Genomic DNA, 144,179 nt, shown 5'->3' on the forward strand with positions numbered 1-144,179 from the left:
GTCAATGTAACACACCCAGGGAAGAGCAGACTGACCCCACTCTGTCAATGTAATCCATATAGTGAAGAGCAGACTGACTTGACTTTGTCAATGTTACACACCCAGGGAAGAGCAGACTGACCACACTCTGTCAATGTAACACACCCAGGGAAGGGCAGACTGACCCCACTCTGTCAATGTAACAGACCCAGGGAAGGCAGACAGACCCCACTCTGTCAATGAAACAGACCCAGGGAAGGGCAGACTGACCCCACTCTCTCAATGCAACAGACCCAGGGAAGGGCAGACTGACCCCACTCTGTCAATGTAACACACCCAGGGAAGAGCAGACTGACCCCACTCTGTCAATGTAACACACCCAGGGACGAGCAGACTGACCCCACTCTGTCAATGTAACAGACCAGGGAAGGGCAGACTGACCCCACTCTCTCAATGTAACAGACCCAGGGAAGGGCAGACTGACCCCACTCTGTCAATGTAACACACCCAGGGAGGAGCAGACTGACCCCACTCTGTCAATGAAACACACCCTGGGAAGAGCAGACTGACCCCACTGTGTCAGTGTAACACACCCAGGGATGGGCAGACTTACACCACTCTGTAAATGTAACACACTCAGGGAAGAGCAGACTGGCCCCACTGTGTCAGTGTAACACACCCAGGGATGAGCAGACTGACCCCACTCTGTCAACGTAACACACCCAGGGAAGAGCAGACTGACCTAACTCTGTCAATGTAACACACCCAGGGAAGAGCAGACAGAGCCCACTCTGTCACAGAACACACCCAGGGAAGAGCAGACCGACCCCACTCTGTCAATGTAACACACCCAGGGAAGAGCAGACTGACCTCACTCTGTCAATGTAATCCATATAGTGAAGAGCAGACTGACTTTGTCAATATAACACACGCAGGGAAGAGCAGACTGACCACACTCTGTCAATGTAACACACCCAGGAAAGGGCAGACTGACCCCACTCTGTCAATGTAACAGACCCAGGGAAGGGCAGACTGACCCCACTCTGTCAATGTAACAGACCTAGGGAAGGGCAGACTGACCCCACTCTGTCAATCTAACACACCCAGGGAAGAGCAGACTGCCTCCACTCTGTCAATGTAACACACCCAGGGAAGATCAGACTGATTCCACTCTGTCAAAGTAACACACCCAGGGAAGAGCAGACTGACCCCACTCTGTCAATGTAACACACCCAGGGAAGAGCAGACTGACCCCACTCTGTCAATGTAACACACCCAGGGACGAGCAGACTGACCCCACTCTGTCAATGTAACACACTCAGGGAAGAGCAGACTGGCCCCACTGTGTCAGTGTAACACACCCAGGGAATAGCAGACTGACTTCACTCTGTCAATGTAACACACCCAGGGATGAGCAGACTGACTCCACTCTGTCAATGTAACACACCCAGGGAAGAGCAGACTGACCCCACTGTGTCAGTGTAACACACCCAGGGAATAGCAGACTGACTTCACTCTGTCAATGTAACACACCCAGGGAAGAGCAGACTTACACCACTCTGTCAATGATACACACCCAGGGAAGAGCAGACTGACTTCATAATGTCAATGTAACACACCCAGGGAAGAGCAGACTGACCACATTCTGTCAATGTAACACACCCAGGGAAGGGCAAACTGACCCCACTCTGTCAATGTAACAGACCCAGGGAAGGGCAGACTGACCCCACTCTGTCAATGTAACAGACCCAGGGAAGGCAGACAGACCCCACTCTGTCAATGAAACAGACCCAGGGAAGGGCAGACTGACCCCACTCTCTCAATGTAACAGACCCAGGGAAGGGCTGACTGACCCCACTCTGTCAATGTAACACACCCAGGGAAGAGCAGACTGACCCCACTCTGTCAATGTAACACACCCAGGGACGAGCAGACTGACCCCACTCTGTCAATGTAACAGACCAGGGAAGGGCAGACTGACCCCACTCTCTCAATGTAACAGACCCAGGGAAGGGCAGACTGACCCCACTCTGTCAATGTAACCCACCCAGGGAGGAGGAGACTGACCCCACTCTGTCAATGAAACACACCCTGGGAAGAGCAGACTGACCCCACTGTGTCAGTGTAACACACCCAGGGATGAGCAGACGGACTCACCTCTGTCAATGTAACACACCCAGGGAAGAGCAGACTGACCTCACTCTGTCAATGTAACACACTCAGGGAAGAGCAGACAGAGCCCACTCTGTCACATAACACACCCAGGGAAGAGCAGACCGACCCCACTCTGTCAATGTAACACACCCAGGGAAGAGCAGACTGACCCCACTCTGTCAATGTAATCCATATAGTGAAGAGCAGACTGACTTGACTTTGTCAATATAACACACCCAGGGAAGAGCAGACTGACCACACTCTGTCAATGTAACAGACCCAGGGAAGGGAAGACTGACCCCACACTGTCAATGTAACAGACCCAGGGAAGAGCAGACTGACTTCACTCTGTCAATGTAACAGACCCAGGGAAGGGCAGACTGACCCCACTCTGTCAATGTAACACACCCAGGGAAGAGCAGACTGCCTCCACTCTGTCAATGTAACACACCCAGGGAAGATCAGACTGACTCCACTCTGTCAAAGTAACACACCGAGGGAAGAGCAGACTGACCCCACTCTGTCAATGTAACACACCCAGGGAAGAGCAGACTGACCCCACTCTGTCAAAGTAACACACCCAGGGAAGAGCAGACTGACCCCACTCTGTCAAAGTAACACTCCCAGGGAAGAGCAGACTGACCCCACTCTGTCAATGTAACACACCCAGGGACGAGCAGACTGACCCCACTCTGTCAATGTAAAAGACCCAGGGAAGGGCAGACTGACCCCAGTCTCTCAATGTAACAGACCCAGGGAAGGGCAGACTGACCCCACTCTGTCAATGTAACACACCAAGGGAGTAGCAGACTTACCCCACTCTGTCAATGAAACACACCCTGGGAAGAGCAGACTGACCCCACTCTGTCAATGTAACACACCCAGGGATTGGCAGACTGACCCCAATCTGTCAATGTAACACACTCAGGGAAGAGCAGACTGGCCCCACTGTGTCAGTGTAACACACCCAGGGAATAGCAGACTGACTTCACTCTGTCCATGTAACACACCCAGGGATGAGCAGACTGAACCCACTCTGTCAATGTAACACACCCAGGGAAGAGCAGACTGACTTCACTCTGTCAATATAACACACCCAGGGAGGAGCAGACTGACCCCACTCTGTCAATGAAACACACCCTGGGAAGAGCAGACTGACCCCACTCTGTCAATGTAACACACCCAGGGATGGGCAGACTGACCCCACTCTGTAAATGGAACACACTCAGGGAAGAGCAGACTGGCCCCACTGTGTCAGTGTAACACACCCAGGGAATAGCAGACTGACTTCACTCTGTCAATTTAACACACGCAGGGAAGAGCAGACTGACCCCAATCTCTCAATGTAACGCACCCAAGGAAGAGCACACAGACCCCACTCTGTCACATAACACACCCAGGGAAGAGCAGACCGACCCCACTCTGTCAATGTAACGCACCCAGGGAAGAGCAGACTGACCCCACTCTGTCAATGTAACGCACCCAGGGAAGAGTAGACTGACCCCACTCTGTCAATGTAACACACCCAGGGAAGAGCAGACCGACCCCACTCTGTCAATGTAACACACCCAGGGAAGAGCAGACTGACCCCACTCTGTCAATGTAATCCATATAGTGAAGAGCAGACTGACTTGACTTTGTCAATGTAACACACCCAGGGAAGAGCAGACTGACCACACTCTGTCAATGTAACACACCCAGGGAAGGGCAGACTGACCCCACTCTGTCAATTTAACAGACCCAGGGAAGGCAGACAGACCCCACTCTGTCAATGAAACAGACCCAGGGAAGGGCAGACTGACCCCACTCTCTCAATGTAACAGACCCAGGGAAGGGCAGACTGACCCCACTCTGTCAATGTAACACACCCAGGGAAGAGCAGACTGACCCCACTCTGTCAATGTAACACACCCAGGGACGAGCAGACTGACCCCACTCTGTCAATCTAACAGACCAGGGAAGGGCAGACTGACCCCACTCTCTCAATGTAACAGACCCAGGGAAGGGCAGACTGACCCCACTCTGTCAATGAAACACACCCTGGGAAGAGCAGACTGACCCCACTGTGTCAGTGTAACACACCCAGGGATGGGCAGACTTACACCACTCTGTAAATGTAACACACTCAGGGAAGAGCAGACTGGCCCCACTGTGTCAGTGTAACACACCCAGGGATGAGCAGACTGACCCCACTCTGTCAACGTAACACACCCAGGGAAGAGCAGACTGACCTCACTCTGTCAATGTAACACACCCAGGGAAGAGCAGACAGAGCCCACTCTGTCAATGTAACGCACCCAGGGAAGAGCAGACTGACCCCACTCTGTCAATGTAACGCACCCAGGGAAGAGTAGACTGACCCCACTCTGTCAATGTAACACACCCAGGGAAGAGCAGACCGACCCCACTCTGTCAATGTAACACACCCAGGGAAGAGCAGACTGACCCCACTCTGTCAATGTAATCCATATAGTGAAGAGCAGACTGACTTGACTTTGTCAATGTAACACACCCAGGGAAGAGCAGACTGACCACACTCTGTCAATGTAACACACCCAGGGAAGGGCAGACTGACCCCACTCTGTCAATGTAACAGACCCAGGGAAGGCAGACAGACCCCACTCTGTCAATGAAACAGACCCAGGGAAGGGCAGACTGACCCCACTCTCTCAATGTAACAGACCCAGGGAAGGGCAGACTGACCCCACTCTGTCAATGTAACACACCCAGGGAAGAGCAGACTGACCCCACTCTGTCAATGTAACACACCCAGGGACGAGCAGACTGACCCCACTCTGTCAATGTAACAGACCAGGGAAGGGCAGACTGACCCCACTCTCTCAATGTAACAGACCCAGGGAAGGGCAGACTGACCCCACTCTGTCAATGTAACACACCCAGGGAGGAGCAGACTGACCCCACTCTGTCAATGAAACACACCCTGGGAAGAGCAGACTGACCCCACTGTGTCAGTGTAACACACCCAGGGATGGGCAGACTTACACCACTCTGTAAATGTAACACACTCAGGGAAGAGCAGACTGGCACCACTGTGTCAGTGTAACACACCCAGGGATGAGCAGACTGACCCCACTCTGTCAACGTAACACACCCAGGGAAGAGCAGACTGACCTAACTCTGTCAATGTAACACACCCAGGGAAGAGCAGACAGAGCCCACTCTGTCACATAACACACCCAGGGAAGAGCAGACCGACCCCACTCTGTCAATGTAACACACCCAGGGAAGAGCAGACTGACCTCACTCTGTCAATGTAATCCATATAGTGAAGAGCAGACTGACTTTGTCAATATAACACACGCAGGGAAGAGCAGACTGACCACACTCTGTCAATGTAACACACCCAGGGAAGGTCAGACTGACCCCACTCTGTCAATGTAACAGACCCAGGGAAGGGCAGACTGACCCCACTCTGTCAATGTAACAGACCTAGGGAAGGGCAGACTGACCCCACTCTGTCAATCTAACACACCCAGGGAAGAGCAGACTGCCTCCACTCTGTCAATGTAACACACCCAGGGAAGATCAGACTGATTCCACTCTGTCAAAGTAACACACCCAGGGAAGAGCAGACTGACCCCACTCTGTCAATGTAACACACCCAGGGAAGAGCAGACTGACCCCACTCTGTCAATGTAACACACCCTGGGAAGAGCAGACTGACCCCACTCTGTCAATGTAACACTCCCAGGGAAGAGCAGACTGACCCCACTCTGTCAATGTAACACTCCCAGGGAAGAGCAGACTGACTCCACTCTGTCAATGTAACACACCCAGGGACGAGCAGACTGACCCCACTGTGTCAATGTAAAAGACCCAGGGAAGGGCAGACTGACCCCACTCTCTCAATGTAACAGACCCAGGGAAGGGCAGACTGACCCCACTCTGTCAATGTAACACACCAAGGGAGGAGCAGACTTACCCCACTCTGTCAATGAAACACACCCTGGGAAGAGCAGACTGACACCACTCTGTCAATGTAACAGACCCAGGGATTGGCAGACTGACCCCACTCTGTCAATGTAACACACTCAGGGAAGAGCAGACTGGCCCCACTGTGTCAGTGTAACACACCCAGGGAATAGCAGACTGACTTCACTCTGTCAATGTAACACACCCAGGGAAGAGCAGACTGACTCCACTCTGTCAATGTAACACACCCAGGGAAGAGCAGACTGACTTCACTCTGTCAATATAACACACCCAGGGAGGAGCAGACTGACCCCACTCTGTCAATGTAACACACCAAGGGAATAGCAGACTGACTTCACTCTGACAATGTAACACACCCAGGGATGAGCAGACTGATTCCACTCTGTCAATGTAACACACCCAGGGAAGAGCAGACTGACTTCACTCTGTCAATATAACACACCCAGGGAGGAGCAGACTGACCCCACTCTGTCAATGAAACACACCCTGGGAAGAGCAGACTGACCCCACTCTGTCAATGTAACACACCCAGGGAAGAGCAGACTGACCACATTCTGTCAATGTAACACACCCAGGGAAGGGCAAACTGACCACAATCTGTCAATGTAACAGACCCAGGGAAGGGCAGACTGACCCCACTCTGTCAATGTAACAGACCCAGGGAAGGCAGACAGACCCCACTCTGTCAATGAAACAGACCCAGGGAAGGGCAGACTGACCCCACTCTCTCAATGTAACAGACCCAGGGAAGGGCTGACTGACCCCACTCTGTCAATGTAACACACCCAGGGAAGAGCAGACTGACCCCACTCTGTCAATGTAACACACCCAGGGACGAGCAGACTGACCCCACTCTGTCAATGTAACACACTCAGGGAAGAGCAGACTGGCCCCACTGTGTCAGTGTAACACACCCAGGGAATAGCAGACTGACTTCACTCTGTCAATGTAACACACCCAGGGATGAGCAGACTGACTCCACTCTGTCAATGTAACACACCCAGGGAAGAGCAGACTGACCTCACTCTTTCAATGTTACACAACCAGGGATGAGCAGACTGACTCCACTCTGTCAATGTAACACACCGAGGGAAGAGCAGACTGACTCCACTCTGTCAAAGTAACAGACCCAGGGAAGGGCAGACTGACCCCACTCTGTCAATGTAACAGACCCAGGGAAGGGCAGACTGACCCCACTCTGTCAATGTAACAGACCCAGGGAAGGGCAGACTGACCCCACTCTGTCAATGTAACACACCCAGGGAAGAGCAGACTGACCACACTCTGTCAATGTAACACACCCAGGGATGAGCAGACTGACCCCACTCTGTCAATGTAACACACTCAGGGAAGAGCAGACTGACCCCACTGTGTCAGTGTAATACACCCAGGGAATAGCAGACTGACTTCACGCTGTCAATGTAACACATCCAGGGATGTGCAGACGGACTCCACTCTGTCAATGTAACACAACCAGGGAAGAGCAGACTGACTCCACTCTGTCAATGTAACATCCTCAGGGAAGAGCAGACTGACCCCACTGTGTCAGTGTAACACACCCAGGGAATAGCAGACTGACTTCACTCTGTCAATGTAACACACCCAGGGAAGAGCAGACTGACCCCACTCTGTCAATGTAACACACCCAGGGAAGAGCAGACTGACCCCACTGTGTCAGTGTAACACACCCAGGGATGAGCAGACGGACTCACCTCTGTCAATGTAACACACCCAGGGAAGAGCAGACTGACCTCACTCTGTCAATGTAACACACCCAGGGAAGAGCAGACAGAGCCCACTCTGTCACATAACACACCCAGGGAAGAGCAGACCGACCCCACTCTGTCAATGTAACACACCCAGGGAAGAGCAGACTGACCCCACTCTGTCAATGTAATCCATATAGTGAAGAGCAGACTGACTTGACTTTGTCAATATAACACACCCAGGGAAGAGCAGACTGACCCCACTCTGTCAATGTAACACACCCAGGGAAGAGCAGACTGACCCCACTCTGTCAAAGTAACACACCCAGGGAAGAGCAGACTGACCCCACTCTGTCAAAGTAACACTCCCAGGGAAGAGCAGACTGACCCCACTCTGTCAATGTAACACACCCAGGGACGAGCAGACTGACCCCACTCTGTCAATGTAAAAGACCCAGGGAAGGGCAGACTGACCCCACTCTCTCAATGTAACAGACCCAGGGAAGGGCAGACTGACCCCACTCTGTCAATGTAACACACCAAGGGAGTAGCAGACTTACCCCACTCTGTCAATGAAACACAACCTGGGAAGAGCAGACTGACCCCACTCTGTCAATGTAACACACCCAGGGATTGGCAGACTGACCCCAATCTGTCAATGTAACACACTCAGGGAAGAGCAGACTGGCCCCACTGTGTCAGTGTAACACACCCAGGGAATAGCAGACTGACTTCACTCTGTCAATGTAACACACCCAGGGATGAGCAGACTGAACCCACTCTGTCAATGTAACACACCCAGGGAAGAGCAGACTGACTTCACTCTGTCAATATAACACACCCAGGGAGGAGCAGACTGACCCCACTCTGTCAATGAAACACACCCTGGGAAGAGCAGACTGACCCCACTCTGTCAATGTAACACACCCAGGGATGGGCAGACTGACCCCACTCTGTAAATGGAACACACTCAGGGAAGAGCAGACTGGCCCCACTGTGTCAGTGTAACACACCCAGGGAATAGCAGACTGACTTCACTCTGTCAATTTAACACACGCAGGGAAGAGCAGACTGACCCCAATCTCTCAATGTAACGCACCCAAGGAAGAGCACACAGACCCCACTCTGTCACATAACACACCCAGGGAAGAGCAGACCGACCCCACTCTGTCAATGTAACGCACCCAGGGAAGAGCAGACTGACCCCACTCTGTCAATGTAACGCACCCAGGGAAGAGTAGACTGACCCCACTCTGTCAATGTAACACACCCAGGGAAGAGCAGACCGACCCCACTCTGTCAATGTAACACACCCAGGGAAGAGCAGACTGACCCCACTCTGTCAATGTAATCCATATAGTGAAGAGCAGACTGACTTGACTTTGTCAATGTAACACACCCAGGGAAGAGCAGACTGACCACACTCTGTCAATGTAACAGACCCAGGGAAGGGCAGACTGACCCCACTCTGTCAATGTAACAGACCCAGGGAAGGCAGACAGACCCCACTCTGTCAATGAAACAGACCCAGGGAAGGGCAGACTGACCCCACTCTCTCAATGTAACAGACCCAGGGAAGGGCAGACTGACCCCACTCTGTCAATGTAACACACCCAGGGAAGAGCAGACTGACCCCACTCTGTCAATGTAACACACCCAGGGACGAGCAGACTGACCCCACTCTGTCAATGTAACAGACCAGGGAAGGGGAGACTGACCCCACTCTCTCAATGTAACAGACCCAGGGAAGGGCAGACTGACCCCACTCTGTCAATGTAACACACCCAGGGAGGAGCAGACTGACCCCACTGTGTCAGTGTAACACACCCACGGATGGGCAGACTTACACCACTCTGTAAATGTAACACACTCAGGGAAGAGCAGACTGGCCCCACTGTGTCAGTGTAACACACCCAGGGATGAGCAGACGGACTCACCTCTGTCAATGTAACACACCCTGGGAAGAGCAGACTGACCCCACTGTGTCAGTGTAACACACCCAGGGATGGGCAGACTTACACCACTCTGTAAATGTAACACACTCAGGGAAGAGCAGACTGGCCCCACTGTGTCAGTGTAACACACCCAGGGATGAGCAGACGGACTCACCTCTGTCAATGTAACACACCCAGGGAAGAGCAGACTGACCTCACTCTGTCAATGTAACACACCCAGGGAAGAGCAGACAGAGCCCACTCTGTCACATAACACACCCAGGGAAGAGCAGACCGACCCCACTCTGTCAATGTAACACACCCAGGGAAGAGCAGACTGACCTCACTCTGTCAATGTAATCCATATAGTGAAGAGCAGACTGACTTTGTCAATATAACAAACGCAGGGAAGAGCAGGCTGACCACACTCTGTCAATGTAACACACCCAGGGAAGGGCAGACTGACCCCACTCTGTCAATGTAACAGACCCAGGGAAGGGCAGACTGACCCCACTCTGTCAATGTAACAGACCTAGGGAAGGGCAGACTGACCCCACTCTGTCAATCTAACACACCCAGGGAAGAGCAGACTGCCTCCACTCTGTCAATGTAACACACCCAGGGAAGATCAGACTGACTCCACTCTGTCAAAGTAACACACCCAGGGAAGAGCAGACTGACCCCACTCTGTCAATGTAACACACCCAGGGAAGAGCAGACTGACCCCACTCTGTCAATGTAACACACCCTGGGAAGAGCAGACTGACCCCACTCTGTCAATGTAACACTCCCAGGGAAGAGCAGACTGACCCCACTCTTTCAATGTAACACTCCCAGGGAAGAGCAGACTGACTCCACTCTGTCAATGTAACACACCCAGGGACGAGCAGACTGACCCCACTGTGTCAATGTAAAAGACCCAGGGAAGGGCAGACTGACCCCACTCTCTCAATGTAACAGACCCAGGGAAGGGCAGACTGACCCCACTCTGTCAATGTAACACACCAAGGGAGGAGCAGACTTACCCCACTCTGTCAATGAAACACACCCTGGGAAGAGCAGACTGACACCACTCTGTCAATGTAACACACCCAGGGATTGGCAGACTGACCCCACTCTGTCAATGTAACACACTCAGGGAAGAGCAGACTGGCCCCACTGTGTCAGTGTAACACACCAAGGGAATAGCAGACTGACTTCACTCTGTCAATGTAACACACCCAGGGAAGAGCAGACTGACTTCACTCTGTCAATATAACACACCCAGGGAGGAGCAGACTGACCCCACTCTGTCAATATAACACACCCAGGGAGGAGCAGACTGACCCCACTCTGTCAATGTAACACACCCAGGGAAAAGCAGACTGACTTCACTCTGACAATGTAACACACCCAGGGATGAGCAGACTGACTCCACTCTGTCAATGTAACACACCCAGGGAAGAGCAGACTGACTTCACTCTGTCAATATAACACACCCAGGGAGGAGCAGACTGACCCCACTCTGTCAATGAAACACACCCTGGGAAGAGCAGACTGACCCCACTCTGTCAATGTAACACACCCAGGGAAGAGCAGACTGACCACATTCTGTCAATGTAACACACCCAGGGAAGGGCAAACTGACCACACTCTGTCAATGTAACAGACCCAGGGAAGGGCAGACTGACCCCACTCTGTCAATGTAACAGACCCAGGGAAGGCAGACAGACCCCACTCTGTCAATGAAACAGACCCAGGGAAGGGCAGACTGACCCCACTCTCTCAATGTAACAGACCCAGGGAAGGGCTGACTGACCCCACTCTGTCAATGTAACACACCCAGGGAAGAGCAGACTGACCCCACTCTGTCAATGTAACACACCCAGGGACGAGCAGACTTACCCCACTCTGTCAATGTAACACACTCAGGGAAGAGCAGACTGGCCCCACTGTGTCAGTGTAACACACCCAGGGAATAGCAGACTGACTTCACTCTGTCAATGTAACACACCCAGGGATGAGCAGACTGACTCCACTCTGTCAATGTAACACACCCAGGGAAGAGCAGACTGACCTCACTCTTTCAATGTTACACAACCAGGGATGAGCAGACTGACTCCACTCTGTCAATGTAACACACCGAGGGAAGAGCAGACTGACTCCACTCTGTCAAAGTAACAGACCCAGGGAAGGGCAGACTGACCCCACTCTGTCAATGTAACAGACCCAGGGAAGGGCAGACTGACCCCACTCTGTCAATGTAACAGACCCAGGGAAGGGCAGACTGACCCCACTCTGTCAATGTAACACACCCAGGGAAGAGCAGACTGACCACACTCTGTCAATGTAACACACCCAGGGATGAGCAGACTGACCCCACTCTGTCAATGTAACACACTCAGGGAAGAGCAGACTGACCCCACTGTGTCAGTGTAATACACCCAGGGAATAGCAGACTGACTTCACGCTGTCAATGTAACACATCCAGGGATGTGCAGACGGACTCCACTCTGTCAATGTAACACAACCAGGGAAGAGCAGACTGACTCCACTCTGTCAATGTAACATCCTCAGGGAAGAGCAGACTGACCCCACTGTGTCAGTGTAACACACCCAGGGAATAGCAGACTGACTTCACTCTGTCAATGTAACACACCCAGGGAAGAGCAGACTGACTCCACTCTGTCAATGATACACACCCAGGGAAGAGCAGACTGACTTCATAATGTCAATGTAACACACCCAGGGAAGAGCAGACTGACCACATTCTGTCAATGTAACACACCCAGGGAAGGGCAAACTGACCACACTCCGTCAATGTAACAGACCCAGGGAAGGGCAGACTGACCCCACTCTGTCAATGTAACAGACCCAGGGAAGGCAGACAGACCCCACTCTGTCAATGAAACAGACGCAGGGAAGGGCAGACTGACCCCACTCTGTCATTGTAACAGACCCAGGGAAGGGCAGACTGACCTCACTCTGTCAATGTAACACAGCCAGGGAAGGGCAGACTGACCCCACTCTCTCAATGTAACAGACCCAGGGAAGGGCTGACTGACCCCACTCTGTCAATGTAACACACCCAGGGAAGAGCAGACTGACCCCACTCTGTCAATGTAACACACCCAGGGACGAGCAGACTGACCCCACTCTGTCAATGTAACACACCAGGGAAGGGCAGACTGACCCCACTCTCTCAATGTAACAGATCCAGGGAAGGGCAGACTGACCCCACTCTGTCAATGTAACCCACCCAGGGAGGAGCAGACTGACCCCACTCTGTCAATGAAACACACCCTGGGAAGAGCAGACTGACCCCACTGTGTCAGTGTAACACACCCAGGGATGGGCAGACTTACACCACTCTGTAAATGTAACACACTCAGGGAAGAGCAGACTGGCCCCACTGTGTCAGTGTAACACACCCAGGGATGAGCAGACGGACTCACCTCTGTCAATGTAACACACCCAGGGAAGAGCAGACTGACCTCACTCTGTCAATGTAACACACCCAGGGAAGAGCAGACAGACCCCACTCTGTCACATAACACACCCAGGGAAGAGCAGACCGACCCCACTCTGTCAATGTAACACACCCAGGGAAGAGCAGACTGACCCCACTCTGTCAATGTAATCCATATAGTGAAGAGCAGACTGACTTGACTTTGTCAATATAACACACCCAGGGAAGAGCAGACTGACCACACTCTGTCAATGTAACAGACCCAGGGAAGGGAAGACTGACCCCACACTGTCAATGTAACAGACCCAGGGAAGGGCAGACTGACCCCACTCTGTCAATGTAACAGACCCAGGGAAGGGCAGACTGACCCCACTCTGTCAATGTAACACACCCAGGGAAGAGCAGACTGCCTCCACTCTGTCAATGTAACACACCCAGTGAAGATCAGACTGACTCCACTCTGTCAAAGTAACACACCCAGGGAAGAGCAGACTGACCCCACTCTGTCAATGTAACACACCCAGGGAAGAGCAGACTGACCCCACTCTGTCAAAGTAACACACCCAGGGAAGAGCAGACTGACCCCACTCTGTCAAAGTAACATTCCCAGGGAAGAGCAGACTGACCCCACTCTGTCAATGTAACACACCCAGGGACGAGCAGACTGACCCCACTCTGTCAATGTAAAAGACCCAGGGAAGGGCAGACTGACCCCACTCTCTCAATGTAACAGACCCAGGGAAGAGCAGACTGACCCCACTCTGTCAATGTAACACACCAAGGGAGTAGCAGACTTACCCCACTCTGTCAATGAAACACACCCTGGGAAGAGCAGACTGACCCCACTCTGTCAATGTAACACACCCAGGAATTGGCAGACTGACCCCAATCTGTCAATGTAACACACTCAGGGAAGAGCAGACTGGCCCCACTGTGTCAGTGTAACACACCCAGGGAATAGCAGACTGACTTCACTCTGTCAATGTAACACACCCAGGGAAGAGCAGACTGACTTCACTCTGTCAATATAACACACCCAGGGAGGAGCAGACTGACCCCACTCTGTCAATGAAACACACCCTGGGAAGAGCAGACTGACCCCACTCTGTCAATGTAACACACCCAGGGATGGGCAGACTGACCCCACTCTGTAAATGGAACACACTCAGGGAAGAGCAGACTGGCCCCACTGTGTCAGTGTAACACACCCAGGGAATAGCAGACTGACTTCACTCTGTCAATTTAACACACGCAGGGAAGAGCAGACTGACCCCAATCTCTCAATGTAACGCACCCAAGGAAGAGCACACAGACCCCACTCTGTCACATAACACACCCAGGGAAGAGCAGACCGACCCCACTCTGTCAATGTAACGCACCCAGGGAAGAGCAGACTGACCCCACTCTGTCAATGTAACGCACCCAGGGAAGAGTAGACTGACCCCACTCTGTCAATGTAACACACCCAGGGAAGAGCAGACCGACCCCACTCTGTCAATGTAACACACCCAGGGAAGAGCAGACTGACCCCACTCTGTCAATGTAATCCATATAGTGAAGAGCAGACTGACTTGACTTTGTCAATGTAAAACACCCAGGGAAGAGCAGACTGACCACACTCTGTCAATGTAACACACCCAGGGAAGGGCAGACTGACCCCACTCTGTCAATGTAACAGACACAGGGAAGGCAGACAGACCCCACTCTGTCAATGAAACCGACCCAGGGAAGGGCAGACTGACCCCACTCTGTCAATGTAACACACCCAGGGAAGAGCAGACTGCCTCCACTCTGTCAATGTAACACACCCAGTGAAGATCAGACTGACTCCACTCTGTCAAAGTAACACACCCAGGGAAGAGCAGACTGACCCCACTCTGTCAATGTAACACACCCAGGGAAGAGCAGACTGACCCCACTCTGTCAAAGTAACACACCCAGGGAAGAGCAGACTGACCCCACTCTGTCAAAGTAACATTCCCAGTGAAGAGCAGACTGACCCCACTCTGTCAATGTAACACACCCAGGGACGAGCAGACTGACCCCACTCTGTCAATGTAAAAGACCCAGGGAAGGGCAGACTGACCCCACTCTCTCAATGTAACAGATCCAGGGAAGGGCAGACTGACCCCACTCTCTCAATGTAACAGATCCAGGGAAGGGCAGACTGACCCCACTCTGTCAATGTAACCCACCCAGGGAGGAGCAGACTGACCCCACTCTGTCAATGAAACACACCCTGGGAAGAGCAGACTGACCGCACTGTGTCAGTGTAACACACCCAGGGATGGGCAGACTTACACCACTCTGTAAATGTAACACACTCAGGGAAGAGCAGACTGGCCCCACTGTGTCAGTGTAACACACCCAGGGATGAGCAGACGGACTCACCTCTGTCAATGTAACACACCCAGGGAAGAGCAGACTGACCTCACTCTGTCAATGTAACACACCCAGGGAAGAGCAGACAGACCCCACTCTGTCACATAACACACCCAGGGAAGAGCAGACCGACCCCACTCTGTCAATGTAACACACCCAGGGAAGAGCAGACTGACCCCACTCTGTCAATGTAATCCATATAGTGAAGAGCAGACTGACTTGACTTTGTCAATATAACACACCCAGGGAAGAGCAGACTGACCACACTCTGTCAATGTAACAGACCCAGGGAAGGGAAGACTGACCCCACACTGTCAATGTAACAGACCCAGGGAAGGGCAGACTGACCCCACTCTGTCAATGTAACAGACCCAGGGAAGGGCAGACTGACCCCACTCTGTCAATGTAACACACCCAGGGAAGAGCAGACTGCCTCCACTCTGTCAATGTAACACACCCAGTGAAGATCAGACTGACTCCACTCTGTCAAAGTAACACACCCAGGGAAGAGCAGACTGACCCCACTCTGTCAATGTAACACACCCAGGGAAGAGCAGACTGACCCCACTCTGTCAAAGTAACACACCCAGGGAAGAGCAGACTGACCCCACTCTGTCAAAGTAACATTCCCAGGGAAGAGCAGACTGACCCCACTCTGTCAATGTAACACACCCAGGGACGAGCAGACTGACCCCACTCTGTCAATGTAAAAGACCCAGGGAAGGGCAGACTGACCCCACTCTCTCAATGTAACAGACCCAGGGAAGAGCAGACTGACCCCACTCTGTCAATGTAACACACCAAGGGAGTAGCAGACTTACCCCACTCTGTCAATGAAACACACCCTGGGAAGAGCAGACTGACCCCACTCTGTCAATGTAACACACCCAGGAATTGGCAGACTGACCCCAATCTGTCAATGTAACACACTCAGGGAAGAGCAGACTGGCCCCACTGTGTCAGTGTAACACACCCAGGGAATAGCAGACTGACTTCACTCTGTCAATGTAACACACCCAGGGAAGAGCAGACTGACTTCACTCTGTCAATATAACACACCCAGGGAGGAGCAGACTGACCCCACTCTGTCAATGAAACACACCCTGGGAAGAGCAGACTGACCCCACTCTGTCAATGTAACACACCCAGGGATGGGCAGACTGACCCCACTCTGTAAATGGAACACACTCAGGGAAGAGCAGACTGGCCCCACTGTGTCAGTGTAACACACCCAGGGAATAGCAGACTGACTTCACTCTGTCAATTTAACACACGCAGGGAAGAGCAGACTGACCCCAATCTCTCAATGTAACGCACCCAAGGAAGAGCACACAGACCCCACTCTGTCACATAACACACCCAGGGAAGAGCAGACCGACCCCACTCTGTCAATGTAACGCACCCAGGGAAGAGCAGACTGACCCCACTCTGTCAATGTAACGCACCCAGGGAAGAGTAGACTGACCCCACTCTGTCAATGTAACACACCCAGGGAAGAGCAGACCGACCCCACTCTGTCAATGTAACACACCCAGGGAAGAGCAGACTGACCCCACTCTGTCAATGTAATCCATATAGTGAAGAGCAGACTGACTTGACTTTGTCAATGTAAAACACCCAGGGAAGAGCAGACTGACCACACTCTGTCAATGTAACACACCCAGGGAAGGGCAGACTGACCCCACTCTGTCAATGTAACAGACACAGGGAAGGCAGACAGACCCCACTCTGTCAATGAAACCGACCCAGGGAAGGGCAGACTGACCCCACTCTGTCAATGTAACACACCCAGGGAAGAGCAGACTGCCTCCACTCTGTCAATGTAACACACCCAGTGAAGATCAGACTGACTCCACTCTGTCAAAGTAACACACCCAGGGAAGAGCAGACTGACCCCACTCTGTCAATGTAACACACCCAGGGAAGAGCAGACTGACCCCACTCTGTCAAAGTAACACACCCAGGGAAGAGCAGACTGACCCCACTCTGTCAAAGTAACATTCCCAGTGAAGAGCAGACTGACCCCACTCTGTCAATGTAACACACCCAGGGACGAGCAGACTGACCCCACTCTGTCAATGTAAAAGACCCAGGGAAGGGCAGACTGACCCCACTCTCTCAATGTAACAGACCCAGGGAAGAGCAGACTGACCCCACTCTGTCAATGTAACACACCAAGGGAGTAGCAGACTTACCCCACTCTGTCAATGAAACACACCCTGGGAAGAGCAGACTGACCCCACTCTGTCAATGTAACACACCCAGGAATTGGCAGACTGACCCCAATCTGTCAATGTAACACACTCAGGGAAGAGCAGACTGGCCCCACTGTGTCAGTGTAACACACCCAGGGAATAGCAGACTGACTTCACTCTGTCAATGTAACACACCCAGGGAAGAGCAGACTGACTTCACTCTGTCAATATAACACACCCAGGGAGGAGCAGACTGACCCCACTCTGTCAATGAAACACACCCTGGGAAGAGCAGACTGACCCCACTCTGTCAATGTAACACACCCAGGGATGGGCAGACTGACCCCACTCTGTAAATGGAACACACTCAGGGAAGAGCAGACTGGCCCCACTGTGTCAGTGTAACACACCCAGGGAATAGCAGACTGACTTCACTCTGTCAATTTAACACATGCAGGGAAGAGCAGACTGACCCCAATCTCTCAATGTAACGCACCCAAGGAAGAGCACACAGACCCCACTCTGTCACATAACACACCCAGGGAAGAGCAGACCGACCCCACTCTGTCAATGTAACGCACCCAGGGAAGAGCAGACTGACCCCACTCTGTCAATGTAACGCACCCAGGGAAGAGTAGACTGACCCCACTCTGTCAATGTAACACACCCAGGGAAGAGCAGACCGACCCCACTCTGTCAATGTAACACACCCAGGGAAGAGCAGACTGACCCCACTCTGTCAATGTAATCCATATAGTGAAGAGCAGACTGACTTGACTTTGTCAATGTAAAACACCCAGGGAAGAGCAGACTGACCACACTCTGTCAATGTAACACACCCAGGGAAGGGCAGACTGACCCCACTCTGTCAATGTAACAGACACAGGGAAGGCAGACAGACCCCACTCTGTCAATGAAACCGACCCAGGGAAGGGCAGACTGACCCCACTCTCTCAATGTAACAGACCCAGGGAAGGGCAGACTGACCCCACTCTGTCAATGTAACACACCCAGGGAAGAGCAGACTGACCCCACTCTGTCAATGTAACAGACCCAGGGAAGGGCAGACTGACCCCACTCTGTCAATGTAACAGACCCAGGGAAGGGCAGACTGACCCCACTCTGTCAATGTAACACACCCAGGGAAGAGCAGACTGACCCCACTCTGTCAATGTAACACACCCAGGGATGAGCAGACTGACCCCACTCTGTCTATGTAACACACTCAGGGAAGAGCAGACTGACCCCACTGTGTCAGTGTAATACACCCAGGGAATAGCAGACTGACTTCACGCTGTCAATGTAACACATCCAGGGATGTGCAGACGGACTCCACTCTGTCAATGTAACACAACCAAGGAAGAGCAGACTGACTCCACTCTGTCAATGTAACATCCTCAGGAAAGAGCAGACTGACCCCACTGTGTCAGTGTAACACACCCAGGGAATAGCAGACTGACTTCACTCTGTCAATGTAACACACCCAGGGAAGAGCAGACTGACTCCACTCTGTCAATGATACACACCCAGGGAAGAGCAGACTGACTTCATAATGTCAATGTAACACACCCAGGGAAGAGCAGACTGACCACATTCTGTCAATGTAACACACCCAGGGAAGGGCAAACTGACCACACTCCGTCAATGTAACAGACCCAGGGAAGGGCAGACTGACCCCACTCTGTCAATGTAACAGACCCAGGGAAGGCAGACAGACCCCACTCTGTCAATGAAACAGACCCAGGGAAGGGCAGACTGACCCCACTCTGTCATTGTAACAGACCCAGGGAAGGGCAGACTGACCTCACTCTGTCAATGTAACACACCCTGGGAAGGGCAGACTGACCCCACTCTCTCAATGTAACAGACCCAGGGAAGGGCTGACTGACCCCACTCTGTCAATGTAACACACCCAGGGAAGAGCAGACTGACCCCACTCTGTCAATGTAACACACCCAGGGACGAGCAGACTGACCCCACTCTGTCAATGTAACACACCCAGGGAAGGGCAGACTGACCCCACTCTCTCAATGTAACAGACCCAGGGAAGGGCTGACTGACCCCACTCTGTCAATGTAACACACCCAGGGAAGAGCAGACTGACCCCACTCTGTCAATGTAACACACCCAGGGACGAGCAGACTGACCCCACTCTGTCAATGTAACAGACCAGGGAAGGGCAGACTGACCCCACTCTCTCAATGTAACAGACCCAGGGAAGGGCAGACTGACCCCACTCTGTCAATGTAACCCACCCAGGGAGGAGCAGACTGACCCCACTCTGTCAATGAAACACACCCTGGGAAGAGCAGACTGACCCCACTGTGTCAGTGTAACACACCCAGGGATGGGCAGACTTACACCACTCTGTAAATGTAACACACTCAGGGAAGAGCAGACTGGCCCCACTGTGTCAGTGTAACACACCCAGGGATGAGCAGACGGACTCACCTCTGTCAATGTAACACACCCAGGGAAGAGCAGACTGACCTCACTCTGTCAAAGTAACACACCCAGGGAAGAGCAGACAGACCCCACTCTGTCACATAACACACCCAGGGAAGAGCAGACCGACCCCACTCTGTCAATGTAACACACCCAGGGAAGAGCAGACTGACCCCACTCGGTCAATGTAATCCATATAGTGAAGAGCAGACTGACTTGACTTTGTCAATATAACACACCCAGGGAAGAGCAGACTGACCACACTCTGTCAATGTAACAGACCCAGGGAAGGGAAGACTGACCCCACACTGTCAATGTAACAGACCCAGGGAAGGGCAGACTGACCCCACTCTGTCAATGTAACAGACCCAGGGAAGGGCAGACTGACCCCACTCTGTCAATGTAACACACCCAGGGAAGAGCAGACTGCCTCCACTCTGTCAATGTAACACACCCAGTGAAGATCAGACTGACTCCACTCTGTCAAAGTAACACACCCAGGGAAGAGCAGACTGACCCCACTCTGTCAATGTAACACACCCAGGGAAGAGCAGACTGACCCCACTCTGTCAAAGTAACACACCCAGGGAAGAGCAGACTGACCCCACTCTGTCAAAGTAACATTCCCAGGGAAGAGCAGACTGACCCCACTCTGTCAATGTAACACACCCAGGGACGAGCAGACTGACCCCACTCTGTCAATGTAAAAGACCCAGGGAAGGGCAGACTGACCCCACTCTCTCAATGTAACAGACCCAGGGAAGAGCAGACTGACCCCACTCTGTCAATGTAACACACCAAGGGAGTAGCAGACTTACCCCACTCTGTCAATGAAACACACCCTGGGAAGAGCAGACTGACCCCACTCTGTCAATGTAACACACCCAGGAATTGGCAGACTGACCCCAATCTGTCAATGTAACACACTCAGGGAAGAGCAGACTGGCCCCACTGTGTCAGTGTAACACACCCAGGGAATAGCAGACTGACTTCACTCTGTCAATGTAACACACCCAGGGAAGAGCAGACTGACTTCACTCTGTCAATATAACACACCCAGGGAGGAGCAGACTGACCCCACTCTGTCAATGAAACACACCCTGGGAAGAGCAGACTGACCCCACTCTGTCAATGTAACACACCCAGGGATGGGCAGACTGACCCCACTCTGTAAATGGAACACACTCAGGGAAGAGCAGACTGGCCCCACTGTGTCAGTGTAACACACCCAGGGAATAGCAGACTGACTTCACTCTGTCAATTTAACACACGCAGGGAAGAGCAGACTGACCCCAATCTCTCAATGTAACGCACCCAAGGTAGAGCACACAGACCCCACTCTGTCACATAACACACCCAGGGAAGAGCAGACCGACCCCACTCTGTCAATGTAACGCACCCAGGGAAGAGCAGACTGACCCCACTCTGTCAATGTAACGCACCCAGGGAAGAGTAGACTGACCCCACTCTGTCAATGTAACACACCCAGGGAAGAGCAGACCGACCCCACTCTGTCAATGTAACACACCCAGGGAAGAGCAGACTGACCCCACTCTGTCAATGTAATCCATATAGTGAAGAGCAGACTGACTTGACTTTGTCAATGTAAAACACCCAGGGAAGAGCAGACTGACCACACTCTGTCAATGTAACACACCCAGGGAAGGGCAGACTGACCCCACTCTGTCAATGTAACAGACACAGGGAAGGCAGACAGACCCCACTCTGTCAATGAAACCGACCCAGGGAAGGGCAGACTGACCCCACTCTGTCAATGTAACACACCCAGGGAAGAGCAGACTGCCTCCACTCTGTCAATGTAACACACCCAGTGAAGATCAGACTGACTCCACTCTGTCAAAGTAACACACCCAGGGAAGAGCAGACTGACCCCACTCTGTCAATGTAACACACCCAGGGAAGATCAGACTGACCCCACTCTGTCAAAGTAACACACCCAGGGAAGAGCAGACTGACCCCACTCTGTCAAAGTAACATTCCCAGGGAAGAGCAGACTGACCCCACTCTGTCAATGTAACACACCCAGGGATAAGCAGACTGACCCCACTCTGTCAATGTAAAAGACCCAGGGAAGGGCAGACTGACCCCACTCTCTCAATGTAACAGACCCAGGGAAGAGCAGACTGACCCCACTCTGTCAATGTAACACACCAAGGGAGTAGCAGACTTACCCCACTCTGTCAATGAAACACACCCTGGGAAGAGCAGACTGACCCCACTCTGTCAATGTAACACACCCAGGAATTGGCAGACTGACCCCAATCTGTCAATGTAACACACTCAGGGAAGAGCAGACTGGCCCCACTGTGTCAGTGTAACACACCCAGGGAATAGCAGACTGACTTCACTCTGTCAATGTAACACACCCAGGGAAGAGCAGACTGACTTCACTCTGTCAATATAACACACCCAGGGAGGAGCAGACTGACCCCACTCTGTCAATGAAACACACCCTGGGAAGAGCAGACTGACCCCACTCTGTCAATGTAACACACCCAGGGATGGGCAGACTGACCCCACTCTGTAAATGGAACACACTCAGGGAAGAGCAGACTGGCCCCACTGTGTCAGTGTAACACACCCAGGGAATAGCAGACTGACTTCACTCTGTCAATTTAACACACGCAGGGAAGAGCAGACTGACCCCAATCTCTCAATGTAACGCACCCAAGGAAGAGCACACAGACCCCACTCTGTCACATAACACACCCAGGGAAGAGCAGACCGACCCCACTCTGTCAATGTAACGCACCCAGGGAAGAGCAGACTGACCCCACTCTGTCAATGTAACGCACCCAGGGAAGAGTAGACTGACCCCACTCTGTCAATGTAACACACCCAGGGAAGAGCAGACCGACCCCACTCTGTCAATGTAACACACCCAGGGAAGAGCAGACTGACCCCACTCTGTCAATGTAATCCATATAGTGAAGAGCAGACTGACTTGACTTTGTCAATGTAAAACACCCAGGGAAGAGCAGACTGACCACACTCTGTCAATGTAACACACCCAGGGAAGGGCAGACTGACCCCACTCTGTCAATGTAACAGACACAGGGAAGGCAGACAGACCCCACTCTGTCAATGAAACCGACCCAGGGAAGGGCAGACTGACCCCACTCTCTCAATGTAACAGACCCAGGGAAGGGCAGACTGACCCCACTCTGTCAATGTAACACACCCAGGAAAGAGCAGACTGACCCCACTCTGTCAATGTAACACACCCAGGGACGAGCAGACTGACCCCACTCTGTCAATGTAACAGACCAGGGAAGGGCAGACTGACCCCACTCTCTCAATGTAACAGACCCAGGGAAGGGCAGACTGACCCCACTCTGTCAATGTAACACACCCAGGGAGGAGCAGACTGACCCCACTCTGTCAATGAAACACACCCTGGGAAGAGCAGACTGACCCCACTGTGTCAGTGTAACACACCCAGGGATGGGCAGACTTACACCACTCTGTAAATGTAACACACTCAGGGAAGAGCAGACTGGCCCCACTGTGTCAGTGTAACACACCCAGGGATGAGCAGACGGACTCACCACTGTCAATGTAACACACCCAGGGAAGAGCAGACTGACCTCACTCTGTCAATGTAACACACCCAGGGAAGAGCAGACTGACCCCACTCTGTCAATGTAACACACCCAGGGAAGAGCAGACTGACCCCACTCTGTCAATGTAACACACCCTGGGAAGAGCAGACTGACCCCACTCTGTCAATGTAACACTCCCAGGGAAGAGCAGACTGACCCCACTCTGTCAATGTAACACTCCCAGGGAAGAGCAGACTGACTCCAATCTGTCAATGTAACACACCCAGGGACGAGCAGACTGACCCCACTGTGTCAATGTAAAAGACCCAGGGAAGGGCAGACTGACCCCACTCTCTCAATGTAACAGACCCAGGGAAGGGCAGTCTGACCCCACTCTGTCAATGTAACACACCAAGGGAGGAGCAGACTTACCCCACTCTGTCAATGAAACACACCCTGGGAAGAGCAGACTGACCCCACTCTGTCAATGTAACACACTCAGGGAAGAGCAGACTGGCCCCACTGTGTCAGTGTAACACACCCAGGGAATAGCAGACTGACTTCACTCTGTCAATGTAACACACCCAGGGAAGAGCAGACTGACTCCACTCTGTCAATGTAACACACCCAGGGAAGAGCAGACTGACTTCACTCTGTCAATATAACACACCCAGGGAGGAGCAGACTGACCCCACTCTGTCAATGTAACACACCCAGGGAATAGCAGACTGACTTCACTCTGACAATGTAACACACCCAGGGATGAGCAGACTGACTCCACTCTGTCAATGTAACACACCCAGGGAAGAGCAGACTGACTTCACTCTGTCAATATAACACACCCAGGGAGGAGCAGACTGACCCCACTCTGTCAATGAAACACATCCTGGGAAGAGCAGACTGACCCCACTCTGTCAATGTAACACACCCAGGGATGGGCAGACTGACCCCACTCTGTAAATGGAACACACTCAGGGAAGAGCAGACTGGCCCCACTGTGTCAGTGTAACACACCCAGGGAATAGCAGACTGACCCCACTCTGTCAATGAAACACACCCTGGGAAGAGCAGACTGACCCCACTCTGTCAATGTAACACACCCAGGGATGGGCAGACTGACCCCACTCTGTAAATGGAACACACTCAGGGAAGAGCAGACTGGCCCCACTGTGTCAGTGTAACACACCCAGGGAATAGCAGACTGACTTCACTCTGTCAATTTAACACACGCAGGGAAGAGCAGACTGACCCCAATCTCTCAATGTTACGCACCCAAGGAAGAGCACACAGACCCCACTCTGTCACATAACACACCCAGGGAAGAGCAGACCGACCCCACTCTGTCAATGTAACGCACCCAGGGAAGAGCAGACTGACCCCACTCTATCAATGTAACGCACCCAGGGAAGAGTAGACTGACCCCACCCTGTCAATGTAACACACCCAGGAAAGAGCAGACCGACCCCACTCTGTCAATGTAACACACCCAGGGAAGGGCAGACTGACCCCACTCTGTCAATGAAACACACCCTGGGAAGAGCAGACTGACCCCACTCTGTCAATGTATCACACCCAGGGATGGGCAGACTGACCCCACTCTGTCAATGTAACACACTCAGGGAAGAGCAGACTGGCCCCACTCTGTCAATGTAACACACCCAGGGATGAGCAGACTGACTCCACTCTGTCAATGTAACACACCCAGGGAAGAGCAGACTGACTTCACTCTGTCAATATAACACACCCAGGGATGAGCAGACTGACTCCACTCTGTCAATGTAACACACCCAGGGAAGAGCAGACTGACTCCACTCTGTCAATGTAATAAACCCAGGGAAGGGCAGACTGACCCCACTCTGTCAATGTAACAGACCCAGGGAAGGGCAGACTGACCCCACTCTGTCAATGTAACAGACCCAGGGAAGGGCAGACTGACCCCACTCTGTCAATATAACACACCCAGGGATGAGCAGACGGACTCACCTCTGTTAATGTAACACACCCAGGGAAGAGCAGACTGACCCCACTCTGTCAATGTAACAAACCCAGGGAAGAGCAGACAGAGCCCACTCTGTCACATAACACACCCAGGGAAGAGCAGACCGACCCCACTCTGTCAATGTAACACACCCAGGGAAGAGCAGACTGACCCCACTCTGTCAATGTAATCCATATAGTGAAGAGCAGACTGACTTGACTTTGTCAATATAACACACCCAGGGAAGAGCAGACTGACCACACTCTGTCAATGTAACACACACAGGGAAGGGCAGACGGACCCCACTCTGTCAATGTAACAGACCCAGGGAAGGGCAGACTGACCCCACTCTGTCAATGTAACAGACCCAGGGAAGGGCAGACTGACCCCACTCTGTCAATCTAACACACCCAGGGAAGTGCAGACTGCCTCCACTCTGTCAATGTAACACACCCAGGGAAGATCAGACTGACTCCACTCTGTCAAAGTAACACACCCAGGGAAGAGCAGACTGACCCCACTCTGTCAATGTAACACACCCAGGGAAGAGCAGACTGACCCCACTCTGTCAATGTAACACACCCTGGGAAGAGCAGACTGACCCCACTCTGTCAATGTAACACTTCCAGGGAAGAGCAGACTGACCCCACTCTGTCAATGTAACACTCCCAGGGAAGAGCAGACTGACCCCACTCTGTCAATGTAACACACCCAGGGACGAGCAGACTGACCCCACTCTGTCAATGTAAAAGACCCAGGGAAGGGCAGACTGACCCCACTCTCTCAATGTAACAGACCCAGGGAAGGGCCGACTGACCCCACTCTGTCAATGTAACACACCAAGGGAGGAGCAGACTTACCCCACTCTGTCAATGAAACACACCCTGGGAAGAGCACACTGACCCCACTCTGTCAATGTAACACACCCAGGGATTGGCAGACTGACCCCACTCTGTCAATGTAACACACTCAGGGAAGAGCAGACTGGCCCCACTGTGTCAGTGTAACACACCCAGGGAATAGCAGACTGACTTCACTCTGTCAATGTAACACACCCAGGGAAGAGCAGACTGACTTCACTCTGTCAATATAACACACCCAGGGAGGAGCAGACTGACCCCACTCTGTCAATGAAACACACCCTGGGAAGAGCAGACTGACCCCACTCTGTCAATGTAACACACCCAGGGAAGAGCAGACTGACCCCACTCTGTAAATGGAACACACTCAGGGAAGAGCAGACTGGCCCCACTGTGTCAGTGTAACACACCCAGGGAATAGCAGACTGACTTCACTCTGTCAATGTAACACACGCAGGGAAGAGCAGACTGACCCCAATCTCTCAATGTAACGCACCCAAGGAAGAGCACACAGACCCCACTCTGTCACATAACACACCCAGGGAAGAGCAGACCGACCCCACTCTGTCAATGTAACGCACCCAGGGAAGAGTAGACTGACCCCACTCTGTCAATGTAACACACCCAGGAAAGAGCAGACCGACCCCACTCTGTCAATGTAACACACCCAGGGAAGAGCAGACTGACCCCACTCTGTCAATGTAATCCATATAGTGAAGAGCAGACTGACTTGACTTTGTCAATGTAACACACCCAGGGAAGAGCAGACTGACCACACTCTGTCAATGTAACACACCCAGGGAAGGGCAGACTGACCCCACTCTGTCAATGTAACAGACCCAGGGAAGGGCAGACTGACCCCACTCTGTCAATGTAACACACCCAGGGAAGAGCAGACTGCCTCCACTCTGTCAATGTAACACACCCAGGGCTGAGCAGACTGACTCCACTCTGTCAATGTAACACACCCAGGGAAGAGCAACTGACCCCACTCTGTCAATGTAACACACCCAGGGACGAGCAGACTGACCCCACTCTGTCAATGTAACAGACCCAGGGAAGGGCAGACTGAACCCACTCTCTCAATGTAACAGACCCAGGGAAGGGCAGACTGACCCCACTCTGTCAATGTAACACACCCAGGGAGGAGCAGACTGACCCCACTCTGTCAATGAAACACACCCTGGGAAGAGCAGACTGACCCCACTCTGTCAATGTATCACACCCAGGGATGGGCAGACTGACCCCACTCTGTCAATGTAACACACTCAGGGAAGAGCAGACTGGCCCCACTCTGTCAATGTAACACACCCAGGGATGAGCAGACTGACTCCACTCTGTCAATGTAACACACACAGGGAAGAGCACACTGACTTCACTCTGTCAATATAACACACCCAGGGATGAGCAGACTGACTCCACTCTGTCAATGTAACACACCCAGGGAAGAGCAGACTGACTCCACTCTGTCAATGTAACAGACCCAGGGAAGGGCAGACTGACCCCACTCTGTCAATGTAACAGACCCAGGGGAGGGCAGACTGACCCCACTCTGTCAATGTCACAGACCCAGGGAAGGGCAGACTGACCCCACTCTGTCAATGTAACACACCCAGGAAAGAGCAGACTGACCCCACTCTGTCAATGTAACCCACCCAGGGATGAGCAGACTGACCCCACTCTGTCAATGTAACACACTCAGGGAAGAGCAGACTGACCCCAATGTGTCAGTGTAACACACTCAGGGAAGAGCAGACTGACTTCACTCTGTCAATGTAACACACCCAGGGATGTGCAGACGGACTCCACTCTGTCAATGTAACACACCCAGGGAAGAGCAGACTGACTCCACTCTGTCAATGTAACATACTCAGGGAAGAGCAGACTGACCCCACTGTGTCAGTGTAACACACCCAGGGAAGAGCAGACTGACCCCACTCTGTCAATGTAACACACTCAGGGAAGAGCAGACTGGCACCACTCTGTCAATGTAACACACCCAGGGATGAGCAGACTGACTCCACTCTGTCAATGTAACACACCCAGGGAAGAGCAGACTGACTTCACTCTGTCAATATAACACACCCAGGGATGAGCAGACTGACTCCACTCTGTCAATGTAACACACCCAGGGAAGAGCAGACTGACTCCACTCTGTCAATGTAACAGACCCAGGGAAGGGCAGACTGACCCCACTCTGTCAATGTAACAGACCCAGGGAAGGGCAGACTGACCCCACTCTGTCAATGTAACAGACCCAGGGAAGGGCAGACTGACCCCACTCTGTCAATGTAACACACCCAGGAAAGAGCAGACTGACCCCACTCTGTCAATGTAACCCACCCAGGGATGAGCAGACTGACCCCACTCTGTCAATGTAACACACTCAGGGAAGAGCAGACTGACCCCAATGTGTCAATGTAACCCACCCAGGGAAGAGCAGACTGACTCCACTCTGTCAATGTAACATACTCAGGGAAGAGCAGACTGACCCCACTGTGTCAGTGTAACACACCCAGGGAAGAGCAGACTGACCCCACTCTGTCAATGTAACACACCCAGGGAAGAGCAGACTGACCCCACTCTGTCAATGAAACACACCCTTGGAAGAGCAGACTGACCCCACTGTGTCAATGTAAAAGACCCAGGGAAGGGCAGACTGACCCCACTCTCTCAATGTAACAGACCCAGGGAAGGGCAGTCTGACCCCACTCTGTCAATGTAACACACCAAGGGAGGAGCAGACTTACCCCACTCTGTCAATGAAACACACCCTGGGAAGAGCAGACTGACCCCACTCTGTCAATGTAACACACTCAGGGAAGAGCAGACTGGCCCCACTGTGTCAGTGTAACACACCCAGGGAATAGCAGACTGACTTCACTCTGTCAATGTAACACACCCAGGGAAGAGCAGACTGACTCCACTCTGTCAATGTAACACACCCAGGGAAGAGCAGACTGACTTCACTCTGTCAATATAACACACCCAGGGAGGAGCAGACTGACCCCACTCTGTCAATGTAACACACCCAGGGAATAGCAGACTGACTTCACTCTGACAATGTAACACACCCAGGGATGAGCAGACTGACTCCACTCTGTCAATGTAACACACCCAGGGAAGAGCAGACTGACTTCACTCTGTCAATATAACACACCCAGGGAGGAGCAGACTGACCCCACTCTGTCAATGAAACACATCCTGGGAAGAGCAGACTGACCCCACTCTGTCAATGTAACACACCCAGGGATGGGCAGACTGACCCCACTCTGTAAATGGAACACACTCAGGGAAGAGCAGACTGGCCCCACTGTGTCAGTGTAACACACCCAGGGAATAGCAGACTGACCCCACTCTGTCAATGAAACACACCCTGGGAAGAGCAGACTGACCCCACTCTGTCAATGTAACACACCCAGGGATGGGCAGACTGACCCCACTCTGTAAATGGAACACACTCAGGGAAGAGCAGACTGGCCCCACTGTGTCAGTGTAACACACCCAGGGAATAGCAGACTGACTTCACTCTGTCAATTTAACACACGCAGGGAAGAGCAGACTGACCCCAATCTCTCAATGTTACGCACCCAAGGAAGAGCACACAGACCCCACTCTGTCACATAACACACCCAGGGAAGAGCAGACCGACCCCACTCTGTCAATGTAACGCACCCAGGGAAGAGCAGACTGACCCCACTCTATCAATGTAACGCACCCAGGGAAGAGTAGACTGACCCCACCCTGTCAATGTAACACACCCAGGAAAGAGCAGACCGACCCCACTCTGTCAATGTAACACACCCAGGGAAGGGCAGACTGACCCCACTCTGTCAATGAAACACACCCTGGGAAGAGCAGACTGACCCCACTCTGTCAATGTATCACACCCAGGGATGGGCAGACTGACCCCACTCTGTCAATGTAACACACTCAGGGAAGAGCAGACTGGCCCCACTCTGTCAATGTAACACACCCAGGGATGAGCAGACTGACTCCACTCTGTCAATGTAACACACCCAGGGAAGAGCAGACTGACTTCACTCTGTCAATATAACACACCCAGGGATGAGCAGACTGACTCCACTCTGTCAATGTAACACACCCAGGGAAGAGCAGACTGACTCCACTCTGTCAATGTAATAAACCCAGGGAAGGGCAGACTGACCCCACTCTGTCAATGTAACAGACCCAGGGAAGGGCAGACTGACCCCACTCTGTCAATGTAACAGACCCAGGGAAGGGCAGACTGACCCCACTCTGTCAATATAACACACCCAGGGATGAGCAGACGGACTCACCTCTGTTAATGTAACACACCCAGGGAAGAGCAGACTGACCCCACTCTGTCAATGTAACAAACCCAGGGAAGAGCAGACAGAGCCCACTCTGTCACATAACACACCCAGGGAAGAGCAGACCGACCCCACTCTGTCAATGTAACACACCCAGGGAAGAGCAGACTGACCCCACTCTGTCAATGTAATCCATATAGTGAAGAGCAGACTGACTTGACTTTGTCAATATAACACACCCAGGGAAGAGCAGACTGACCACACTCTGTCAATGTAACACACACAGGGAAGGGCAGACGGACCCCACTCTGTCAATGTAACAGACCCAGGGAAGGGCAGACTGACCCCACTCTGTCAATGTAACAGACCCAGGGAAGGGCAGACTGACCCCACTCTGTCAATCTAACACACCCAGGGAAGTGCAGACTGCCTCCACTCTGTCAATGTAACACACCCAGGGAAGATCAGACTGACTCCACTCTGTCAAAGTAACACACCCAGGGAAGAGCAGACTGACCCCACTCTGTCAATGTAACACACCCAGGGAAGAGCAGACTGACCCCACTCTGTCAATGTAACACACCCTGGGAAGAGCAGACTGACCCCACTCTGTCAATGTAACACTTCCAGGGAAGAGCAGACTGACCCCACTCTGTCAATGTAACACTCCCAGGGAAGAGCAGACTGACCCCACTCTGTCAATGTAACACACCCAGGGACGAGCAGACTGACCCCACTCTGTCAATGTAAAAGACCCAGGGAAGGGCAGACTGACCCCACTCTCTCAATGTAACAGACCCAGGGAAGGGCCGACTGACCCCACTCTGTCAATGTAACACACCAAGGGAGGAGCAGACTTACCCCACTCTGTCAATGAAACACACCCTGGGAAGAGCACACTGACCCCACTCTGTCAATGTAACACACCCAGGGATTGGCAGACTGACCCCACTCTGTCAATGTAACACACTCAGGGAAGAGCAGACTGGCCCCACTGTGTCAGTGTAACACACCCAGGGAATAGCAGACTGACTTCACTCTGTCAATGTAACACACCCAGGGAAGAGCAGACTGACTTCACTCTGTCAATATAACACACCCAGGGAGGAGCAGACTGACCCCACTCTGTCAATGAAACACACCCTGGGAAGAGCAGACTGACCCCACTCTGTCAATGTAACACACCCAGGGAAGAGCAGACTGACCCCACTCTGTAAATGGAACACACTCAGGGAAGAGCAGACTGGCCCCACTGTGTCAGTGTAACACACCCAGGGAATAGCAGACTGACTTCACTCTGTCAATGTAACACACGCAGGGAAGAGCAGACTGACCCCAATCTCTCAATGTAACGCACCCAAGGAAGAGCACACAGACCCCACTCTGTCACATAACACACCCAGGGAAGAGCAGACCGACCCCACTCTGTCAATGTAACGCACCCAGGGAAGAGTAGACTGACCCCACTCTGTCAATGTAACACACCCAGGAAAGAGCAGACCGACCCCACTCTGTCAATGTAACACACCCAGGGAAGAGCAGACTGACCCCACTCTGTCAATGTAATCCATATAGTGAAGAGCAGACTGACTTGACTTTGTCAATGTAACACACCCAGGGAAGAGCAGACTGACCACACTCTGTCAATGTAACACACCCAGGGAAGGGCAGACTGACCCCACTCTGTCAATGTAACAGACCCAGGGAAGGGCAGACTGACCCCACTCTGTCAATGTAACACACCCAGGGAAGAGCAGACTGCCTCCACTCTGTCAATGTAACACACCCAGGGCTGAGCAGACTGACTCCACTCTGTCAATGTAACACACCCAGGGAAGAGCAACTGACCCCACTCTGTCAATGTAACACACCCAGGGACGAGCAGACTGACCCCACTCTGTCAATGTAACAGACCCAGGGAAGGGCAGACTGAACCCACTCTCTCAATGTAACAGACCCAGGGAAGGGCAGACTGACCCCACTCTGTCAATGTAACACACCCAGGGAGGAGCAGACTGACCCCACTCTGTCAATGAAACACACCCTGGGAAGAGCAGACTGACCCCACTCTGTCAATGTATCACACCCAGGGATGGGCAGACTGACCCCACTCTGTCAATGTAACACACTCAGGGAAGAGCAGACTGGCCCCACTCTGTCAATGTAACACACCCAGGGATGAGCAGACTGACTCCACTCTGTCAATGTAACACACACAGGGAAGAGCAGACTGACTTCACTCTGTCAATATAACACACCCAGGGATGAGCAGACTGACTCCACTCTGTCAATGTAACACACCCAGGGAAGAGCAGACTGACTCCACTCTGTCAATGTAACAGACCCAGGGAAGGGCAGACTGACCCCACTCTGTCAATGTAACAGACCCAGGGGAGGGCAGACTGACCCCACTCTGTCAATGTCACAGACCCAGGGAAGGGCAGACTGACCCCACTCTGTCAATGTAACACACCCAGGAAAGAGCAGACTGACCCCACTCTGTCAATGTAACCCACCCAGGGATGAGCAGACTGACCCCACTCTGTCAATGTAACACACTCAGGGAAGAGCAGACTGACCCCAATGTGTCAGTGTAACACACTCAGGGAATAGCAGACTGACTTCACTCTGTCAATGTAACACACCCAGGGATGTGCAGACGGACTCCACTCTGTCAATGTAACACACCCAGGGAAGAGCAGACTGACTCCACTCTGTCAATGTAACATACTCAGGGAAGAGCAGACTGACCCCACTGTGTCAGTGTAACACACCCAGGGAAGAGCAGACTGACCCCACTCTGTCAATGTAACACACTCAGGGAAGAGCAGACTGGCACCACTCTGTCAATGTAACACACCCAGGGATGAGCAGACTGACTCCACTCTGTCAATGTAACACACCCAGGGAAGAGCAGACTGACTTCACTCTGTCAATATAACACACCCAGGGATGAGCAGACTGACTCCACTCTGTCAATGTAACACACCCAGGGAAGAGCAGACTGACTCCACTCTGTCAATGTAACAGACCCAGGGAAGGGCAGACTGACCCCACTCTGTCAATGTAACAGACCCAGGGAAGGGCAGACTGACCCCACTCTGTCAATGTAACAGACCCAGGGAAGGGCAGACTGACCCCACTCTGTCAATGTAACACACCCAGGAAAGAGCAGACTGACCCCACTCTGTCAATGTAACCCACCCAGGGATGAGCAGACTGACCCCACTCTGTCAATGTAACACACTCAGGGAAGAGCAGACTGACCCCAATGTGTCAATGTAACCCACCCAGGGAAGAGCAGACTGACTCCACTCTGTCAATGTAACATACTCAGGGAAGAGCAGACTGACCCCACTGTGTCAGTGTAACACACCCAGGGAAGAGCAGACTGACCCCACTCTGTCAATGTAACACACCCAGGGAAGAGCAGACTGACCCCACTCTGTCAATGAAACACACCCTTGGAAGAGCAGACTGACCCCACTCTGTCAATGTAACACACCCAGGGATGGGCAGACTGACCCCACTCTGTCAATATAACACACTCAGGGAAGAGCAGACTGACCCCACTGTGTCAGTGTAACACACCCAGGGAATAGCAGACTGACTTCACTCTGTCAATATAACACACCCAGGGATGAGCAGACTGACTTCACGCTGTCAATGTAACACACCCAGGGAAGAGCAGACTGACCACACTCTGTCAATGTAACACACCCAGGGAAAGGCATACTGACCCCACTCTGTCAATGTAACACACCCAGGGAAGAGCAGACTGACTCCACTCTGTCAATGTAACAGACCCAGGGAAGGGCAGACTGGCCCCAAACTGTCAATGTAACAGACCCAGGGAAGGGCAGACTGACCCCACTCTGTCAAAGTAACACACCCAGGGAAGAGCACACAGACCCCACCCTGTCAATGTAACACACCCAGGGAAGAGCAGACTGACCCCACTCTTTCAATGTAACACACCCAGGGAAGAGCAGACTGACCCCACTCTGTCAATGTAACACACCCAGGGAAGAGCAGACTGACCCCACTCTGTCAAATTAACACACCCAGGGAAGAGCAGACTGACCCCACTCTGTCAATGTAACACACCCAGGGAAGAGCAGACTGACCCCACTCTGTCAATGTAACAGACCCAGGGAAGGGCAGACTGACCCCACTCTGTCATTGTAACAGACGCAGGGAAGGGAAGACTGACGCCACTCTTTCAATGTAACACACCCAGGGAAGAGCAGACTGACTCCACTCTGACAATGTAACACACCCAGGGAAGAGCAGACTGACCTCACTCTGTCAATGTAACACACCCAGGGAAGAGCAGACTGACCCCACTCTGTCAATGTAACACACCCTGGGAAGAGCAGTCTGACTCCACTCTGACAATGTAACACACCCAGGGAAGATCAGATTGACCCCACTCTGTCAATGGTACATACCCAGGGAAGAGCAGACTGACCTCACTCTGTCAATGTTACACACCCAGGGAAGAGCAGAGTGACACCACTCTGTCAATGTAACGCACCCGGGGAAGAGCAGACTGACCCCACTCTGTCAATGTAACGCACCCGGGGAAGAGCAGACTGACCCCACTCTGTCAATGTAACGCACCCAGGGAAGAGCAGACCGACCCCACTCTGTCAATGTAACACACCCAGGGAGGAGCAGACTGACCCCCCTCTGTCAATGTAATCCATATAGTAAATAGCAGACTGACCGCTCTCTGTCAATGTAGCGCACGCAGGGGAGAGCACACTGACCCCACTCTGTCAATGTAACCCACCCAGGGAAGAGCAGACTGACCCCACTCTGTCAATGTAACACACCCAGGGAAGAGCAGACTGACCCCACTCTGTCAACGTAACACACCCAGGGAAGAGCAGACTGACCGCACTCTGTCAATGTAACACACCCAGGGAAGAGCAGACGGACCCCACTCTGTCAAATGTAACACACCCAGGGAAGTGCAGACTGACACCACTCGGTCAATGTAACACACCCAGGGAAGAGCAGACTGACCCCACTCTGTCAATCTAACACACCCAGGGAAGAGCAGACTGACCACACTCTGTCAATGTAACACACCCAGGGAAGAGCAGACTGACCCCACTCTGTCAATGTAACACACCGAGGGAAGAGCAGACTGACCCCACTGTGTCAGTGTAACACACCCAGGGAAGAGCAGACTGACTTCATTCTGTCAATGTAACACACCCAGGGAAGAGCAGACTGGCTCCACTCTGTCAATGTAACACTTCCAGGGAAGAGCAGACTGACTCCACTCTGTCAATGTAACTCACTCAGGGAAGAGCCGACTGACCCCACTCTGTCAAAGTAACACACCCAGGGAATAGCAGACTGACTTCACTCTGTCAATGTAACACACTCAGGGAAGAGCAGACTGACTCCACTCTGACAATGTAACACATCCAGGGAAGAGCAGACGGACCACACTCTGTCAATGCAACACACCCAGGGAAGGGCAGACTAACCCCACTCTGTCAATGCAACAGACCCAGGGAAGGGCAGACTGACCCCACTCGTTCAATGTAACACACCCAGGGAAGAGCAGACTGACCCCACTCTGTCAAAGTAACACACCCAGGGAAGAGCACACTGACCCCACTCTGTCAATGTAACACACCCAGGGAAGAGCAGACTGACCCCACTCTGTCAATGTAACACACCCAGGGAAGTGCAGAGTGACCCCACTCTGTCAATGTAACACACCCAGTGAAGAGCAGACTGAACCAACTCTGACTTTGTAACAGACCCAGGGAAGGGCAGACTGACTCCACTCTGACAATGTAACACACCCAGGGAAGAGCAGACTGACCTCATTCTGTCAATGTAACACACCCAGGGAAGAGCAGACTGACCCCACTCTGTCAATGTAACAGACCCAGGGAAGGGCAGACTGACCCCACTCTGTCAATGTAACACACCCAGGGAAGAGCAGACTGACTCCACTCTGTCAATGTAACACACCCAGGGAAGAGCAGACTGACCTCACTCTGTCAATGTAACACACCCAGGGAAGAGCAGACTGACCACACTCTGTCAATGTAACACACCCAGGGAAGAGCAGACTGACTCCACTCTGACAATGTAACACACCCAGGGAAGAGTAGACTGACCTCACTCTGTCAATGTAACACACCCAGAGAAGAGCAGAGTGACACCACTCTGTCAATGTAACGCACCCGGGGAAGAGCAGACTGACCCCACTCTGTCAATGAAACGACCCAGGGAGAGTAGACTGACCCCACTCTGTCAATGTAACACACGCAGGGAAGAGCAGACTGACCCCACTCTGTCAATGTAACGCACCCAAGGAAGAGCACACAGACCCCACTCTGTCACATAACACACCCAGGCAAAAGCAGACCGACCCCACTCTGTCAAAGTAACACACACAGGGAAGAGCAGACTGACCCCACTCTGTCAATGTAATCCATATAGTGAAGAGCAGACTGACCGCTCTCTGTCAATGTAGCGCACGCAGGGAAGAGCACACTGACCCCACTCTGTCAATGTAACCCACACAGGGAAGAGCAGACTGACCCCACTCTGTCAACATAACACACCCAGGGAAGAGCAGACTAACCGCATTCTGTCAATGGAACACACCCAGGGAAGAGCAGACTGACCCCACTCTGTCAAAGTAACACACCCAGGGAAGAGCAGACTGAACACATTCTGTCAAAGTAACACACCCAGGGAAGAGCAGACTGACCCCACTCTATCAATGTAACACACCCAGGGAAAGGCAGACTGACCCCACTCTGTCAATGTAACACACCCAGGGAAGAGCAGACTGACCCCACTCTGTCAATGTAACACACCCAGGGAAGAGCACACTGACCCCACTCTGTCAATGTAACACACCCAGGGAAGAGCAGACAGACCCCACTCTGTCAATGTAACACACCCAGGGAAGAGCAGACTGACCCCACTCTGTCAATGTAACACACCCAGGGAAGAGCAGACTGACCCCACTCTGTCAAAGTAACACACCCAGGGAAGAGCAGACTAACTCAACTCTGTCAATGTAACACACCCAGGGAACAGCAGACTGACCCCACTCTGTCAAAATAACACACCCAGGGAAGAGCACACCGACCCCACTCTGTCAATGTAACACACCCAGGGAAAGGCAGACTGACCCCACTCTGTCAATGTAATACACCCAGGGAAGAGCAGACTGACTCCACTCTGTCAATGTAACAGACCCAGGGAAGGGCAGACTGGCCCCAAACTGTCAATGTAACAGACCCAGGGAAGGGCAGACTGACCCCATTCTGTCAAAGTAACACAACCAGGGAAGAGCACACAGACCCCACCCTGTCAATGTAACACACCCAGGGAAGAGCAGACTGACCCCACTCTTTCAATGTAACACACACAGGGAAGAGCAGACTGACCCCACTCTGTCAATGTAACACACCCAGGGAAGAGCAGACTGACCCCACTCTGTCAAAATAACACACCCAGGGAAGAGCTGACTGACCCCACTCTGTCAATGTAACACACCCAGGGAAGAGCAGACTGACCCCACTCTGTCAATGTAACAGACCCAGGGAAGGGCAGACTGACCCCACTCTGTCATTGTAACAGACGCAGGGATGGGCAGACTGACGCAACTCTGTCAATGTAACACACCCAGGGAAGAGCAGACTGACTCCACTCTGACAATGTAACACACCCAGGGAAGAGCAGACTGACCTCACTCTGTCAATGTAACACACCCAGGGAAGAGCAGACTGACCCCACTCTGTCAATGTAACAAACCCTGGGAAGAGCAGTCTGACTCCACTCTGACAATGTAACACACCCAGGGAAGATCAGATTGACCCCACTCTGTCAATGTTACATACCCAGGGAAGAGCAGACTGACCTCACTCTGTCAATGTTACACACCCAGGGAAGAGCAGAGTGAGACCACTCTGTCAATGTAACGCACCCGGGGAAGAGCAGACTGACCCCACTCTGTCAATGTAACGCACCCAAGGAAGAGCAGACTGACCCCACTCTGTCAATGTAACGCACCCAGTGAAGAGCAGACCGACCCCACTCTGTCAATGTAACACACCCAGGGAAGAGCAGACTGACCCCCCTCTGTCAATGTAATCCATATAGTAAATAGCAGACTGACCGCTCTCTGTCAATGTAGCGCACGCAGGGACGAGCAGACAGACCCCACTCTGTCAATGTAACCCACCCAGGGAAGAGCAGACTGACCCCACTCTGTCAATGTAACACACCCAGGGAAGAGCAGACTGACCCCACTCTGTCAACGTAACACACCCAGGGAAGAGCAGACTGACCGCACTCTGTCAATGTAACACACCCAGGGAAGAGCAGACGGACCCCACTCTGTCAATGTAACACACCCAGGGAAGTGCAGACTGACACCACTCGGTCAATGTAACACGCCCAGGGAAGAGCAGACTGACCCCACTCTGTCAATGTAACACACCCAGGGAAGAGCACACAGACCCCACTCTGTCACATAACACACCCAGGGAAAAGCAGACCGACCCCACTCTGTCAAAGTAACACACCCAGGGAAGAGCAGACTGACCCCACTCTGTCAATGTAATCCATATAGTGAAGAGCAGACAGACCGCTCTCTGTCAATGTAGCGCACGCAGGGAAGAGCACACTGACCCCACTCTGTCAATGTAACCCACACAGGGAAGAGCAGACTGACCCCACTCTGTCAAAGTAACACACACAGGGAAGAGCAGACTGACCCCACTCTGTCAAAGTAACACACACAGGGAAGAGCAGACTGACCCCACTCTGTCAATGTAATCCATATAGTGAAGAGCAGACTGACCGCTCTCTGTCAATGTAGAGCACGCAGGGAAGAGCACACTGACCCCACTCTGTCAATGTAACCCACACAGGGAAGAGCAGACTGACCCCACTCTGTCAACATAACACACCCAGGGAAGAGCAGACTGACCCCACTCTGTCAATGTAACCCACACAGGGAAGAGCAGACTGACCCTACTCTGTCAACATAACACACCCAGGGAAGAGCAGACTGACCCCACTCTGTCAATGTAACACACCCAGGGAAGAGCAGACAGACCCCACTCTGTCAATGTAACACACCCAGGGAAGAGCAGACTGACCCCACTCTGTCAATGTAACACACCCAGGGAAGAGCAGACTGACCCCACTCTGTCAAAGTAACACACCCAGGGAAGAGCAGACTAACTCAACTCTGTCAATGTAACACACCCAGGGAACAGCAGACTGACCCCACTCTGTCAAAATAACACACCCAGGGAAGAGCACACCGACCCCACTCTGACAATGTAACACACCCAGGGAAAGGCAGACTGACCCCACTCTGTCAATGTAACACACCCAGGGAAGAGCAGACTGACTCCACTCTGTCAATATAACAGACCCAGGGAAGGGCAGACTGGCCCCAAACTGTCAATGTAACAGACCCAGGGAAGGGCAGACTGACCCCATTCTGTCAAAGTAACACAACCAGGGAAGAGCACACAGACCTCACCCTGTCAATGTAACACACCCAGGGAAGAGCAGACTGACCCCACTCTTTCAATGTAACACACCCAGGGAAGAGCAGACTGACCCCACTCTGTCAATGTAACACACCCAGGGAAGAGCAGACTGACCCCACTCTGTCAAAATAACACACCCAGGGAAGAGCAGACTGACCCCACTCTGTCAATGTAACACACCCAGGGAAGAGCAGACTGACCCCACTCTGTCAATGTAACAGACCCAGGGAAGGGCAGACTGACCCCACTCTGTCATTGTAACAGACGCAGGGAAGGGCAGACTGACGCAACTCTGTCAATGTAACACACCCAGGGAAGAGCAGACTGACTCCACTCTGACAATGTAACACACCCAGGGAAGAGCAGACTGACCTCACTCTGTCAATGTAACACACCCAGGGAAGAGCAGACTGACCCCACTCTGTCAATGTAACAAACCCTGGGAAGAGCAGTCTGACTCCACTCTGACAATGTAACACACCCAGGGAAGATCAGATTGACCCCACTCTGTCAATGTTACATACCCAGGGAAGAGCAGACTGACCTCACTCTGTCAATGTTACACACCCAGGGAAGAGCAGAGTGATACCACTCTTTCAATGTAACACACCCAGGGAAGAGCAGACTGACCCCACTCTGTCAATGTAACACACCCAGGGAAGAGCAGACTGACCCCACTCTGTCAAAATAACACACCCAGGGAAGAGCAGACTGACCCCACTCTGTCAATGTAACACACCCAGGGAAGAGCAGACTGACCCCACTCTGTCAATGTAACAGACCCAGGGAAGGGCAGACTGACCCCACTCTGTCATTGTAACAGACGCAGGGAAGAGCAGACTGACCCCACTCTGTCAATGTAACAAACCCTGGGAAGAGCAGTCTGACTCCACTCTGACAATGTAACACACCCAGGGAAGAGCAGACTGACCTCACTCTGTCAATGTTACACACCCAGGGAAGAGCAGAGTGATACCACTCTGTCAATGTAACACACCCAGGGAAGAGCAGACTGACCCCACTCTTTCAATGTAACACACCCAGGGAAGAGCAGACTGACCCCACTCTGTCAATGTAACACACCCAGGGAAGAGCAGACTGACCCCACTCTGTCAAAATAACACACCCAGGGAAGAGCAGACTGACCCCACTCTGTCAATGTAACACACCCAGGGAAGAGCAGACTGACCCCACTCTGTCAATGTAACAGACCCAGGGAAGGGCAGACTGACCCCACTCTGTCATTGTAACAGACGCAGGGAAGGGCAGACTGACGCAACTCTGTCAATGTAACACACCCAGGGAAGAGCAGACTGACTCCACTCTGACAATGTAACACACCCAGGGAAGAGCAGACTGACCTCACTCTGTCAATGTAACACACCCAGGGAAGAGCAGACTGACCCCACTCTGTCAATGTAACAAACCCTGGGAAGAGCAGTCTGACTCCACTCTGACAATGTAACACACCCAGGGAAGATCAGATTGACCCCACTCTGTCAATGTTACATACCCAGGGAAGAGCAGACTGACCTCACTCTGTCAATGTTACACACCCAGGGAAGAGCAGAGTGATACCACTCTGTCAATGTAACGCACCCGGGGAAGAGCAGACTGACCCCACTCTGTCAATGTAACGCACCCGGGGAAGAGCAGACTGACCCCACTCTGTCAATGTAACGCACCCAGTGAAGAGCAGACCGACCCCACTCTGTCAATGTAACACACCCAGGGAAGAGCAGACTGACCCCCCTCTGTCAATGTAATCCATATAGTAAATAGCAGACTGACCACTCTCTGTCAATGTAACGCACCCGGGGAAGAGCAGACTGACCCCACTCTGTCAAAATAACACACCCAGGGAAGAGCAGACTGACCCCACTCTGTCAATGTAACACACCCAGGGAGGAGCAGACTGACCCCACTCTGTCAATGTAACAGACCCAGGGAAGGGCAGACTGACACCACTCTGTCATTGTAACAGACGCAGGGAAGAGCAGACTGACCCCACTCTGTCAATGAAATAAACCCTGGGAAGAGCAGACTGACCCCACTCTGTCAATGTAACACACCCAGGGAAGAGCAGACTGACCCCACTCTGTCAAAATAACACACCCAGGGAAGAGCAGACTGACCCCACTCTGTCAATGTAACACACCCAGGGAAGAGCAGACTGACCCCACTCTGTCAATGTAACAGACCCAGGGAAGGGCAGACTGACCCCACTCTGTCATTGTAACAGACGCAGGGAAGGGCAGACTGACGCAACTCTGTCAATGTAACAAACCCTGGGAAGAGCAGTCTGACTCCACTCTGACAATGTAACACACCCAGGGAAGATCAGATTGACCCCACTCTGTCAATGTTACATACCCAGGGAAGAGCAGACTGACCTCACTCTGTCAATGTAACACACCCAGGGAAGAGCAGACTGACCTCACTCTGTCAATGTAACACACCCAGGGAAGAGCAGACTGACCCCACTCTGTCAATGTAACAAACCCTGGGAAGAGCAGTCTGACTCCACTCTGACAATGTAACACACCCAGGGAAGATCAGATTGACCCCACTCTGTCAATGTTACATACCCAGGGAAGACCAGACTGACCTCACTCTGTCAATGTTACACACCCAGGGAAGAGCAGAGTGATACCACTCTGTCAATGTAACGCACCCGAGGAAGAGCAGACTGACCCAACTCTGTCAATGTAACGCACCCGGGGAAGAGCAGACTGACCCCACTCTGTCAATGTAACGCACCCAGTGAAGAGCAGACTGACCCCACTCTGTCAATGTAACAGACCCAGGGAAGGGCAGACTGACCCCACTCTGTCAATGTAACAGACCCAGTGAAGAGCAGACCGACCCCACTCTGTCAATGTAACACACCCAGGGAAGAGCAGACTGACCCCCCTCTGTCAATGTAATCCATATAGTAAATAGCAGACTGACCGCTCTCTGTCAATGTAGCGCACGCAGGGAAGAGCACACTGACCCCACTCTGTCAATGTAAGCCACCTAGGGAAGAGCAGACTGACCCCACTCTGTCAATGTAACACACCCAGGGAAGAGCAGACTGACCCCACTCTGTCAACGTAACACACCCAGGGAAGAGCAGACTGACCGCACTCTGTCAATGTAACACACCCAGGGAAGAGCAGACGGACCCCACTCTGTCAATGTAACACACCCAGGGAAGTGCAGACTGACACCACTCGGTCAATGTAACACGCCCAGGGAAGAGCAGACTGACCCCACTCTGTCAATGTAACACACCCAGGGAAGAGCACACAGACCCCACTCCGTCACATAACACACCCAGGGAAAAGCAGACCGACCCCACTCTGTCAAAGTAACACACAGGGAAGAGCAGACTGACCCCACTCTGTCAATGTAATCCATATAGTGAAGAGCAGACTGACCGCTCTCTGTCAATGTAGCGCACGCAGGGAAGAGCACACTGACCCCACTCTGTCAATGTAACCCACACAGGGAAGAGCAGACTGACCCCACTCTGTCAAAGTAACACACACAGGGAAGAGCAGACTGACCCCACTCTGTCAAAGTAACACACACAGGGAAGAGCAGACTGACCCCACTCTGTCAATGTAATCCATATAGTGAAGAGCAGACTGACCGCTCTCTGTCAATGTAGCGCACGCAGGGAAGAGCACACTGACCCCACTCTGTCAATGTAACCCACACAGGGAAGAGCAGACTGACCCCACTCTGTCAACATAACACACCCAGGGAAGAGCAGACTAACCGCACTCTGTCAATGGAACACACCCAGGGAAGAGCAGACTGACCCCACTCTGTCAATGTAACACACCCAGGGAAGAGCAGACTGACCCCACTCTGTCAATGAAACACACCCAGGGAAGAGCACACTGACCCCACTCTGTCAAAGTAACACACCCAGGGAAGAGCACACAGACCCCACTCTGTCACATAACACACCCAGGGAAAAGCAGACCGACCCCACTCTGTCAAAGTAACACACACAGGGAAGAGCAGACTAACTCAACTCTGTCAATGTAACACACCCAGGGAACAGCAGACTGACCCCACTCTGTCAAAATAACACACCCAGGGAAGAACACACCGACCCCACTCTGTCAATGTAACACACCCAGGGAAAGGCAGACTGACCCCACTCTGTCAATGTAACACACCCAGGGAAGAGCAGACTGACTCCACTCTGTCAATGTAACAGACCCAGGGAAGGGCAGACTGGCCCCAAACTGTCAATGTAACAGACCCAGGGAAGGGCAGACTGACCCCATTCTGTCAAAGTAACACAACCAGGGAAGAGCACACAGACCCCACCCTGTCAATGTAACACACCCAGGGAAGAGCAGACTGACCCCACTCTTTCAATGTAACACACCCAGGGAAGAGCAGACTGACCCCACTCTGTCAATGTAACACACCCAGGGAAGAGCAGACTGACCCCACTCTGTCAAAATAACACACCCAGGGAAGAGCAGACTGACCCCCCTCTGTCAATGTAATCCATATAGTAAATAGCAGACTGACCGCTCTCTGTCAATGTAGCGCACGCAGGGAAGAGTTCACTGACCCCACTCTGTCAATGTAACCCACCCAGGGAAGAGCAGACTGACCCCACTCTGTCAATGTAACACACCCAGGGAAGAGCAGACTGACCCCACTCTGTCAACGTAACACACCCAGGGAAGAGCAGACTGATCGCACTCTGTCAATGTAACACACCCAGGGAAGTGCAGACCGACCCCACTCTGTCAATGTAACACACCCAGGGAAGAGCAGACTGACCCCCCTCTGTCAATGTAATCCATATAGTAAATAGCAGACTGACTTCACTCTGTCAATGTTACACACCCAGGGAAGAGCAGAGTGATACCACTCTGTCAATGTAACGCACCCGAGGAAGAGCAGACTGACCCAACTCTGTCAATGTAACGCACCCGGGGAAGAGCAGACTGACCCCACTCTGTCAATGTAACGCACCCAGTGAAGAGCAGACTGACCCCACTCTGTCAATGTAACAGACCCAGGGAAGGGCAGACTGACCCCACTCTGTCAATGTAACAGACCCAGTGAAGAGCAGACCGACCCCACTCTGTCAATGTAACACACCCAGGGAAGAGCAGACTGACCCCCCTCTGTCAATGTAATCCATATAGTAAATAGCAGACTGACCGCTCTCTGTCAATGTAGCGCACGCAGGGAAGAGCACACTGACCCCACTCTGTCAATGTAAGCCACCTAGGGAAGAGCAGACTGACCCCACTCTGTCAATGTAACACACCCAGGGAAGAGCAGACTGACCCCACTCTGTCAACGTAACACACCCAGGGAAGAGCAGACTGACCGCACTCTGTCAATGTAACACACCCAGGGAAGAGCAGACGGACCCCACTCTGTCAATGTAACACACCCAGGGAAGTGCAGACTGACACCACTCGGTCAATGTAACACGCCCAGGGAAGAGCAGACTGACCCCACTCTGTCAATGTAACACACCCAGGGAAGAGCACACAGACCCCACTCCGTCACATAACACACCCAGGGAAAAGCAGACCGACCCCACTCTGTCAAAGTAACACACAGGGAAGAGCAGACTGACCCCACTCTGTCAATGTAATCCATATAGTGAAGAGCAGACTGACCGCTCTCTGTCAATGTAGCGCACGCAGGGAAGAGCACACTGACCCCACTCTGTCAATGTAACCCACACAGGGAAGAGCAGACTGACCCCACTCTGTCAAAGTAACACACACAGGGAAGAGCAGACTGACCCCACTCTGTCAAAGTAACACACACAGGCAAGAGCAGACTGACCCCACTCTGTCAATGTAATCCATATAGTGAAGAGCAGACTGACCGCTCTCTGTCAATGTAGCGCACGCAGGGAAGAGCACACTGACCCCACTCTGTCAATGTAACCCACACAGGGAAGAGCAGACTGACCCCACTCTGTCAACATAACACACCCAGGGAAGAGCAGACTAACCGCACTCTGTCAATGGAACACACCCAGGGAAGAGCAGACTGACCCCACTCTGTCAATGTAACACACCCAGGGAAGAGCAGACTGACCCCACTCTGTCAATGAAACACACCCAGGGAAGAGCACACTGACCCCACTCTGTCAAAGTAACACACCCAGGGAAGAGCACACAGACCCCACTCTGTCACATAACACACCCAGGGAAAAGCAGACCGACCCCACTCTGTCAAAGTAACACACACAGGGAAGAGCAGACTAACTCAACTCTGTCAATGTAACACACCCAGGGAACAGCAGACTGACCCCACTCTGTCAAAATAACACACCCAGGGAAGAACACACCGACCCCACTCTGTCAATGTAACACACCCAGGGAAAGGCAGACTGACCCCACTCTGTCAATGTAACACACCCAGGGAAGAGCAGACTGACTCCACTCTGTCAATGTAACAGACCCAGGGAAGGGCAGACTGGCCCCAAACTGTCAATGTAACAGACCCAGGGAAGGGCAGACTGACCCCATTCTGTCAAAGTAACACAACCAGGGAAGAGCACACAGACCCCACCCTGTCAATGTAACACACCCAGGGAAGAGCAGACTGACCCCACTCTTTCAATGTAACACACCCAGGGAAGAGCAGACTGACCCCACTCTGTCAATGTAACACACCCAGGGAAGAGCAGACTGACCCCACTCTGTCAAAATAACACACCCAGGGAAGAGCAGACTGACCCCCCTCTGTCAATGTAATCCATATAGTAAATAGCAGACTGACCGCTCTCTGTCAATGTAGCGCACGCAGGGAAGAGTTCACTGACCCCACTCTGTCAATGTAACCCACCCAGGGAAGAGCAGACTGACCCCACTCTGTCAATGTAACACACCCAGGGAAGAGCAGACTGACCCCACTCTGTCAACGTAACACACCCAGGGAAGAGCAGACTGATCGCACTCTGTCAATGTAACACACCCAGGGAAGTGCAGACTGACACCACTCGGTCAATGTAACACGCCCAGGGAAGAGCAGACTGACCCCACTCTGTCAATGTAACACACCCAGGGAAGAGCAGACTGACCCCACTCTGTCAATGTAACACACCCAGGGAAGAGCAGACTGACCCCACTCTGTCAATGTAACACACCCAGGGAAGAGCAGACTGACCCCACTGTGTCAGTGTAACACACCCAGGGAAGAGCAGACTGACTTCATTCTGTCAATGTAACACACCCAGGGAAGAGCAGACTGACTCCACTCTGTCAATGTAACACTTCCAGGGAAGAGCAGACTGACTCCACTCTGTCAATGTAACTCACTCAGGGAAGAGCCGACTGACCCCACTCTCTCAAAGTAACACACCCAGGGAATAGCAGACTGACTTCACTCTGTCAATGTAACACACCCAGGGAAGAGCAGACTGACCCCACTCTGTCAATGTAACACATCCAGGGAAGAGCAGACGGACCACACTCTGTCAATGTAACACACCCAGGGAAGGGCAGACTAACCCCACTCGTTCAATGTAACACACCCAGGGAAGAGCAGACTGACCCCACTCTGTCAAAGTAACACACCCAGGGAAGAGCACACTGACCCCACTCTATCAATGTTACACACCCAGTGAAGAGCAGACTGAACCCACTCTGACTTTGTAACAGACCCAGGGAAGGGCAGACTGACTCCACTCTGACAATGTAACACACCCAGGGAAGAGCAGACTGACCCCACTCTGTCAATGTAACAGACCCAGGGAAGGGCAGACTGACCCCACTCTGTCAATGTAACACACCCAGGGAAGAGCAGACTGACTCCACTCTGTCAATGTAACACACCCAGGGAAGAGCAGACTGACCTCACTCTGTCAATGTAACACACCCAGGGAAGAGCAGACTGACCCCACTCTGTCAATGTAACACACCCAGGGAAGAGCAGACTGATTCCACTCTGACAATGTAACACACCCAGGGAAGAGTAGACTGACCTCACTCTGTCAATGTAACACACCCAGAGAAGAGCAGAGTGACACCACTCTGTCAATGTAACGCACCCGGGGAAGAGCAGACTGACCCCACTCTGTCAATGAAACGACCCCGGGAGAGTAGACTGACCCCACTCTGTCAATGTAACACACGCAGGGAAGAGCAGACTGACCCCACTCTGTCAATGTAACGCACCCAAGGAAGAGCACACAGACCCCACTCTGTCACATAACACACCCAGGGAAAAGCAGACCGACCCCACTCTGTCAAAGTAACACACACAGGGAAGAGCAGACTGACCCCACTCTGTCAATGTAATCCATATAGTGAAGAGCAGACTGACCGCTCTCTGTCAATGTAGCGCACGCAGGGAAGAGCACACTGACCCCACTCTGTCAATGTAACCCACACAGGGAAGAGCAGACTGACCCCACTCTGTCAACATAACACACCCAGGGACGAGCAGACTAACCGCACTCTGTCAATGGAACACACCCAGGGAAGAGCAGACTGACCCCACTCTGTCAATGTAACACACCCAGGGAAGAGCAGACTGACCCCACTCTGTCAATGTAACACACCCAGGGAAGAGCACACTGACCCCACTCTGTCAATGTAACACACCCAGGGAAGAGCAGACAGACCCCACTCTGTCAATGTAACACAACCAGGGAAGAGCAGACTGACCCCACTCTGTCAAAGTAACACACCCAGGGAAGAGCAGACTAACTCAACTCTGTCAATGTAACACACCCAGGGAACAGCAGACTGACCCCACTCTGTCAAAATAACACACCCAGGGAAGAGCACACCGACCCCACTCTGTCAATGTAACACACTCAGGGAAGAGCAGACTAACCCCACTCTGTCAAAGTAACACACCGAGGGAAGTGCAGACTGACCCCACTCTGTCAAAGTAACACACCCAGGGAAGAGCAGACTGACCCCACTCTGTCAAAGTAACACACCCAGGGAAGGGAGACTGAACCCACTCTGTCAAAGTAACACACGCAGGGAAGAGTAGACAGACCCCACTCTGTCAATGTAACACACCCAGGGAAGAGCAGACTGACCTCACTCTGTCAATGTAACACACCCAGGGAAGAGCAGACTGACCTCACTGTCTCAATGTAACACACCCAGGGAAGAGCAGACTGACACCACTCTGTCAAAGTATCACACCCAGGGAAAAGCAGACTGACCCCACTCTGTCAATGTAACACACCCAGGGAAGAGCAGACTGACCCCACTCTGTCAATGTAACAGACCCAGGGAAGGGCAGACTGACCCCACTCTGTCATTGTAACAGACGCAGGGAAGGGCAGACTGACGCCACTCTGTCAATGTAACACACCCAGGGAAGAGCAGACTGACTCCACTCTGACAATGTAACACACCCAGGGAAGAGCAGACTGACCTCACTCTGTCAATGTAACACACCCAGGGAAGAGCAGACTGACCCCACTCTGTCAATGTAACACACCCTGGGAAGAGCAGTCTGACTCCACTCTGACAATGTAACACACCCAGGGAAGATCAGATTGACCCCACTCTGTCAATGTTACATACCCAGGTAAGAGCAGACTGACCTCACTCTGTCAATGTTACACACCCAGGGAAGAGCAGAGTGACACCACTCTGTCAATGTAACGCACCCGGGGAAGAGCAGACTGACCCCACTCTGTCAATGTAACGCACCCAGGGAAGAGCAGACCGACCCCACTCTGTCAATGTAACACACCCAGGGAAGAGCAGACTGACCCCCCTCTGTCAATGTAATCCATATAGTAAATAGCAGACTGACCGCTCTCTGTCAATGTAGCGCACGCAGGGAAGAGCACACTGACCCCACTCTGTCAATGTAACCCACCCAGGGAAGAGCAGACTGACCCCACTCTGTCAATGTAACACACCCAGGGTAGAGCAGACTGACCCCACTCTGTCAACGTAACACACCCAGGGAAAAGCAGACTGACCGCACTCTGTCAATGTAACACACCCAGGGAAGAGCAGACGGACCCCACTCTGTCAATGTAACGCACCCAGGGAAGAGCAGACTGACCCCACTCTGTCAAAGTAACACACCCAGGGAAGAGCACACTGACCCCACTCTGTCAATGTAACACACCCAGGGAAGAGCAGACTGACCCCACTCTGTCAATGTAACACACCCAGGGAAGAGCAGACTGACCCCACTCTGTCAATGTAACACACCCAGTGAAGAGCAGACTGAACCCACTCTGACTTTGTAACAGACCCAGGGAAGGGCAGACTGACTCCACTCTGACAATGTAACACACGCAGGGAAGAGCAGACTGACCTCATTCTGTCAATGTAACACACCCAGGGAAGAGCAGACTGACCCCACTCTGTCAATGTAACAGACCCAGGGAAGGGCAGACTGACCCCACTCTGTCAATGTAACACACCCAGGGAAGAGCAGACTGACTCCACTCTGTCAATGTAACACACGCAGGGAAGAGCAGACTGACCTCACTCTGTCAATGTAACACACCCAGGGAAGAGCAGACTGACCCCACTCTGTCAATGTAACACACCCAGGGAAGAGTAGACTGACCTCACTCTGTCAATGTAACACACCCAGAGAAGAGCAGAGTGACACCACTCTGTCAATGTAACGCACCCGGGGAAGAGCAGACTGACCCCACTCTGTCAATGAAACGACCCAGGGAGAGTAGACTGACCCCACTCTGTAAATGTAACACACGCAGGGAAGAGCAGACTGACCCCACTCTGTCAATGTAACGCACCCAAGGAAGAGCACACAGACCCCACTCTGTCACATAACACACCCAGGGAAAAGCAGACCGACCCCACTCTGTCAAAGTAACACACACAGGGAAGAGCAGACTGACCCCACTCTGTCAATGTAATCCATATAGTGAAGAGCAGACTGACCGCTCTCTGTCAATGTAGCGCACGCAGGGAAGAGCACACTGACCCCACTCTGTCAATGTAACCCACACAGGGAAGAGCAGACTGACCCCACTGTGTCAACATAACACACCCAGGGACGAGCAGACTAACCGCACTCTGTCAATGGAACACACCCAGGGAAGAGCAGACTGACCCCACTCTGTCAATGTAACACACCCAGGGAAGAGCAGACTGACCCCACTCTGTCAATGTAACACACCCAGGGAAGAGCACACTGACCCCACTCTGTCAATGTAACACACCCAGGGAAGAGCAGACAGACCCCACTCTGTCAATGTAACACAACCAGGGAAGAGCAGACTGACCCCACTCTGTCAAAGTAACACACCCAGGGAAGAGCAGACTAACTCAACTCTGTCAATGTAACACACCCAGGGAACAGCAGACTGACCCCACTCTGTCAAAATAACACACCCAGGGAAGAGCACACCGACCCCACTCTGTCAATGTAACACACTCAGGGAAGAGCAGACTAACCCCACTCTGTCAAAGTAACACACCGAGGGAAGTGCAGACTGACCCCACTCTGTCAAAGTAACACACCCAGGGATGAGCAGACTGACCCCACTCTGTCAAAGTAACAGACCCAGGGAAGGGAGACTGAACCCACTCTGTCAAAGTAACACACGCAGGGAAGAGTAGACAGACCCCACTCTGTCAATGTAACACACCCAGGGAAGAGCAGACTGACCTCACTCTGTCAATGTAACACACCCAGGGAAGAGCAGACTGACCTCACTGTCTCAATGTAACACACCCAGGGAAGAGCAGACTGACACCACTCTGTCAAAGTATCACACCCAGGGAAAAGCAGACTGACCCCACTCTGTCAATGTAACACACCCAGGGAAGAGCAGACTGACCCCACTCTGTCAATGTAACAGACCCAGGGAAGGGCAGACTGACCCCACTCTGTCATTGTAACAGACGCAGGGAAGGGCAGACTGACGCCACTCTGTCAATGTAACACACCCAGGGAAGAGCAGACTGACTCCACTCTGACAATGTAACACACCCAGGGAAGAGCAGACTGACCTCACTCTGTCAATGTAACACACCCAGGGAAGAGCAGACTGACCCCACTCTGTCAATGTAACACACCCTGGGAAGAGCAGTCTGACTCCACTCTGACAATGTAACACACCCAGGGAAGATCAGATTGACCCCACTCTGTCAATGTTACATACCCAGGGAAGAGCAGACTGACCTCACTCTGTCAATGTTACACACCCAGGGAAGAGCAGAGTGACACCACTCTGTCAATGTAACGCACCCGGGGAAGAGCAGACTGACCCCACTCTGTCAATGTAACGCACCCAGGGAAGAGCAGACTGACCCCCCTCTGTCAATGTAATCCATATAGTAAATAGCAGACTGACCGCTCTCTGTCAATGTAGCGCACGCAGGGAAGAGCACACTGACCCCACTCTGTCAATGTAACCCACCCAGGGAAGAGCAGACTGACCCCACTCTGTCAATGTAACACACCCAGGGAAGATCAGACTGACCCCACTCTGTCAACGTAACACACCCAGGGAAAAGCAGACTGACCGCACTCTGTCAATGTAACACACCCAGGGAAGAGCAGACGGACCCCACTCTGTCAATGTAACACACCCAGGGAAGAGCAGACTGACCCCACTCTGTCAAAGTAACACACCCAGGGAAGAGCACACTGACCCCACTCTGTCAATGTAACACACCCAGGGAAGAGCAGACTGACCCCACTCTGTCAATGTAACACACCCAGGGAAGAGCAGACTGACCCCACTCTGTCAATGTAACACACCCAGTGAAGAGCAGACTGAACCCACTCTGACTTTGTAACAGACCCAGGGAAGGGCAGACTGACTCCACTCTGACAATGTAACACACCCAGGGAAGAGCAGACTGACCTCATTCTGTCAATGTAACACACCCAGGGAAGAGCAGACTGACCCCACTCTGTCAATGTAACAGACCCAGGGAAGGGCAGACTGACCCCACTCTGTCAATGTAACACACCCAGGGAAGAGCAGACTGACTCCACTCTGTCAATGTAACACACGCAGGGAAGAGCAGACTGACCTCACTCTGTCAATGTAACACACCCAGGGATGAGCAGACTGACCCCACTCTGTCAATGTAACACACCCAGGGAAGAGTAGACTGACCTCACTCTGTCAATGTAACACACCCAGAGAAGAGCAGAGTGACACCACTCTGTCAATGTAACGCACCCGGGGAAGAGCAGACTGACCCCACTCTGTCAATGAAACGACCCAGGGAGAGTAGACTGACCCCACTCTGTAAATGTAACACACGCAGGGAAGAGCAGACTGACCCCACTCTGTCAATGTAACGCACCCAAGGAAGAGCACACAGACCCCACTCTGTCACATAACACACCCAGGGAAAAGCAGACCGACCCCACTCTGTCAAATTAACACACAGGGAAGAGCAGACTGACCCCACTCTGTCAATGTAATCCATATAGTGAAGAGCAGACTGACCGCTCTCTGTCAATGTAGCGCACGCAGGGAAGAGCACACTGACCCCACTCTGTCAATGTAACCCACACAGGGAAGAGCAGACTGACCCCACTCTGTCAACATAACACACCCAGGGAAGAGCAGACTAACCGCACTCTGTCAATGGAACACACCCAGGGAAGAGCAGACTGACCCCACTCTGTCAATGTAACACACCCAGGGAAGAGCAGACTGACCCCACTCTGTCAATGTAACACACCCAGGGAAGAGCACACTGACCCCACTCTGTCAATGTAACACACCCAGGGAAGAGCAGACAGACCCCACTCTGTCAATGTAACACACCCAGGGAAGAGCAGACTGACCCCACTCTGTCAAAGTAACACACCCAGGGAAGAGCAGACTAACTCAACTCTGTCAATGTAACACACCCAGGGAACAGCAGACTGACCCCACTCTGTCAAAATAACACACCCAGGGAAGAGCACACCGACCCCACTCTGTCAATGTAACACACTCAGGGAAGAGCAGACTAACCCCACTCTGTCAAAGTAACACACCGAGGGAAGTGCAGACTGACCCCACTCTGTCAATGTAACACACCCAGGGAAGAGCAGACTGACTCCACTCTGACAATGTAACACACCCAGGGAAGAGTAGACTGACCTCACTCTGTCAATGTAACACACCCAGAGAAGAGCAGAGTGACACCACTCTGTCAATGTAACGCACCCGGGGAAGAGCAGACTGACCCCACTCTGTCAATGAAACGACCCAGGGAGAGTAGACTGACCCCACTCTGTCAATGTAACACACGCAGGGAAGAGCAGACTGACCCCACTCTGTCAATGTAACGCACCCAAGGAAGAGCACACAGACCCCACTCTGTCACATAACACACCCAGGGAAAAGCAGACCGACCCCACTCTGTCAAAGTAACACACACAGGGAAGAGCAGACTGACCCCACTCTGTCAATGTAATCCATATAGTGAAGAGCAGACTGACCGCTCTCTGTCAATGTAGCGCACGCAGGGAAGAGCACACTGACCCCACTCTGTCAATGTAACACACCCAGGGAAGAGCAGACTGACCCCACTCTGTCAACATAACACACCCAGGGAAGAGCAGACTAACCGCACTCTGTCAATGGAACACACCCAGGGAAGAGCAGACTGACCCCACTCTGTCAATGTAACACACCCAGGGAAGAGCAGACTAACCGCACTCTGTCAATGGAACACACCCAGGGAAGAGCACACTGACCCCACTCTGTCACATAACACACCCAGGGAAAAGCAGACCGACCCCACTCTGTCAAAGTAACACACACAGGGAAGAGCAGACTGACCACACTCTGTCAACATAACAAACCCAGGGAAGAGCAGACTGACCCCACTCTGTCAACATAACACACCCAGGGAAGAGCAGACTAACCGCACTCTGTCAATGGAACACACCCAGGGAAGAGCAGACTGACCCCACTCTGTCAACGTAACACACCCAGGGAATAGCAGACTGACCCCACTCTGTCAAAATAACACACCCAGGAAAGAGCACACCGACCCCACTCTGTCAATGTAACACACTCAGGGAAGAGCAGACTAACCCCACTCTGTCAAAGTAACACACCGAGGGAAGTGCAGACGGACCCCACTCTGTCAATGTAACACAACCAGGGAAGAGTAGACTGACCCCACTCTGTCAATGTAACACACCCAGGGAAGAGCAGACTGACCTCACTCTGTCAATGTAACACACCCAGGGAAGAGCAGACTGACCTCACTGTCTCAATGTAACACACCCAGGGAAGAGCAGACTGACACCACTCTGTCAATGTAACGCACCCAGGGAAGAGCAGACTGACCCCACTCTTTCAATGTAACGCACCCAGGGAAGAGCAGACTGACCCCACTCTGTCAATGTAACACACATAGGGAAGAGCAGACTGACCCCACTCTGTCAATGTAATGCACCCAGGAAAGAGCAGACTGACCCCATTCTGTCAATGTAATGCACCCAAGGAAGAGCAGACTGACCCCACTCTGTCAATGTAATCCATATTGTGAAGAGCAGACTTACCCCACTCTGTCAATGTAATCCATATAGTGAAGAGCAGACTGACCGCTCTCTGTCAATGTAGCGCACGCTGCGAAGAGCAGACTGACCCCAATCTGTCAATGTAACACACCCAGGGAAGAGCAGACTGACCCCACTATGTCAATGTAACCCACCCTGGGAAGAGCAGACTGACCCCACTCTGTCAACGTAACACACCCAGGGAAGAGCAGACTGACCCCACTCTGTCAATGTAACACACACAGGGAAGAGCAAACTGACACCACTCTGTCAATGTAACACACGCAGGGAAGAGCAGACTGACGCCACTCTGTCAATGTAACACACCCAGGGAAGAGCAGACTGACCCTACTCTGTCAATGTAACACACCCAGGGAACAGCAAACTGACCTCACTCTGTCATATTAACACACCCAGGGAAGAGCAGACTGACCCCACTCTGTCAATGTAACACACCCAGGGAAGAGCAGACTGACCCCACTCTGTCAAAGTAACACACCCAGGGAAGAGCCGACTGACCCCACTCTGTCAATGTAACACAACCAGGGAAGGGCAGACTGACCCCACTCTGTCAAAGTAACACACCCTGGGAAGAACAGACTGACCCCACTCTGTCAAAGTAACACACCCAGGGAAGAGCAGACTGGCCGCAATCTGTCAAAGTAACACACCCAGGGAAGAGCAGACTGACCCCACTCTGTCAAAGTAACACACCCAGGGAAGAGCAGACTGAACCCACTCTGTCAATGTAACACACCCAGGGAAGAACAGACTGACCCCACTCTGTCAATGTAACACATCCAGGGAAGAGCAGACTGACCCCACTCGGTCAATGTAACACACCCAGAGAAGATCAGACTGATTCCAGTCTGTCAATTCTACACACCCAGGGAAGATCAGGCTGATTCCACTCTGTCAATGCAACGCAACCAGGGAAGAGCAGACTGACCCCACTCTGTCAATGTAACCGAACCAGGGAAGACCAGACTGACACCACTCTGTAAATGTAACAGACCCATGGAAGAGCAGACTGACCTCACTCTGTCAATGTAACACACACAGGGAAGAGCAGACTGACACCACTCGGTTAATGTAACACACACAGGGAAGAGCAGACTGACACCACTCTGTCAATGTAACGCACACAGGGAAGAGCAGACTGACACCACTCGGTCAATGTAACACACACAGGGAAGAGCAGACTGACCCCACTCTGTCAATGTAACACACCCAGGGAAGAGCAGACTGACCCCACTCTATCAATGTAACCCACCCAGGGAAGAGCAGACTGACCCCACTCTGTCAATGTAACTCACCCAGGGAAGAGGAGACTGACCCCACTCTGTCAATGTAATACACCCAGGGAAGAGCAGACTGACCTCACTCTGTCAAAGTAACACACCCAGGGTAGAGCAGACTGACCCCACTCTGTCAATGTAACACACCCAGGGAAGAGCAGACTGACCCCACTCTGTCAAAGGAACACACCCAGGGAAGAGCAGACTGACTCCACTCTGTCAATGTAACACACACAGGGAAGAACAGTCTGACCCCACTCTGTCAATTTAACATACCCAGGGAAGTGCAGACTGACCCCACTCTGTCAAAGTAACACACCCAGGGAAGAGCAGACTGACCCCACTCTGTCAATGTAACGCACCCAGGGAAGGGCAGACTGACCCCACTCTGTCAATGTAACACACCCAGGGAAGAGCAGACTGACCCCACTCTGTCAAAGTAATACACCCAGGGAAGAGCAGACTGACCCCACTCTATCAATGTAACCCACCCAGGGAAGAGCAGACTGAGCCCACTCTGTCAAAGTAACACACCCATGGAAGAGCAGACTGAACCCATTCTGTCAATGTAACACACCCAGGGAAGAACACACTGACCCCACTCTGTCAATGTAACACACCCAGGGAAGAGCAGACTGACCCCACTCTGTCAATGTAACACACCCAGGGAAGAGCAGACTGACCCCACTCTGTCAAAGTAACTCACCCAGGGAAGAGGAGACTGACCCCACTCTGTCAATGTAACACACCCAGGGAAGAGCAGACTGACTTCACTCTGTCAAAGTAACACACCCAGGGAAGAGCAGACTGACCCCACTCGGTCAATGTAACACACCCAGAGAAGATCAGACTGATTCCAGTCTGTCAATTCTACACACCTAGGGAAGATCAGGCTGATTCCACTCTGTCAATGCAACGCAACCAGGGAAGAGCAGACTGACCCCACTCTGTCAATGTAACCGACCCAGGGAAGACCAGACTGACCCCACTCTGTAAATGTAACAGACCCATGGGAGAGCAGACTGACCTCACTCTGTCAATGTAACACACACAGGGAAGAGCAGACTGACACCACTCGGTCAATGTAACACACACAGGGAAGAGCAGACTGACCCCACTCTGTCAATGTAACACACACAGGGAAGAGCAGACTGACACCACTCGGTCAATGTAACACACACAGGGAAGAGCAGACTGACCCCACTCTGTCAATGTAACACACCCAGGGAAGAGAAGACTGACCCCACTCTATCAATGTAACCCACCCAGGGAAGAGCAGACTGACCCCACTCTGTCAAAGTAACTCACCCAGGGAAGAGGAGACTGACCCCACTCTGTCAATGTAATACACCCAGGGAAGAGCAGACTGACCTCACTCTGTCAAAGTAACACACCCAGGGTAGAGCAGACTGACCCCACTCTGTCAATGTAACACACCCAGGGAAGAGCAGACTGACCCCACTCTGTCAAAGGAACACACCCAGGGAAGAGCAGACTGACCCCACTCTGTCAATGTAACACACACAGGGAAGAACAGTCTGACCCCACTCTGTCAATTTAACATACCCAGGGAAGAGCAGACTGACCCCACTCTGTCAAAGTAACACACCCAGGGAAGAGCAGACTGACCCCACTCTGTCAATGTAACGCACCCAGGGAAGGGCAGACTGACCCCACTCTGTCAATGTAACACACCCAGGGAAGAGCAGACTGACACCACTCTGTCAAAGTAATACACCCAGGGAAGAGCAGACTGACCCCACTCTATCAATGTAACCCACCCAGGGAAGAGCAGACTGACCCCACTCTGTCAAAGTAACACACCCATGGAAGAGCAGACTGAACCCATTCTGTCAATGTAACACACCCAGGGAAGAACACACTGACCCCACTCTGTCAATGTAACACACCCAGGGAAGAGCAGACTGACCCCACTCTGTCAATGTAACACACCCAGGGAAGAGCAGACTGACCCCACTCTGTCAAAGTAACTCACCCAGGGAAGAGGAGACTGACCCCACTCTGTCAATGTAACACACCCAGGGAAGAGCAGACTGACTTCACTCTGTCAAAGTAACACACCCAGGGAAGAGCAGACTGACCCCACTCTGTCAATGTAACACACCCAGGGAAGAGCAGACTGACCCCACTCTGTCAAAGTAACACACCCAGGGAAGAGCAGACTGACCCCACTCTGTCAATGTAACACACACAGGGAAGAACAGTCTGACCCCACTCTGTCAAAGTAACACACCCAGGGAAGAGCAGACTGACCCCACTCTGTCAAAGTAACACACCCAGGGAAGAGCAGACTGACCCCACTCTGTCAAAGTAACACACCCAGGGAAGGGCAGACTGACCCCACTCTGTCAATGTAACACACCCTGGGAAGAGCAGACTGACCCCACTCTGTCAAAGTAACACACCCAAGGAAGAGCAAACTGAACCCACTCTGTCAATGTAACACACCCAGGGAAGTACAGACTGACCCCACTCTGTCAAAGTAACACACCCAGGGAAGAGCAGACTGATTCCACTCTGTAAATGCAACACAACCAGGGAAGAGCTGACTGACCCCACTCTGTCAATGTAACCGAACCAGGGAAGACCAGAGTGACCCCACTCTGTAAATGTAACAGACCCAGGGAAGAGCAGACTGACCCCACTCTGTCAATGTAACACACCCAGTGAAGAGCAGACTGATATCGCTTTGTCAATGTAACCCACCCCGGGAAGAGCAGACTGACACCACTCTGTCAATGTAACACATTCAGGGAAGAGCAGACTGACACCACTCTGTCAATGTAACACACACAGGGAAGAGCAGACTGACACCACTCTGTCAAAGTAACACACCCAGGGAAGAGCAGACTGACCCCACTCTGTCAATGTTACACACACAGGGAAGAACAGTCTGACCCCACTCTGTCAAAGTAACACACCCAGGGAAGAGCAGACTGACCCCACTCTGTCAAAGTAACACACCCAGGGAAGAGCAGACTGACCCCACTCTGTCAACGTAACACACCCAGGGAAGGGCAGACTGACCCCACTCTGTCAATGTAATCCATATAGTGAAGAGCAGACTGACCGCTCTCTGTCAATGTAGCGCACGCAGGGAAGAGCACACTGACCCCACTCTGTCAATGTAACACACCCAGGGAAGAGCAGACTGACACCACTCTGTCAACATAACACACCCAGGGAAGAGCAGACTAACCGCACTCTGTCAATGGAACACACCCAGGGAAGAGCAGACTGACCCCACTCTGTCAATGTAACACACCCAGGGAAGAGCAGACTAACCGCACTCTGTCAATGGAACACACCCAGGGAAGAGCACACTGACCCCACTCTGTCACATAACACACCCAGGGAAAAGCAGACCGACCCCACTCTGTCAAAGTAACACACACAGGGAAGAGCAGACTGACCCCACTCTGTCAACATAACAAACCCAGGGAAGAGCAGACTGACCCCACTCTGTCAACATAACACACCCAGGGAAGAGCAGACTAACCGCACTCTGTCAATGGAACACACCCAGGGAAGAGCAGACTGACCCCACTCTGTCAACGTAACACACCCAGGGAAGAGCACACTGACCCCACTCTGTCAATGTAACACACCCAGGGAAGAGCAGACAGACCCCACTCTGTCAATGTAACACACCCAGGGAAGAGCAGACTGACCCCACTCTGTTAAAGTAACACACCCAGGGAAGAGCAGACTAACTCAACTCTGTCAATGTAACACACCCAAGGAACAGCAGACTGACCCCACTCTGTCAAAATAACACACCCAGGGAAGAGCACACCGACCCCACTCTGTCAATGTAACACACTCAGGGAAGAGCAGACTAACCCCACTCTGTCAAAGTAACACACCGAGGGAAGTGCAGACTGACCCCACTCTGTCAAAGTAACACACCCAGGGAAGAGCAGACTGACCCCACTCTGTCAAAGTAACAGACCCAGGGAAGGGCAGACTGAACCCACTCTGTCAAAGTAACACACGCAGGGAAGAGTAGACTGACCCCACTCTGTCAATGTAACACACCCAGGGAAGAGCAGACTGACCTCACTCTGTCAATGTAACACACCCAGGGAAGAGCAGACTGACCTCACTGTCTCAATGTAACACACCCAGGGAAGAGCAGACTGACACCACTCTGTCAATGTAACGCACCCAGGGAAGAGCAGACTGACACCACTCTGTCAATGTAACGCACCCAGGGAAGAGCAGACTGACCCCACTTTTTCAATGTAACGCACCCAGGGAAGAGCAGACTGACCCCACTCTGTCAATGTAACACACATAGGGAAGAGCAGACTGACCCCACTCTGTCAATGTAACGCACCCAGGAAAGAGCAGACTGACCCCATTCTGTCAATGTAATGCACCCAAGGAAGAGCAGACTGACCCCACTCTGTCAATGTAATCCATATTGTGAAGAGCAGACCTACCCCACTCTGTCAATGTAATCCATAGAGTGAAGAGCAGACTGACCGCTCTCTGTCAATGTAGCGCACGCTGCGAAGAGCAGACTGACCCCACTCTGTCAATGTAACACACCCAGGGAAGAGCAGACTGACCCCACTATGTCAATGTAACCCACCCTGGGAAGAGCAGACTGACCCCACTCTGTCAACGTAACACACCCAGGGAAGAGCAGACTGACCGTACTCTGTCAATGTAACTCACCCAGGGAAGAGCAGACTGACCCCACTCTGTCAATGTAACACACCCAGGGAAGAGCAAACTGACACCACTCTGTCAATGTAACACACGCAGGGAAGAGCAGACTGACGCCACTCTGTCAATGTAACACACCCAGGGAAGAGCAGACTGACCCTACTCTGTCAATGTAACACACCCAGGGAACAGCAAACTGACCTCACTCTGTCATATTAACACACCCAGGGAAGAGCAGACTGACCCCACTCTATCAATGTAACACACCCACGGAAGAGCAGACTGACCCCACTCTGTCAAAGTAACACACCCAGGGAAGAGCCGACTGACCCCACTCTGTCAATGTAACACAACCAGGGAAGGGCAGACTGACCCCACTCTGTCAAAGTAACACAACCTGGGAAGAGCAGACTGACCCCACTCTGTCAAAGTAACACACCCAGGGAAGAGCAGACTGGCCCCAATCTGTCAAAGTAACACACCCAGGGAAGAGCAGACTGACCCCACTCTGTCAAAGTAACACACCCAGGGAAGAGCAGACTGAACCCACTCTGTCAATGTAACACACCCAGGGAAGAACAGACTGACCCCACTCTGTCAATGTAACACATCCAGGGAAGAGCAGACTGACCCCACTCGGTCAATGTAACACACCCAGAGAAGATCAGACTGATTCCAGTCTGTCAATTCTACACACCCAGGGAAGAGCAGACTGACCCCACTCTGTCAATGTAACCGACCCAGGGAAGACCAGACTGACCCCACTCTGTAAATGTAACAGACCCATGGGAGAGCAGACTGACCTCACTCTGTCAATGTAACACACACAGGGAAGAGCAGACTGACACCACTCGGTCAATGTAACGCACCCAGGGAAGGGCAGACTGACCCCACTCTGTCAATGTAACACACCCAGGGAAGAGCAGACTGACCCCACTCTGTCAAAGTAATACACCCAGGGAAGAGCAGACTGACCCCACTCTATCAATGTAACCCACCCAGGGAAGAGCAGACTGACCCCACTCTGTCAAAGTAACACACCCATGGAAGAGCAGACTGAACCCATTCTGTCAATGTAACACACCCAGGGAAAAACACACTGACCCCACTCTGTCAATGTAACACACCCAGGGAAGAGCAGACTGACCCCACTCTGTCAATGTAACACACCCAGGGAAGAGCAGACTGACCCCACTCTGTCAAAGTAACTCACCCAGGGAAGAGGAGACTGACCCCACTCTGTCAATGTAACACACCCAGGGAAGAGCAGACTGACTTCACTCTGACAAAGTAACACACCCAGGGAAGAGCAGACTGACCCCACTCTGTCAATGTAACACACCCAGGGAAGAGCAGACTGACCCCACTCTGTCAAAGTAACACACCCAGGGAAGAGCAGAGTGACCCCACTCTGTCAATGTAACACACACAGGGAAGAACAGTCTGACCCCACTCTGTCAAAGTAACACACCCAGGGAAGAGCAGACTGACCCCACTCTGTCAAAGTAACACACCCAGGGAAGAGCAGACTGACCCCACTCTGTCAAAGTAACACACCCAGGGAAGGGCAGACTGACCCCACTCTGTCAATGTTACACACCCTGGGAAGAGCAGACTGACCCCACTCTGTCAAAGTAACACACCCAAGGAAGAGCAAACTGAACCCACTCTGTCAATGTAACACACCCAGGGAAGTACAGACTGACCCCACTCTGTCAAAGTAACACACCCAGGGAAGAGCAGACTGATTCCACTCTGTAAATGCAACACAACCAGGGAAGAGCTGACTGACCCCACTCTGTCAATGTAACCGAACCAGGGAAGACCAGAGTGACCCCACTCTGTAAATGTAACAGACCCAGGGAAGAGCAGACTGACCCCACTCTGTCAATGTAACACACCCAGTGAAGAGCAGACTGATATCACTTTGTCAATGTAACCCACCCCGGGAAGAGCAGACTGACACCACTCTGTCAATGTAACACATTCAGGGAAGAGCAGACTGACACCACTCTGTCAATGTAACACACACAGGGAAGAGCAGACTGACACCACTCTCTCAATGTAACAGACCCAGGGAAGAGCAGACTGACCCCACTCTATCAATGTAACCCACCCAGGGAAGAGCAGACTGACCCCACTCTGTCAAAGTAACACACCCAGGGAAGAGCAGACTGGCCCCACTCTGTCAATGTAACACACCCAGGGAAGAGCAGACTGACCTCACTCTGTCAAAGTAACACACCCAGGGAAGAGCAGATTGACCCCACTCTGTCAATGTAACAGACCCAGGGAAGAGCAGACTGACCCCACTCTGTCTAAGTAACACACCCAGGGAAGAGCAGACTGACCCCACTCTGTCAATATAACACACCCAGGGAAGAGCAGACTGACCCCACTCTGTCAATGTAACACACCCAGGGAAGAGCAGACTGACCCCACTCTGTCAATGTAACACACCCAGGGAAGAACAGACTGACCCCACTCTGTCAATTTAACACACCCAGGGAAGAGCAGACTGACCCCACTCTGTCAAAGTAACACACCCAGGGAAGAGCAGACTGACCCCACTCTGTCAAAGTAACACACCCAGGGAAAACCAGACTGACCCCACTCTGTCAAAGTAACACACCCAGAGAAGAGCAGACTGACCCCACTCTGTCAAAGTAACACACCCAGGGAAGAGCAGACTGACCCCACTCTGTCAAATTAACACAACCAGGGAAGAGCAGACTGAACCCACTCTGTCAATGTAACACACCCAGGGATGAACAGACTGACCCCACTCTGTCAATGTAACACACCCAGGGAAGAGCAGACTGACCCCACTCGGTCAATGTAACACACCCAGGGAAGTTCAGACTGATTCCAGTCTGTCAATTCTACACACCCAGGGAAGATCAGACTGATTCCACTCTGTCAATGCAACACAACCAGGGAAGAGCAGACTGACCCCACTCTGTCAATGTAACCGACCCAGGGAAGACCAGACTGACCCCACTCTGTAAATGTAACACACCCAGGGAAGAGCAGACTGACACCACTTTGTTAATGTAACACACCCAGGGAAGAGCAGACTGACCCCACTCTGTCAATGTAACCCACCCAGGGAAGAGCAGACTGACCCCACTCTGTCAACGTAACACACCCAGGGAAGAGCAGACTGACCCCACTCTATCAATGTAACCCACCCAGGGAAGAGCAGACTGACCCCACTCTGTCAAAGTAACACACCCAGGGAAGAGCAGACTGAACCAATTCTGTCAATGTAACACACCCAGGGAAGAACAGACTGACCCGACTCTGTCAATGTAACACACCCAGGGAAGAGCAGACTGACCCCACTCTGTCAAAGTAACACACCCAGGGAAGATCAGACTGACCCCACTCTGTCAAAGTAACACACCCAGGGAAGAGCAGACTGACCCCACTCTGTCAATGTAACACAGCCAGGGAAAAGCAGACTGACCTCACTCTGTCATTGTAACACACCCAGGGAAGAGCAGACTGACCCCACTCTGTCAAAGTAACACACCCAGGGAAGAGCAGACTGACCCCACTCTGTCAAAGTCACGCACCCAGGGAAGAGAAGACTGACCCCACTCTGTCAAAGTAACACACCCAGGGAAGAGCAGACTGACCCCACTCTGTCAAATTAACACACCCAGGGAAGAGCAGACTGACCCCACTCTGTCAAAGTAACGCACCCAGGGAAGAACAGACTGACCCCACTCTGTCAATGTAACACACCCAGGGAAGAGCAGACTGACGCCACTCTGTCAAAGTAACACACACAGGGAAGAGCAGACTGACGCCACTCTGTCAATGTTCCACACTCAGGGAAGAGCAGTCTGACCCCACTCTGTCAATGAAAAACACCCTGGGAAGAGCAGACTGACCCCACTCTGTCAATGTAACACACCCAGGGATGAGCAGACTGACCCCACTCTGTCAATTTAACACACCCAGGGAAGAGCAGACTGACCCCACTCTGTCAAAGTAACACACCCAGGGAAGAGTAGACTGACCCCACTCTGTCAAAGTAACACACCAAGGGAAGAGCAGACTGACCCCACTCTGTCAAAGTAACACACCCAGGGAAGAGCAGACTGACCCCACTCTGTCAATTTAACACACCCAGCGAAGAGCAGACTGACCCGACTCTGTCAATGTAACACACACAGGGGACAGCAGACTGACCCCACTCTGTCAATGTAACACACCCAGGGAAGAGCAGACTGACCCCACTCTGTCAATGTAACCGAACGAGGGAAGACCAGACTGACACCACTCCGTAAATGTAACAGACCCAGGGAAGAGCAGACTGGCCTCACTCTGTCATAGTAACACACCCAGGGAAGAGCAGACTGACCCCACTCTGTCAATGTAACACACCCAGTGAAGAGCAGACTGACCCGACTCTGTCAATGTAACACACACAGGGGACAGCAGACTGACCCCACTCTGTCAATGTAACACACCCAGGGAAGAGCAGACTGACCCCACTCTATCAATGTAACCCACCCAGGGAAGAGCAGAGTGACCGCACTCTGTCAAAGTAACACACCCAGGGAAGAGCAGACTGACCCCACTCTGTCAAAGTAACACACCCAGGGAAGAGCAGACTGACCCCACTCTGTCAATGTAACACACCCAGGGAAGAGCAGACTGACACCACTCTGTCCAAGTAACACACCCAGGGAAGAGCAGACTGACCCCACTCTGTCAATGTAACACACACAGGGAAGAACAGACTGACCCCACTCTGTCAATGTAACACACCCAGGGAAGAGCAGACTGACCCCACTCTGTCAAAGTAACACACCCAGGGAAGAGCAGACTGACCCCACTCTGTCAAAGTAACACACACAGGGAAGAGCAGACTGACCCCACTGTGTCAAAGTTTCACACCCAGGGAAGAGCAGACTGACCCCACTCTGTCAAAGTAACACACCCAGGGAAGAGCAGACTGACCCCACTCTGTCAATGTAACACACCCAGGAAAGAGCAGACTGACCCCACTCTGTCAATGTAACACACCCAGGGAAGAGCAGACTGACCCCACTCTGTCAATGTAACACACCCAGGGAAGAGCAGACTGACCTCACTCTGTCAAAGTAACACACCCAGGGAAGAGCAGACTGACCCCACTCTCTCAATGTAACACACCCAGGGAAGAGCAGACTGACCCCACTCTGTTAAAGTAACACACCCAGGGAAGAGCAGACTGACCACACTCTGTCAATGTAACACACCCAGGGAAGAGCAGACTGAACCCACTCTGTCAATGTAATCCATTTTGTGAAGAGCAGACTTACCCCACTCTGTCAATGTAATCCATATAGTGAAGAGCAGACTGACCGCTCTCTGTCAATGTAACACACCCAGGGAAGAGCAGACTGACCCCACTATGTCAATGTAACCCACCCTGGGAAGAGCAGACTGACCCCACTCTGTCAACGTAACACACCCAGGGAAGAGCAGACTGACCGCACTCTGTCAATGTAACTCACCCAGGGAAGAGCAAACTGACACCACTCTGTCAATGTAACACACCCAGGGAAGAGCAGACTGACACCACTCTGTCAATGTAACACACCCAGGGAAGAACAGACTGACCCCACTCTGTCAATGTAACACACCCAGGGAAGAGTAGACTGACCCCACTCTGTCAATGTAACAGACCCAGGGAAGAACAGACGGACCTCACTCTGTCATAGTAACACACCCAGGGAAGAGCAGACTGACACCACTATGTCAATGTAACACACCCAGGGAAGAGCAGACTGACCCCACTCTGTCAAAGTAACACACCCAGGGAAGAGCCGACTGACCCCACTCTGTCAATGTAACACACCCAGGGAAGGGCAGACTGACCCCACTCTGTCAAAGTAACACACCCAGGGAAGAGCAGACTGACCCCACTCTGTCAAAGTAACACACCCAGGGAAGAGCAGACTGACCCCACTCTGTCAAAGTAACACACACAGGGAAGAGCAGACTGACCCCACTCTGTCAATGTAACTCAACCAGGGAAGAGCAGACTGACCCCACTCTGTCAATGTAACACACCCAGGGAAGAGCAGACTGACACCACTCTGTCAATGTAACACACCCAGGGAATAGCAGACTGACCCAACTCTGTCAATGTAACACACCCAGGGAAGAGCAGACTGACCCCACTCTGTCAATGTAACAGACCCAGGGAAGAGCAGACGCACCTCACTCTGTCATAGTAACACACCCAGGGAAGAGCAGACTGACCCCACTCTGTCAATGTAACACACCCAGGGAAGGGCAGACTGACCCCACTCTGTCAAAGTAACACACCCAGGGAAGAGCAGACTGACCCCACTCTGTCAAAGTCACACACCCACGGAAGAGCAGACTGACCCCACTCTGTCAAAGTAACACACCCAGGGAAGAGCAGACTGACCCCACTCTGTCAATGTAACACACCCAGGGAAGAGCAGACTGACCCCACTCTGTCAATGTAACAGACCCAGGGAAGAGCAGACGCACCTCACTCTGTCATAGTAACACACCCAGGGAAGAGCAGACTGACCCCACTCTGTCAATGTAACACACCCAGGGAAGGGCAGACTGACCCCACTCTGTCAAAGTAACACACCCAGGGAAGAGCAGACTGACACCACTCTGTCCAAGTAACACACCCAGGGAAGAGCAGACTGACCCCACTCTGTCAATGTAACACACACAGGGAAGAACAGACTGACCCCACTCTGTCAATGTAACACACCCAGGGAAGAGCAGACTGACCCCACTCTGTCAAAGTAACACACCCAGGGAAGAGCAGACTGACCCCACTCTGTCAAAGTAACACACACAGGGAAGAGCAGACTGACCCCACTGTGTCAAAGTTTCACACCCAGGGAAGAGCAGACTAACCCCACTCTGTCAAAGTAACACACCCAGGGAAGAGCAGACTGACCCCACTCTGTCAATGTAACACACCCAGGAAAGAGCAGACTGACCCCACTCTGTCAAAGTAACACACCCAGGGAAGAGCAGACTGACCCCACTCTGTCAATGTAACACACCCAGGGAAGAGCAGACTGACCTCACTCTGTCAAAGTAACACACCCAGGGAAGAGCAGACTGACCCCACTCTGTTAAAGTAACACACCCAGGGAAGAGCAGACTGACCCCACTCTGTCAATGTAACACACCCAGGGAAGAGCAGACTGAACCCACTCTGTCAATGTAATCCATTTTGTGAAGAGCAGACTTACCCCACTCTGTCAATGTAATCCATATAGTGAAGAGCAGACTGACCGCTCTCTGTCAATGTAACACACCCAGGGAAGAGCAGACTGACCCCACTATGTCAATGTAACCCACCCTGGGAAGAGCAGACTGACCCCACTCTGTCAACGTAACACACCCAGGGAAGAGCAGACTGACCGCACTCTGTCAATGTAACTCACCCAGGGAAGAGCAAACTGACACCACTCTGTCAATGTAACACACCCAGGGAAGAGCAGACTGACACCACTCTGTCAATGTAACACACCCAGGGAAGAACAGACTGACCCCACTCTGTCAATGTAACACACCCAGGGAAGAGCAGACTGACCCCACTCTGTCAATGTAACAGACCCAGGGAAGAGCAGACGGACCTCACTCTGTCATAGTAACACACCCAGGGAAGAGCAGACTGACACCACTATGTCAATGTAACACACCCAGGGAAGAGCAGACTGACCCCACTCTGTCAAAGTAACACACCCAGGGAAGAGCCGACTGACCCCACTCTGTCAATGTAACACACCCAGGGAAGGGCAGACTGACCCCACTCTGTCAAAGTAACACACCCAGGGAAGAGCAGACTGACCCCACTCTGTCAAAGTAACACACCCAGGGAAGAGCAGACTGACCCCACTCTGTCAAAGTAACACACACAGGGAAGAGCAGACTGACCCCACTCTGTCAATGTAACTCAACCAGGGAAGAGCAGACTGACCCCACTCTGTCAATGTAACACACCCAGGGAAGAGCAGACTGACACCACTCTGTCAATGTAACACACCCAGGGAATAGCAGACTGACCCCACTCTGTCAATGTAACACACCCAGGGAAGAGCAGACTGACCCCACTCTGTCAATGTAACAGACCCAGGGAAGAGCAGACGCACCTCACTCTGTCATAGTAACACACCCAGGGAAGAGCAGACTGACCCCACTCTGTCAATGTAACACACCCAGGGAAGGGCAGACTGACCCCACTCTGTCAAAGTAACACACCCAGGGAAGAGCAGACTGACCCCACTCTGTCAAAGTACCACACCCACGGAAGAGCAGACTGACCCCACTCTGTCAAAGTAACACACCCAGGGAAGAGCAGACTGACCCCACTCTGTCAAAGTAACAAACCCACGGAAGAACAGACTGACCCCACTCTGTCAATGTAACACATCCAGGGAAGCGCAGACTGACTCCACTCGGTCAACGTAACACACCCAGGGAAGATCAGGCTGATTCCACTCTGTCAATGCAACGCAACCACGGAAGAGCAGACTGATCCCACTCTGTCAATGTAACCGACACAGGTAAGACCAGACTGACCCCACTCTGTAAATGTAACAGATCCAGGGAAGACCAGACTGACCCCACTCTGTAAATGTAACAGACCCAGGGAAGAGCAGACTGACCTCACTCTGTCATAGTAACACACCCAAGGAAGAGCAGACTGACCCCACTCTGTCAATGTAACACACCCAGTGACGAGCAGACTGATACCAATTTGTCAATGTAACTCACCCCGGGAAGAGCAAACTGACACCACTCGGTCAATGTAACACACCCAGGGAAGAGCAGACTGACCCCACTCTGTCAATGTAACACACCCAGGTAAGAGCAGACTGACCCCACTCTATCAATGTAACCCACCCAGGGAAGAGCAGACTGACCCCACTCTGTCAAAGTAACACACCCAGGGAAGAGCAGACTGAACCCATTCTGTCAATGTAACACACCCAGGGAAGAACACACTGACCCCACTCTGTCAATGTAACACACCCAGGGAAGAGCAGACTGACCCCACTCTGTCAATGTAACACACCCAGGGAAGAGCAGACTGACCCCACTCTGTCAAAGTAACACACCCAGGGAAGGGCAGACTGACCCCACTCTGTCAATGTAACACACCCAGGGAAGAGCAGACTGACCCCACTCTGTCAAAGTAACACACCCAGGGAAGAGCAGACTGACCCCACTCTGTCAAAGTAACACACCCAGGGAAGAGCAGACTGAACCCACTCTGTCAATGTAACACACCCAGGGAATAACAGACTGACCCCACTCTGTCAATGTAACACACCCAGGGAAGAGCAGACTGACCCCACTCGGTCAATGTAACACAGCCAGGGAAGAGCAGACTGATTCCACTCTGTCAATGCAACACAACCAGGGAAGAGCAGACTGACCCCACTCTGTCAATGGAACACACCCAGGGAAGAGCAGACTGACCCCACTCTGTCAATGTAACCGAACCAGGGAAGACCAGACTGACCCCACTCTGTAAATGTAACAGACCCAGGGAAGAGCAGACTGAACCCACTCTGTCAATGTAACACACCCAGTGAAGAGCAGACTGATACCACTTTGTCAATGTAACCCACCCCGGGAAGAGCATACTGACACCACTCTGTCAATGTAACACACACAGGGAAGAGCAGACTGACACCACTCTGTCAATGTAACACACACAGGGAAGAGCAGACTGACCCCACTCTGTCAATGTCACACACCCAGGGAAGAGCAGACTGACCTCACTCTCTCTATGTAACACACCCAGGGAAGAGCAGACTGACACCACTCTGTCAAAGTAACACACCCAGGGAAGAGCAGACTGACCCCACTCTGGCAATGTAACACACCCAGGGAAGAGCAGACTGACCCCACTCTGTCAATGTAACACACACAGGGAAGAGCAGACTGACCCCACTCTGTCAAAGTAACACACCCAGGGAAGAGCCGACTGACCCCACTCTGTCAATGTAACACACCCAGGGAAGGGCACACTGACCCCACTCTGTCAAAGTAACACACCCAGGGAAGAGCAGACTGACCCCACTCTGTCAATGTAACACACCCAGGGAAGAGCAAACTGACCCCAATCTGTCAAAGTAACACACCCAGGGAAGGGCACACTGACCCCACTCTGTCAATGTAACACACCCAGGGAAGAGCAGACTGACCCCACTCTGTCAATGTAACACACCCAGGGAAGAGCAGACTGACCCCACTCTGTCAAAGTAACACACCCAGGGAAGAGCAGACTGACCCCACTCTGTCAAAGTAACACACCCAGGGAAGAGCAGACTGAACCCACTCTGTCAATGTAACACACCCAGGGAAGAACAGACTGACCCCACTCTGTCAATGTAACACACCCAGGGAAGAGCAGACTGACCCCACTCGGTCAATGTAACACAGCCAGGGAAGAGCAGAGTGATTCCACTCTGTCAATGCAACACAACCAGGGAAGAGCAGACTGACCCCACTCTGTCAATGTAACACACCCAGGGAAGAGCAGACTGACCCCACTCTGTCAATGTAACCGAACCAGGTAAGACCAAACTGACCCCACTCTGTAAATGTAACAGACCCAGGGAAGAGTAGACTGAACCCACTCTGTCAATGTAACACACCCAGTGAAGAGCAGACTGATACCACTTTGTCAATGTAACCCACCCCGGGAAGAGCATACTGACACCACTCTGTCAATGTAACACACACAGGGAAGAGCAGACTGACACCACTCTGTCAATGTAACACACACAGGGAAGAGCAGACTGACCCCACTCTGTCAATGTAACACACCCAGGGAAGAGCAGACTGACCCCACTCTGTCAAAGTAACACACCCAGGGAAGAGCAGACTGAACCCATTCTGTCAAAGTAACACACCCAGGGAAGAGCAGACTGACCCCACTCTATCAATGTAACACACCCAGGGAAGAGCAGACTGACCCCACTCTGTCAAAGTAACACACCAGGGAAGAGCAGACTTACCCCACTCTGTCAATGTAACACACCCAGGGAAGAACAGACTGACCCCACTCTGTCAATGTAACACACCCAGGGAAGAGCAGACTGACACCACTCTGTCAAAGTAACACACCCAGGGAAGAGCAGACTGACCCCACTCTGTCAATGTAACACACCCAGGGAAGAGCAGACTGACCTCACTCTGTCAAAGTAACACACCCAGGGAAGAGCAGACTGACCCCACTCTGTCAATGTAACACACCCAGGGAAGAGCAGACTGACCCCACTCTGTCAAAGTAACACACACAGGGAAGAGCAGACTGACCCCACTCTGTCAATGCAACACACCCAGGGAAGAGCAGACTGACATCACTCTGTCAAAGTAACACACCCAGGGAAGAGCAGACTGACCACACTCTGTCAAAGTAACACACCCAGGGTAGAGCAGACTGACCCCACTCTGTCAAAGTAACACACCCAGGGAAGAACAGTCTCACCCCACTCTGTCAATTTAACACACCCAGGGAAGAGCAGACTGACCCCACTCTGTCAATGTAACACACCCAGGGAAGAGCAGACTGACACCACTCTCTCAATTTAACACACACAGGGAAGAGCAGACTGACACCACTCTGTCAATGTAACACACATAGGGAAGAGCAGACTGACCCCACTCTGTCAATGTAACACACCCAGGGAAGAGCAGACTGACCCCACTCTATCAATGTAACCCACCCAGGGAAGAGCAGACTGACCCCACTCTGTCAAAGTAACACACCCAGGGAAGAGCAGACTGAACCCATTCTGTCAATGTAACACACCCAGGGAAGAACAGACTGACCCCACTCTCTCTATGTAACACACCCAGGGAAGAGCAGACTGACACCACTCTGTCAAAGTAACACACCCAGGGAAGAGCAGACTGACCCCACTCTGTCAATGTAACACACCCAGGGAAGAGCAGACTGACCCCACTATGTCAATGTAACACACCCAGGGAAGAGCAGACTGACCCCACTCTGTCAATGTAACACACACAGGGAAGAGCAGACTGACCCCACTCTGTCAAAGTAACACACCCAGGGAAGAGCCGACTGACCCCACTCTGTCAATGTAACACACCCAGGGAAGGGCACACTGACCCCACTCTGTCAAAGTAACACACCCAGGGAAGAGCAGACTGACCCCACTCTGTCAAAGTAACACACCCAGGGAAGAGCAGACTGACCCCACTCTGTCAAAGTAACACACCCAGGGAAGAGCAGACTGACCCCACTCTGTCAAAGTAACACACCCAGGGAAGAGCAGACTGAACCCACTCTGTCAATGTAACACACCCAGGGAAGAACAGACTGACCCCACTCTGTCAATGTAACACATCCAGGGAAGCGCAGACTGACTCCACTCGGTCAATGTAACACACCCAGGGAAGATCAGGCTGACCCCACTCTGTCAATGTAACACACCCAGGGAAGAGCAGACTGACCCCACTCTGTCAAAGTAACACACCCAGGGAAGAGCAGACTGACCCCACTCTGTCAAAGTAACACACCCAGGGAAGAAGAGTCTGACCCCACTCTGTCAATTTAACACACCCAGGGAAGAGCAGACTGACCACACTCTGTCAATGTAACACACACAGGGAAGAGCAGACTGACCCCACTCTGTCAATGTAACACACACAGGGAAGAGCAGACTGACCCCACTCTGTCAAAGTAACACACCCAGGGAAGAGCCGACTGACCCCACTCTGTCAATGTAACACACCCAGGGAAGGGCACACTGACCCCACTCTGTCAAAGTAACACACCCAGGGAAGAGCAGACTGACCCCACTCTGTCAAAGTAACACACCCAGGGAAGAGCAGACTGACCCCACTCTGTCAAAGTAACACACCCAGGGAAGAACAGTCTGACCCCACTCTGTCAATTTAACACACCCAGGGAAGAGCAGACTGACCCCACTCTGTCAATGTAACACACCCAGGGAAGAGCAGACTGACACCACTCTCTCAATTTAACACACACAGGGAAGAGCAGACTGACACCACTCTGTCAATGTAACACACACAGGGAAGAGCAGACTGACCCCACTCTGTCAATGTAACACACCCAGGGAAGAGCAGACTGACCCCACTCTGTCAATGTAACCCACCCAGGGAAGAGCAGACTGACCCCACTCTGTCAAAGTAACACACACAGGGAAGAGCAGACTGAACCCATTCTGTCAATGTAACACACCCAGGGAAGAACAGACTGACCCCACTCTGTCAATGTAACACACCCAGGGAATAGCAGACTGACCCCACTCTGTCAATGTAACACACCCAGGGAAGAGCAGACTGACCCCACTCTGTCAATGTAACAGACCCAGGGAAGAGCAGACGCACCTCACTCTGTCATAGTAACACACCCAGGGAAGAGCAGACTGACCCCACTCTGTCAATGTAACACACCCAGGGAAGGGCAGACTGACCCCACTCTGTCAAAGTAACACACCCAGGGAAGAGCAGACTGACCCCACTCTGTCAAAGTAACACACCCACGGAAGAGCAGACTGACCCCACTCTGTCAAAGTAACACACCCAGGGAAGAGCAGACTGACCCCACTCTGTCAATGTAACACACCCAGGGAAGAGCAGACTGACCCCACTCTGTCAATGTAACAGACCCAGGGAAGAGCAGACGCACCTCACTCTGTCATAGTAACACACCCAGGGAAGAGCCGACTGACCCCACTCTGTCAATGAAACACACCCAGGGAAGAGCAGACTGACCTCACTCTGTCAAAGTAACACACCCAGGGAAGAGCAGACTGACCCCAGTCTGTCAATGTAACACACCCAGGGAAGAACACACTGACCTCACTCTGTCAAAGTAACACACCCAGGGAAGAGCAGACTGACCCCACTCTGTCAATGTAACACACCCAGGGAAGAGCAGACTGACCCCACTCGGTCAATGTAACACACCCAGGGAAGATCAGACTGATTCCACTCTGTCAATGCAACACAACCAGGGAAGAGCAGACTGACCCCACTCTGTCAATGTAACCGACCCAGGGATGACCAGACTGACCCCACTCTGTAAATGTAACACACCCAGGGAAGAGCAGACTGACACCACTCTGTCAAAGTAACACACCCAGGGAAGAGCAGACTGACCCCACTCTGTCAAAGTAACACACCCAGGGAAGAGCAGACTCAACCCACTCTGTCAATGTAACACACCCAGGGAAGAACAGACTGAACCCACTCTGTCAATGTAATACATCCAGGGAAGCGCAGACTGACTCCACTCGGTCAATGTAACACACCCAGGGAAGAGCAGACTGATCCCACTCTGTCAATGTAACCGACCCAGGGAAGACCAGACGGACCCCACTCTGTAAATGTAACAGACCCAGGGAAGACCAGACTGACCTCACTCTGTCATAGTAACACACCCAAGGAAGAGCAGACTGACCCCACTCTGTCAATGTAACACACCCAGTGAAGAGCAGACTGATACCAATTTGTCAATGTAACCCACCCCGGGAAGAGCAGACTGACACCACTCGGTCAATGTAACACACCCAGGGAAGAGCAGACTGACCCCACTCTATCAATGTAACCCACCCAGGGAAGAGCAGACTGACTGCTCTCTGTCAAAGTAACACACCCAGGGAAGAGCAGACTGACCCCACTCTGTCAATGTAACACACCCAGGGAAGAGCAGACTGACCCCATTCGGTCAATGTAACACACCCAGGGAAGATCAGACTGATTCCAGTCTGTCAATTCTACACACCCAGGGAAGATCAGACTGATTCCACTCTGTCAATGCAACACAACCAGGGAAGAGCAGACTGACCCCACTCTGTCAATGTAACCGACCCAGGGAAGACCAGACTGACCCCACTCTGTAAATGTAACACACCCAGGGAAGAGCAGACTGACCCCACTCTGTCAAAGTAACACACCCAGGGAAGAGCAGACTGACCCCACTCTGTCAAAGTAACACACCCAGAGAAGAGCAGACTCAACCCACTCTGTCAATGTAACACACCCAGGGAAGAACAGACTGACCCCACTCTGTCAATGTAATACATCCAGGGAAGCGCAGACTGACTCCACTCGGTCAATGTAACACACCCAGGGAAGATCAGGCTGATTCCACTCTGTCAATGCAACACAACCAGGGAAGAGCAGACTGACCCCACTCTGTCAATGTAACACACCCAGGGAAGAGCAGACTGACCCCACTCTGTCAATGTAACACACCCAGGGAAGAGCAGACTGACCCCACTGTATCAATGTAACACACCCAGGGAAGAGCAGACTGACCCCACTCTGTCAAAGTAACACACCCAGGGAAGAGCAGACTGAACCCATTCTGTCAATGTAACACACCCAGGGAAGAACAGACTGACCCCACTCTGTCAATGTAACACACCCAGGGAAGAGCAGACTGACACCACTCTGTCAAAGTAACACACCCAGGGAAGAGCAGACTGACCCCACTCTGTCAATGTAACACACCCAGGGAAGAGCAGACTGACCCCACTCTGTCAAAGTAACACACACAGGGAAGAGCAGACTGACCCCACTCTGTCAATGTAACACACCCAGGGAAGAGCAGACTGACATCACTCTGTCAAAGTAACACACCCAGGGAAGAGCAGACTGACCCCACTCTGTCAATGAAACACACCCAGGGAAGAGCAGACTGACCTCACTCTGTCAAAGTAACACACACAGTGAAGAGCAGACTGACCCCACTCTGTCAATGTAACACACCCAGGGAAGAGCAGACTGACCACACTCTGTCAAAGTAACACACCCAGGGTAGAGCAGACTGACCCCACTCTGTCAATGTAACACACACAGGGAAGAACAGACTGACCCCACTCTGTCAATTTAACACACCCAGGGAAGAGCAGACTGACCTCACTCTGTCAAAGTAACACACCCAGGGAAGAGCAGACTGACCCCACACTGTCAAAGTAACACACCCAGGGAAGAGCAGACTGACCCCACTCTGTCAAAGTAACACACACAGGGAAGAGCAGACGGACCCCACTCTGTCAATGTAACACACCCAGGGAAGAGCAGACTGACCCCACTCGGTCAATGTAACACACCCAGGGAAGATCAGACTGATTCCAGTCTGTCAATTCTACACACCCAGGGAAGATCAGACTGATTCCACTCTGTCAATGCAACACAACCAGGGAAGAGCAGACTGACCCCACTCTGTCAATGTAACCGACCCAGGGAAGACCAGACTGACCCCACTCTGTAAATGTAACACACCCAGGGAAGAGCAGACTGACCCCACTCTGTCAAAGTAACACACCCAGGGAAGAGCAGACTGACCCCACTCTGTCAAAGTAACACACCCAGAGAAGAGCAGACTCAACCCACTCTGTCAATGTAACACACCCAGGGAAGAACAGACTGACCCCACTCTGTCAATGTAATACATCCAGGGAAGCGCAGACTGACTCCACTCGGTCAATGTAACACACCCAGGGAAGATCAGGCTGATTCCACTCTGTCAATGCAACACAACCAGGGAAGAGCAGACTGATCCCACTCTGTCAATGTAACCGACCCAGGGAAGACCAGACGGACACCACTCTGTAAATGTAACAGACCCAGGGAAGACCAGACTGACCCCAGTCTGTAAATGTAACAGACCCAGGGAAGAGCAGACTGACCTCACTCTGTCATAGTAACACACCCAAGGAAGAGCAGACTGACCCCACTCTGTCAATGTAACACACCCAGTGAAGAGCAGACTGATACCAATTTGTCAATGTAACCCACCCCGGGAAGAGCAGACTGACACCACTCGGTCAATGTAACACACCCAGGGAAGAGCAGACTGACCCCACTCTATCAATGTAACCCACCCAGGGAAGAGCAGACTGACCGCTCTCTGTCAAAGTAACACACCCAGGGAAGAGCAGACTGACCCCACTCTGTCAATGTAACACACCCAGGGAAGAACACATGACCCCACTCTGTCAATGTAACACACCCAGGGAAGAGCAGACTGACCCCACTCTGTCAATGTAACACACCCAGGGAAGAGCAGACTGACCCCACTCTGTCAAAGTAACACACCCAGGGAAGAGCAGACTGACCCCACTCTGTCAATGTAACACACCCAGGGAAGAGCAGACTGACCCCACTCTGTCAAAGTAACACACCCAGGGAAGAGCAGACTGACCCCACTCTGTCAAAGTAACACACCCAGGGAAGAGCAGACTGACCCCACTCTGTCAAAGTAACACACCCAGGGAAGAGCAGACTGACCCCACTCTGTTAAAGTAACACACCCAGGGAAGAGCAGACTGAACCCACTCTGTCAATGTAACACACCCAGGGAAGAACAGACTGACCCCACTCTGTCAATGTAACACACCCAGGGAAGAGCAGACTGACCGCACTCGGTCAATGTAACACACCCAGGGAAGAGCAGACTGATTCCACTCTGTCAATGCAACACAACCAGGGAAGAGCAGACTGACCCCACTCTGTCAATGTAACACACCCAGGGAAGAGCAGACTGACCCCACTCTGTCAATGTAACACACCCAGGGAAGAGCAGACTGACCCCACTCTATCAATGTAACACACCCAGGGAAGAGCAGACTGACCCCACTCTGTCAAAGTAACACACCCAGGGAAGAGCAGACTGACCCCACTCTGTCAATGTAACACACCCAGGGAAGAGCAGACTGACCTCACTCTGTCAAAGTAACACACCCAGGGAAGAGCAGACTGACCCCACTCTGTCAATGTAACACACCCAGGGAAGAGCAGACTGACCCCACTCTGTCAAAGTAACACACCCAGGGAAGAGCAGACTGACCCCACTCTGTCAATGTAACACACCCAGGGAAGAGCAGACTGACATCACTCTGTCAAAGTAACACACCCAGGGAAGAGCAGACTGACCCCACTCTGTCAATGAAACACACCCAGGGAAGAGCAGACTGACCTCACTCTGTCAAAGTAACACACCCAGGGAAGAGCAGACTGACCCCACTCTGCCAATGTAACACACCCAGGGAAGAGCAGACTGACCCCACTCTGTCAAAGTAACACACCCAGGGTAGAGCAGACTGACACCACTCTGTCAATGTAACACACCCAGGGAAGAGCAGACTGACCTCACTCTGTCAAAGTAACACACCCAGGGAAGAGCAGACTGACCCCACTCTATCAATGTAACACACCCAGGGAAGAGCAGACTGACCCCACTCTGTCAAAGTAACACACCCAGGGAAGAGCAGACTGAACCCATTCTGTCAATGTAACACACCCAGGGAAGAACAGACTGACCCCACTCTGTCAATGTAACACACCCAGGGAAGAGCAGACTGACACCACTCTGTCAAAGTAACACACCCAGGGAAGAGCAGACTGACCCCACTCTGTCAATGTAACACACCCAGGGAAGAGCAGACTGACCTCACTCTGTCAAAGTAACACACCCAGGGAAGAGCAGACTGACCCCACTCTGTCAATGTAACACACCCAGGGAAGAGCAGACTGACCCCACTCTGTCAAAGTAACACACCCAGGGAAGAGCAGACTGACCCCACTCTGTCAATGTAACACACCCAGGGAAGAGCAGACTGACATCACTCTGTCAAAGTAACACACCCAGGGACGAGCAGACTGACCCCACTCTGTCAATGAAACACACCCAGGGAAGAGCAGACTGACCTCACTCTGTCAAAGTAACACACCCAGGGAAGAGCAGACTGACCCCACTCTGCCAATGTAACACACCCAGGGAAGAGCAGACTGACCCCACTCTGTCAAAGTAACACACCCAGGGTAGAGCAGACTGACCCCACTCTGTCAATGTAACACACACAGGGAAGAACAGACTGACCCCACTCTGTCAATTTAACACACCCAGGGAAGAGCAGACTGACCTCACTCTGTCAAAGTAACACACCCAGGGAAGAGCAGACTGACCCCACTCTGTCAAAGTAACACACCCAGGGAAGAGCAGACTGACTCCACTCTGTCAAAGTAACACACACAGGGAAGAGCAGACTGACCCCACTCTGTCAATGTAACACACCCAGGGAAGAGCAGACTGACCCCACTCGGTCAATGTAACACACCCAGGGAAGATCAGACTGATTCCAGTCTGTCAATTCTACACACCCAGGGAAGATCAGACTGATTCCACTCTGTCAATGCAACACAACCAGGGAAGAGCAGACTGACCCCACTCTGTCAATGTAACCGACCCAGGGAAGACCAGACTGACCCCACTCTGTAAATGTAACACACCCAGGGAAGAGCAGACTGACACCACTCTGTCAATGTAACACACCCAGGGAAGAGCAGACTGACCCCACTCTGTCAAGGTAACCCACCCAGGGAAGAGCAGACTGACCCCACTCTGTCAATGTAACACACCCAGGGAAGAGCAGACTGACCCCACTCTATCAGTGTAACACACCCAGTGAAGAGCAGACTGATACCAATTCGTCAATGTAACCCATCTCGGGAAGAGCAGACTGACACCACTCTGTCATAGTAACACACCCAAGGAAGAGCAGACTGATACCAATTTGTCAATGTAACCCACCCCGGGAAGAGCAGACTGACACCACTCTGTCAATGTAACTCACACAGGGAAGAGCAGACTGACACCACTCGGTCAATGTAACACACACAGGGAAGAGCAGACTGACCCCACTCTGTCAATGTAACACACCCAGGGAAGAGCAGACTGACCCCACTCTATCAATGTAACCCACCCAGGGAAGAGCAGACTGACCCCACTCTGTCAAAGTAACACACCCAGGGAAGAGCAGACTGAACCCATTCTGTCAATGTAACACAACCAGGGAAGAACACACTGACCCCACTCTGTCAATGTAACACACCCAGGGAAGAGCAGACTGACCGCACTCGGTCAATGTAACACACCCAGGGAAGAGCAGACTGATTCCACTCTGTCAATGCAACACAACCAGGGAAGAGCAGACTGATTCCACTCTGTCAATGCAACACAACCAGGGAAGAGCAGACTGACCCCACTCTGTCAATGTAACCGACCCAGGGAAGACCAGACTGACCCCACTCTGTAAATGTAACACACCCAGGGAAGAGCAGACTGACACCACTCTGTCAATGTAACACACCCAGGGAAGAGCAGACTGACCCCACTCTGTCAAGGTAACCCACCCAGGGAAGAGCAGACTGACCCCACTCTGTCAATGTAACACACCCAGGGAAGAGCAGACTGACCCCACTCTATCAATGTAACCCACCCAGGGAAGAGCAGACTGACCCCACTCTGTCAAAGTAACACACCCAGGGAAGAGCAGACTGAACCCATTCTGTCAATGTAACACACCCAGGGAAGAACACACTGACCCCACTCTGTCAATGTAACACACCCAGGGAAGAGCAGACTGACCGCACTCGGTCAATGTAACACACCCAGGGAAGAGCAGACTGATTCCACTCTGTCAATGCAACACAACCAGGGAAGAGCAGACTGACCCCACTCTGTCAATGTAACACACCCAGGGAAGAGCAAACTGACCCCACTCTGTCAATGTAACACACCCAGGGAAGAGCAGACTGACCCCACTCTGTCAATGTAACACACCCAGGGAAGAGCAGACTGACCCCACTCTGTCAAAGTAACACACCCAGGGAAGAGCAGACTGAACCCATTCTGTCAAAGTAACACACCCAGGGTAGAGCAGACTGACCCCACTCTGTCAATGTAACACACACAGGGAAGAACAGACAGACCCCACTCTGTCAATTTAACACACCCAGGGAAGAGCAGACTGAACTCACTCTGTCAAAGTAACACACCCAGGGAAGAGCAGACTGACCCCACTCTATCAATGTAACACACCCAGGGAAGAGCAGACTGACCCCACTCTGTCAAAGTAACACACCCAGGGAAGAGCAGACTGAACCCATTCTGTCAATGTAACACACCCAGGGAAGAACAGACTGACCCCACTCTGTCAATGTAACACACCCAGGGAAGAGCAGACTGACACCACTCTGTCAAAGTAACACACCCAGGGAAGAGCAGACTGACCCCACTCTGTCAATGTAACACACCCAGGGAAGAGCAGACTGACCTCACTCTGTCAAAGTAACACACCCAGGGAAGAGCAGACTGACCCCACTCTGTCAAAGTAACACACACAGGGAAGAGCAGACTGACCCCACTCTGTCAATGTAACACACCCAGGGAAGAGCAGACTGACATCACTCTGTCAAAGTAACACACCCAGGGAAGAGCAGACTGACCCCACTCTGTCAATGAAACACACCCAGGGAAGAGCAGACTGACCTCACTCTGTCAAAGTAACACACCCAGGGAAGAGCAGACTGACCCCACTCTGTCAATGTAACACACCCAGGGAAGAGCAGACTGACCACACTCTGTCAAAGTAACACACCCAGGGTAGAGCAGACTGACCCCACTCTGTCAATGTAACACACACAGGGAAGAAGAGACTGACCCCACTCTGTCAATTTAACACACCCAGGGAAGAGCAGACTGACCTCACTCTGTCAAAGTAACACACCCAGGGAAGGGCAGACTGACCCCACTCTGTCAAAGTAACACACCCAGGGAAGAGCAGACTGACCCCACTCTGTCAATGTAACACACCCAGGGAAGAGCAGACTGACATCACTCTGTCAAAGTAACACACCCAGGGACGAGCAGACTGACCCCACTCTGTCAATGAAACACACCCAGGGAAGAGCAGACTGACCTCACTCTGTCAAAGTAACACACCCAGGGAAGAGCAGACTGACCCCACTCTGTCAAAGTAACACACCCAGGGAAGGGCAGACTGACCCCACTCTGTCAAAGTAACACACCCAGGGAAGAGCAGACTGACCCCACTCTGTCAATGTAACACACCCAGGGAAGAGCAGACTGACATCACTCTGTCAAAGTAACACACCCAGGGACGAGCAGACTGACCCCACTCTGTCAATGAAACACACCCAGGGAAGAGCAGACTGACCTCACTCTGTCAAAGTAACACACCCAGGGAAGAGCAGACTGACCCCACTCTGCCAATGTAACACACCCAGGGAAGAGCAGACTGACCCCACTCTGTCAAAGTAACACACCCAGGGTAGAGCAGACTGACCCCACTCTGTCAATGTAACACACACAGGGAAGAACAGACTGACCCCACTCTGTCAATTTAACACACCCAGGGAAGAGCAGACTGACCTCACTCTGTCAAAGTAACACACCCAGGGAAGAGCAGACTGACCCCACTCTGTCAAAGTAACACACCCAGGGAAGAGCAGACTGACCCCACTCTGTCAAAGTAACACACACAGGGAAGAGCAGACTGACCCCACTCTGTCAATGTAACACACCCAGGGAAGAGCAGACTGACCCCACTCGGTCAATGTAACACACCCAGGGAAGATCAGACTGATTCCAGTCTGTCAATTCTACACACCCAGGGAAGATCAGACTGATTCCACTCTGTCAATGCAACACAACCAGGGAAGAGCAGACTGACCCCACTCTGTCAATGTAACCGACCCAGGGAAGACCAGACTGACCCCACTCTGTAAATGTAACACACCCAGGGAAGAGCAGACTGACACCACTCTGTCAATGTAACACACCCAGGGAAGAGCAGACTGACCCCACTCTGTCAAGGTAACCCACCCAGGGAAGAGCAGACTGACCCCACTCTGTCAATGTAACACACCCAGGGAAGAGCAGACTGACCCCACTCTATCAGTGTAACACACCCAGTGAAGAGCAGACTGATACCAATTCGTCAATGTAACCCATCTCGGGAAGAGCAGACTGACACCACTCTGTCATAGTAACACACCCAAGGAAGAGCAGACTGATACCAATTTGTCAATGTAACCCACCCCGGGAAGAGCAGACTGACACCACTCTGTCAATGTAACTCACACAGGGAAGAGCAGACTGACACCACTCGGTCAATGTAACACACACAGGGAAGAGCAGACTGACCCCACTCTGTCAATGTAACACACCCAGGGAAGAGCAGACTGACCCCACTCTATCAATGTAACCCACCCAGGGAAGAGCAGACTGACCCCACTCTGTCAAAGTAACACACCCAGGGAAGAGCAGACTGAACCCATTCTGTCAATGTAACACACCCAGGGAAGAACACACTGACCCCACTCTGTCAATGTAACACACCCAGGGAAGAGCAGACTGACCGCACTCGGTCAATGTAACACACCCAGGGAAGAGCAGACTGATTCCACTCTGTCAATGCAACACAACCAGGGAAGAGCAGACTGATTCCACTCTGTCAATGCAACACAACCAGGGAAGAGCAGACTGACCCCACTCTGTCAATGTAACCGACCCAGGGAAGACCAGACTGACCCCACTCTGTAAATGTAACACACCCAGGGAAGAGCAGACTGACACCACTCTGTCAATGTAACACACCCAGGGAAGAGCAGACTGACCCCACTCTGTCAAGGTAACCCACCCAGGGAAGAGCAGACTGACCCCACTCTGTCAATGTAACACACCCAGGGAAGAGCAGACTGACCCCACTCTATCAGTGTAACACACCCAGTGAAGAGCAGACTGATACCAATTCGTCAATGTAACCCATCTCGGGAAGAGCAGACTGACACCACTCTGTCATAGTAACACACCCAAGGAAGAGCAGACTGATACCAATTTGTCAATGTAACCCACCCCGGGAAGAGCAGACTGACACCACTCTGTCAATGTAACACACACAGGGAAGAGCAGACTGACACCACTCGGTCAATGTAACACACACAGGGAAGAGCAGACTGACCCCACTCTGTCAATGTAACACACCCAGGGAAGAGCAGACTGACCCCACTCTATCAATGTAACCCACCCAGGGAAGAGCAGACTGACCCCACTCTGTCAAAGTAACACACCCAGGGAAGAGCAGACTGAACCCATTCTGTCAATGTAACACACCCAGGGAAGAACACACTGACCCCACTCTGTCAATGTAACACACCCAGGGAAGAGCAGACTGACCGCACTCGGTCAATGTAACACACCCAGGGAAGAGCAGACTGATTCCACTCTGTCAATGCAACACAACCAGGGAAGAGCAGACTGACCCCACTCTGTCAATGTAACACACCCAGGGAAGAGCAGACTGACCCCACTCTGTCAATGTAACACACCCAGGGAAGAGCAGACTGACCCCACTCTGTCAATGTAACACACCCAGGGAAGAGCAGACTGACCCCACTCTGTCAAAGTAACACACCCAGGGAAGAGCAGACTGAACCCATTCTGTCAAAGTAACACACCCAGGGTAGAGCAGACTGACCCCACTCTGTCAATGTAACACACACAGGGAAGAACAGACAGACCCCACTCTGTCAATTTAACACACCCAGGGAAGAGCAGACTGAACTCACTCTGTCAAAGTAACACACCCAGGGAAGAGCAGACTGACCCCACTCTATCAATGTAACACACCCAGGGAAGAGCAGACTGACCCCACTCTGTCAAAGTAACACACCCAGGGAAGAGCAGACTGAACCCATTCTGTCAATGTAACACACCCAGGGAAGAGCAGACTGACCCCACTCTGTCAATGAAACACACCCAGGGAAGAGCAGACTGACCTCACTCTGTCAAAGTAACACACCCAGGGAAGAGCAGACTGACCCCACTCTGTCAATGTAACACACCCAGGGAAGAGCAGACTGACCACACTCTGTCAAAGTAACACACCCAGGGTAGAGCAGACTGACCCCACTCTGTCAATGTAACACACACAGGGAAGAAGAGACTGACCCCACTCTGTCAATTTAACACACCCAGGGAAGAGCAGACTGACCTCACTCTGTCAAAGTAACACACCCAGGGAAGGGCAGACTGACCCCACTCTGTCAAAGTAACACACCCAGGGAAGAGCAGACTGACCCCACTCTGTCAAAGTAACACACACAGGGAAGAGCAGACTGACCCCACTCTGTCAATGTAACACACCCAGGGAAGAGCAGACTGACCCCACTCGGTCAATGTAACACACCCAGGGAAGATCAGACTGATTCCACTCTGTCAATGCAACACAACCAGGGAAGAGCAGACTGACCCCACTCTGTCAATGTAACCGACCCAGGGATGACCAGACTGACCCCACTCTGTAAATGTAACACACCCAGGGAAGAGCAGACTGACACCACTCTGTCAAAGTAACACACCCAGGGAAGAGCAGACTGACCCCACTCTGTCAAAGTAACACACCCAGGGAAGAGCAGACTCAACCCACTCTGTCAATGTAACACACCCAGGGAAGAACAGACTGAACCCACTCTGTCAATGTAATACATCCAGGGAAGCGCAGACTGACTCCACTCGGTCAATGTAACACACCCAGGGAAGAGCAGACTGATCCCACTCTGTCAATGTAACCGACCCAGGGAAGACCAGACGGACCCCACTCTGTAAATGTAACAGACCCAGGGAAGACCAGACTGACCTCACTCTGTCATAGTAACACACCCAAGGAAGAGCAGACTGACCCCACTCTGTCAATGTAACACACCCAGTGAAGAGCAGACTGATACCAATTTGTCAATGTAACCCACCCCGGGAAGAGCAGACTGACACCACTCGGTCAATGTAACACACCCAGGGAAGAGCAGACTGACCCCACTCTATCAAAGTAACCCACCCAGGGAAGAGCAGACTGACTGCTCTCTGTCAAAGTAACACACCCAGGGAAGAGCAGACTGACCCCACTCTGTCAATGTAACACACCCAGGGAAGAACACACTGACCCCACTCTGTCAATGTAACACACCCAGGGAAGAGCAGACTGACCCCACTCTGTCAATGTAACACACCCAGGGAAGAGCAGACTGACCCCACTCTGTCAATGTAACACACCCAGGGAAGAGCAGACTGACCCCACTCTGTCAAAGTAACACACCCAGGGAAGAGCAGACTGACCCCACTCTGTCAAAGTAACACACCCAGGGAAGAGCAGACTGACCCCACTCTGTCAAAGTAACACACCCAGGGAAGAGCAGACTGACCCCACTCTGTTAAAGTAACACACCCAGGGAAGAGCAGACTGAACCCACTCTGTCAATGTAACAAACCCAGGGAAGAACAGACTGACCCCACTCTGTCAATGTAACACACCCAGGGAAGAGCAGACTGACCGCACTCGGTCAATGTAACACACCCAGGGAAGAGCAGACTGATTCCACTCTGTCAATGCAACACAACCAGGGAAGAGCAGACTGACCCCACTCTGTCAATGTAACACACCCAGGGAAGAGCAGACTGACCCCACTCTGTCAATGTAACACACCCAGGGAAGAGCAGACTGACCCCACTCTATCAATGTAACACACCCAGGGAAGAGCAGACTGACCCCACTCTGTCAAAGTAACACACCCAGGGAAGAGCAGACTGAACCCATTCTGTCAATGTAACACACCCAGGGAAGAACAGACTGACCCCACTCTGTCAATGTAACACACCCAGGGAAGAGCAGACTGACACCACTCTGTCAAAGTAACACACACAGGGAAGAGCAGACTGACCCCACTCTGTCAATGTAACACACCCAGGGAAGAGCAGACTGACCCCACTCTGTCAAAGTAACACACACAGGGAAGAGCAGACTGACCCCACTCTGTCAATGTAACACACCCAGGGAAGAGCAGACTGACATCACTCTGTCAAAGTAACACACCCAGGGAAGAGCAGACTGACCCCACTCTGTCAATGAAACACACCCAGGGAAGAGCAGACTGACCTCACTCTGTCAAAGTAACACACACAGGGAAGAGCAGACTGACCCCACTCTGTCAATGTAACACACCCAGGGAAGAGCAGACTGACCACACTCTGTCAAAGTAACACACCCAGGGTAGAGCAGACTGACCCCACTCTGTCAATGTAACACACACAGGGAAGAACAGACTGACCCCACTCTGTCAATTTAACACACCCAGGGAAGAGCAGACTGACCTCACTCTGTCAAAGTAACACACCCAGGGAAGAGCAGACTGACCCCACGCTGTCAAAGTAACACACCCAGGGAAGAGCAGACTGACCCCACTCTGTCAAAGTAACACACACAGGGAAGAGCAGACGGACCCCACTCTGTCAATGTAACACACCCAGGGAAGAGCAGACTGACCCCACTCGGTCAATGTAACACACCCAGGGAAGATCAGACTGATTCCAGTCTGTCAATTCTACACACCCAGGGAAGATCAGACTGATTCCACTCTGTCAATGCAACACAACCAGGGAAGAGCAGACTGACCCCACTCTGTCAATGTAACCGACCCAGGGAAGACCAGACTGACCCCACTCTGTAAATGTAACACACCCAGGGAAGAGCAGACTGACCCCACTCTGTCAAAGTAACACACCCAGGGAAGAGCAGACTGACCCCACTCTGTCAAAGTAACACACCCAGAGAAGAGCAGACTCAACCCACTCTGTCAATGTAACACACCCAGGGAAGAACAGACTGACCCCACTCTGTCAATGTAATACATCCAGGGAAGCGCAGACTGACTCCACTCGGTCAATGTAACACACCCAGGGAAGATCAGGCTGATTCCACTCTGTCAATGCAACACAACCAGGGAAGAGCAGACTGATCCCACTCTGTCAATGTAACCGACCCAGGGAAGACCAGACGGACACCACTCTGTAAATGTAACAGACCCAGGGACGACCAGACTGACCCCAGTCTGTAAATGTAACAGACCCAGGGAAGAGCAGACTGACCTCACTCTGTCATAGTAACACACCCAAGGAAGAGCAGACTGACCCCACTCTGTCAATGTAACACACCCAGTGAAGAGCAGACTGATACCAATTTGTCAATGTAACCCACCCCGGGAAGAGCAGACTGACACCACTCTGTCAATGTAACACACACAGGGAAGAGCAGACTGACCCCACTCTATCAATGTAACCCACCCAGGGAAGAGCAGACTGACCGCTCTCTGTCAAAGTAACACACCCAGGGAAGAGCAGACTGACCCCACTCTGTCAATGTAACACACCCAGGGAAGAACACATGACCCCACTCTGTCAATGTAACACACCCAGGGAAGAGCAGACTGACCCCACTCTGTCAATGTAACACACCCAGGGAAGAGCAGACTGACCCCACTCTGTCAAAGTAACACACCCAGGGAAGAGCAGACTGACCAGACTCTGTCAAAGTAACACACCCAGGGAAGAGCAGACTGACCCCACTCTGTTAAAGTAACACACCCAGGGAAGAGCAGACTGAACCCACTCTGTCAATGTAACACACCCAGGGAAGAGCAGACTGACCGCACTCGGTCAATGTAACACACCCAGGGAAGAGCAGACTGATTCCACTCTGTCAATGCAACACAACCAGGGAAGAGCAGACTGACCCCACTCTGTCAATGTAACACACCCAGGGAAGAGCAGACTGACCCCACTCTGTCAATGTAACACACCCAGGGAAGAGCAGACTGACCCCACTCTATCAATGTAACACACCCAGGGAAGAGCAGACTGACCCCACTCTGTCAAAGTAACACACCCAGGGAAGAGCAGACTGAACCCATTCTGTCAATGTAACACACCCAGGGAAGAACAGACTGACCCCACTCTGTCAATGTAACACACCCAGGGAAGAGCAGACTGACACCACTCTGTCAAAGTAACACACCCAGGGAAGAGCAGACTGACCCCACTCTGTCAATGTAACACACCCAGGGAAGAGCAGACTGACCTCACTCTGTCAAAGTAACACACCCAGGGAAGAGCAGACTGACCCCACTCTGTCAATGTAACACACCCAGGGAAGAGCAGACTGACCCCACTCTGTCAAAGTAACACACCCAGGGAAGAGCAGACTGACCCCACTCTGTCAATGTAACACACCCAGGGAAGAGCAGACTGACATCACTCTGTCAAAGTAACACACCCAGGGAAGAGCAGACTGACCCCACTCTGTCAATGAAACACACCCAGGGAAGAGCAGACTGACCTCACTCTGTCAAAGTAACACACCCAGGGAAGAGCAGACTGACCCCACTCTGCCAATGTAACACACCCAGGGAAGAGCAGACTGACCACACTCTGTCAAAGTAACACACCCAGGGTAGAGCAGACTGACCCCACTCTGTCAAAGTAACACACCCAGGGAAGAGCAGACTGACCCCACTCTGTCAAAGTAACACACACAGGGAAGAGCAGACTGACCCCACTCTGTCAATGTAACACACCAAGGGAAGAGCAGACTGACCCCACTCGGTCAATGTAACACACCCAGGGAAGATCAGACTGATTCCAGTCTGTCAATTCTACACACCCAGGGAAGATCAGACTGATTCCACTCTGTCAATGCAACACAACCAGGGAAGAGCAGACTGACCCCACTCTGTCAATGTAACCGACCCAGGGAAGACCAGACTGACCCCACTCTGTAAATGTAACACACCCAGGGAAGAGCAGACTGACACCACTCTGTCAATGTAACACACCCAGGGAAGAGCAGACTGACCCCACTCTGTCAAGGTAACCCACCCAGGGAAGAGCAGACTGACCCCACTCTGTCAATGTAACACACCCAGGGAAGAGCAGACTGACCCCACTCTATCAGTGTAACACACCCAGTGAAGAGCAGACTGATACCAATTCGTCAATGTAACCCATCTCGGGAAGAGCAGACTGACACCACTCTGTCATAGTAACACACCCAAGGAAGAGCAGACTGATACCAATTTGTCAATGTAACCCACCCCGGGAAGAGCAGACTGACACCACTCTGTCAATGTAACTCACACAGGGAAGAGCAGACTGACACCACTCGGTCAATGTAACACACACAGGGAAGAGCAGACTGACCCCACTCTGTCAATGTAACACACCCAGGGAAGAGCAGACTGACCCCACTCTATCAATGTAACCCACCCAGGGAAGAGCAGACTGACCCCACTCTGTCAAAGTAACACACACAGGGAAGAGCAGACGGACCCCACTCTGTCAATGTAACACACCCAGGGAAGAGCAGACTGACCCCACTCGGTCAATGTAACACACCCAGGGAAGATCAGACTGATTCCAGTCTGTCAATTCTACACACCCAGGGAAGATCAGACTGATTCCACTCTGTCAATGCAACACAACCAGGGAAGAGCAGACTGACCCCACTCTGTCAATGTAACCGACCCAGGGAAGACCAGACTGACCCCACTCTGTAAATGTAACACACCCAGGGAAGAGCAGACTGACCCCACTCTGTCAAAGTAACACACCCAGGGAAGAGCAGACTGACCCCACTCTGTCAAAGTAACACACCCAGAGAAGAGCAGACTCAACCCACTCTGTCAATGTAACACACCCAGGGAAGAACAGACTGACCCCACTCTGTCAATGTAATACATCCAGGGAAGCGCAGACTGACTCCACTCGGTCAATGTAACACACCCAGGGAAGATCAGGCTGATTCCACTCTGTCAATGCAACACAACCAGGGAAGAGCAGACTGATCCCACTCTGTCAATGTAACCGACCCAGGGAAGACCAGACGGACACCACTCTGTAAATGTAACAGACCCAGGGACGACCAGACTGACCCCAGTCTGTAAATGTAACAGACCCAGGGAAGAGCAGACTGACCTCACTCTGTCATAGTAACACACCCAAGGAAGAGCAGACTGACCCCACTCTGTCAATGTAACACACCCAGTGAAGAGCAGACTGATACCAATTTGTCAATGTAACCCACCCCGGGAAGAGCAGACTGACACCACTCTGTCAATGTAACACACACAGGGAAGAGCAGACTGACCCCACTCTATCAATGTAACCCACCCAGGGAAGAGCAGACTGACCGCTCTCTGTCAAAGTAACACACCCAGGGAAGAGCAGACTGACCCCACTCTGTCAATGTAACACACCCAGGGAAGAACACATGACCCCACTCTGTCAATGTAACACACCCAGGGAAGAGCAGACTGACCCCACTCTGTCAATGTAACACACCCAGGGAAGAGCAGACTGACCCCACTCTGTCAAAGTAACACACCCAGGGAAGAGCAGACTGACCCCACTCTGTCAATGTAACACACCCAGGGAAGAGCAGACTGACCCCACTCTGTCAAAGTAACACACCCAGGGAAGAGCAGACTGACCCCACTCTGTCAAAGTAACACACCCAGGGAAGAGCAGACTGACCCCACTCTGTCAAAGTAACACACCCAGGGAAGAGCAGACTGACCCCACTCTGTTAAAGTAACACACCCAGGGAAGAGCAGACTGAACCCACTCTGTCAATGTAACACACCCAGGGAAGAGCAGACTGACCGCACTCGGTCAATGTAACACACCCAGGGAAGAGCAGACTGATTCCACTCTGTCAATGCAACACAACCAGGGAAGAGCAGACTGACCCCACTCTGTCAATGTAACACACCCAGGGAAGAGCAGACTGACCCCACTCTGTCAATGTAACACACCCAGGGAAGAGCAGACTGACCCCACTCTATCAATGTAACACACCCAGGGAAGAGCAGACTGACCCCACTCTGTCAAAGTAACACACCCAGGGAAGAGCAGACTGAACCCATTCTGTCAATGTAACACACCCAGGGAAGAACAGACTGACCCCACTCTGTCAATGTAACACACCCAGGGAAGAGCAGACTGACACCACTCTGTCAAAGTAACACACCCAGGGAAGAGCAGACTGACCCCACTCTGTCAATGTAACACACCCAGGGAAGAGCAGACTGACCTCACTCTGTCAAAGTAACACACCCAGGGAAGAGCAGACTGACCCCACTCTGTCAATGTAACACACCCAGGGAAGAGCAGACTGACCCCACTCTGTCAAAGTAACACACCCAGGGAAGAGCAGACTGACCCCACTCTGTCAATGTAACACACCCAGGGAAGAGCAGACTGACATCACTCTGTCAAAGTAACACACCCAGGGAAGAGCAGACTGACCCCACTCTGTCAATGAAACACACCCAGGGAAGAGCAGACTGACCTCACTCTGTCAAAGTAACACACCCAGGGAAGAGCAGACTGACCCCACTCTGCCAATGTAACACACCCAGGGAAGAGCAGACTGACCACACTCTGTCAAAGTAACACACCCAGGGTAGAGCAGACTGACCCCACTCTGTCAAAGTAACACACCCAGGGAAGAGCAGACTGACCCCACTCTGTCAAAGTAACACACACAGGGAAGAGCAGACTGACCCCACTCTGTCAATGTAACACACCAAGGGAAGAGCAGACTGACCCCACTCGGTCAATGTAACACACCCAGGGAAGATCAGACTGATTCCAGTCTGTCAATTCTACACACCCAGGGAAGATCAGACTGATTCCACTCTGTCAATGCAACACAACCAGGGAAGAGCAGACTGACCCCACTCTGTCAATGTAACCGACCCAGGGAAGACCAGACTGACCCCACTCTGTAAATGTAACACACCCAGGGAAGAGCAGACTGACACCACTCTGTCAATGTAACACACCCAGGGAAGAGCAGACTGACCCCACTCTGTCAAGGTAACCCACCCAGGGAAGAGCAGACTGACCCCACTCTGTCAATGTAACACACCCAGGGAAGAGCAGACTGACCCCACTCTATCAGTGTAACACACCCAGTGAAGAGCAGACTGATACCAATTCGTCAATGTAACCCATCTCGGGAAGAGCAGACTGACACCACTCTGTCATAGTAACACACCCAAGGAAGAGCAGACTGATACCAATTTGTCAATGTAACCCACCCCGGGAAGAGCAGACTGACACCACTCTGTCAATGTAACTCACACAGGGAAGAGCAGACTGACACCACTCGGTCAATGTAACACACACAGGGAAGAGCAGACTGACCCCACTCTGTCAATGTAACACACCCAGGGAAGAGCAGACTGACCCCACTCTATCAATGTAACCCACCCAGGGAAGAGCAGACTGACCCCACTCTGTCAAAGTAACACACCCAGGGAAGAGCAGACTGAACCCATTCTGTCAATGTAACACACCCAGGGAAGAACACACTGACCCCACTCTGTCAATGTAACACACCCAGGGAAGAGCAGACTGACCGCACTCGGTCAATGTAACACACCCAGGGAAGAGCAGACTGATTCCACTCTGTCAATGCAACACAACCAGGGAAGAGCAGACTGATTCCACTCTGTCAATGCAACACAACCAGGGAAGAGCAGACTGACCCCACTCTGTCAATGTAACCGACCCAGGGAAGACCAGACTGACCCCACTCTGTAAATGTAACACACCCAGGGAAGAGCAGACTGACACCACTCTGTCAATGTAACACACCCAGGGAAGAGCAGACTGACCCCACTCTGTCAAGGTAACCCACCCAGGGAAGAGCAGACTGACCCCACTCTGTCAATGTAACACACCCAGGGAAGAGCAGACTGACCCCACTCTATCAGTGTAACACACCCAGTGAAGAGCAGACTGATACCAATTCGTCAATGTAACCCATCTCGGGAAGAGCAGACTGACACCACTCTGTCATAGTAACACACCCAAGGAAGAGCAGACTGATACCAATTTGTCAATGTAACCCACCCCGGGAAGAGCAGACTGACACCACTCTGTCAATGTAACACACACAGGGAAGAGCAGACTGACACCACTCGGTCAATGTAACACACACAGGGAAGAGCAGACTGACCCCACTCTGTCAATGTAACACACCCAGGGAAGAGCAGACTGACCCCACTCTATCAATGTAACCCACCCAGGGAAGAGCAGACTGACCCCACTCTGTCAAAGTAACACACCCAGGGAAGAGCAGACTGAACCCATTCTGTCAATGTAACACACCCAGGGAAGAACACACTGACCCCACTCTGTCAATGTAACACACCCAGGGAAGAGCAGACTGACCGCACTCGGTCAATGTAACACACCCAGGGAAGAGCAGACTGATTCCACTCTGTCAATGCAACACAACCAGGGAAGAGCAGACTGACCCCACTCTGTCAATGTAACACACCCAGGGAAGAGCAAACTGACCCCACTCTGTCAATGTAACACACCCAGGGAAGAGCAGACTGACCCCACTCTGTCAATGTAACACACCCAGGGAAGAGCAGACTGACCCCACTCTGTCAAAGTAACACACCCAGGGAAGAGCAGACTGAACCCATTCTGTCAAAGTAACACACCCAGGGTAGAGCAGACTGACCCCACTCTGTCAATGTAACACACACAGGGAAGAACAGACAGACCCCACTCTGTCAATTTAACACACCCAGGGAAGAGCAGACTGACCTCACTCTGTCAAAGAAACACACCCAGGGAAGAGCAGACTGACCCCACTCTGTCAAAGTAACACACCCAGGGAAGAGCAGACTGACCCCACTCTGTCAAAGTAACACACACAGGGAAGAGCAGACTGACCCCACTCTGTCAATGTAACACACCCAGGGAAGAGCAGACTGACCCCACTCGGTCAATGTAACACACCCAGGGAAGATCAGACTGATTCCAGTCTGTCAATTCTACACACCCAGGGAAGATCAGACTGATTCCACTCTGTCAATGCAACACAACCAGGGAAGAGCAGACTGACCCCACTCTGTCAATGTAACCGACCCAGGGAAGACCAGACTGACCCCACTCTGTAAATGTAACACACCCAGGGAAGAGCAGACTGACACCACTCTGTCAATGTAACACACCCAGGGAAGAGCAGACTGACCCCACTCTGTCAAGGTAACCCACCCAGGGAAGAGCAGACTGACCCCACTCTGTCAATGTAACACACCCAGGGAAGAGCAGACTGACCCCACTCTATCAATGTAACACACCCAGTGAAGAGCAGACTGATACCAATTCGTCAATGTAACCCACCTCGGGAAGAGCAGACTGACACCACTCTGTCATAGTAACACACCCAAGGAAGAGCAGACTGACCCCACTCTGTCAATGTAACACACCCAGTGAAGAGCAGACTGATACCAATTTGTCAATGTAACCCACCCCGGGAAGAGCAGACTGACACCACTCTGTCAATGTAACACACACAGGGAAGAGCAGACTGACACCACTCGGTCAATGTAACACGCACAGGGAAGAGCAGACTGACCCCACTCTGTCAATGTAACACACCCAGGGAAGAGCAGACTGACCCCACTCTGTCAATGTAACACACCCAGGGAAGAGCAGACTAACCCCACTCTGTCAATGTAACCCACCCAAGGAAGAGCAGACTGACCCCACTCTGTGAATGTAACACACCCAGGGAAGAGCAGACTGACCCCACTCTGTCAAAGTAACACACCCAGGGAAGAGCAGACTGAACCCATTCTGTCAATGTAACACACCCAGGGAAGGGCAGACTGACCCCACTCTGTCAAAGTAACACACCCAGGGAAGAGCAGACTGACCCCACTCTGTTAAAGTAACACACCCAGGGAAGAGCAGACTGAACCCACTCTGTCAATGTAACACACCCAGGGAAGAACAGACTGACCCCACTCTGTCAATGTAACACACCCAGGGAAGAGCAGACTGACCGCACTCGGTCAATGTAACACACCCAGGGAAGAGCAGACTGATTCCACTCTGTCGATGCAACACAACCAGGGAAGAGCAGACTGACCCCACTCTGTCAATGTAACCCACCCAGGGAAGAGCAGACTGACCCCACTCTGTCAATGTAACACACCCAGGGAAGAGCAGACTGACCCCACTCTATCAATGTAACACACCCAGGGAAGAGCAGACTGACCCCACTCTGTCAAAGTAACACACCCAGGGAAGAGTAGACTGAACCCATTCTGTCAATGTAACACACCCAGGGAAGAACAGACTGACCCCACTCTGTCAATGTAACACACCCAGGGAAGAGCAGACTGACACCACTCTGTCAAAGTAACACACCCAGGGAAGAGCAGACTGACCCCACTCTGTCAATGTAACACACCCAGGGAAGAGCAGACTGACCTCACTCTGTCAAAGTAACACACCCAGGGAAGAGCAGACTGACCTCACTCTGTCAATGTAACACACCCAGGGAAGAGCAGACTGACCCCACTCTGTCAAAGTAACACACACAGGGAAGAGCAGACTGACCCCACTCTGTCAATGTAACACACCCAGGGAAGAGCAGACTGACATCACTCTGTCAAAGTAACACACCCAGGGAAGAGCAGACTGACCCCACTCTGTCAATGAAACACACCCAGTGAAGAGCAGACTGACCTCACTCTGTCAAAGTAACACACCCAGGGAAGAGCAGACTGACCCCACTCTGTCAATGTAACACACCCAGGGAAGAGCAGACTGACCACACTCTGTCAAAGTAACACACCCAGGGTAGAGCAGACTGACCCCACTCTGTCAATGTAACACACTCAGGGAAGAGCAGACTGACCCCACTCGGTCAATGTAACACACCCAGGGAAGATCAGACTGATTCCAGTCTGTCAAATCTACACACCCAGGGAAGATCAGACTGATTCCACTCTGTCAATGCAACACAACCAGGGAAGAGCAGACTGACCCCACTCTGTCAATGTAACCGACCCAGGGAAGACCAGACTGACCCCACTCTGTAAATGTAACACACCCAGGGAAGAGCAGACTGACACCACTCTGTCAAAGTAACACACCCAGGGAAGAGCAGACTGACCCCACTCTGTCAATGTAACACACACAGGGAAGAACAGACTGACCCCACTCTGTCAATTTAATACACCCAGGGAAGAGCAGACTGACCTCACTCTGTCAAAGTAACACACCCAGGGAAGAGCAGACTGACCCCACTCTGTCAAAGTAACACACCCAGGGAAGAGCAGACTGACCCCACTCTGTCAAAGTAACACACACAGGGAAGAGCAGACTGACCCCACTCTGTCAATGTAACACACCCAGGGAAGAGCAGACTGACCCCACTCGGTCAATGTAACACACCCAGGGAAGATCAGACTGATTCCAGTCTGTCAATTCTACACACCCAGGGAAGATCAGACTGATTCCACTCTGTCAATGCAACACAACCAGGGAAGAGCAGACTGACCCCACTCTGTCAATGTAACCGACCCAGGGAAGACCAGACTGACCCCACTCTGTAAATTTAACACACCCAGGGAAGAGCAGACTGACACCACTCTGTCAAAGTAACACACCCAGGGAAGATCAGACTGACCCCACTCTGTCAAAGTAACACACCCAGGGAAGAGCAGACTCAACCCACTCTGTCAATGTAACACACCCAGGGAAGAACAGACTGACCCCACTCTGTCAATGTAATACATCCAGGGAAGCGCAGACTGACTCCACTCGGTCAATGTAACACACCCAGGGAAGATCAGGCTGATTCCACTCTGTCAATGCAACAGAACCAGGGAAGAGCAGACTGATCCCACTCTGTCAATGTAACCGACCCAGGGAAGACCAGACGGACCCCACTCTGTAAATGTAACAGACCCAGGGAAGACCAGACTGACCCCACTCTGTAAATGTAACAGACCCAGGGAAGAGCAGACTGACCTCACTCTGTCATAGTAACACACCCAAGGAAGAGCAGACTGACCCCACTCTGTCAATGTAACACACCCAGTGAAGAGCAGACTGATACCAATTTGTCAATGTAACCCACCCCGAGAAGAGCAGACTGACACCACTCGGTCAATGTAACACACCCAGGGAAGAGCAGACTGACCGCTCTCTGTCAAAGTAACACACCCAGGGAAGAGCAGACTGACCCAACTCTGTCAATGTAACACACCCAGGGAAGAACACACTGACCCCACTCTGTCAATGTAACACACCAAGGAAGAGCAGACTGACCGCTCTCTGTCAAAGTAACACACCCAGGGTAGAGCAGACTGACCCCACTCTGTCAATGTAACACACACAGGGAAGAACAGACTGACCCCACTCTGTCAATTTAACACACCCAGGGAAGAGCAGACTGACCTCACTCTGTCAAAGTAACACACCGAGGGAAGAGCAGACTGACCCCACTCTGTCAAAGTAACACACGCAGGGAAGAGCAGACTGACCCCACTCTGTCAAAGTAACACACACAGGGAAGAGCAGACTGACCCCACTCTGTCAATGTAACACACCCAAGGAAGAGCAGACTGACCCCACTCGGTCAATGTAACACACCCAGGGAAGATCAGACTGATTCCAGTCTGTCAATTCTACACACCCAGGGAAGATCAGACTGATTCCACTCTGTCAATGCAACACAACCAGGGAAGAGCAGACTGACCCCACTCTGTCAATGTAACCGACCCAGGGAAGACCAGACTGACCCCACTCTGTAAATGTAACACACCCAGGGAAGAGCAGACTGACACCACTCTGTCAATGTAACGCACCCAGGGAAGAGCAGACTGACCCCACTCTGTCAATGTAACACACCCAGGGAAGAGGAGACTGACCCCACTCTATCAATGTAACACACCCAGTGAAGAGCAGACTGATACCAATTCGTCAATGTAACCCACCTCGGGAAGAGCAGACTGACACCACTCTGTCATAGTAACACACCCAAGGAAGAGCAGACTGACCCCACTCTGTCAATGTAACACACCCAGTGAAGAGCAGACTGATACCAATTTGTCAATGTAACCCACCCCGGGAAGAGCAGACTGACACCACTCTGTCAATGTAACACACACAGGGAAGAGCAGACTGACACCACTCGGTCAATGTAACACACACAGGGAAGAGCAGACTGACCCCACTCTGTCAAAGTAACACACCCAGGGAAGAGCAGACTGACCCCACTCTATCAATGTAACCCACGCAGGGAAGAGCAGACTGACCCCACTCTGTCAAAGTAACACACCCAGGGAAGAGCAGACTGAACCCATTCTGTCAATGTAACACACCCAGGGAAGAACACACTGACCCCACTCTGTCAATGTAACAGACCCAGGGAAGAGCAGACTGACCCCACTCTGTCAATGTAACACACCCAGGGAAGAGCAGACTGACCCCACTCTGTCAATGTAACACACCCAGGGAAGAGCAGACTGACCCCACTCTGTCAATGTAACACACCCAGGGAAGAGCAGACTGACCCCACTCTGTCAAAGTAACACACCCAGGGAAGAGCAGACTGAACCCATTCTGTCAAAGTAACACACCCAGGGTAGAGCAGACTGACCCCACTCTGTCAATGTAACACACACAGGGAAGAGCAAACTGACCCCACTCTGTCAATGTAACACACCCAGGGAAGAGCAGACTGACCCCACTCTGTCAATGTAACACACCCAGGGAAGAGCAGACTGACCCCACTCTGTCAAAGTAACACACCCAGGGAAGAGCAGACTGAACCCATTCTGTCAAAGTAACACACCCAGGGTAGAGCAGACTGACCCCACTCTGTCAATGTAACACACACAGGGAAGAACAGACAGACCCCACTCTGTCAATTTAACACACCCAGGGAAGAGCAGACTGACCTCACTCTGTCAAAGTTACACACCCAGGGAAGAGCAGACTGACCCCACTCTGTCAAAGTAACACACCCAGGGAAGAGCAGACTGACCCCACTCTGTCAAAGTAACACACACAGGGAAGAGCAGACTGACCCCACTCTGTCAATGTAACACACCCAGGGAAGAGCAGACTGACCCCACTCGGTCAATGTAACACACCCAGGGAAGATCAGACTGATTCCAGTCTGTCAATTCTACACACCCAGGGAAGATCAGACTGATTCCACTCTGTCAATGCAACACAACCAGGGAAGAGCAGACTGACCCCACTCTGTCAATGTAACCGACCCAGGGAAGACCAGACTGACCCCACTCTGTAAATGTAACACACCCAGGGAAGAGCAGACTGACACCACTCTGTCAATGTAACACACCCAGGGAAGAGCAGACTGACCCCACTCTGTCAAGGTAACCCACCCAGGGAAGAGCAGACTGACCCCACTCTGTCAATGTAACACACCCAGGGAAGAGCAGACTGACCCCACTCTATCAATGTAACACACCCAGTGAAGAGCAGACTGATACCAATTCGTCAATGTAACCCACCTCGGGAAGAGCAGACTGACACCACTCTGTCATAGTAACACACACAGGGAAGAGCAGACTGACCCCACTCTGTCAATGTAACACACCCAGGGAAGAGCAGACTGACCCCACTCGGTCAATGTAACACACCCAGGGAAGATCAGACTGATTCCACTCTGTCAATGCAACACAACCAGGGAAGAGCAGACTGACCCCACTCTGTCAATGTAACCGACCCAGGGAAGACCAGACTGACCCCACTCTGTAAATTTAACACACCCAGGGAAGAGCAGACTGACACCACTCTGTCAAAGTAACACACCCAGGGAAGAGCAGACTGACCCCACTCTGTCAAAGTAACACACCCAGGGAAGAGCAGACTCAACCCACTCTGTCAATGTAACACACCCAGGGAAGAACAGACTGACCCCACTCTGTCAATGTAATACATCCAGGGAAGCGCAGACTGACTCCACTCGGTCAATGTAACACACCCAGGGAAGATCAGGCTGATTCCACTCTGTCAATGCAACACAACCAGGGAAGAGCAGACTGATCCCACTCTGTCAATGTAACCGACCCAGGGAAGACCAGACGGACCCCACTCTGTAAATGTAACTGACCCAGGGAAGACCAGACTGACCCCACTCTGTAAATGTAACAGACCCAGGGAAGAGCAGACTGACCTCACTCTGTCATAGTAACACACCCAAGGAAGAGCAGACTGACCCCACTCTGTCAATGTAACACACCCAGTGAAGAGCAGACTGATACCAATTTGTCAATGTAACCCACCCCGAGAAGAGCAGACTGACACCACTCGGTCAATGTAACACACTAAGGGAAGAGCAGACTGACCGCTCTCTGTCAAAGTAACACACCCAGGGAAGAGCAGACTGATTCCACTCTGTCAATGCAACACAACCAGGGAAGAGCAGACTGACCCCACTCTGTCAATGTAACACACCCAGGGAAGAGCAAACTGACCCCACTCTGTCAATGTAACACACCCAGGGAAGAACACACTGACCCCACTCTGTCAATGTAACACACCCAGGGAAGAGCAGACTGACCGCACTCGGTCAATGTAACACACCCAGGGAAGAGCAGACTGATTCCACTCTGTCAATGCAACACAACCAGGGAAGAGCAGACTGACCCCACTCTGTCAATGTAACACACCCAGGGAAGAGCAAACTGACCCCACTCTGTCAATGTAACACACCCAGGGAAGAGCAGACTGACCCCACTCTGTCAATGTAACACACCCAGGGAAGAGCAGACTGACCCCACTCTGTCAAAGTAACACACCCAGGGAAGAGCAGACTGAACCCATTCTGTCAAAGTAACACACCCAGGGTAGAGCAGACTGACCCCACTCTGTCAATGTAACACACACAGGGAAGAACAGACAGACCCCACTCTGTCAATTTAACACACCCAGGGAAGAGCAGACTGACCTCACTCTGTCAAAGTAACACACCCAGGGAAGAGCAGACTGACCCCACTCTGTCAAAGTAACACACCCAGGGAAGAGCAGACTGACCCCACTCTGTCAAAGTAACACACACAGGGAAGAGCAGACTGACCCCACTCTGTCAATGTAACACACCCAGGGAAGAGCAGACTGACCCCACTCGGTCAATGTAACACACCCAGGGAAGATCAGACTGATTCCAGTCTGTCAATTCTACACACCCAGGGAAGATCAGACTGATTCCACTCTGTCAATGCAACACAACCAGGGAAGAGCAGACTGACCCCACTCTGTCAATGTAACCGACCCAGGGAAGACCAGACTGACCCCACTCTGTAAATGTAACACACCCAGGGAAGAGCAGACTGACACCACTCTGTCAATGTAACGCACCCAGGGAAGAGCAGACTGACCCCACTCTGTCAATGTAACACACCCAGGGAAGAGGAGACTGACCCCACTCTATCAATGTAACACACCCAGTGAAGAGCAGACTGATACCAATTCGTCAATGTAACCCACCTCGGGAAGAGCAGACTGACACCACTCTGTCATAGTAACACACCCAAGGAAGAGCAGACTGACCCCACTCTGTCAATGTAACACACCCAGTGAAGAGCAGACTGATACCAATTTGTCAATGTAACCCACCCCGGGAAGAGCAGACTGACACCACTCTGTCAATGTAACACACACAGGGAAGAGCAGACTGACACCACTCGGTCAATGTAACACACACAGGGAAGAGCAGACTGACCCCACTCTGTCAAAGTAACACACCCAGGGAAGAGCAGACTGACCCCACTCTATCAATGTAACCCACACAGGGAAGAGCAGACTGACCCCACTCTGTCAAAGTAACACACCCAGGGAAGAGCAGACTGAACCCATTCTGTCAATGTAACACACCCAGGGAAGAACACACTGACCCCACTCTGTCAATGTAACAGACCCAGGGAAGAGCAGACTGACCCCACTCTGTCAATGTAACACACCCAGGGAAGAGCAGACTGACCCCACTCTGTCAATGTAACACACCCAGGGAAGAGCAGACTGACCCCACTCTGTCAATGTAACACACCCAGGGAAGAGCAGACTGACCCCACTCTGTCAAAGTAACACACCCAGGGAAGAGCAGACTGAACCCATTCTGTCAAAGTAACACACCCAGGGTAGAGCAGACTGACCCCACTCTGTCAATGTAACACACACAGGGAAGAGCAAACTGACCCCACTCTGTCAATGTAACACACCCAGGGAAGAGCAGACTGACCCCACTCTGTCAATGTAACACACCCAGGGAAGAGCAGACTGACCCCACTCTGTCAAAGTAACACACCCAGGGAAGAGCAGACTGAACCCATTCTGTCAAAGTAACACACCCAGGGTAGAGCAGACTGACCCCACTCTGTCAATGTAACACACACAGGGAAGAACAGACAGACCCCACTCTGTCAATTTAACACACCCAGGGAAGAGCAGACTGACCTCACTCTGTCAAAGTTACACACCCAGGGAAGAGCAGACTGACCCCACTCTGTCAAAGTAACACACCCAGGGAAGAGCAGACTGACCCCACTCTGTCAAAGTAACACACACAGGGAAGAGCAGACTGACCCCACTCTGTCAATGTAACACACCCAGGGAAGAGCAGACTGACCCCACTCGGTCAATGTAACACACCCAGGGAAGATCAGACTGATTCCAGTCTGTCAATTCTACACACCCAGGGAAGATCAGACTGATTCCACTCTGTCAATGCAACACAACCAGGGAAGAGCAGACTGACCCCACTCTGTCAATGTAACCGACCCAGGGAAGACCAGACTGACCCCACTCTGTAAATGTAACACACCCAGGGAAGAGCAGACTGACACCACTCTGTCAATGTAACACACCCAGGGAAGAGCAGACTGACCCCACTCTGTCAAGGTAACCCACCCAGGGAAGAGCAGACTGACCCCACTCTGTCAATGTAACACACCCAGGGAAGAGCAGACTGACCCCACTCTATCAATGTAACACACCCAGTGAAGAGCAGACTGATACCAATTCGTCAATGTAACCCACCTCGGGAAGAGCAGACTGACACCACTCTGTCAATGTAACACACACAGGGAAGAGCAGACTGACCCCACTCTGTCAATGTAACACACCCAGGGAAGATCAGACTGATTCCAGTCTGTCAATTCTACACACCCAGGGAAGATCAGACTGATTCCACTCTGTCAATGCAACACAACCAGGGAAGAGCAGACTGACCCCACTCTGTCAATGTAACCGACCCAGGGAAGACCAGACTGACCCCACTCTGTAAATTTAACACACCCAGGGAAGAGCAGACTGACACCACTCTGTCAAAGTAACACACCCAGGGAAGAGCAGACTGACCCCACTCTGTCAAAGTAACACACCCAGGGAAGAGCAGACTCAACCCACTCTGTCAATGTAACACACCCAGGGAAGAACAGACTGACCCCACTCTGTCAATGTAATACATCCAGGGAAGCGCAGACTGACTCCACTCGGTCAATGTAACACACCCAGGGAAGATCAGGCTGATTCCACTCTGTCAATGCAACACAACCAGGGAAGAGCAGACTGATCCCACTCTGTCAATGTAACCGACCCAGGGAAGACCAGACGGACCCCACTCTGTAAATGTAACAGACCCAGGGAAGACCAGACTGACCCCACTCTGTAAATGTAACAGACCCAGGGAAGAGCAGACTGACCTCACTCTGTCATAGTAACACACCCAAGGAAGAGCAGACTGACCCCACTCTGTCAATGTAACACACCCAGTGAAGAGCAGACTGATACCAATTTGTCAATGTAACCCACCCCGAGAAGAGCAGACTGACACCACTCGGTCAATGTAACACACCCAGGGAAGAGCAGACTGACCGCTCTCTGTCAAAGTAACACACCCAGGGAAGAGCAGACTGATTCCACTCTGTCAATGCAACACAACCAGGGAAGAGCAGACTGACCCCACTCTGTCAATGTAACACACCCAGGGAAGAGCAAACTGACCCCACTCTGTCAATGTAACACACCCAGGGAAGAACACACTGACCCCACTCTGTCAATGTAACACACCCAGGGAAGAGCAGACTGACCGCACTCGGTCAATGTAACACACCCAGGGAAGAGCAGACTGATTCCACTCTGTCAATGCAACACAACCAGGGAAGAGCAGACTGACCCCACTCTGTCAATGTAACACACCCAGGGAAGAGCAAACTGACCCCACTCTGTCAATGTAACACACCCAGGGAAGAGCAGACTGACCCCACTCTGTCAATGTAACACACCCAGGGAAGAGCAGACTGACCCCACTCTGTCAAAGTAACACACCCAGGGAAGAGCAGACTGAACCCATTCTGTCAAAGTAACACACCCAGGGTAGAGCAGACTGACCCCACTCTGTCAATGTAACACACACAGGGAAGAACAGACAGACCCCACTCTGTCAATTTAACACACCCAGGGAAGAGCAGACTGACCTCACTCTGTCAAAGTAACACACCCAGGGAAGAGCAGACTGACCCCACTCTGTCAAAGTAACACACCCAGGGAAGAGCAGACTGACCCCACTCTGTCAAAGTAACACACACAGGGAAGAGCAGACTGACCCCACTCTGTCAATGTAACCGACCCAGGGAAGACCAGACTGACCCCACTCTGTAAATGTAACACACCCAGGGAAGAGCAGACTGACACCACTCTGTCAATGTAACACACCCAGGGAAGAGCAGACTGACCCCACTCTGTCAAGGTAACCCACCCAGGGAAGAGCAGACTGACCCCACTCTGTCAATGTAACACACCCAGGGTAGAGCAGACTGACCCCACTCTATCAATGTAACACACCCAGTGAAGAGCAGACTGATACCAATTCGTCAATGTAACCCACCTCGGGAAGAGCAGACTGACACCACTCTGTCATAGTAACACACCCAAGGAAGAGCAGACTGACCCCACTCTGTCAATGTAACACACCCAGTGAAGAGCAGACTGATACCAATTTGTCAATGTAACCCACCCCGGGAAGAGCAGACTGACACCACTCTGTCAATGTAACACACACAGGGAAGAGCAGACTGACACCACTCGGTCAATGTAACACACACAGGGAAGAGCAGACTGACCCCACTCTGTCAATGTAACACACCCAGGGAAGAGCAGACTGACCCCACTCTATCAATGTAACCCACCCAGGGAAGAGCAGACTGACCCCACTCTGTCAAAGTAACACACCCAGGGAAGAGCAGACTGAACCCATTCTGTCAATGTAACACACCCAGGGAAGGGCAGACTGACCCCACTCTGTCAAAGTAACACACCCAGGGAAGAGCAGACTGACCCCACTCTGTTAAAGTAACACACCCAGGGAAGAGCAGACTGAACCCACTCTGTCAATGTAACACACCCAGGGAAGAACAGACTGACCCCACTCTGTCAATGTAACACACCCAGGGAAGAGTAGACTGAACCCATTCTGTCAATGTAACACACCCAGGGAAGAACAGACTGACCCCACTCTGTCAATGTAACACACCCAGGGAAGAGCAGACTGACACCACTCTGTCAAAGTAACACACCCAGGGAAGAGCAGACTGACCCCACTCTGTCAATGTAACACACCCAGGGAAGAGCAGACTGACCTCACTCTGTCAAAGTAACACACCCAGGGAAGAGCAGACTGACCTCACTCTGTCAATGTAACACACCCAGGGAAGAGCAGACTGACCCCACTCTGTCAAAGTAACACACACAGGGAAGAGCAGACTGACCCCACTCTGTCAATGTAACACACCCAGGGAAGAGCAGACTGACATCACTCTGTCAAAGTAACACACCCAGGGAAGAGCAGACTGACCCCACTCTGTCAATGAAACACACCCAGGGAAGAGCAGACTGACCTCACTCTGTCAAAGTAACACACCCAGGGAAGAGCAGACTGACCCCACTCTGTCAATGTAACACACCCAGGGAAGAGCAGACTGACCACACTCTGTCAAAGTAACACACCCAGGGTAGAGCAGACTGACCCCACTCTGTCAATGTAACACACTCAGGGAAGAGCAGACTGACCCCACTCGGTCAATGTAACACACCCAGGGAAGATCAGACTGATTCCAGTCTGTCAATTCTACACACCCAGGGAAGATCAGACTGATTCCACTCTGTCAATGCAACACAACCAGGGAAGAGCAGACTGACCCCACTCTGTCAATGTAACCGACCCAGGGAAGACCAGACTGACCCCACTCTGTAAATGTAACACACCCAGGGAAGAGCAGACTGACACCACTCTGTCAAAGTAACACACCCAGGGAAGAGCAGACTGACCCCACTCTGTCAATGTAACACACAGAGGGAAGAACAGACTGACCCCACTCTGTCAATTTAATACACCCAGGGAAGAGCAGACTGACCTCACTCTGTCAAAGTAACACACCCAGGGAAGAGCAGACTGACCCCACTCTGTCAAAGTAACACACCCAGGGAAGAGCAGACTGACCCCACTCTGTCAAAGTAACACACACAGGGAAGAGCAGACTGACCCCACTCTGTCAATGTAACACACCCAGGGAAGAGCAGACTGACCCCACTCGGTCAATGTAACACACCCAGGGAAGATCAGACTGATTCCAGTCTGTCAATTCTACACACCCAGGGAAGATCAGACTGATTCCACTCTGTCAATGCAACACAACCAGGGAAGAGCAGACTGACCCCACTCTGTCAATGTAACCGACCCAGGGAAGACCAGACTGACCCCACTCTGTAAATTTAACACACCCAGGGAAGAGCAGACTGACACCACTCTGTCAAAGTAACACACCCAGGGAAGAGCAGACTGACCCCACTCTGTCAAAGTAACACACCCAGGGAAGAGCAGACTCAACCCACTCTGTCAATGTAACACACCCAGGGAAGAACAGACTGACCCCACTCTGTCAATGTAATACATCCAGGGAAGCGCAGACTGACTCCACTCGGTCAATGTAACACACCCAGGGAAGATCAGGCTGATTCCACTCTGTCAATGCAACACAACCAGGGAAGAGCAGACTGATCCCACTCTGTCAATGTAACCGACCCAGGGAAGACCAGACGGACCCCACTCTGTAAATGTAACAGACCCAGGGAAGACCAGACTGACCCCACTCTGTAAATGTAACAGACCCAGGGAAGAGCAGACTGACCTCACTCTGTCATAGTAACACACCCAAGGAAGAGCAGACTGACCCCACTCTGTCAATGTAACACACCCAGTGAAGAGCAGACTGATACCAATTTGTCAATGTAACCCACCCCGAGAAGAGCAGACTGACACCACTCGGTCAATGTAACACACCCAGGGAAGAGCAGACTGACCGCTCTCTGTCAAAGTAACACACCCAGGGAAGAGCAGACTGACCCAACTCTGTCAATGTAACACACCCAGGGAAGAACACACTGACCCCACTCTGTCAATGTAACACACCCAGGAAGAGCAGACTGACCGCTCTCTGTCAAAGTAACACACCCAGGGTAGAGCAGACTGACCCCACTCTGTCAATGTAACACACACAGGGAAGAACAGACTGACCCCACTCTGTCAATTTAACACACCCAGGGAAGAGCAGACTGACCTCACTCTGTCAAAGTAACACACCGAGGGAAGAGCAGACTGACCCCACTCTGTCAATGTAACACACGCAGGGAAGAGCAGACTGACCCCACTCTGTCAAAGTAACACACACAGGGAAGAGCAGACTGACCCCACTCTGTCAATGTAACACACCCAAGGAAGAGCAGACTGACCCCACTCGGTCAATGTAACACACCCAGGGAAGATCAGACTGATTCCAGTCTGTCAATTCTACACACCCAGGGAAGATCAGACTGATTCCACTCTGTCAATGCAACACAACCAGGGAAGAGCAGACTGGCCCCACTCTGTCAATGTAACCGACCCAGGGAAGACCAGACTGACCCCACTCTGTAAATGTAACACACCCAGGGAAGAGCAGACTGACACCACTCTGTCAATGTAACGCACCCAGGGAAGAGCAGACTGACCCCACTCTGTCAATGTAACACACCCAGGGAAGAGGAGACTGACCCCACTCTATCAATGTAACACACCCAGTGAAGAGCAGACTGATACCAATTCGTCAATGTAACCCACCTCGGGAAGAGCAGACTGACACCACTCTGTCATAGTAACACACCCAAGGAAGAGCAGACTGACCCCACTCTGTCAATGTAACACACCCAGTGAAGAGCAGACTGATACCAATTTGTCAATGTAACCCACCCCGGGAAGAGCAGACTGACACCACTCTGTCAATGTAACACACACAGGGAAGAGCAGACTGACACCACTCGGTCAATGTAACACACACAGGGAAGAGCAGACTGACCCCACTCTGTCAAAGTAACACACCCAGGGAAGAGCAGACTGACCCCACTCTATCAATGTAACCCACGCAGGGAAGAGCAGACTGACCCCACTCTGTCAAAGTAACACACCCAGGGAAGAGCAGACTGAACCCATTCTGTCAATGTAACACACCCAGGGAAGAACACACTGACCCCACTCTGTCAATGTAACAGACCCAGGGAAGAGCAGACTGACCCCACTCTGTCAATGTAACACACCCAGGGAAGAGCAGACTGACCCCACTCTGTCAATGTAACACACCCAGGGAAGAGCAGACTGACCCCACTCTGTCAATGTAACACACCCAGGGAAGAGCAGACTGACCCCACTCTGTCAAAGTAACACACCCAGGGAAGAGCAGACTGAACCCATTCTGTCAAAGTAACACACCCAGGGTAGAGCAGACTGACCCCACTCTGTCAATGTAACACACACAGGGAAGAGCAAACTGACCCCACTCTGTCAATGTAACACACCCAGGGAAGAGCAGACTGACCCCACTCTGTCAATGTAACACACCCAGGGAAGAGCAGACTGACCCCACTCTGTCAAAGTAACACACCCAGGGAAGAGCAGACTGAACCCATTCTGTCAAAGTAACACACCCAGGGTAGAGCAGACTGACCCCACTCTGTCAATGTAACACACACAGGGAAGAACAGACAGACCCCACTCTGTCAATTTAACACACCCAGGGAAGAGCAGACTGACCTCACTCTGTCAAAGTTACACACCCAGGGAAGAGCAGACTGACCCCACTCTGTCAAAGTAACACACCCAGGGAAGAGCAGACTGACCCCACTCTGTCACAGTAACACACACAGGGAAGAGCAGACTGACCCCACTCTGTCAATGTAACACACCCAGGGAAGAGCAGACTGACCCCACTCGGTCAATGTAACACACCCAGGGAAGATCAGACTGATTCCAGTCTGTCAATTCTACACACCCAGGGAAGATCAGACTGATTCCACTCTGTCAATGCAACACAACCAGGGAAGAGCAGACTGACCCCACTCTGTCATTGTAACCGACCCAGGGAAGACCAGACTGACCCCACTCTGTAAATGTAACACACCCAGGGAAGAGCAGACTGACACCACTCTGTCAATGTAACACACCCAGGGAAGAGCAGACTGACCCCACTCTGTCAAGGTAACCCACCCAGGGAAGAGCAGACTGACCCCACTCTGTCAATGTAACACACCCAGGGAAGAGCAGACTGACCCCACTCTATCAATGTAACACACCCAGTGAAGAGCAGACTGATACCAATTCGTCAATGTAACCCACCTCGGGAAGAGCAGACTGACACCACTCTGTCATAGTAACACACACAGGGAAGAGCAGACTGACCCCACTCTGTCAATGTAACACACCCAGGGAAGAGCAGACTGACCCCACTCGGTCAATGTAACACACCCAGGGAAGATCAGACTGATTCCAGTCTGTCAATTCTACACACCCAGGGAAGATCAGACTGATTCCACTCTGTCAATGCAACACAACCAGGGAAGAGCAGACTGACCCCACTCTGTCAATGTAACCGACCCAGGGAAGACCAGACTGACCCCACTCTGTAAATTTAACACACCCAGGGAAGAGCAGACTGACACCACTCTGTCAAAGTAACACACCCAGGGAAGAGCAGACTGACCCCACTCTGTCAAAGTAACACACCCAGGGAAGAGCAGACTCAACCCACTCTGTCAATGTAACACACCCAGGGAAGAACAGACTGACCCCACTCTGTCAATGTAATACATCCAGGGAAGCGCAGACTGACTCCACTCGGTCAATGTAACACACTCAGGGAAGATCAGGCTGATTCCACTCTGTCAATGCAACACAACCAGGGAAGAGCAGACTGATCCCACTCTGTCAATGTAACCGACCCAGGGAAGACCAGACGGACCCCACTCTGTAAATGTAACAGACCCAGGGAAGACCAGACTGACCCCACTCTGTAAATGTAACAGACCCAGGGAAGAGCAGACTGACCTCACTCTGTCATAGTAACACACCCAAGGAAGAGCAGACTGACCCCTCTCTGTCAATGTAACACACCCAGTGAAGAGCAGACTGATACCAATTTGTCAATGTAACCCACCCCGAGAAGAGCAGACTGACACCACTCGGTCAATGTAACACACCCAGGGAAGAGCAGACTGACCGCTCTCTGTCAAAGTAACACACCCAGGGAGGAGCAGACTGACCCAACTCTGTCAATGTAACACACCCAGGGAAGAACACACTGACCCCACTCTGTCAATGTAACACACCCAGGAAGAGCAGACTGACCGCTCTCTGTCAAAGTAACACACCCAGGGTAGAGCAGACTGACCCCACTCTGTCAATGTAACACACACAGGGAAGAACAGACTGACCCCACTCTGTCAATTTAACACACCCAGGGAAGAGCAGACTGACCTCACTCTGTCAAAGTAACACACCGAGGGAAGAGCAGACTGACCCCACTCTGTCAAGGTAACACACGCAGGGAAGAGCAGACTGACCCCACTCTGTCAAAGTAACACACACAGGGAAGAGCAGACTGACCCCACTCTGTCAATGTAACACACCCAAGGAAGAGCAGACTGACCCCACTCGGTCAATGTAACACACCCAGGGAAGATCAGACTGATTCCAGTCTGTCAATTCTACACACCCAGGGAAGATCAGACTGATTCCACTCTGTCAATGCAACACAACCAGGGAAGAGCAGACTGACCCCACTCTGTCAATGTAACCGACGAAGGGAAGACCAGACTGACCCCACTCTGTAAATGTAACACACCCAGGGAAGAGCAGACTGACACCACTCTGTCAATGTAACGCACCCAGGGAAGAGCAGACTGACCCCACTCTGTCAATGTAACACACCCAGGGAAGAGGAGACTGACCCCACTCTATCAATGTAACACACCCAGTGAAGAGCAGACTGATACCAATTCGTCAATGTAACCCACCTCGGGAAGAGCAGACTGTCACCACTCTGTCATAGTAACACACCTAAGGAAGAGCAGACTGACCCCACTCTGTCAATGTAACACACCCAGTGAAGAGCAGACTGATACCAATTTGTCAATGTAACCCACCCCGGGAAGAGCAGACTGACACCACTCTGTCAATGTAACACACACAGGGAAGAGCAGACTGACACCACTCGGTCAATGTAACACACACAGGGAAGAGCAGACTGACCCCACTCTGTCAAAGTAACACACCCAGGGAAGAGCAGACTGACCCCACTCTATCAATGTAACCCACGCAGGGAAGAGCAGACTGACCCCACTCTGTCAAAGTAACACACCCAGGGAAGAGCAGACTGAACCCATTCTGTCAATGTAACACACCCAGGGAAGAACACACTGACCCCACTCTGTCAATGTAACAGACCCAGGGAAGAGCAGACTGACCCCACTCTGTCAATGTAACACACCCAGGGAAGAGCAGACTGACCCCACTCTGTCAATGTAACACACCCAGGGAAGAGCAGACTGACCCCACTCTGTCAAAGTAACACACCCAGGGAAGAGCAGACTGAACCCATTCTGTCAAAGTAACACACCCAGGGTAGAGCAGACTGACCCCACTCTGTCAATGTAACACACACAGGGAAGAGCAAACTGACCCCACTCTGTCAATGTAACACACCCAGGGAAGAGCAGACTGACCCCACTCTGTCAATGTAACACACCCAGGGAAGAGCAGACTGACCCCACTCTGTCAAAGTAACACACCCAGGGAAGAGCAGACTGAACCCATTCTGTCAAAGTAACACACCCAGGGTAGAGCAGACTGACCCCACTCTGTCAATGTAACACACACAGGGAAGAACAGACAGACCCCACTCTGTCAATTTAACACACCCAGGGAAGAGCAGACTGACCTCACTCTGTCAAAGTTACACACCCAGGGAAGAGCAGACTGACCCCACTCTGTCAAAGTAACACACCCAGGGAAGAGCAGACTGACCCCACTCTGTCAAAGTAACACACACAGGGAAGAGCAGACTGACCCCACTCTGTCAATGTAACACACCCAGGGAAGAGCAGACTGACCCCACTCGGTCAATGTAACACACCCAGGGAAGATCAGACTGATTCCAGTCTGTCAATTCTACACACCCAGGGAAGATCAGACTGATTCCACTCTGTCAATGCAACACAACCAGGGAAGAGCAGACTGACCCCACTCTGTCAATGTAACCGACCCAGGGAAGACCAGACTGACCCCACTCTGTAAATGTAACACACCCAGGGAAGAGCAGACTGACACCACTCTGTCAATGTAACACACCCAGTGAAGAGCAGACTGATTCCAATTCGTCAATGTAACCCACCTCGGGAAGAGCAGACTGACACCACTCTGTCATAGTAACACACCCAAGGAAGAGCAGACTGACCAAACTCTGTCAATGTAACACACCCAGTGAAGAGCAGACTGATACCAATTTGTCAATGTAACCCACCCCGGGAAGAGCAGACTGACCCCACTCTGTCAATGTAACACACACAGGGAAGAGCAGACTGACACCACTCGGTCAATGTAACACACACAGGGAAGAGCAGACTGACCCCACTCTGTCAATGTAACACACCCAGGGAAGAGCAGACTGACCCCACTCTATCAATGTAACCCACCCAGGGAAGAGCAGACTGACCCCACTCTGTCAAAGTAACACACCCAGGGAAGAGCAGACAGAACCCATTCTGTCAATGTAACACACCCAGGGAAGGGCAGACGGACCCCACTCTGTCAAAGTAACACACCCAGGGAAGAGCAGACTGACCCCACTCTGTTAAAGTAACACACCCAGGGAAGAGCAGACTGAACCCACTCTGTCAATGTAACACACCCAGGGAAGAACAGACTGACCCCACTCTGTCAATGTAACACACCCAGGGAAGAGCAGACTGACCGCACTCGGTCAATGTAACACACCCAGGGAAGAGCAGACTGATTCCACTCTGTCAATGCAACACAACCAGGGAAGAGCAGACTGACCCCACTCTGTCAATGTAACCCACCCAGGGAAGAGCAGACTGACCCCACTCTGTCAATGTAACACACCCAGGGAAGAGCAGACTGACCCCACTCTATCAATGTAACACACCCAGGGAAGAGCAGACTGACCCCACTCTGTCAAAGTAACACACCCAGGGAAGAGTAGACTGAACCCATTCTGTCAATGTAACACACCCAGGGAAGAGCAGACTGACCCCACTATATCAATGTAACACACCCAGGGAAGAGCAGACTGACCCCACTCTGTCAAAGTAACACACCCAGGGAAGAGTAGACTGAACCCATTCTGTCAATGTAACACACCCAGGGAAGAGCAGACTGACACCACTCTGTCAAAGTAACACACCCAGGGAAGAGCAGACTGACCCCACTCTGTCAATGTAACACACCCAGGGAAGAGCAGACTGACCTCACTCTGTCAAAGTAACACACCCAGGGAAGAGCAGACTGACCTCACTCTGTCAATGTAACACACCCAGGGAAGAGCAGACTGACCCCACTCTGTCAAAGTAACACACACAGGGAAGAGCAGACTGACCCCACTCTGTCAATGTAACACACCCAGGGAAGAGCAGACTGACATCACTCTGTCAAAGTAACACACCCAGGGAAAAGCAGACTGACCCCACTCTGTCAATGAAACACACCCAGGGAAGAGCAGACTGACCTCACTCTGTCAAAGTAACACACCCAGGGAAGAGCAGACTGACCCCACTCTGTCAATGTAACACACCCAGGGAAGAGCAGACTGACCACACTCTGTCAAAGTAACACACCCAGGGTAGAGCAGACTGACCCCACTCTGTCAATGTAACACACTCAGGGAAGAGCAGACTGACCCCACTCGGTCAATGTAACACACCCAGGGAAGATCAGACTGATTCCAGTCTGTCAATTCTACACACCCAGGGATGATCAGACTGATTCCACTCTGTCAATGCAACACAACCAGGGAAGAGCAGACTGACCCCACTCTGTCAATGTAACCGACCCAGGGAAGACCAGACTGACCCCACTCTGTAAATGTAACACACCCAGGGAAGAGCAGACTGACACCACTCTGTCAAAGTAACACACCCAGGGAAGAGCAGACTGACCCCACTCTGTCAATGTAACACACACAGGGAAGAGCAGACTGACCCCACTCTGTCAATTTAATACACCCAGGGAAGAGCAGACTGACCTCACTCTGTCAAAGTAACACACCCAGGGAAGAGCAGACTGACCCCACTCTGTCAAAGTAACACACCCAGGGAAGAGCAGACTGACCCCACTCTGTCAAAGTAACACACACAGGGAAGAGCAGACTGACCCCACTCTGTCAATGTAACACACCCAGGGAAGAGCAGACTGACCCCACTCGGTCAATGTAACACACCCAGGGAAGATCAGACTGATTCCAGTCTGTCAATTCTACACACCCAGGGAAGATCAGACTGATTCCACTCTGTCAATGCAACACAACCAGGGAAGAGCAGACTGACCCCACTCTGTCAATGTAACCGACACAGGGAAGACCAGACTGACCCCACTCTGTAAATTTAACACACCCAGGGAAGAGCAGACTGACACCACTCTGTCAAAGTAACACACCCAGGGAAGAGCAGACTGACCCCACTCTGTCAAAGTAACACACCCAGGGAAGAGCAGACTCAACCCACTCTGTCAATGTAACACACCCAGGGAAGAACAGACTGACCCCACTCTGTCAATGTAATACATCCAGGGAAGCGCAGACTGACTCCACTCGGTCAATGTAACACACCCAGGGAAGATCAGGCTGATTCCACTCTGTCAATGCAACACAACCAGGGAAGAGCAGACTGATCCCACTCTGTCAATGTAACCGACCCAGGGAAGACCAGACGGACCCCACTCTGTAAATGTAACAGACCCAGGGAAGACCAGACTGACCCCACTCTGTAAATGTAACAGACCCAGGGAAGAGCACACTGACCTCACTCTGTCATAGTAACACACCCAAGGAAGAGCAGACTGACCCCACTCTGTCAATGTAACACACCCAGTGAAGAGCAGACTGATACCAATTTGTCAATGTAACCCACCCCGGGAAGAGCAGACTGACACCACTCGGTCAATGTAACACACCCAGGGAAGAGCAGACTGACCGCTCTCTGTCAAAGTAACACACCCAGGGAAGAGCAGACTGACCCAACTCTGTCAATGTAACACACCCAGGGAAGAACACACTGACCCCACTCTGTCAATGTAACACACCCAGGGAAGAGCAGACTGACCGCTCTCTGTCAAAGTAACACACCCAGGGTAGAGCAGACTGACCCCACTCTGTCAATGTAACACACACAGGGAAGAACAGACTGACCCAACTCTGTCAATTTAACACACCCAGGGAAGAGCAGACTGACCTCACTCTGTCAAAGTAACACACCGAGGGAAGAGCAGACTGACCCCACTCTGTCAAAGTAACACACCCAGGGAAGAGCAGACTGACCCCACTCTGTCAAAGTAACACACACAGGGAAGAGCAGACTGACCCCAATCTGTCAATGTAACACACCCAGGGAAGAGACGACTGACCCCACTCGGTCAATGTAACACACCCAGGGAAGATCAGACTGATTCCAGTCTGTCAATTCTACACACCCAGGGAAGATCAGACTGATTCCACTCTGTCAATGCAACACAACCAGGGAAGAGCAGACTGACCCCACTCTGTCAATGTAACCGACCCAGGGAAGACCAGACTGACCCCACTCTGTAAATGTAACACACCCAGGGAAGAGCAGACTGACACCACTCTGTCAATGTAACACACCCAGGGAAGAGCAGACTGACCCCACTCTGTCAATGTAACACACCCAGGGAAGAGCAGACTGACCCCACTCTATCAATGTAACACACCCAGTGAAGAGCAGACTGATACCAATTCGTCAATGTAACCCACCTCGGGAAGAGCAGACTGACACCACTCTGTCATAGTAACACACCCAAGGAAGAGCAGACTGACCCCACTCTGTCAATGTAACACACCCAGTGAAGAGCAGACTGACCCCACTCTATCAATGTAACCCACCCAGGGAAGAGCAGACTGACCCCACTCTGTCAAAGTGACACACCCAGGGAAGAGCAGACTGAACCCATTCTGTCAATGTAACACACCCAGGGAAGAACACACTGACCCCACTCTGTCAATGTAACAGACCCAGGGAAGAGCAGACTGACCCCACTCTGTCAATGTAACACACCCAGGGAAGAGCAGACTGACCCCACTCTGTCAATGTAACACACCCAGGGAAGAGCAGACTGACCCCACTCTGTCAATGTAACACACCCAGGGAAGAGCAGACTGACCCCACTCTGTCAATGTAACACACCCAGGGAAGAGCAGACTGACCCCACTCTGTCAATGTAACACACCCAGGGAAGAGCAGACTGACCCCACTCTGTCAATGTAACACACACAGGGAAGGGCAGACTGACCCCACTCTGTCAAAGTAACACACCCAGGAAAGGGCAGACTGACCCCACTCTGTCAAAGTAACACACCCAGGGAAAACCAGACTGACCCCACTCTGTCAAAGTAACACACCCAGGGAAGAGCAGACTGACCCCACTCTGTCAAAGTAACACACCCAGGGAAGAGCAGACTGACCCCAGTCTGTCAAAGTAACACACCCAGGGAAGAGCAGACTGAACCCACTCTGTCAATGTAACACACCCAGGGATGAACAGACTGACCCCACTCTGTCAATGTAACACACCCAGGGAAGAGCAGACTGACCCCACTCTGTCAATGTAACACACCCAGGGAAGAGCAGACTGACCCCACTCTGTCAATGTAACACACCCAGGGATGAGCAGACTGACCCCACTCTGTCAATGTAACACACCCAGGGAAGAGCAGACTGACCCCACTCTGTCAATGTAACACACCCAGGGAAGAGCAGACTGACCTCACTCTGTCAAAGTAACACACCCAGGGTAGAGCAGACTGACCCCACTCTGTCAATGTAACACACCCAGGGAAGAGCAGACTGACCCCACTCTGTCAAAGTAACACACCCAGGGAAGAGCTGACTGACCCCACTCTGTCAATGTAACACACACAGGGAAGAACAGTCTGACCCCACTCTGTCAATTTAACACACCCAGGGAAGAGCAGACTGACCCCACGCTGTCAAAGTAACACACCCAGGGAAGAGCAGACTGACCCCACTCTGTCAAAGTAACACACCCAGGGAAGAGCAGACTGACCCCACTCTGTCAAAGTAACACACCCAGGGAAGAGCAGACTGAACCCACTCTGTCAATGTAACACACCCAGGGAAGAACAGACTGACCCCACTCTGTCAATGTAACACACCCAGGGAAGAGCAGACTGACCCCACTCGGTCAATGTAACACACCCAGGGAAGAGCAGACTGATTCCACTCTGTCAATGCAACACAACCAGGGAAGAGCAGACTGACCCCACTCTGTCAATGTAACCGAACTAGGGAAGACCAGACTGACCCCACTCTGTAAATGTAACAGACCCAGGGAAGAGCAGACAGACCCCAATCTGTCAAAGTAACACACCCAGTGAAGAGCAGACTGATACCACTTTGTCAATGTAACCCTCCCGGGAAGAGCAGACTGACACCACTCTCTCAATTTAACACACACAGTGAAGAGCAGACTGACACCACTCTGTCAATGTAACACACACAGGGAAGGGCAGACTGACCCCACTATGTCAATGTAACACACCCAGGGAAGAGCAGACTGACCCCACTCTATCAATGTAACCCACCCAGGGAAGAGCTGACTGAACCCATTCTGTCAATGTAACACACCCAGGGAAGAACAGACTGACCCCACTCTGTCAATGTAACACACACAGGGAAGAGCAGACTGACACCACTCTGTCAAAGTAACACACCCAGGGAAGAGCAGACTGACCCTACTCTGTCAATGTAACACACCCAGGGAAGAGCAGACTGACCTCACTCTGTCAAAGTAACACACCCAGGGAAGAGCAGACTGACCCCACTCTGTCAATGTAACACACCCAGGGAAGAGCAGACTGACCCCACTCTGTCAAAGTAACACACCCAGGGAAGAGCAGACTGACCCCACTCTGTCAATGTAACACACCCAGGGAAGAGCAGGCTGACCCCACTCTGTCAAAGTAACACACCCAGGGAAGAGCAGACTGACCCCACTCTGTCAATGTAACACACACAGGGAAGAACAGACTGACCCCACTCTGTCAATTTAACACACCCAGGGAAGAGCAGACTGACCTCACTCTGTCAAAGTAACACACCCAGGGAAGAGCAGACTGACCCCACTCTGTCAAAGTAACACACCCAGGGAAGAGCAGACTGACCCCACTCTGTCAAAGTAACACACACAGGGAAGAGCAGACTGACCCCACTCTGTCAAAGTAACACACCCAGGGAAGAGCAGACTGACCCCACTCTGTCAAAGTAAAACACCCAGGGAAGAGCAGACTGACCCCACTATGTCAATGTAACACACCGAGGGAAGAGCAGACTGACCGCACTCTGTCAAAGTAACACACCCAGGGAAGAGCAGACTGACCCCACTCTGTCAAAGTAACACACCCAGGAAAGGGCAGACTGACCCCACTCTGTCAAAGTAACACACCCAGGGAAAACCAGACTGACCCCACTCTGTCAAAGTAACACACCCAGGGAAGAGCAGACTGACCCCACTCTGTCAAAGTAACACACCCAGGGAAGAGCAGACTGAACCCACTCTGTCAATGTAACACACCCAGGGATGAACAGACTGACCCCACTCTGTCAATGTAACACACCCAGGGAAGAGCAGACTGACCCCACTCTGTCAATGTAACACACCCAGGGAAGAGCAGACTGACCCCACTCTGTCAATGTAACACACCCAGGGAAGAGCAGACTGACCCCACTCTGTCAATGTAACACACCCAGGGAAGAGCAGACTGACCCCACTCTGTCAATGTAACACACCCAGGGAAGAGCAGACTGACCTCACTCTGTCAAAGTAACACACCCAGGGTAGAGCAGACTGACCCCACTCTGTCAATGTAACACACCCAGGGAAGAGCAGACTGACCCCACTCTGTCAAAGTAACACACCCAGGGAAGAGCTGACTGACCCCACTCTGTCAATGTAACACACACAGGGAAGAACAGTCTGACCCCACTCTGTCAATTTAACACACCCAGGGAAGAGCAGACTGACCCCACGCTGTCAAAGTAACACACCCAGGGAAGAGCAGACTGACCCCACTCTGTCAAAGTAACACACCCAGGGAAGAGCAGACTGACCCCACTCTGTCAAAGTAACACACCCAGGGAAGAGCAGACTGAACCCACTCTGTCAATGTAACACACCCAGGGAAGAACAGACTGACCCCACTCTGTCAATGTAACACACCCAGGGAAGAGCAGACTGACCCCACTCGGTCAATGTAACACACCCAGGGAAGAGCAGACTGATTCCACTCTGTCAATGCAACACAACCAGGGAAGAGCAGACTGACCCCACTCTGTCAATGTAACCGAACTAGGGAAGACCAGACTGACCCCACTCTGTAAATGTAACAGACCCAGGGAAGAGCAGACAGACCCCAATCTGTCAAAGTAACACACCCAGTGAAGAGCAGACTGATACCACTTTGTCAATGTAACCCTCCCGGGAAGAGCAGACTGACACCACTCTCTCAATTTAACACACACAGTGAAGAGCAGACTGACACCACTCTGTCAATGTAACACACACAGGGAAGGGCAGACTGACCCCACTCTGTCAATGTAACACACCCAGGGAAGAGCAGACTGACCCCACTCTATCAATGTAACCCACCCAGGGAAGAGCTGACTGAACCCATTCTGTCAATGTAACACACCCAGGGAAGAACAGACTGACCCCACTCTGTCAATGTAACACACACAGGGAAGAGCAGACTGACACCACTCTGTCAAAGTAACACACCCAGGGAAGAGCAGACTGACCCTACTCTGTCAATGTAACACACCCAGGGAAGAGCAGACTGACCTCACTCTGTCAAAGTAACACACCCAGGGAAGAGCAGACTGACCCCACTCTGTCAATGTAACACACCCAGGGAAGAGCAGACTGACCCCACTCTGTCAAAGTAACACACACAGGGAAGAGCAGACTGACCCCACTCTGTCAATGTAACACACACAGGGAAGAACAGACTGACCCCACTCTGTCAATTTAACACACCCAGGGAAGAGCAGACTGACCTCACTCTGTCAAAGTAACACACCCCGGGAAGAGCAGACTGACCCCACTCTGTCAAAGTAACACACCCAGGGAAGAGCAGACTGACCCCACTCTGTCAAAGTAACACACACAGGGAAGAGCAGACTGACCCCACTCTGTCAAAGTAACACACCCAGGGAAGAGCAGACTGACCCCACTCTGTCAAAGTAAAACACCCAGGGAAGAGCAGACTGACCCCACTATGTCAATGTAACACACCGAGGGAAGAGCAGACTGACCGCACTCTGTCAAAGTAACACACCCAGGGAAGAGCAGACTGACCCCACTCTGTCAAAGTAACACACCCAGGAAAGGGCAGACTGACCCCACTCTGTCAAAGTAACACACCCAGGGAAAACCAGACTGACCCCACTCTGTCAAAGTAACACACCCAGGGAAGAGCAGACTGACCCCACTCTGTCAAAGTAACACACCCAGGGAAGAGCAGACTGACCCCAGTCTGTCAAAGTAACACACCCAGGGAAGAGCAGACTGAACCCACTCTGTCAATGTAACACACCCAGGGATGAACAGACTGACCCCACTCTGTCAATGTAACACACCCAGGGAAGAGCACACTGACCACACTCGGTCAATGTAACACACCCAGGGAAGTTCAGACTGATTCCAGTCTGTCAATTCTACACACCCAGGGATGAACAGACTGACCCCACTCTGTCAAAGTAACACACACAGGGAAGAGCAGACTGACCCCACTCTGTCAATGTAACACACCCAGGGAAGAGCAGACTGACCCCACTCTATCAATGTAACACACCCAGTGAAGAGCAGACTGATACCAATTCGTCAATGTAACCCACCTCGGGAAGAGCAGACTGACACCACTCTGTCATAGTAACACACCCAAGGAAGAGCAGACTGACCCCACTCTGTCAATGTAACACACCCAGGGAAGAGCAGACTGACCCCACTCTATCAATGTAACCCACCCAGGGAAGAGCAGACTGACCCCACTCTGTCAAAGTGACACACCCAGGGAAGAGCAGACTGAACCCATTCTGTCAATGTAACACACCCAGGGAAGAACACACTGACCCCACTCTGTCAATGTAACAGACCCAGGGAAGAGCAGACTGACCCCACTCTGTCAATGTAACACACCCAGGGAAGAGCAGACTGACCCCACTCTGTCAATGTAACACACCCAGGGAAGAGCAGACTGACCCCACTCTGTCAATGTAACACACCCAGGGAAGAGCAGACTGACCCCACTCTGTCAATGTAACACACCCAGGGAAGAGCAGACTGACCCCACTCTGTCAATGTAACACACCCAGGGAAGAGCAGACTGACCCCACTCTGTCAATGTAACACACACAGGGAAGGGCAGACTGACCCCACTCTGTCAAAGTAACACACCCAGGAAAGGGCAGACTGACCCCACTCTGTCAAAGTAACACACCCAGGGAAAACCAGACTGACCCCACTCTGTCAAAGTAACACACCCAGGGAAGAGCAGACTGACCCCACTCTGTCAAAGTAACACACCCAGGGAAGAGCAGACTGACCCCAGTCTGTCAAAGTAACACACCCAGGGAAGAGCAGACTGAACCCACTCTGTCAATGTAACACACCCAGGGATGAACAGACTGACCCCACTCTGTCAATGTAACACACCCAGGGAAGAGCAGACTGACCCCACTCTGTCAATGTAACACACCCAGGGAAGAGCAGACTGACCCCACTCTGTCAATGTAACACACCCAGGGATGAGCAGACTGACCCCACTCTGTCAATGTAACACACCCAGGGAAGAGCAGACTGACCCCACTCTGTCAATGTAACACACCCAGGGAAGAGCAGACTGACCTCACTCTGTCAAAGTAACACACCCAGGGTAGAGCAGACTGACCCCACTCTGTCAATGTAACACACCCAGGGAAGAGCAGACTGACCCCACTCTGTCAAAGTAACACACCCAGGGAAGAGCTGACTGACCCCACTCTGTCAATGTAACACACACAGGGAAGAACAGTCTGACCCCACTCTGTCAATTTAACACACCCAGGGAAGAGCAGACTGACCCCACGCTGTCAAAGTAACACACCCAGGGAAGAGCAGACTGACCCCACTCTGTCAAAGTAACACACCCAGGGAAGAGCAGACTGACCCCACTCTGTCAAAGTAACACACCCAGGGAAGAGCAGACTGAACCCACTCTGTCAATGTAACACACCCAGGGAAGAACAGACTGACCCCACTCTGTCAATGTAACACACCCAGGGAAGAGCAGACTGACCCCACTCGGTCAATGTAACACACCCAGGGAAGAGCAGACTGATTCCACTCTGTCAATGCAACACAACCAGGGAAGAGCAGACTGACCCCACTCTGTCAATGTAACCGAACTAGGGAAGACCAGACTGACCCCACTCTGTAAATGTAACAGACCCAGGGAAGAGCAGACAGACCCCAATCTGTCAAAGTAACACACCCAGTGAAGAGCAGACTGATACCACTTTGTCAATGTAACCCTCCCGGGAAGAGCAGACTGACACCACTCTCTCAATTTAACACACACAGTGAAGAGCAGACTGACACCACTCTGTCAATGTAACACACACAGGGAAGGGCAGACTGACCCCACTATGTCAATGTAACACACCCAGGGAAGAGCAGACTGACCCCACTCTATCAATGTAACCCACCCAGGGAAGAGCTGACTGAACCCATTCTGTCAATGTAACACACCCAGGGAAGAACAGACTGACCCCACTCTGTCAATGTAACACACACAGGGAAGAGCAGACTGACACCACTCTGTCAAAGTAACACACCCAGGGAAGAGCAGACTGACCCTACTCTGTCAATGTAACACACCCAGGGAAGAGCAGACTGACCTCACTCTGTCAAAGTAACACACCCAGGGAAGAGCAGACTGACCCCACTCTGTCAATGTAACACACCCAGGGAAGAGCAGACTGACCCCACTCTGTCAAAGTAACACACCCAGGGAAGAGCAGACTGACCCCACTCTGTCAATGTAACACACCCAGGGAAGAGCAGGCTGACCCCACTCTGTCAAAGTAACACACCCAGGGAAGAGCAGACTGACCCCACTCTGTCAATGTAACACACACAGGGAAGAACAGACTGACCCCACTCTGTCAATTTAACACACCCAGGGAAGAGCAGACTGACCTCACTCTGTCAAAGTAACACACCCAGGGAAGAGCAGACTGACCCCACTCTGTCAAAGTAACACACCCAGGGAAGAGCAGACTGACCCCACTCTGTCAAAGTAACACACACAGGGAAGAGCAGACTGACCCCACTCTGTCAAAGTAACACACCCAGGGAAGAGCAGACTGACCCCACTCTGTCAAAGTAAAACACCCAGGGAAGAGCAGACTGACCCCACTATGTCAATGTAACACACCGAGGGAAGAGCAGACTGACCGCACTCTGTCAAAGTAACACACCCAGGGAAGAGCAGACTGACCCCACTCTGTCAAAGTAACACACCCAGGAAAGGGCAGACTGACCCCACTCTGTCAAAGTAACACACCCAGGGAAAACCAGACTGACCCCACTCTGTCAAAGTAACACACCCAGGGAAGAGCAGACTGACCCCACTCTGTCAAAGTAACACACCCAGGGAAGAGCAGACTGAACCCACTCTGTCAATGTAACACACCCAGGGATGAACAGACTGACCCCACTCTGTCAATGTAACACACCCAGGGAAGAGCAGACTGACCCCACTCTGTCAATGTAACACACCCAGGGAAGAGCAGACTGACCCCACTCTGTCAATGTAACACACCCAGGGAAGAGCAGACTGACCCCACTCTGTCAATGTAACACACCCAGGGAAGAGCAGACTGACCCCACTCTGTCAATGTAACACACCCAGGGAAGAGCAGACTGACCTCACTCTGTCAAAGTAACACACCCAGGGTAGAGCAGACTGACCCCACTCTGTCAATGTAACACACCCAGGGAAGAGCAGACTGACCCCACTCTGTCAAAGTAACACACCCAGGGAAGAGCTGACTGACCCCACTCTGTCAATGTAACACACACAGGGAAGAACAGTCTGACCCCACTCTGTCAATTTAACACACCCAGGGAAGAGCAGACTGACCCCACGCTGTCAAAGTAACACACCCAGGGAAGAGCAGACTGACCCCACTCTGTCAAAGTAACACACCCAGGGAAGAGCAGACTGACCCCACTCTGTCAAAGTAACACACCCAGGGAAGAGCAGACTGAACCCACTCTGTCAATGTAACACACCCAGGGAAGAACAGACTGACCCCACTCTGTCAATGTAACACACCCAGGGAAGAGCAGACTGACCCCACTCGGTCAATGTAACACACCCAGGGAAGAGCAGACTGATTCCACTCTGTCAATGCAACACAACCAGGGAAGAGCAGACTGACCCCACTCTGTCAATGTAACCGAACTAGGGAAGACCAGACTGACCCCACTCTGTAAATGTAACAGACCCAGGGAAGAGCAGACAGACCCCAATCTGTCAAAGTAACACACCCAGTGAAGAGCAGACTGATACCACTTTGTCAATGTAACCCTCCCGGGAAGAGCAGACTGACACCACTCTCTCAATTTAACACACACAGTGAAGAGCAGACTGACACCACTCTGTCAATGTAACACACACAGGGAAGGGCAGACTGACCCCACTCTGTCAATGTAACACACCCAGGGAAGAGCAGACTGACCCCACTCTATCAATGTAACCCACCCAGGGAAGAGCTGACTGAACCCATTCTGTCAATGTAACACACCCAGGGAAGAACAGACTGACCCCACTCTGTCAATGTAACACACACAGGGAAGAGCAGACTGACACCACTCTGTCAAAGTAACACACCCAGGGAAGAGCAGACTGACCCTACTCTGTCAATGTAACACACCCAGGGAAGAGCAGACTGACCTCACTCTGTCAAAGTAACACACCCAGGGAAGAGCAGACTGACCCCACTCTGTCAATGTAACACACCCAGGGAAGAGCAGACTGACCCCACTCTGTCAAAGTAACACACACAGGGAAGAGCAGACTGACCCCACTCTGTCAATGTAACACACACAGGGAAGAACAGACTGACCCCACTCTGTCAATTTAACACACCCAGGGAAGAGCAGACTGACCTCACTCTGTCAAAGTAACACACCCCGGGAAGAGCAGACTGACCCCACTCTGTCAAAGTAACACACCCAGGGAAGAGCAGACTGACCCCACTCTGTCAAAGTAACACACACAGGGAAGAGCAGACTGACCCCACTCTGTCAAAGTAACACACCCAGGGAAGAGCAGACTGACCCCACTCTGTCAAAGTAAAACACCCAGGGAAGAGCAGACTGACCCCACTATGTCAATGTAACACACCGAGGGAAGAGCAGACTGACCGCACTCTGTCAAAGTAACACACCCAGGGAAGAGCAGACTGACCCCACTCTGTCAAAGTAACACACCCAGGAAAGGGCAGACTGACCCCACTCTGTCAAAGTAACACACCCAGGGAAAACCAGACTGACCCCACTCTGTCAAAGTAACACACCCAGGGAAGAGCAGACTGACCCCACTCTGTCAAAGTAACACACCCAGGGAAGAGCAGACTGACCCCAGTCTGTCAAAGTAACACACCCAGGGAAGAGCAGACTGAACCCACTCTGTCAATGTAACACACCCAGGGATGAACAGACTGACCCCACTCTGTCAATGTAACACACCCAGGGAAGAGCACACTGACCACACTCGGTCAATGTAACACACCCAGGGAAGTTCAGACTGATTCCAGTCTGTCAATTCTACACACCCAGGGAAGATAAGACTGATTCCACTCTGTCAATGCAAGACAACCAGGGAAGATCAGACTGACCCCACTCTGTCAATGTAACCGACCCAGGGAAGACCAGACTGACCCCACTCTGTAAATGTAACACACCCAGGGAAGAGCAGACTGACACCACTCTGTCAATGTAACACACACAGGGAAGAACAGACTGACCCCACTCTGTCAATTTAACACACCCAGGGAAGAGCAGACTGACCTCACTCTGTCAAAGTAACACACCCAGGGAAGAGCAGACTGACCCCACTCTATCAAAGTAACACACACAGGGAAGAGCAGACTGACCCCACTCTGTCAAAGTAACACACCCAGGGAAGAGCAGACTGACCCCACTATGTCAAAGTAACACACCCAGGGATGAGCAGACTGACCCCACTCTGTCAAAGTAACACACCCAGGGAAGAGCAGACTGACCCCACTCTGTCAAAGTAACACACCCCGGAAAGGGCAGACTGACCACACTCTGTCAAAGTAACACACCCAGGGAAAACCAGACTGACCCCACTCTGTCAAAGTAACACACCCAGGGAAGAGCAGACTGACCCCACTCTGTCAAAGTAACACACCCAGGGAAGAGCAGACTGACCCCACTCTGTCAAAGTAACACACCCAGGGAAGAGCAGACTGACCCCACTCTGTCAAAGTAACACACCCAGGGAAGAGCAGACTGAACCCACTCTGTCAATGTAACACACCCAGGGATGAACAGACTGACCCCACTCTGTCAATGTAACACACCCAGGGAAGAGCAGACTGACCCCACTCGGTCAATGTAACACACCCAGGGAAGAGCAGACTGACCCCACTCTGTCAAAGTAACACACCCAGGGAAGAGCAGACTGACCCCACTCTGTCAATGTAACACACACAGGGAAGAGCAGACTGACCTCACTCTGTCAAAGTAACACACCCAGGGAAGATCAGACTGACCCCACTCTGTCAAAGTAACACACCCAGGGAAGAGCAGACTGACCCCACTCTGTCAATGTAACACACACAGGGAAGATCAGACTGACCCCACTCTTTCAAAGTAACACACCCAGGGAAGAGCAGACTAACCCCACTCTGTCAATGTAACACACACAGGGAAGAACAGACTGACCCCACTCTGTCAATTTAACACACCCAGGGAAGAGCAGACTGACCTCACTCTGTCAAAGTAACACACCCAGGGAAGAGCAGACTGACCCCACTTTGTGAAAGTAACACACCCAGGGAAGAGCAGACTGACCCCACTCTGTCAAAGTAACACACACAGGGAAGAGCAGACTGACCCCACTCTGTCAAAGTAACACACCCAGGGAAGAGCAGACTGACCCCACTCTGTCAAAGTAACACACACAGGGAAGAGCAGACTGACCCCACTCTGTCAAAGTAACACACCCAGGGAAGAGCAGACTGACCCCACTCTGTCAAAGTAACACACCCAGGGAAGAGCAGACTGACCCCACTATGTCAATGTAACACACCCAGGGAAGAGCAGACTGACCCCACTCTGTCAAAGTAACACACCCAGGGAAGAGCAGACTGACCCCACTCTGTCAATGGAACACACCCAGGGAAGAGCAGACTGACCCCACTCTGTCAATGTAACACACACAGGGAAGAACAGACTGACCCCACTCTGTCAATTTAACACACCCAGGGAAGAGCAGACTGACCTCACTCTGTCAAAGTAACACACCCAGGGAAGAGCAGACTGACCCCACTCTGTCAAAGTAACACACCCAGGGAAGAGCCGACTGACCCCACTCTGTCAAAGTAACACACACAGGGAGAGCAGACTGACCCCACTCTGTCAAAGTAACACACCCAGGGAAGAGCAGACTGACCCCACTCTGTCAAAGTAACACACCCAGGGAAGAGCAGACTGACCCCACTATGTCAATGTAACACACCCAGGGAAGAGCAGACTGACCCCACTCTGTCAAAGTAACACACCCAGGGAAGAGCAGACTGACCCCACTCTGTCAAAGTAACACACCCAGGAAAGGGCAGACTGACCCCACTCTGTCAAAGTAACACACCAAGGAAAACCTGACTGACCCCACTCTGTCAAAGTAACAAACCCAGGGAAGAGCAGACTGACCCCACTCTGTCAAAGTAACACACCCAGGGAAGAGCAGACTGACCCCAGTCTGTCAAAGTAACACACCCAGGGAAGAGCAGACTGAACCCACTCTGTCAATGTAACACACCCAGGGATGAACAGACTGACCCCACTCTGTCAATGTAACACACCCAGGGAAGAGCAGACTGACCCCACTCGGTCAATGTAACACACCCAGGGAAGTTCAGACTGATTCCAGTCTGTCAATTCTTCACACCCAGGGAAGATCAGACTGATTCCACTCTGTCAATGCAAGACAACCAGGGAAGATCAGACTGACACCACTCTATCAATGTAACCGACCCAGGGAAGACCAGACTGACCCCACTATGTAAATGTAACACACCCAGGGAAGAGCAGACTGACACCACTCTGTCAATGTAACACACACAGGGAAGAACAGACTGACCCCACTCTGTCAATTTAACACACCCAGGGAAGAGCAGACTGACCCCACTCTGTCAAAGTAACACACCCCGGGAAGAGCAGACTGACCCCACTCTGTCAAAGTAACACACCCAGGGAAGAGCAGACTGACCCCACTCTGTCAAAGTAACACACCCAGGGATGAGCAGACTGACCCCACTCTGTCAAAGTAACACATCCAGGGAAGAGCAGACTGACCCCACTCTGTCAAAGTAACACACCCAGGGAAGAGCAGACTGACCCCACTCTGTCAAAGTAACACACCCAGGGAAGAGCAGACAGAACCCACTCTGTCAATGTAACACACCCAGGGATGAACAGACTGACCCCACTCTGTCAATGTAACACACCCAGGGAAGAGCAGACTGACCCCACTCGGTCAATGTAACACACCCAGGGAAGAGCAGACTGACCCCACTCTGTCAAAGTAACACACCCAGGGAAGAGCAGACTGACCCCACTCTGGCAATGTAACACACCCAGGGAAGAGCAGACTGACCTCACTCTGTCAAAGTAACACACCCAGGGAAGAGCAGACTGACCCCACTCGGTCAATGTAACACACCCAGGGAAGAGCAGACTGACCCCACTCTGTCAAAGTAACACACCCAGGGAAGAGCAGACTGACCCCACTCTGGCAATGTAACACACACAGGGAAGAGCAGACTGACCTCACTCTGTCAAAGTAACACACCCAGGGAAGAGCAGACTGACCCCACTCTGTCAATGTAACACACCCAGGGAAGAGCAGACTGACCCCACTCTGTCAAAGTAACACACCCAGGGAAGAGCAGACTGACCCCACTCTGTCAATGTAACACACACAGGGAAGAACATACTGACCCCACTCTGTCAATTTAACACACCCAGGGAAGAGCAGACTGACCTCACTCTGTCAAAGTAACACACCCAGGGAAGAGCAGACTGACCCCACTTTGTCAAAGTAACACACCCAGGGAAGAGCAGACTGACCCCACTCTGTCAAAGTAACACACACAGGGAAGAGCAGACTGACCCCACTCTGTCAAAGTAACACACCCAGGGAAGAGCAGACTGACCCCACTCTGTCAAAGTAACACACCCAGGGAAGAGCAGACTGACCCCACTATGTCAATGTAACACACCCAGGGAAGAGCAGACTGACCCCACTCTGTCAAAGTAACACACCCAGGGAAGAGCAGACTGACCCCACTCTGTCAAAGTAACACACCCAGGAAAGGGCAGACTGACCCCACTCTGTCAAAGTAACACACCCAGGGAAAACCAGACTGACCCCACTCTGTCAAAGTAACACACCCAGGGAAGAGCAGACTGACCCCACTCTGTCAAAGTAACACACCCAGGGAAGAGCAGACTGACCCCAGTCTGTCAAAGTAACACACGCAGGGAAGAGCAGACTGAACCCACTCTGTCAATGTAACACACCCAGGGATGAACAGACTGACCCCACTCTGTCAATGTAACACACCCAGGGAAGAGCAGACTGACCCCACTCGGTCAATGTAACACACCCAGGGAAGTTCAGACTGATTCCAGTCTGTCAATTGTACACACCCAGGGAAGAGCAGACTGACCCCACTCTGTCAAAGTAACACACCCAGGGAAGAGCAGACTGAACCCACTCTGTCAATGTAACACACCCAGGGAAGATCAGACTGACCCCACTCTGTCAATGTAACCCACCCAGGGAAGAGCAGACTGACCCCACTCTGTCAATGTAACACACCCAGGGAAGAGCAGACTGACCCCACTCTATCAATGTAACCCACCCAGGGAAGAGCAGACTGACCCCACTCTGTCAAAGTAACACACCCAGGGAAGAGCAGACTGAACCCATTCCGTCAATGTAACACACCCAGGGAAGAACAGACTGACCCGACTCTGTCAATGTAACACACCCAGGAAAGAGCAGACTGACCCCACTCTGTCAATGTAACACACCCAGGGAAGAGCAGACTGACCCCACTCTGTCAAAGTAACACACCCAGGGAAGAGCAGACTGACCCCACTCTGTCAATGTAACACACCCAGGGAAGAGCAGACTGACCTCACTCTGTCAAAGTAACAGACCCAGGGAAGAGCAGACTGACCCCACTCTGTCAATGTAACACACCCAGGGAAGAGCAGACTGACCCCACTCTGTCAAAGTCACACACCCAGGGAAGAGAAGACTGACCCCACTCTGTCAAAGTAACACACCCAGGGAAGAGCAGACTGACCCCACTCTGTCAATTTAACACACCCAGGGAAGAGCAGACTGACGCCACTCTGTCAAAGTAACACACACAGGGAAGAGCAGACTGACCCCACTCTGTCAATGTACCACACTCAGGGAAGAGCAGTCTGAACCCACTCTGTCAATGAAAAACATCCTGGGATGAGCAGACTGACCCCACTCTGTCAATTTAACACACCCAGGGAAGAGCAGACTGACCCCACTCTGTCAAAGTAACAGACCCAGGGAAGAGCAGACTGACCCCACTCTGTCAATGTACCACACTCAGGGAAGAGCAGTCTGAACCCACTCTGTCAATGAAAAACATCCTGGGAAGAGCAGACTGACCCCACTCTGTCAAAGTAACACACCCAGGGAAGAGCAGACTGACCCCACTCTGTCAAAGTAACACACCCAGGAAAGAGCAGACTGACCCCAGTCTGTCAAAGTAACACACCCAGGGAAGAACAGACTGACCCCACTCTGTCAATGTAACACACCCAGGGAAGAGCAGACTGACCCCACTCGGTCAATGTAACACACCCAGGGAAGATCAGACTGATTCCAGTCTGTCAATTCTACACACCCAGGGAAGATCAGACTGATTCCACTCTGTCAAAGCAACACAACCAGGGAAGAGCAGACTGACCCCACTCTGTCAATGTAACCGAACCAGGGAAGACCAGACTGACCCCACTCCGTAAATGTAACAGACCCAGGGAAGAGCAGACTGACCTCACTCTGTCATAGTAACACACCCAGGGAAGAGCAGACTGACCCTACTCTGTCAATGTAACACACCCAGGGAAGAGCAGACTGACCTCACTCTGTCAAAGTAACACACCCAGGGAAGAGCAGACTGACCCCACTCTGTCAATGTAACACACCCAGGGAAGAGCAGACTGACCCCACTCTGTCAAAGTAACACACCCAGGGAAGAGCAGACTGACCCCACTCTGTCAATGTAACACACACAGGGAAGAACAGACTGACCCCACTCTGTCAAAGTAACACACCCAGGGAAGAGCAGACTGACCCCACTCTGTCAAAGTAACACACCCAGGAAAGGGCAGACTGACCCCACTCTGTCAAAGTAACACACCCAGGGAAAACCAGACTGACCCCACTCTGTCAAAGTAACACACCCAGGGAAGAGCAGACTGACCCCACTCTGTCAAAGTAACACACCCAGGGAAGAGCAGACTGACCCCAGTCTGTCAATGTAACACACACAGGGAAGAGCAGACTGACCTCACTCTGTCAAAGTAACACACCCAGGGAAGAGCAGACTGACCCCACTCTGTCAATGTAACACACCCAGGGAAGATCAGACTGATTCCAGTCTGTCAATTCTACACACCCAGGGAAGATAAGACTGATTCCACTCTGTCAATGCAAGACAACCAGGGAAGATCAGACTGACCCCACTCTGTCAATGTAACCGACCCAGGGAAGACCAGACTGACCCCACTCTGTAAATGTAACACACCCAGGGAAGAGCAGACTGACCTCACTCTGTCAAAGTAACACACCCAGGGAAGAGCAGACTGACCCCACTCTGTCAAAGTAATACACCCAGGGATGAGCAGACTGACCCCACTCTGTCAAAGTAACACACCCAGGGAAGAGCAGACTGACCCCACTCTGTCAAAGTAACACACCCCGGAAAGGGCAGACTGACCACACTCTGTCAAAGTAACACACCCAGGGAAAACCAGACTGACCCCACTCTGTCAAAGTAACACACCCAGGGAAGAGCAGACTGACCCCACTCTGTCAAAGTAACACACCCAGGGAAGAGCAGACTGACCCCACTCTGTCAAAGTAACACACCCAGGGAAGAGCAGACTGACCCCACTCTGTCAAAGTAACACACTCAGGGAAGAGCAGACTGACCCCACTCTGTCAAAGTAACACACCCAGGGAAGAGCAGACTGAACCCACTCTGTCAATGTAACACACCCAGGGATGAACAGACTGACCCCACTCTGTCAATGTAACACACCCAGGGAAGAGCAGACTGACCCCACTCGGTCAATGTAACACACCCAGGGAAGAGCAGACTGACCCCACTCTGTCAAAGTAACACACCCAGGGAAGAGCAGACTGACCCCACTCTGTCAATGTAACACACACAGGGAAGAGCAGACTGACCTCACTCTGTCAAAGTAACACACCCAGGGAAGAGCTGACTGACCCCACTCTATCAATGTAACACACCCAGGGAAGAGCAGACTGACCCCACTCTTTCAAAGTAACACACCCAGGGAAGAGCAGACTAACCCCACTCTGTCAATGTAACACACACAGGGAAGAACAGACTGACCCCACTCTGTCAATTTAACACACCCAGGGAAGAGCAGACTGACCTCACTCTGTCAAAGTAACACACACAGGGAAGAGCAGACTGACCCCACTCTGTCAAAGTAACACACGCAGGGATAGCAGATTGACCCCACTCTGTCAAAGTAACACACCCAGGGAAGAGCAGACTGAACCCATTCTGTCAATGTAACACACCCAGGGAAGAACACACTGACCCCACTATGTCAATGTAACAGACCCAGGGAAGAGCAGACTGACCCCACTCTGTCAATGTAACACACCCAGGGAAGATCAGACTGACCCCACTCTGTCAATGTAACACACCCAGGGAAGAGCAGACTGACCCCACTCTGTCAATGTAACACACCCAGGGAAGAGCAGACTGACCCCACTCTGTCAATGTAACACACCCAGGGAAGAGCAGACTGACCTCACTCTGTCAAAGTAACACACCCAGGGTAGAGCAGACTGACCCCACTCTGTCAATGTAACACACCCAGGGAAGAGCAGACTGACCCCACTCTGTCAAAGTAACACACCCAGGGAAGAGCAGACTGACCCCACTCTGTCAATGTAACACACACAGGGAAGAGCAGACTGACACCACTCTGTCAATGTAACACACAGGGAAGAGCAGACTGACCCCACTCTGTCAATGTAACACACCCAGGGAAGAGCAGACTGACCCCACTCTGTCAATGTAACACACCCAGGGAAGAGCAGACTGACCCCACTCTATCAATGTAACCCACCCAGGGAAGAGCTGACTGACCCCACTCTGTCAATGTAACACACCCAGGGAAGAGCAGACTGACCCCACTCTGTCAATGTAACACACCCAGGGAAGAGCAGACTGACCCCACTCTGTCAATGTAACACACACGGGGAAGAACAGACTGACCCCACTCTGTCAATTTAACACACCCAGGGAAGAGCAGACTAACCCCACTGTGTCAAAGTAACACACCCAGGGAAGAGCAGACTGACCCCACTCTGTCAAAGTAACACACACAGGGAAGAGCAGACTGACCCCACTCTGTCAATGTAACACACCCAGTGAAGAGCAGATTGACCCCACTCTGTCAAAGTAACACACCCAGGGAAGAACAGACTGACCCCACTCTGTCAATGTAACACACCCAGGGAAGAGCAGACTGACCCCACTCTGTCAAAGTAACACACCCAGGGAAGAGCAGACTGACCCCACTCTGTCAATGTAACACACACAGGGAAGAGCAGACTGACCTCACTCTGTCAAAGTAACACACCCAGGGAAGAGCAGACTGACCCCACTCTGTCAATGTAACACACCCAGGGAAGAGCAGACTGACCCCACTCTGTCAAAGTAACACACCCAGGGAAGAGCAGACTGACCCCACTCTGTCAATGTAACACAAACAGGGAAGAACAGACTGACCCCACTCTGTCAATTTAACACACCCAGGGAAGAGTAGACTGACCTCACTCTGTCAAAGTAACACACCCAGGGAAGAGCAGACTGATCCCACTCTGTCAAAGTAACACACCCAGGGAAGAGCAGACTGACCCCACTCTGTCAATGTAACACACACAGGGAAGAGCAGACTGACCCCACTCTGTCAAAGTAACACACCCAGGGAAGAGCAGACTGACCCTACTCTGTCAAAGTAACACACCCAGGGAAGAGCAGACTGACCCCACTATGTCAATGTAACACACCCAGGGAATCGCAGACTGACCCCACTCTGTCAAAGTAACACACCCAGGAAAGGGCAGACTGACCCCACTCTGTCAAAGTAACACACCCAGGGAAAACCAGACTGACCCCACTCTGTCAAAGTAACACACCCAGGGAAGAGCAGACTGACCTCACTCTGTCAAAGTAACACACCCAGGGAAGAGCAGACTGACCCCAGTCTGTCAAAGTAACACACCCAGGGAAGAGCAGACTGAACCCACTCTGTCAATGTAACACACCCAGGGATGAACAGACTGACCCCACTCTGTCAATGTAACCGACCCAGGGAAGACCAGACTGACCCCACTCGGTTAAATGTAACACACCCAGGGAAGATCAGACTGATTCCAGTCTGTCAATTCTACACACCCAGGGAAGATCAGACTGATTCCACTCTGTCAATGCAAGACAACCAGGGAAGATCAGACTGACCCCACTCTGTCAATGTAACCGACCCAGGGAAGACCAGACTGACCCCACTCTGTAAATGTAACACACCCAGGGAAGAGCAGACTGACCTCACTCTGTCAAAGTAACACATCCAGGGAAGAGCAGACTGACCCCACTCTGTCAAAGTCACACACCCAGGGAAGAGCAGACTGACCCCACTCTGTCAAAGTAACACACCCAGGGATGAGCAGACTGACCCCACTCTGTCAAAGTAACACACCCAGGGAAGAGCAGACTGACCCCACTCTGTCAAAGTAACACACCCCGTAAAGGGCAGACTGACCCCACTCTGTCAAAGTAACACACCCAGGGAAGAGCAGACTGAACCCACTCTGTCAATGTAACACACCCAGGGATGAACAGACTGACCCCACTCTGTCAATGTAACACACCCAGGGAAGAGCAGACTGACCCCACTCGGTCAATGTAACACACCCAGGGAAGATCAGACTGATTCCAGTCTGTCAATTCTACACACCCAGGGAAGATCAGACTGATTCCACTCTGTCAATGCAAGACAACCAGGGAAGATCAGACTGACCCCACTCTGTCAATGTAACCGACCCAGGGAAGACCAGACTGACCCCACTCTGTAAATGTAACACACCCAGGGAAGAGCAGACTGACCCCACTCTGTCAATGTAACCCACCCAGGGAAGAGCAGACTGACCCCACTCTGTCAATGTAACACACCCAGGGAAGAGCAGACTGACCCCACTCTATCAATGTAACCCACCCAGGGAAGAGCAGACTGACCCCACTCTGTCAAAGTAACACACCCAGGGAAGAGCAGACTGAACCCATTCCGTCAATGTAACACACCCAGGGAAGAACAGACTGACCCGACTCTGTCAATGTAACACACCCAGGGAAGAGCAGACTGACCCCACTCTGTCAATGTAACACACCCAGGGAAGAGCAGACTGACCCCACTCTGTCAAAGTAACACACCCAGGGAAGAGCAGACTGACCCCACTCTGTCAATGTAACACACCCAGGGAAGAGCAGACTGACCTCACTCTGTCAAAGTAACAGACCCAGGGAAGAGCAGACTGACCCCACTCTGTCAATGTAACACACCCAGGGAAGAGCAGACTGACCCCACTCTGTCAAAGTCACACACCCAGGGAAGAGAAGACTGACCCCACTCTGTCAAAGTAACACACCCAGGGAAGAGCAGACTGACCCCACTCTGTCAATTTAACACACCCAGGGAAGAGCAGACTGACGCCACTCTGTCAAAGTAACACACACAGGGAAGAGCAGACTGACCCCACTCTGTCAATGTACCACACTCAGGGAAGAGCAGTCTGAACCCACTCTGTCAATGAAAAACATCCTGGGAAGAGCAGACTGACCCCACTCTGTCAATGTAACACACCCAGGGATGAGCAGACTGACCCCACTCTGTCAATTTAACACACCCAGGGAAGAGCAGACTGACCCCACTCTGTCAAAGTAACAGACCCAGGGAAGAGCAGACTGACCCCACTCTGTCAATGTACCACACTCAGGGAAGAGCAGTCTGAACCCACTCTGTCAATGAAAAACATCCTGGGAAGAGCAGACTGACCCCACTCTGTCAAAGTAACACACCCAGGGAAGAGCAGACTGACCCCACTCTGTCAAAGTAACACACCCAGGAAAGAGCAGACTGACCCCAGTCTGTCAAAGTAACACACCCAGGGAAGAACAGACTGACCCCACTCTGTCAATGTAACACACCCAGGGAAGAGCAGACTGACCCCACTCGGTCAATGTAACACACCCAGGGAAGATCAGACTGATTCCAGTCTGTCAATTCTACACACCCAGGGAAGATCAGACTGATTCCACTCTGTCAATGCAACACAACCAGGGAAGAGCAGACTGACCCCACTCTGTCAATGTAACCGAACCAGGGAAGACCAGACTGACCCCACTCCGTAAATGTAACAGACCCAGGGAAGAGCAGACTGACCTCACTCTGTCATAGTAACACACCCAGGGAAGAGCAGACTGACCCCACTCTGTCAATGTAACACACCCAGTGAAGAGCAGACTGATACCACTTTGTCAATGTAACTCACCCCGGGAAGAGCAGACTGACACGACTCTGTCAATGTAACACACACAGGGAAGAACAGACTTACACCACTCTGTCAATGTAACACACCCAGGGAAGAGCAGACTGACCCCACTCTGTCAATGTAACACACCCAGGGAAGAGCAGACTGACCCCACTCTATCAATGTAACCCACCCAGGGAAGAGCAGACTGACCCCACTCTGTCAATGTAACACACCCAGGGAAGAGCAGACTGACCTCACTCTGTCAAAGTAACACACCCAGGGAAGAGCAGACTGACCCCACTCTGTCAATGTAACACACCCAGGGAAGAGCAGACTGACCTCACTCTGTCAAAGTAACACACCCAGGGAAGAGCAGACTGACCCCACTCTGTCAATGTAACACACACAGGGAAGAGCAGAATGACCCCACTCTGTCAATGTAACACATCCATGGAAGAGCAGACTGACCCCACTCTGTCAAAGTAACACACCCAGGAAAGAGTAGACTGACCCCACTCTGTCAAAGTAACACACCCAGGGAAGAGCAGACTGACCCCACTCTGTCAAAGTAACACACCCAGGGAAGAGCAGACTGACCCCACTCTGTCAAAGTAACACACCCAGGGAAGAGCAGACTGACCCCACTCTGTCAATGTAACACACCCAGGGAAGAGCAGACTGACCCCACTCTGTCAAAGTAACACACCCAGGGAAGAGCAGACTGACCCCACTCTGTAAATGTAACACACCCAGGGAAGAGCAGACTGACCCCACTCTGTCAAAGTAACACACCCAGGGAAGAGCAGACTGACCCCACTCTGTCAATTTAACACACACAGGGAAGAACAGACTGACCCCACTCTGTCAATGTAACACACCCAGGGAAGAGGCAGACTGACCCCACTCTGTCAAAGTTACACACCCAGGAAAGAGCAGACTGACCCCACTCTGTCAAAGTAACACACCCAGGGAAGAGCAGACTGAACCCACTCTGTCAAAGTAACACACCCAGGGAAGAGCAGACTGACCCCACTCTGTCAAAGTAACACACCCAGGGAAGAGCAGACTGACCCCACTCTGTCAATGTAACACACCCAGGGAAGAGCAGACTGACCCCACTCTGTCAATGTAACACACCCAGTGAAAAGCAGACTGACCCCACTCTGTCAATGTAACACACCCAGAGAAGAGCAGACTGACCTCACTCTGTCAAAGTAACACACCCAGGGAAGAGCAGACTGACCCCACTCTGTCAATGTAACAGACGCAGGGAAGGGCAGACTGACCCCACTCTGTCAATGTAACACATCCAGGGAAGAGCAGACTGACTCCACTCTGACAATGTAACACACCCAGGGAATAGCAGACTGAACTCACTCTGTCAATGTAACACACCCAGGGAAGAGCAGACTGACCCCACTCTGTCAATGTAACACACCCAGGGAAGAGCAGACTGACCCCACTCTGTCAATGTAACACACCCAGGGAAGAACAGACTGACCCCACTCTGTCAATTTAACACACCCAGGGAAGAGCAGACTGACCCCACTCTGTCAATGTAACACACCCAGGGATGAGCAGACTGACCCCACTCTGTCAATGTAACACACCCAGGGAAGAGTCGACTGACCCCACTCTGTCAACGTAACACACCCAGGCAAGAGCAGACTGACCCCACTCTGTCAATGTAACACACCCAGGGAAGAGCAGACTGACCCCACTCTGTCAATGTAACAGACGCAGGAAACGGCAGACTAACCCCACTGTGTCAATGTAACACATCCAGGGAATAGCAGACTGAACTCACTCTGTTAATGTAACACACCCAGGGAAGAGCAGACTGACCCCACTCTGTCAATGTAACGCACCCAGGGAAGAGCAGACTGACCGCACTCAGGCAATGTAACTCACCCAGGGAAGGGCAGACTGACCCCACTTGGTAAAATTAACACACCCAGGGAAGAGCACACTGACCCCACTCTGTCAATGTAACACACCCAGGGAAGAGCAGACTGACCCCACTCTGTCAATGTAACACACCCAGGGAAGAGCAGACTGACCCCACTCTGTCAATGTAACACACCCAGGGAAGAGCAGACTGACCCCACTCTGTCAATATAACACACCCAGGGAAGAGCAGACTGACCCCACTATGTCAATGTAACACACCCAGGGAAGAGCAGACTGACCCCACTCTGTCAATATAACACACCCAGGGAAGGGCAGACTGACCCCACTCTGTCAGTGTAACACACCCAGGGAAGAGCAGACTGACCCCACTCTGTCAAAGTAACACACCCAGGGAAGAGCACACAGACCCCACCCTGTCAATGTAACACACCCAGGGAAGAGCAGACTGACCCCACTCTGTCAATGTAACACACCCAGGGAAGAGCAGACTGACCCCACTCTGTCAATGTAACACACCCAGGGAAGAGCAGACTGACCCCACTCTGTCAAAGTAACACACCCAGGGAAGAGCAGACTGACCCCACTCTGTCAAAGTAACACACCCAGGGAAGAGCACACAGACCCCACCCTGTCAATGTAACACACCCAGGGAAGAGCAGACTGACCCCACTCTGTCAATGTAACACACCCAGGGAAGAGCAGACTGACCCCACTCTGTCAAAGTAACACACCCAGGGAAAGAGCAGACTGACGCCACTCTGTCAATGTAACACACCCAGGGAAGAGCAGACTGACCCCACTCTGTCAATGTAACACACCCAGGGACGAGCAGACTGACCCAACTCTGTCAAATTAACACACCCAGGGAAGAGCAGACTGACCCCACTCTGTCAAATTAACACACCCAGGGAAGAGCAGACTGACCCCACTCTTTCAATGTAACACACCCAGGGAAGAGCAGACTGACCTCACTCTGTCAATGTAACACCCCCTGGGAAGAGCAGACTGACGCCACTCTATCAATGTACCACACTCAGGAAAGAGCAGAATGACCCCACGCTGTCAATGTAACGCACCAAGGGAAGAGCACACTGACCCCACTCTGTCAATGTAACTCAGCCAGGGAAGAGCAGACTGACGCCACTCTATCAATGTACCACACTCAGGGAAGAGCAGACTGACCCCACGCTGTCAATGTAACACACCCAGGGAAGAGCAGACTGACCCCACTCTGTCAATGAAACACACCCTGGGAAGAGCAGACTGACCCCACTCTGTCAATGTAACACACCCAGGGATGAGCAGACTGACCCCACTCGGTCAATGTAACACACTCAGGGAAGAGCAGACTGACCCCACTGTGTCAGTGTAACATAGCCAGGGAACAGCAGACTGACTTCACTCTGTCAATGTAACACACCCAGGGAAGAGCAGACTGACTCAATCTGTCAATGTAACACACCCAGGGAAGAGCAGACTGACTCCACTCTGTCAATGTAACACACTCAGGGAAGAGCAGACTGACCCCACTGTGTCAGTGTAACACACCCAGGGAATAGCAGACTGACTTCACTCTGTCAATGTAACACACCCAGGGAAGAGCAGACTGACTCCACTCTGTCAATGTAACACACCCAGGGAAGAGCAGACTGACTTCACTCTGTCAATGTAAAAACACCCAGGGAAGAGCAGACTGACCACACTCTGTCAATGTAACACACCCAGGGAAGAGCAGACTGACTTCACTCTGTCAATGTAACACACCCAGGGAAGGGCAGACAGACCCCACTCTGTCAATGTAACAGACCCAGGGAAGGGCAGACTGACCCCACTCTGTCAATGTAACAGACCCAGGGAAGAGCAGACTGACTCCACTCTGTCAATGTAACACACCCAGGGAAGAGCAGAATGACCCCACTCTGTCAATGTAACAGACC

Source organism: Chiloscyllium punctatum, chromosome 47, assembly GCF_047496795.1.
Source record: "Chiloscyllium punctatum isolate Juve2018m chromosome 47, sChiPun1.3, whole genome shotgun sequence".
Classification (NCBI taxonomy): Eukaryota; Metazoa; Chordata; class Chondrichthyes; order Orectolobiformes; family Hemiscylliidae; genus Chiloscyllium; species Chiloscyllium punctatum.